The 133,659-nt window shown below is 32.5% G+C and overlaps 6 protein-coding genes across 11 annotated transcripts; 3 read left to right on the top strand and 3 right to left on the bottom strand.

The window, feature by feature from the left end:
* The first annotated feature begins 13,366 nt into the window (after window positions 1-13,366).
* On the top strand, window positions 13,367-17,117 carry LOC132743828 (prefoldin subunit 3-like). Its single transcript, XM_060732401.1, has 4 exons — window positions 13,367-13,507; window positions 14,139-14,237; window positions 14,883-15,021; window positions 15,364-17,117. Exons 1-4 carry the CDS (start codon window positions 13,427-13,429, stop codon window positions 15,429-15,431), a joined length of 387 nt encoding a protein of 128 aa, XP_060588384.1. The 5' UTR covers window positions 13,367-13,426; the 3' UTR covers window positions 15,432-17,117.
* Window positions 17,118-19,328: 2,211 nt separating this feature from the next.
* On the bottom strand, window positions 19,329-24,632 carry LOC132743827 (BTB/POZ domain-containing protein 6-like). The gene is made up of 3 exons (XM_060732400.1): window positions 23,861-24,632; window positions 21,634-21,875; window positions 19,329-20,608 (listed from the first exon to the last, which is right to left on the bottom strand). The coding sequence occupies exons 1-3, from the start codon at window positions 23,861-23,863 to the stop codon at window positions 19,429-19,431; spliced, it is 1,425 nt and encodes a 474-aa protein (XP_060588383.1). The 5' UTR covers window positions 23,864-24,632; the 3' UTR covers window positions 19,329-19,428.
* Window positions 24,633-28,125: 3,493 nt separating this feature from the next.
* On the top strand, window positions 28,126-70,118 carry LOC132743826 (WD repeat and coiled-coil-containing protein-like). 3 transcript variants are annotated; one of them, XM_060732396.1, is made up of 15 exons: window positions 28,126-28,294; window positions 42,582-42,699; window positions 49,081-49,244; window positions 51,538-51,652; window positions 52,263-52,335; window positions 53,531-53,598; window positions 60,628-60,853; window positions 61,317-61,436; window positions 62,564-62,659; window positions 63,698-63,878; window positions 64,157-65,202; window positions 65,555-65,601; window positions 66,471-66,529; window positions 67,340-67,471; window positions 68,103-70,118. In XM_060732396.1, exons 1-15 carry the CDS (start codon window positions 28,240-28,242, stop codon window positions 68,204-68,206), a joined length of 2,604 nt encoding a protein of 867 aa, XP_060588379.1. In that variant the 5' UTR covers window positions 28,126-28,239; the 3' UTR covers window positions 68,207-70,118. The 3 variants fall into 3 exon arrangements, with proteins under 3 accessions (XP_060588379.1, XP_060588381.1, XP_060588380.1); XM_060732398.1 differs by lacking the exon at window positions 28,126-28,294 and adding an exon at window positions 34,440-34,460; XM_060732397.1 differs by lacking the exons at window positions 28,126-28,294; window positions 42,582-42,699 and adding an exon at window positions 45,196-45,269.
* A 2,464-nt stretch (window positions 70,119-72,582) lies between these two features.
* LOC132743823 (SR-related and CTD-associated factor 4-like) lies at window positions 72,583-88,608 on the bottom strand. 2 transcript variants are annotated; one of them, XM_060732391.1, is made up of 18 exons: window positions 88,448-88,608; window positions 87,798-87,926; window positions 87,352-87,513; window positions 86,939-87,056; window positions 84,872-85,101; window positions 84,333-84,539; window positions 83,856-83,929; window positions 82,749-82,914; window positions 81,830-82,017; window positions 81,184-81,264; window positions 80,805-80,887; window positions 80,393-80,493; window positions 79,823-79,930; window positions 78,601-78,766; window positions 77,920-78,060; window positions 77,462-77,634; window positions 76,999-77,104; window positions 72,583-76,684 (listed from the first exon to the last, which is right to left on the bottom strand). In XM_060732391.1, exons 1-18 carry the CDS (start codon window positions 88,475-88,477, stop codon window positions 74,901-74,903), a joined length of 4,047 nt encoding a protein of 1,348 aa, XP_060588374.1. In that variant the 5' UTR covers window positions 88,478-88,608; the 3' UTR covers window positions 72,583-74,900. The 2 variants fall into 2 exon arrangements, with proteins under 2 accessions (XP_060588374.1, XP_060588375.1); XM_060732392.1 differs by having other exon boundaries at window positions 81,830-81,981.
* A 76-nt stretch (window positions 88,609-88,684) lies between these two features.
* Window positions 88,685-103,348, top strand: LOC132743824 (glycoprotein endo-alpha-1,2-mannosidase-like). Of its 3 annotated transcripts, none has more exons than XM_060732394.1 (5): window positions 88,685-88,754; window positions 90,826-90,897; window positions 92,983-93,939; window positions 95,763-95,878; window positions 99,780-103,348. In XM_060732394.1, the coding sequence occupies exons 3-5, from the start codon at window positions 93,312-93,314 to the stop codon at window positions 100,473-100,475; spliced, it is 1,440 nt and encodes a 479-aa protein (XP_060588377.1). In that variant the 5' UTR covers window positions 88,685-88,754; window positions 90,826-90,897; window positions 92,983-93,311; the 3' UTR covers window positions 100,476-103,348. The 3 variants fall into 3 exon arrangements, with proteins under 3 accessions (XP_060588377.1, XP_060588378.1, XP_060588376.1); XM_060732395.1 differs by lacking the exon at window positions 95,763-95,878 and adding an exon at window positions 98,581-98,690 and having other exon boundaries at window positions 90,826-90,913; XM_060732393.1 differs by having other exon boundaries at window positions 90,826-90,913.
* Window positions 103,349-104,278: 930 nt separating this feature from the next.
* On the bottom strand, window positions 104,279-128,972 carry LOC132743832 (uncharacterized). The gene is made up of 25 exons (XM_060732406.1): window positions 128,873-128,972; window positions 127,385-127,663; window positions 126,487-126,684; window positions 126,060-126,236; window positions 125,732-125,854; window positions 124,566-124,787; window positions 121,853-121,995; window positions 121,428-121,623; window positions 120,256-120,480; window positions 118,744-118,911; window positions 118,016-118,144; window positions 117,529-117,705; window positions 116,571-116,707; window positions 115,559-115,739; window positions 114,433-114,591; window positions 112,536-112,685; window positions 112,007-112,144; window positions 110,990-111,172; window positions 110,387-110,574; window positions 109,774-109,877; window positions 108,577-108,787; window positions 107,488-107,703; window positions 106,819-107,039; window positions 105,885-106,136; window positions 104,279-105,363 (listed from the first exon to the last, which is right to left on the bottom strand). Exons 1-25 carry the CDS (start codon window positions 128,919-128,921, stop codon window positions 105,204-105,206), a joined length of 4,386 nt encoding a protein of 1,461 aa, XP_060588389.1. The 5' UTR covers window positions 128,922-128,972; the 3' UTR covers window positions 104,279-105,203.
* Window positions 128,973-133,659: the final 4,687 nt, after the last annotated feature.

Raw genomic sequence — 133,659 nt, 5'->3', positions numbered from 1 at the left:
AACTTTTTTTTGGTTATATTAAATGCCACAAAACTTTAAATTTTCCCAGCATCGCTTAAACTATATTTTGCATAGGAACTCTGGAACAGGACCGCATTTGCGCGCATAAACCCCGAATCCTTTCCCGGCTTTACATTTGTTTCCGACCTTTGAATATCTTTTCATATTATGCGACGGGGGCTTTATTTATCTAATCTAAATTTAAATATAATCTCTAATTTTTAAAAATTTCAGTCAAATATACGGTATATTGAAAAAAAAAAAGGGTGACACCGCATTTCCCGCAGTTCCGTAATTTTAACCCTTAAATTGTTTGATTTTGTTTTTAATTTTGTAATTTAAAATACGAGATGAGTGCCAAAAAATTTTTATCTATGGTCATGTTTAAAATTTTCCCTTTTTTTCAGTTAGAAAAAATCTTGGGACCATATTACTAAGTTCGTTTTCTCCTTTTTTAACAAATCAATACACAAATACCCCCTTAAATAATCCCGCCTATACATGTCAACACGGTACAAAAAATAAACAAAACTTATTTTCCGGACGATACCTGTGTTGAAAAAAAATAACGGGAAAAAAAATTCTGAAAAAATAGTAATAAATTTTGTACCCAAAGGGGAAAAACTCGCCGAAAACTTTGGGGCAAATGGGGGATGTCACTCCTTGTCTTTTTTTAAATAGAAAAAATTTTGCCCAAATTTTAAAAGAAAGATTTTTTTTCAATTGATAATATATTTTTTGAGTCATTCACTGGAAATACAAAAAAATATTTAATGTAGCAGAAACGTATTTTAAAAACCTTACAAATCAAAAATACGCCGCAATCGGGTCCCGTTCTCGAGTTCCCCATGTATTTTGGGCCCTGCTCAGAAACCCCCTAAGATCACTCTTTAAAAGCGTCAAGAGCCCTATTAATTAGCGGCAAGAAAGTAATAGGCCCCGGGGTTTCTCGGGATTGCATCAAAGACTTTTAAATATCCCCCAAACCCTGATATTCTTAAAGTATATGACTTACAAATAAAAAAATTGTACAAGTGAGATGGGTTAGAATTTTTCACAGGGTAGAAAAATAACCAATTTTAAATTTTAAGTTTGATATGAAGAAAAAAAATATGACTAAATAAAATCTGAGGAAAAAGCAACACTTTATACATTATTAAAAATTTTGGGGCTAAATAAGGGGACACAACTGCCTTTCTTATCGGTGCCAATGTGTGGTGTGCCACTTATTATTGGAATCGCACGAGAGCTCGATCGCAATAAGCGGCCGTGTTTAAATGGCCTTATCTATGTCCAAGTTATAATACAGTTAATTAAAAAGTACAAAAATACATAGCAATACCACACTTGAATGCAAATGAAATAAGAATTTATTATAAGTAATGAGATGAAAAATCCGTCCTACCACGCTTACCAGCGTCTCAATAAAGAATGAAAATTTTAACATTAATAATAATTAAAGTTATATTTCTCAAAACTGAAAATTATATCAAGATACAATGTCCCTTAAGTTAATAAAATGTTATATGTTTATAGTATAATTTTAATTGTTTATTCCGTATATATTCTTATACTCTTTATGAGTATTTATAAGACAAATTTGATCTGGAGAAGTGATAAAATTCGAGAGAATTAATAATTTGGTTGAATGAAAGTGATATATTTTAATTAAAACCAATGTAAAATACTGTTCTTTCTCTAAATTCCCTCATACCAATCGTGTTTACAAACAGGATTGATAAACAATAAACCAGTCCACTAAAAATTTTCACGAAGATATGAGACATGATTATTAGTTGTATTGTCTCGGTACTCGTTTTCCTTGTGAATGTCCGCTAATTAATGCGTTACGTTACAGAACCATTCTCCGGATACAATACGAATAATCAAGGTACCTTCTAATAACAGACGACTAACAGACGTCCTCGGTAAACATACGACAATCGACCCGTAGCTCTTTATAAGTATATCATTTCTTCAAACGACCTAATCTGCGTGAAAGAACACTTGCAACAGCAACATGACATCAAGTAACATATATCAAATAAATCGAACCGTGACACAGAACCATATGCTGCTTGCCATATCAAAATCATAAATTTTGTTGGGTACTTTAATTACATATACTACAGATAGATTCATACGTGTTTTAAAAGTGTTAGCGCGTATTGTCTGGGAAAGCTCTTAACAAATAAGTAAAGGCAAATTTATAGGTTTAAGTGATAAAAGCAACGTTAAAAGAATACTACAAGATTGAGATAAAAAAAACGGTTAATAAAAACAAACTGACTTAAACCGGGTTAAAAGTATGAGATAACCTAAATTGGGATTATACTTTGTAAGGTAAACCGTAGAAGACCATGCATTCTACAGACGGTAATACTCTTGGCACACAAATAGAATAAGGAAATAGATGCTGTGGCCTCTCATGATTATTTTATCAGGGAAAGTCAGGGTTTTCTAGTTTGTGACAGATGGTTGATGTGGTCGAGATCCATTATAAAAAATTTGTTGTTGTACTCTTGCTTTAGGAAAGGTGTTGCGCTTCTGCTCTAGACGTACATTTGCCAATTATAAATAAGATCTGTTAACATTCAGAGATTGGAACAAAGTGGGTGTTATTTATAGTCATTATGGTTCAAATACTGCAGCGACCTTTGAAACTACGTGTTCTATATTGTTAAACCAGATTATGTTGACCAAGATTACTGCTAGTATGCCAAACCTTTGAACAGAGCTTCTACAGTAGTATTGATGGGGCCTTACATAAACTTATATAGCAAGTTTCGTTGACCATTTTGTGGAAGTTTTGACTTTCTTCTTTTAATCTGAGTGAGATTATTTGCTTGCCGCTGTTAATCATTTATATCATTGGTCCAAGATAACATCTATTACTTATCTACACCTCATATTTTGCAGCCTCAGTGGAATTTTAACCACTTGCAACGAAAAAAAAAACACAACGAAACAAACCAAAACAGCAGCACAGGGACATACGCTTAAAAATGTCTTTACAATTGTATGCCTAAAAAATATCTAAATCTTTGACAAAAAACCCCACTTAAAACTCATAAAATTCCTGTTACATTCGTATTTTATACACATCTGATTAAAGTTAGCATTACGTTATTTTTATATGTTAAATAGTATTTTATAATTTTATTATAATTTTCAGCTGTCAACTGTCCACAGAGGTGTTAAAATATGATGTGGATACGATTATCGAAAAATAGTTAAAGTCGTGATGAATGTGGTGATCTTTTTGACTTTTATGTTACTTTGGTGTTCGTATTAAATTTGACAGAGATGGCGCTCGACCGGAAAATTCTACGCCGGGAAAATGGAGACCAAAAACATACTACTGGAATCCCTAAAGCAGATTTCTGGATATTCCATCAATCATAGATATGAATGATGCTTTGTTAATGAAACTCTTAATTTTTAGTTTACTGTATTACAGACCTTTAGGAAATATAAATGTACGAAAATTTCAATGGCAACAGTTCAATTACATGACAACACAGTGTCTTGTAAACAAATAGAAGTGAATTACATGTCATGCGTTCAAATTGCTTTTCAATGTGGGCCTTCATTAAAGGCCACTCTTCTGTACTACGAAAGTTTTTTTTAATTTACATTTATAGATACCTTATATACCATAACATCCTACTACACAATTTTTTCCCAAATTATCGTCAGGTTCTAGGGCGGCATTTATATTTACATACTTAGCACTATAATATATGAATTCACACTTCTATTAATTTATCCGACAATCACCATCAATAAACTCTATTAGGGACATGTATACACAACTACTTATTGTTTCTTATTAGTCCTAGTTAAATATGACATCGCCTTGCAGCAGGATCTCAGAATTTCCATAGATATTTACGGACAGTCTGGTTAAATTTCTTGGGGCCACTGACGATCCATAATGTTTACAAGATTTCATACTGTTAAATTTACAGACATTAAGTAAGAAAGTAGTAGAAGTTGAAATAAAATTTAAAACCGCAGGTTTAAATGAAATAAGGTTAGTATTATATTGCATTAAAATGTCAACCAGTTAAATGTTAAGATCAGAACAGGTGATGACTTTCAATTTTCACTTTTAACAAAAATTTCAAAATCATCATACAAAGATGAAACTCATCCCATTACCTTTGTAAATATAAACAATCAATAAAACAACTTGTCTTAAGCTGCGGATTTTATTGTAAAGATAAAAACAGCAAATTTCACATTGAATATCTGTAAATTTATGGATTGAAAAATCTTTAAATTTCTAGACTGTCTATAAATTTACTGAATGTCCATAAATGTCATGAAATCCTAGACCTGTTGAGATATTTTTGCTTCTGGGCAAAGCAACATTGTATCAAAATTGCTCAAAAACCCATAGCACATTCAGCAAGAAAATTTTGCGGAGCAAAAAAACAGTTGTAACCGCGTATATTTACATTAACTTTGACCTATTTATGAACTAAACTCTAAAGTAAAAAATAAATGCCTTGTTACAAAAAAAACAAAACTGTCACACCCGTAAAATCATAATTAAATCCTCCCATTTAATGAAATTCCTTATACAGTTGATAAACAAATGGCCGCCATTCAGAGTGTGAAATCTGATTGGCTAATTCAAATGCAAGGGTTTAAATGATTCAGAAGTTATTAACAGAATATTTTCTAACGAAATAATTGCCCATGCATCATCAGCATGTTCTTTGATATTTTTTCGTTAAAAAATTTGGAATCAATCTGTAAAGCGCTTTACTTAACCAGTATGGCCCATAGACAAAAATAGATTGATGTTTATATTTTATTTTAAATTGATAAGTACATTGTTTGAGAGTTTTTTATTAATGATTATGCATGAAATTGAAAGTAAATTTGATAAACTTTTGAAGAAAGCTTGAAAAGGCAAGAAAACATAGAACAATTTTTTAAAGATTTTATAATGTTATGCATTTATGAGCAATAACTATTAGACATCAGGCTTGGACCTAGTCTCTACATTAATTCGGATATATTGCGACATATTCATACCAACATTTGTTGGTTGAAAGGCCAAGCAACTAAGCACTAGTATCATACTAAGGGTTTCAATTATATTTTTATTTTGATATTAAACATATCAAATATCATTTATAAAACAACTGATTAACTATTAAACACAGTGACCATGTATTATTGGTTAAAAGGCCAAACCAAAATTATGATAAATCCCTTCTACACAATCACATTAGTATTTAAAAAGTGTACATATTCTTTAATAGATCTCAGTTATATCATTTGATTATTAAAGTACCGTGGTTTGTAAAAATGGTCTAAAATTTACAAATACAAAGTTGTCACAATGAGGCACGATTGTTACTGTAGAGACCATAATTGCCCTATAATAAGCCTCATATTATTAGTTCACGGAGCGTGCACAATGTTTATTAAAAAACAAAAAAGATAGTAAAAAAAAAAGATTTATCAAAATCTTCATCAAATGAGGCACTTTCTTACAGATAAGTTGTTTCGAGAAAACATATTATATCACATGCGCATTTGTTTTCCAAACTAGTAACTCATCACCTTAATACGTTTTTTTTTGAGCATGTTTATCTTTTAACTTTCACGCCGAATATCTCACGCACCAGCAACTTAGTGAGTAATATATTCTCCATTGGTTGTTTTTAATCATAAATGGTCTAATCGAGAACAAAAAAAGTGATTAATAACTCGTGTTCTGCCGATCTTTTGCCGGACTAATTCGTCAAACAAACAGCCACAGTGTATTAGCGTGTCGCCGAATTTGCGGCACAACGCAAACTGCTGTATGAGTATCAACGCGCGGTTCTGATTCGGTCAATCGCTGTTCGAAATGACCTCACGCGTATATAAAGAGAAGCATAAACATAGAACACTTGCCTTGCGCGGTGTATTTAACTTTGTTGATGTATTGACACGCGCTTTCTTAAAATTATCGGTATTAACTATTAATTGGTATGGATTAAATTGAGAGGTAATACCACACACTTGCCTATTAACAGACCTAGCGGCGTAAATTAAGTTAAAACGAAGTGTTATGATAATCTATAAAAATCGGGTGTCCAGCGTTCACCAAAAATCTACCTTTGAAGTTTTGTTTTAGGCAAAAGTCGCTGATCCGAAGTGGCGTCTTCTTCGCCGAGAGTAAAAGTCGTCACCTCAGTTCAAGCCTTGCTCCCCTGCAAAAAGTCGCTAGTCACGGAAACTCAAAATACCGTAACGGAGTGACTAAATCGGTCGTTGTCTACGGACTAGCAGGGTAACCCACAAGCCAAATCCACGTCGCTAATACACATACAGACATTTTATATATAAATAACTTGTTCGGAACTGCACCTCTAACCTATATGAGTCACGAAAAGAGCAGCAACGTCCGGCTATTAAGACATGGTGGGTCGCTTAAGACAGTCTTTACTGTATAACAAAATATTTTTATTTTGTTACAAGTAACGAAAGAATTATAAGGCATTCAAAGTTTAAAAGTAGCTTTGGCTTATAGAATTGTCAGTAAATGCTTAATCACAAATTATGCTGATGAATATTATTTTAATCAATGAAAATTGCTTGGCTATTTCCGTAAAGCTTCAGATTATTGTGATTGGAATTAAATGCCGCTTAAATAAACATTTGTTATTTAGATTTTCCTAAAAAATAAAGTAAGGATGTTGACTAGGACAGGGACAAATTATGGACAGTCGATGATCGATAATCAAGTTCTACCATCGTATGGGTCTTATAAGTTAAGCACCCGATAATTTAATCCACATGAAATAAGCACTATTTTTATCGATGCTGATAAAGAACACTTCAGTGTGTATTACACAAATAAATCTGATTGTTGAGTAGTGAAATATTATATACAGGTCAGACTGTTTGCGCTAAATTATTTGTTAAACAACAGGTTTACTATGAACAAAATATCTCAAAACAAATAATGAAAAGTCCAATGCTTACATCTCCTCTGAATGATTCGATTCTGCTTCAAACGTTTTATATAATTTCCTGTGCCGTACCATCGTTCCAGTGGGTAGAGCATCGCTTGTTTTAGAAAGAGAGCGGTCTGCGTGTTTAAAAGACTGGCAAAGAAAATCAAGTAATTCTTACTCATCCACTTGTGAGTACGCTGTAGTCAATAAAAGAGAATTTTTACTAATAACCAGAATACATTCATGCAAAATTTCTACATTGGCAAAATAAAAAAAAAAAACATAAAAATATGCAAAAAACTGTTATGGGTCAGATGTTCCCTCACCACTGCTAATTCTTACGAAGACAAAAATAATATTCCTACCAGTACCACTGAGCTCCATATTTATTTTTGTAAATATTATGCTAATTTGTTATAGAAAAAATTGTATTTTATTATTTCTATATTAGAATATAGATATTATACTTCTATATTATATTTTTGATATCCTTCTGTGGTGTGATTTAACCTCATATGCTTGTATATTTGAGTCTTGCTGCGTTATTTCTTTGTTTTTTATATTTTATTAGATTAGTCTAGTAATTGTTTCGCCAGACCAACGCGCGTTTTTGCGTTTCGTGGCGCGTTATTATTTTCAGCCATTGACGCACATGAAATTTAGTTATGCGTATTTTGTGATCGCATATAGATTTCGAGCCGCCCGTTGACCTTTTTCAACACAAGTCAGAATATACAGACTATAAACCGTTCAGATAGTTCAGTATAAATAATGTACGGAATGTTACCGTAATAAAGGCAAATCCACAAAATATAAAATTTTAATGAGAAATTTAAAATTGTTGAACCGGAAAGAGTCCGATGGTCCGGACATATAGCCAATTTCACAACTAAGTTAATGGAAACTGCTTGCATTTTATACTTACTGCATATATTGAAAGCCGCCCCCAGACAAAATTATAAAATAAATTTAATATTTTGTCGTGGCATATTCATGCGAAACTGAACAATAACTGCTCTTGCTGAAAATGCAGTCTGCGTATATGGTTAGGTCGCTTCATCTGTTGCTGTTTCTACAGAAATTAGAAAACTTCGAATGGGAGGTGGATGCGACAGCGAGTAGATGCTTTCTAATTTCTGTTAAAAGCACCTCAAGGTGATGAACACTAACATATTAGTGTCAAGCCTCTTATTTGCCCTTGATCTACGTCACTAGCGTGGCCTGACTAAAGTGAAGCACTATAAGAAAAATAAGAAGCAACGACTATGAACGAATTTCAATATAGTTATTCAATCTTTTCTTTTCTTTCTGATGAAAAATCTAACACACATACATAATTTCACAGAAATTCCACACCCAGCGTTCATTCTATTGGATGACAATATGAATTTCCAAAATAGGCAGAGATTTGCCACCAACCATTTCTTCACGAAAAAATATACCAAAAATATTGAAAATAAAACTTATAGTTTGCTTACCTGGTTTTGTTTGACATTTTGATTAAATTTATTGGCGATGACCCTTGTATGAATTTGCAAATACCCTCTTACCACAATGACTCATAAGGGTGTCATAAAAGACCCTATCAGAACAAACTTATTGCAGGCATGAAACACTTGAGATAGTGTGATATTGCCTAATTATTGTAGTGTATAAAATATGAACGTTCATAAGATTTAATGAATAATTTGGCATTTCGACAAATTTTACATATATTTCTTGTAAGTGTATGCATATAATTAATACAGCTATTGTAGCTCGAAGTCTGCATTTAATGAGTGAGGCAGTTGTCAATCCTTTTCATGCTGGCAAGTTAAATAAACAAATTGAATCTGACTAGAAAGGTTTAATACAGTTCTTGGTGGCTTTCATGAAGCTACTTACCAATATAAATTTATGCCGGAGAGAGGACTTGTTGATAGACATGAACAACATCTGATACCGAATCAGCCACCCTGACTGCAAAGTCAGCATTAAAAAAAAAAGCTAAGTTAATGAACAGCACAATAAATACAAGTTGTATGGCGAACCTATAACCACTTAATTACAAAAAGAAGCCACGGTAACTTCTGTTAACAGTTAACTTAGAATTATTTTCTTGGTGTTTTATGGGTACGCTCAGTTTTTCAAATAAGAAATGAATATATTTACAACTCTAATTCTACAGCTTTAGTTACAATACTTGCTAATGGTAAGTACCCTAAATATAGCCCCTCAAAAGTAGGCACTACCCCCGATCCCTATTCAAAATTCCAGGTCTTTGTCGTAGCCCCCACGGCGGACTCTACGACGGCAAGTTATCTCCCTGAGGGGACCCACTATATGCACTCAGCCTTCTCCCCGTCTCGTCCGTACTTCTCTGTCCAAGCAGACGCAGAGCTAACATTATGAGGTTCGTATGGTTTATTGTTGAGTCAGGCATCTCTGTATGGGTTCTATTCTGTAGAGTTACATGGATTATGTGGTTATAATATGCCTCTTCTTATTGGGTAAGTGTAAAAAAATGTGCTCTTATTCGGGGGTTATAGAGATCAAGAATGGACTAAGCCCTCACCAAACATCTGGTCTGCTAAGTACTTCCGTCCGTCACGTCCTGATCACAAAATACTTGTAACTCGGTGTTATCTATTGCTGCTCATAAACTACTGCGTCCTGCAATTTCATCCAAACTTTACAGGACTACGATTCAAGTACCAAGTCTAGTTGTGCTAAATGATTGTTCGAAGCGAGGTGTGTTCTATGGTTCAGTGATTTTTGTCCAGACGTTGATATCCTCTATTATTAATTTTTAAATTTTGTAGCCTCGACCATTCGATTAAGAATAAGTCCACCTCTCGCGTGAGTTGGCCAGTCACCCGAATGCGCTCGATCGTACCACTTAATGTGTGCGTTTGAACACTTTTGCTTGCCTGTGCGACACCACTTGCTATCACCATCATTACCGCGACACCACTTAGACAGTGAGTAGAATTGGTAAATCGATCAACGCATTTTGCACCAAGAACTTATGGCCCCTCCGTGTGTTAACTTCGGGACTATATCGTTCCGGATAAGAATAAGATATGACGGCTATTTGCGAGCGTCACATTATGCACTGTGGACACTGTAAAGGCCACGAGCTGCAGCCGCTCGACCACCAAGGCGTCGGGTAACCACCTTATGTTAAAGTTTTTGTAACTACCAGTTCACAATCACTTTATCAAAGTCCAGTAGACATTATGCGCTTTGAAACTTTGCCCCCGCCCCCACACTTGTTCACCATCATGACCCCAACCTGTAGACAGGAGGAGGTAACTCTGTCAAGCATTTTGACAGAATTATGCCCTTTTTTCGACTTAGAATTTACGTTAAAGTTTTTGTAATAGTTCAAATATTTTCAAAGTCCATTGACATATGGCTTTGAAACTTTGCACACTTGTTTGAACATCATGAACCCCAACCTGGAAACAGGAGGAGGTAACTCTATCAAGCATTTGACAGAATTATGCCCCTTTTTCGACTTAGAATTTACGTTAAAGTTTTTGTAAATAGTTCAAATATTTTCAAAGTCCATTGACATATGGCTTTGAAACTTTGCACACTTGTTCACCATCATGACCCCAACCTGTAAACAGGAGGAGGTAACTCTATCAAGCATTTTGACAGAATTATGCCCCTTTTTCGAGACTTAGTATTTACGTTAAAGTTTTTCTGTAATAGTTTCTTCAAATATTTTCAAAGTCCATTGGACATATGGCTTTGAAACTTTGCCACACTTGTTCACCATCATGACCCCAACCTGTAAACAGGAGGAGGTAACTCTATCAAGCATTTTTTTTTTACTATCAAGCACTAAGAATAGGTCGAGCGTTGCTGTCCTACCTAACAGCTCTTTGTTCGACTTAGAATTTACGTTAAAGTTTTTGTAAAAATAGTTCAAATATTTTCAAAGTCCATGACATATGGCTTTTGAAACTTTGCACACTTGTTCACCATCATGACCCCAACCTGTAGACAGGAGGAGGTAACTCTATCAAGCATTTTGACAGAATTATGCCTCTTTTTCGACTTAGAATTTACGTTAAAGTTTTTGTAATAGTTCAAATATTTTCAAAGTCCATTGACATATGGCTTTGAAACTTTGCACACTTGTTCACCATCATGACCCCAACCTGTAAACAGGAGGAGGTAACTCTATCAAGCATTTTTTTTTTACTATCAAGCACTAAGAATAGTCGAGCGTTGCTGTCCTACCCGACAGCTCTTGTTCGACTTAGAATTTACGTTAAAGTTTTTGTAATAGTTCAAAATATTTCAAAGTCCATTGACATATGGCTTTGAAACTTTGCACACTTGTTCACGCATCATGACCCCAACCTGTAGACAGGAGGAGGTAACTCTATCAAGCATTTTGACAGAATTATGCCCCTTTTTTTCGGACTTAGAATTTACGTTAAAGTTTTTGTAATAGTTCAAATATTTTCAAAGTCCATTGACATATGGCTTTGAAACTTTGCACACTTGTTCAACATCATGACCCCAACCTGTAAACAGGAGGAGGTAACTCTATCAAGCATTTTGACAGAATTATGCCCCTTTTTCGACTTAGAATTTACGTTAAAGTTTTTTGTAATAGTTCAAATATTTTCAAAGTCCATTGACATATGGCTTTGAAACTTTGCACACTTGTTCAACATCATGACCCCAACCTGTAAACAGGAGGAGGTAACTCTATCAAGCATTTTGACAGAATTATGCCCCTTTTTCGACTTAGAATTTATGTTAAAGTTTTTGTAATAGTTCAAATATTTTCAAAGTCCATTGACATATGGCTTTGAAACTTTGCACACTTGTTCACCATCATGACCCCAACCTGTAAACAGGAGGAGGTAACTGTATCAAGCATTTTTTTTACTATCAAGCATTAAGAATAGTCGAGCGTTGCTGTCCTACTGACAGCTCTTGTAAAGTTTGTCCGGACTACTTCTCTTATACCACTAATGCAATTTCAATGAAACTTTACAGGATTGATCTGTAGCTCAAGACCTTGCGCATATTGCACGGGTTTTACGGTTGAATGATTTTTGGCCGAGTTATGGCCCTTTGACAAAAAGGTGTTTTTTTCTGTGTGTTGCCAGATACACAAAAGCTTGTCCGGACTACTCCTCATAAAACTACTGGTGCAATTTCATCCAAACTTACAGGAATGATCAGTACCAGGTCTAGTTGTGCATATTGTCAGCATTTTTCCGGTTCAATGATTTTTGTCAGAGTTATGGCCCTTTAATAATTTTTATTTTTAAAGTTTGTCCGGACTAAACTTCTCTTATACCACAAATGCAATTTCAATGAAACTTTACAGGATTGATCTGTAGCTCAAGTCCTTGCGCATATTGCACGGGTTTTCCGGTTGAATGATTTTTGGCCGAGTTATGGCCCTTTGATAAAAAGGTCTTTTTTTCTGTGTGTTGCCAGATACGCAAAAGCTTGTCCGGACTACTCCTCATAAACTACTGGTGCAATTTTATCCAAACTTTACAGGAATGATCAGTACCAAGTCTAGTTGTGCACTGTCCGTCTGTCTGTCTGTCTGTCACAAAATTTGTCCCAACATGAAATTGGCCATCATGAGGCGACTCATGTGATTACTGATCGCTCTTGTGTATATTTCTGCTCAAATCTATTATTAAGGGCATTCTTTGACTTTTTATGGAATGATAAATATATGTTGCATTAAAGGTTCAATGATTATTGCTATATCAATACATCTTCTGAATTCAAAATATAACATTCATCATGTTTAAATGTTCAATTTCGCTCAAGTTGGTGCTTACGTGGACAGTTGCTTGCACCAGAGACATAGATAACATCTCTGCTTGCACTTAACACTACAGTCCATGAACAGGCTCAATCCAACCAACTCTGCAACATTCGACTCTGTTTGCAACTTTATTCTGATACATCATGTTGGGTACATCAAGGTGTATAAACTTGAAACTGCACACACTATTTCTATAAAATTGGCTTAATTACCTTCATTTGTTAAGAACTTTATTAATTCACAGAAAAGATTTTGCATGCAAGTTCAGTCTAATCAGTCACTGCAGGTATAACTTAAAACTTCACAAATGTCTTTTGGATCGTAGATGTAGGTCATTGATCAAGACCCTTAACTGTAGCATGGATTTTTAAACAGAATTACCCTTCATAAACTTAGAAAATTCCTTAGACTTGTGGGGCAATGCATCCATTTTCAACAGGTTACTGGCATATGAAATGATGAAAATTTTACAAGTATTACAAGTATTCAAACTGTTAGAGCAATGTTTTAAAGTCTGCTTTTTTGCCATAAAACTTGTCTGTTTGCCTTTTCAATTATACACCAAAATGATGTTTTGTACTTAAATTCCTAATTGCATTTTTCTAGATTTTTAGCAGTCAAATAGTCTTTTAGTGTATAATACATAAGCTGATATAACTTCATGTACTATTTCAGATTGAAGGCCCAGATTCCAGATATTAAGAAAACTTTAGATATAATTGCACACTTGCAGACCAAAAAGGTAAAGTCATTATGATTTCTGTTTATTTAAACATTTCTGCCAAAAGGTACATTTATACATATATTCATACTGTTGTACTGTATATTTTGTGTTGTTTTAGAAGTCATTACATCGTTCAGATTATAACTAATCTATTGTCATGTATTTGCGTTTTATAGAATGACACAAATCTATAGAAAATATGCAATTGTTATACTGGTAGTAACTTATTAAACCCAATTTATCAACCTTTAATAATGTAATAAGGAAAGTACATGTATAGAATAATAAAAATAAATTAATTAAATGTAACAGAAGCAGTTGTTTTCACTATATTATATAGAATTTATTATTTCATTTTTTTCTCTTTTAACTTTATTTGTCAAACATCAGTGACATTTCCCTCTTAAAACACATACTAAAAATTAGATAAATTATATTATAGGCTATATTATTTGGTAAAAATAATTGTAATACAATTGATTAAAAGTAACATGTATGTTAAATATACCATCAATTTTTTGTAAAGGTTGATAAAGAAGTTATAAATGCATAAATAAGAATTCATCAAAATTCATAATAGGAAATATATGAATGAGATGTTATTAAGTTTGTATATATTATTATTTTAATGATTATGGATATATTTCAGAATTCCAGTGAACCAATGGAAACTAGGTTTTTATTGTCAGATCAGGTCTATGCTAAAGCTAGAGTTCCGCCTACAGATAAAGTCTGCTTATGGTTAGGAGTAAGTATGATTAAGATTTTCAAAGCCTTAAAACACTAAATTTTCATGTTGTCTTTTCATACGCCCAAAGAAATTTCTGTGTATAATGTCATGCACTTGGCAGTCCAGTTGGCAGGTCAGAAAATTAGTGAGATTTGGCATGTAGCATCAATTTTCTACAAAAGTTAACATCATTAATCATTGAGGTAAACATTGGCCCTACCATGAGGGTGACATGCTTTATGGATACACACATATATAATCTCATTGTGGATAACTACAGAGCTTATATATTTGGCATGTAGTATAGTCATTCAGGGGGGGGGGGGAAGTTTCTAGAATGGGTCTTGTTGATATATGAATGATGTAAAATTTCACTTATCTTGAATCCATCAGTTAGCTTAGGGAAGATGAATGATTCTATCCAATTGCAGGTGTGTATATGTACTTGAAATGTTACATTTTGGGAGTTTCCTCTGCTAGCAAAGTTTAAAAGTCACCTTTAAGTTTATGACATCAATGTCGTTGGTTTGAAATGAAATCCAATCGCAAAAATAGAGTGGTTTAGAAAAAGTGTCCCTGGCACGTACATGTGGTAAATCGAAATAGTTTTATATGAATACAAGCTACAGAATGTAGTAAAGACTGACACTTTATTTATTTCAGGCGAATGTAATGTTAGAGTATAACCTAGATGATGCTGAAGCATTACTTCAGAAAAATCAGGAAGTGGCCACTAAAAGTTTAAAGCAAGTCGAAGATGAACTTAGTTATATAACAGAGCAAACTACTACTCTAGAAGTTAGTATCCTTTTTTATGAAAAAAGTAAAACAGTTACGGATAAAGTTAAGGTAAGTATATTTTTTTTCAACATCTACCCTACAGGAATCACAAGTGATAAGCTTTTGCAGACAGACCAGCCTGCACCTTTCTGAAGTCAGACCAGGATTTATACTTGGCTGACTAACTTTAAATTTTCATCCTGATTTACCTAAAATTTATATTGGACAGTTCTAAAAAGCTGAACCAGTCGTTTAAGAAATACATAAATTTAACCAAGCTTACATATCAGTTTCCTAATGAAAGCTTATTGTTAAGGTAGAATAGTAATTTATGAGGAACATTTGCTCCTTAACCAATATTTAGATATGGCTCGTGTATATAATTGGGATGTAAAACGTCGGCAAGCTGAACAAGCTTCCAAATCATCATAGCAGATTATTTAATACACCTCCCAGTCAGGTTGTACATAGCATCTGAACAACTCTTCAATATAATTAACACAAATTCTAATGTTTCCATGGACTCACAGATGATATAAATTAAAACTTTTATGGACAAATGCAGCTTATACAACTTAAGACCTTTATGTACAAGTGTAGACGGTACAAATTCAGACATTCGAGGACACAAGTTATGGAGTGTACATTGTACAAATTAAGACTTTCTTGGACACAACAAGTTCTGGATAGTAGATACAATTTGAAATTTTCATGAGCAACAAATAACTCAAGTATAGATAGTAAAACTTGAACTTTCACGGACAGCAATTAGCTCTGGAGTGCTGAAAATTAATTCTGATTAAAACAAGGATTTGGTGTGCCATCATCTTACAAAGTTATGAAAAATCTGGATTTTTAGTTTACATGAAGAGAATTTGAACTTTATAAAAACAATTTAAGGCATAATTTCAATAAAAAGATAAAAAAAACTAACCTTGGATCATAAAAAAACTCCTCAAACCCAGATAATCAATTTGCTTTATTAATATGGACATATTCACGGCCGGACTCTTATGTGTTCATGGACTAAGGGAGTATATAAAATTGAACACTATCTTATTTAAGTCATAATAAACTTTCGCTTTATATGCATTCAGAATTTCTGAAATCATTTGCTAATCAATGACAGGGCTGAATTGTGTTCTTATTTTTTTCATAATGGATAAGCTCTGCTTTTTGTTACTCAGTTGTGTGTGTGTGCGTTTGTGACATTTTTTGTAATTAAAAAATTAACTGTATTGCTTTATAACAGAAATTACCATTTATGTGCTATCCCTTATTTTAATGCTGAGAAGTTTTGAAACAAGCCTCATTTTCAGTTTTGTTTTCAGTTTTGCAGATATGTAATATAAGAAGATAATTGACTTAAAGGAAATAAAACCCAATATAACTTATTAAATGAAATGAATTCTGATATCCTTATTATAAACATATAGAGCTATACTAGATAGTTGCCATCATCTGGAAAGTTAAGGGGATTATTGTAAAGCCTAAAGACACCCTTCAGCATTCTTAGATCAAAATTTGTCAGCCCATTGTGCACAGTATTTCATCTGATTTGTTAAAGGAACATTTTATCAAAATTAGAATAAAAAATTTCATATCCCATTAAACTGTTATTGTAATCAATGGTTAATTAACTAGAAAAATAAAGTTTTCTTTATACCACTTAGGGGTTTAAAACTTTTTTTATAATTTATCAATTTTTTTTAAAGAATAAAGTTCCAAAGCTTTTAACCCTTAACCTGGTTAAACTGGGAATGGTTACCTTTTACCACCAGTATAGAGCCAGGCCAGCCTGCACATCCAGTTAGTCTGACCAGGTTTTATACTGTTGGCTGACCAACCTCAAATTTTTATCTTGATATCAAGAAAATTGATAATGGACAGTTCAAAAAAAAGAAAGGCAGACAATACCATGGAAGAAATTTACCAGGTTAAGGGTCAAAGATTATGCAGTTTATGAACTGTTTGTTAAAAATAGGATAAGAATTATTTTTGTCTGTGATGTAATAATTGGATAACTACATGTAGTTAGTAACATATCGCTTTCAAATTATGTCTTAATTATTGTCAATCCAAAAGTGTCTCATTAATAAATGGAAATCTTTGACAGAATTATTATTTTTCTGATGATAAATGGGTAACACACTATCTTGTCATTGTCTCTGACTGCAGATGCAGAAAAATTTGTGGGATCAGTAGTTGGTCAATTGAAATAAGAAAGTACTGGACAGGTAAGCCGTTTAGGTGGATCAACTGCCAAGATGTGTTAATCATAAAAATCAAAACTGTCAAGGTCTGTGGCTAAGTGGTTATGGTTTAGTTCATATACTTGAATTCAATTGCCCCTTACCAATGTAAGTTTGAATCCTGCCAGGGACTTTCGATTCTTTCATGTTAGGAAGCTATTTACCTGGCTTACTTGGTCGGTGGTTCTAGTCAAATGTCTGTTTGTGCCTGAAATAAGGGAGTGGGGGCACCTGAGGTCTTCCTTAAACAGTAAAGCTGGAAAGTGAACATATCACCACTGCTGTGTTGGTACCATTAAAAGGCAACCACAAAAAATCAAAACTGTATGAATCCTGTCATGAAAGTCAAAAGTTCAGATAGTGTGTAGAAAGTCAGTGGTTTTTGTACTATTTGAGATGTAAAGTTATGATGTAATCGTCAGAATGACTAAAACTCCCAACTCTTAACACACCAAGGTTAATATATTATTTGCCATCTAATTATTAAAAAAAAGATATAAAAAAAATTCATGATTATGCTTTTTAATGCTTCTTTTGTGATTGAACCCTATCTGTCTATTGGTCGGGTTAATATTTTTCCTGAAGTTGAATTTTACTATATATGTATTACAATGTGCTTTAAAAGTATAAGTTCCTTACTCAGCTTAGTGAATTTCGTGTGTTTGCTATACTGTGTCTTTCACCCCCTTGGCACGTTCACTTTGTGTAGAGGCACAGGACATCAGCAGATAAGTGAAGATCCTCTGCCAGTTCGCATGCTTTTTATAGCTGGGGGTTTCGTTAAGGTGGCACGACTTAACTTGCCGATGTCCGGGGAGTTGCGAGAATCAAGTCTCGCGGGGTTTAAGCAGACTCGCTAGGATTTCCGGTAATTTCACATACGCAAAATTAGTGCTTGCCACATTATCTTTTAATAGTACTTGTAAATGAAAACACAAAAGATTTCTGTGAGTCAACAGGCGGAAGTCCAAACATTACTAAGTACATTGCCCCATTTCAAGCCGAAAGAAATGTTCAAACAATTACCTACGTAATAAAATTAATTAAAATCATTCCTCAATTTTTAACAACCCTTTTTATGTTAAATGTTTCAACCTTGTATGTCGTTGTTAGCTTCGGAAGTTTACTGCAAGTGAAAAGATACAATTAATGTAATTAACCTGGGACCAATATATATATATATATATATATTGGCCCCAGAATTAACGTACTTAACCTTATAACATCATATTCAGTTATTGCAATTTGCAACGTTATGTGAGCGTTTTTGCAAATTTTGAGAATGATTAATAGTGTTGCATCTACATTTATATATTTTCCTTGTCCAGGTTAACCGTAAACGTTGCACATATAAATAGTATTACGGTTTTTATTTGGCCAAGGTTTACTCCAGAAACAGATTTTGAGTATAGATATCTCTACCATATCAAATGTATTTTATGTGTAATATGACTATTAATATAAATGTATATATACAAATGAGTCACCATGATATCTTAGATTTCTGTTTACTTAACCCTTTCCCCCATGAGCATATTGTGAAAAATGGCCATTTTCACTGAAAAGCCTCCTGTTACAAGTTCAAACTGCTATAAAACTATGAAAAATGCTTCAATACTAATCAAACTTGGCACAAATGTTGACTGGACCATTGCCTTTGTATCGACATGCTCAGTCTTAAATTTCCTGTTACCATGGCAACGAGGGGACATCTCAAAATTGCCAAAAATCACTTTTTTGCCTCGATTTTTTCCATCAAAATTTATTTCAAAGTGCTGCAACTTCTCAAGGGATTGAGATAGAGTCAAAGGCTTTTCGGCGTTGGTTACACGTTACCTTATGATCGACCTGGGGTCATTTTAAGCCTCTCACAAGTCCAAAATTTTCTTGGCGATGAGGGGGACTCCGCCCCCCTTCAAACCCCCCAAACATGGTCACTTTTTTAACAACATTTCTCAAACAAAAGACAGTGTTTGGGGCCTAAATAGGGCATTTTTTCACTGTTTGAGGCCTCAAAAAAAGGGGGGGGGGGGCAAAAAGCCGTCGAAACACGCTTATATAAGGGAAAAGGTTAAAGGAAGTTGAAAGTTATTAAACAGATGAGTCACTTTCATAATTTATATCATATTCAACTACTTTGGATTAATGCATGTCCGTAACGTGTCTGCCAATTCTTTTCACTCAGTTTTATTGAAAAGTAACGCCGCTATTTGACCAACACTAACGTCGGTGCCGTTAGAGCTCCGGTTACTATTTATAAACTCAAATGTGACGCCGTCTGCAATATGTACGGAAGATCCATCCACACCTTTACTGGTAGGACTTCCCTTCATTATTACCATTATAGTGAAGATGCGTCTCGGGGGCACTCTGATTGGTCGAGCGTACATGGCGTCAAACGTACGCCGAAGGGCATCCGTAGTAATGCGTGCGTCATTTTTCCGTACCTCATCTTTCAAATCATCAAATAGAAAAAGTTTCATGTTATACGTTTCGCACCCTTTGGCCGCACCGAATACTTCAATACCATAAAGCACAATTGGACTTGAGCAAGTAAATGATATTGCGTCTGGTGGACCATTTTGCTTCCATTGCCCGTCATACGTTCTAAATCTCGATACACGGGACATGTTTGGGCTACTTGAGTACGAGATTGGAATCTGTGGCTTGACTTGTGGACGCTTTTTTGGAGTATCCTCGTAAATTAACGGAACTTCATTCGGGTCGCGTTGACGCTGTTGATTTTTTTCTTTCTTAGATGCAAACGGACGTTTCGTTTTTAATCTGTTGCGTTCATTTTTATTGAACAATTTTGAAAGTTGTCGCTCCTCTCCGTGGAAATACTGGTATATCGAGACGGCCTCGTCATGTGATAAAATATCACGAAAAGAGACCCTGTGCGTGAAATAACTCACGTCCATTGTTGGAAATCGTATAAGATACAGGAGTGGTCCCATAACTTCTCGACGATAGATATCAGTTGACGGTTTCTTTTGTCGTCTGCATTCATTCGTTGACCACAGAACCATTGCCTCGAAAATACTATCTTCGTCTGCTTTAATGTCGTCTGATCGTATTATAGCGCCAACACATTCGCTACATAGATCGTTAAACGCGTGCGTTTTTAAAACGTCAGTAGCATTCGACAAAATGTAGGTCAAACACTTGTCATGCAAGTTTGTCTCGTTGTAGATGTGAGCCTGCTCGAGGATTTTGCAGACGTTTGCAACTGACATGCCCGTCTCCAGATAACTAAAGCATAATTTTGAAAGTCCACTTAGTTGAAGTCGTCTTGCTGCATAGAGTAGTGACGTCACGTTGTCCGCATGGATATCAATATTTTCCGTGTACAAATATCTGAAATATATTTTATATGGCATTTTATACTATGTATAGTGTTATCTTATTGATTCAAACAACATTTACATAATTAACGGTCTTTCATTTATTAATAAGTTGTGTGAGACTACCAAGTGATTTGAAGTCAACGGATTTAACCACCTGGCCACGGACGCCCTTTCAATTCAATTTATAGAGGATATTTGTTTAGTTCAGTGTAAGATCGGAATATATTTCACCGAGTGAGCACCAAAAGGTATATTTCACGAGTGGCGTAGCCACGAGTGAAATATGAACGTTTGGTGTTCACGAGGTGAAATATATTTCGATCTTACACTAAACTAAACAAATTTTCTTTTTATTATATGCAAAGAAACGTTTAAAAAGACATTTTAACGTAATACTAAATGAAAAGCGCGCCAAATTATAAAACAATGTGACGTCATTTACGACGTCACGTCAATAAGTTGGTACCCAATACTGTGCACGCTGGTATTTCACTGAAACAAGGTAAGGGGCTTAAATTCTAAACAGTGAAATTATCAAAGTGGTAATTTCACTGTTTCAAACAGTGAAATTACCACTTTTATATCACTGATATATTTCTATAAACCACCGAAAAGCATGTAATAAAATGATTTTATATTTATTTATTTTTTCATTTCAGTGGTATTTTTTTAAAACACAAACGAAGTTAACCCAGTTACAATAAATACGTGTTTCTTCATGTTCTTATACATATATATGTGATTTGCGTGCTCATATATTTTAGAATATGAAGATTATTCCTATTGGCGCTCATTGTTGTTTCTTTTTCATTTACTTTGGGCATGGGGCGGGCGGGGAGGTGAACGATAGCTTGCACTATTACCTATTTCAATATTTTCAATGTTGCAGTGTTAAGAGTTGTTGCGGTGTTAAGAGTTTTTTAGTGATTCCGTTCTTCCACCCGACCTTTTGTTTACAAATATGCAGTACCTTTGTATTAGCCGGGTTCCCCATTATTAAATGAAAATTACCGTTTTAAACGTGGCCATACTTACGTTAGTACATATTTGAACGTTTCGAATGCCACGTCAGGAACGCTCACTGCTATATCCGTGTTGTCCATGTGATCTTTTAACGCCCTTAGAAGAACGGGACTGCGTGACATCGTGACGTATTTGTGAGCCCGTACTTCCTGTGAGTCATCACCAACAAGAAAAATGACATCAGTAGCGATTTCGTTATGAAGCATGTGAACGTTGGCTTCTATCAAAGATTTGCCAGTTTGCCAGTCGTCTCCCTTGATACATGTATGTATAAAATATATAACTTAAAATTGAATTAATTGGATTCAAATTAAATATTTTATATAGGGTCTGCCATTAGCATATGCCGCAGAAGATCAAAGATAACACAAGGATTTTAACTCATGGCCACGAGATAATAAAAAGGCACATGTCCCTATTGCGCATCCGTAAATTGCACTTATTTTGGCGAACCAGTTAAGATCTATATTTTTTATTATCTTATTAAAAGATTTTATCTACAGTATATGATTATTATTATGTCAAAGTGTTCAGTTGATTTATTGAGATATACGGTAAAAAAAATCTTTCAACCCGACATTAATTAATCCTTTGTAATAGGGAAGAAATATGAAACACCGGATGCTGGAGTACCAATTATAAAATATCATCAATATGGCAATATCTGACAGTGAAAAAAAACTGTCAATGTAATTTATTGACAGCTGTCAACAAACGTCAGAAAGTTGAAACAAGTTCGCTTTTTTGTTGTTTGTTAACTTCTGTCCTACATTTCAGATATCGGAAATACTTGAATGTATACATATGAACATATTAACACTCAAAGAGAAAAATGATCAAAATAAACTATTTTATGGCTTTGTTGTAATAAGGATTTTGTATGGAAGTCAAATTACAAGCTATTTTATTTATACTTTACGACACATAACTGCATGTTCGACGCTACTTTCATTCATTTAATCCATTATTAAACACATGTTTGACTGACATTTCGAAAAAAAAAAGAAATATGGATTTCTGAGGCATAATGTGTCTACCTATATAAGTACATGATAGCAGATCTGAAAAATACTACACTTTTCAAGTTTTTATCTCAACGCTCATTGGGCAATTGTTACGTCATTTTTTCATAGGATAATCATTACGTTTGCATAACCTGCATTCACGAGTGCAGTCGATCTATGCAAAAAATCTCTAATAAAAGAGGTTTGCGGTAAAGTAAAATTAACCGTTTATGTCTTTAAAACTAATAATGAACATGGCATCTGCAAAAAAATATCAATTTAAATTGTGACAAAGTGCAGTATTATAAATTATGTATAGACAGTACAAATTCAACATAATGGGTTTGCGACCAGCATGGATCCAGACCAGCCTGCGCATCCGCGCAGTCTGATCAGGATCCATGCTGTTCGCTTTCAGTTTCTCTACTTGTTATAGGGTTTGTAAGCGAACAGCATGGATCCTGATCAGACTGCGCGGATGCGCAGGCTGGTCTGGATCCATGCTGGTCGCAAACCCATTATGTTGGTTTTGTCGTGACACGGCTCAAATTATATATATACAGTACAAATTCGGCAAAGCTGTCATCTGTATAGCTATCACCTCTTTACAACAACAGTTTTATGTCTTTTTCACAATGAGATTTTACAATAAGTTTAACTAGCAACACCTATCAGCAACAACCAATATACATGAATTTGTTTAACAAAGAGTGTTTCCCTACTCTCGTAGGTTGTGTTGTAGACTTAAGACAGATGATATGACATTATATGACCTTATTGCTATACTGGTTTATTTACATAACCGGCTGTAATGCACCAAATTAACCATATAACCTATCAACTATCTTTATAGTTTATAACCAATAATATAACTCATATTGGATGTTCCAAATCCAAAAAGTTATAAAGTGAATTAGATTAAAAATGTTTTCATATACTTATAGTAATGTTATAACATAATTGTTAAAACGACCAATTCATTTTCTGTGTGCAAGACAATTGTTCTGACGATTCTCCAACCCATGCCCTGTTAATAGGGACTTCGTGCTGTTATAACCAACAAAAATCGGAAAAAATGTTAAAATATTCACATTTAAATCTAAAATGATATTCACCAATTAACAATTTACAAAACAATTTACAATTTTATAAAACTGATCTAAAAATGGGGGGAAATGAAAACTTAGATAAAAACAATTCATTGAAAATAAGTCGCTGAGAACTTGAGAGCTTACCATAATATAGTTATTTCCCAGTTCACACCTAACTACCAGTATAAATCCAGTACGTGATTTAGCTACATTCAAGTATGGGCAGCAATCTGATGGGCAACCGCCGTCCCGATTCCATTAGTATTTAGAACTCTGGTATATTTCTAGTACTTGTAAACAAGTATAAACAAACCCAACAGACGTCAAAACCAAATATAATATGATCACTTGAAATTTATATTTATTTATCTCTTACTGGAGATATTTGAATCAATCGAATGATGTAATTTCATTAGTGGATTTGTCGGTTTTGTTAAACAGTATATTGATAGCATTGATGGGACGGGTCTTTTTAAAATGTTCATTGAAAGCGTCATCGATTCATTGTCATCGATTCAGTTATCATCGTGTTTTAAACGGATGTGAATTCACGTGACAATCTGATCTAATGTTGTATACGATATATAGATGAAAACAGGGATAAATCAAATTAATGGATTGCCAACAGAATATTGGATTTTTCCAGTCAAAGCTGTACAAAAATTGAGTGCCATCATACTGGTTTATTAGCCCTTTCTTTAAAAATGAATAGATATTGTTCTTTAAAGAAAAGGAACGACGAATGAAATCTCGATATAAATAATGTAGTATGTGTTAATTGCATAGAAATCAACAAATAAATGTAAAATAAAAATGTTCTGCGGTAATAAAACATCAAAGTTGGAATCGAGACTTGGAAAATGAATAAAAGAATGACTGTCAATTAAAACACGACAAAGAAACTTGTTTTTTAAATTATACATATTGTGTATAGGTATATAGGGCATAGCAAATGAGTGTCTTCCAATCATTAGATATCATTACTGTAAGAATTGAATGAAATTGACAATAGCCTGTTTTTTTTTTGTTGTTTTTTTTTTGTTGTTTTTTTTTTGTCAGGAAAAAAGCCCACACTTTTAACATTCAAATAAGACAAACTTTTCGGAAATAACACAGATTTAACTCTGTTATAACAGAATTTAAATGCTTAAATAATACAAAATTACCACTAAAATAACTTAAAATAAGTAATTTGCCACAAATCTAACAGTAAAATAGCACATTTTTTTATACTGAAAAAGCACACATGTAAATTTTACACTAAAGTAATCAAATTTAACATTAAAACTAACTTAAATTTAACATTAAACTAATAGAAATCAAACATTTTATTAATTAAATGCATGTTAAAATTTATATGTTAATTTAGCAAATAGTTTTGTTTAGGTTGACTAACAGCATAACGGCACAGCATCATCAAATATACATATTATATGCACTATTCCTATTCCAAGTCGTCTGCTAGATATGTGATGGAATTATTTATCAAAATAACTGCTATTTCAGGCGATTGCCTACCAAGATAAAATAATATTTTGCCTTCACTAATGGTATTGGAACCATCTCGATAATTTATTATGGATTCTTTTGAAGGTATGGTTACTTTCTAACAAACTTTTAAAAGCAATTAGGCCCAATAATGCCAGACATATATTTTATTTTACAGGGATAAAGAAAAGTAAATGTATATGTGGGTTCAGTTATTGGCCAATGAGTAACCATTTGGAAAATATAACAGGACATCAAATAAATAAATAAATAAATAAATAAATAAATAAATAAATAAATGAATGAATGAATGAATGAATGAATGAATGAATGAATGAATGAATGAATGAATGGATGAATGAATGAATGAATGAATGAATAAAGGAATGAATGAATAAAGGAGTGAATGAATGAATAAATAAATAAAAATGATAATAAAATAAAAAAAACTTTTGAGAAATAAAAATAAAAACATTTCTCGGGTATCGTATTGGGCCTTTAAATGGAGTTCTGCGACGTGAACATCTCTACTTAACCTCTGATTTAATAAAAATTAAATATAGATCTGGCGACTGGCTAGAATATTTATTTCATATTGATCTAGGACCGAAATATCTGGCTAAACTATTCTTTGAAATGTATTGAAGGGCTGCGACATGAATATTTCCTTAAAAATATGTTACAAACTATATACATACAACTGAAGAAAATAAAATATATAGATCCATACGATTGAAAGCGAATAAAAACAATAAGACGTTGAATTGAATATAGTATAATATCTGGGAATAAGACAACTTGTTAAACATTTCTTCTCAAACAGGAAACACATAAGTCTGAAAAAAACATTGGCATTGCAACTTTTAGGCATATTTTTTTTATATCCATTGTTGAGATTTTTATTGTAAATAGAATCAGCAGACCTACTGTTTTCAAAATAATTCTCCAAACATGCTAAAAATTTAGGACACCCGACGCTTACATGTAAATGTGTCTTATTATAGAGACTGATTTAAAGAACTCTAATTTACTGAAAGGAAATAGTTTGATTATTCATGCATACATATAGATACAATCTGAAACTAAGTGAGACTAATATATTTGGTTTGATTGGTCTAATCCTTACATCACAACTGATAAAGCATGCTAAATTATTTAATGTCTGGCAATTTATTTGTTTACAATGGCTGCAAATTTATGCATGTTAGAATTAAAAATATTTATGTATCGTTTTCTTATTTTTTTCACATTTAAAGCAGCATGCCTCAAGATTCATGCTATTTTTCATGAAAATTTTGAAAATGTGTGTAAAAAGTAAAAAAAAACAAACTGTAAAGTGAACATAGAAAGTAATTTACACATTGCAAGCGACACTTACAATCCACGTCAATTACAAAGAAGATGTCAAAATGTACATTAATACCTCTTACTGCGTTAGTAACGAGTAGTATTATATGGTGATTAATACTGCAACATTAGTCATTAATGGCACATAACATGTAAATAATTAACTAAATATTGAATCTATTGTTTACTTTTCTTTTACTTTTCATGTTCGAACGTCACTTGTGTATCTAAAAATAACATTGTTCAACATGTTCAAAATGCACTATTGGGCTTTTGTTCACAGAGATGACGAACACTGGCGGCGTCTTACTGTAATTAGCGACTGAAATTGCTTCCTGAGAAAACAACACAATTGTCTGAAGCTTTATCTCTTAATACACCCACATTTATTTAGAACAATTATTCGACGGCATAAGAAGACTGGAGTGGTCATATACAGGAATGCTATTGAATTAATTCACAAAGGAAAAACAGGTTCCTACATGTATGTATTCCGCAAATTCTAATTTCAGTGATCATGTCAAACGGAACATCTACACCATCATTGCATATCTACAGAATTGTACGGACATTGTATTTAACTTTATTTGTTGATAAATATTGACAGGGTATGAATTTAACCTGGTAATGTAAATTGATCAAACATACTTTTGTTTGCCTGATTTAACAAAATATAAATAACAAAATATATCAGCTCTCAATTTATAAACTTTCAGGAGAATGACATCTTCAAAAAAGTGTGCCAAGCTGAAAATTGGCAATGGACATTTTCTCGACGTATAACCACAGTCGTTATACTCTTACGTGGCAGTTTTTTGTTTTACCTCATTTTCTAACAGAAAAAAATATTGTCATTTAGACAATTATACACTTTTAATAAAAAAAATATTGGAGAGAGGAATTCAATGACTGTTATATGAAGGATACAACTAAATTTACAGGACAGAACATTTAATTTTGTCATTCTCCCACGATAACAAATGACAGATTTCCAAATTATCACGTGATAATGTGCTTAACGAATGAAAATTCAAAGACAATTATAGGGCTAAAAAGTGAACATAGTAGTAAGGTGAAGTAAAGAGGATGTTGAAAAACTTTTGAGTAGCCAGACTTGTGGGATATTCGAACCCAAAATAAAATAAAAAAATAATAATAATAATAGATCTAATAAAAATCCTTGCTACCATCATTTCTCAAGAAGACAGATTCATATTATATAGAAGTACAGTCTGATCGCAAATGCTTTATTGCTTTTAAAAATGTAGGCCTACAACTTATCTGGTAAAGTGGACGTAGTTTGGTTGTATACCTACCGGGATACAACTAAAACCTACCGTCTGTTGCCTTATCAGATAAAGCTTAGTTTTTTAATTTTGCACCTTTGGGCGAATTGGCCTCTCTTAATATTGTGCGGTGTTTTGATTATGTGTTGCTTTTTGGCCTTTCTATCCGTTTTAAGGTGGTTATAGTTATTCATTTTAATTTTCCCGGTCTCAAATAAAGGGAAGCTACAACAATCTGCAAATATGAGAAACTGATAACATGATACTCCACACACAGTTACTTCCCTTTATGTAGGATCTCACTTTGTAGATTTATTCGGATAGTAAACCGGGTGGACGGTTTTAATTTTATTTTATATTTTAACTGGATTTATTTTGTTTTAGCAATGTTTTACAATTAAAATGGAGCTTGGTCATATAAAGTCACGTCTACAAGGTGTGAATATCTTACATGGAGGTGAGGAATGTTTATTTTATGTGAAAATATATATTCGTCCTTCATTTATTCGTACCCATTGGTAGCTTTTAAGTCAGAGTCTTTCAGACGGTACGTTACGATACCGAAATCAACTTGATTTCGGTAAAGTTACCGAAATCAACTTTTCATTACCGAAATCAACTTATAAAATCACAATTAAGCGTTTTATTATATTTTTTTCATAATAATCTAATACAATAGGTTAAGTTTGACTTTCATGCAAAAAATCAGTTCGAAATAATTATTAATAATGAAATTAGAAACAAATAACTAAATATCAAGATTATTCCCTGATTTGTCACGAACCGAAATATATGTTACAATACCGAAATCGACTTGTAAAATCATAATTAAGCGTTCTATTATATTTTTTTCATTATAATCTATTACAATAGGTTTAGTTTGACTTTCATGCAAAAAATCAGTTCGAAATAATTATTAATAATGAAATTAGAAACAAATAACTAAATATCAAGATTATTCCCTGATTTGTCACGAACCGAAATATATGTTACAATACCGAAATCGACTTGTAAAATCATAATTAAGCGTTCTATTATATTTTTTCCATTATAATCTATTACAATAGGTTTAGTTTGACTTTCATGCAAAAAATCAGTTCGAAATAATTATTAATAATGGAATTAGAAACAAATAACTAAATATCAAGATTTTTCCCTGATTTGTCACGAACCGAAATATATGTTACCATAACGAAATCGGCTTGTAAAAGTTAAAATAAACATTTTAATAGATCTTGTTTAATTAATTTATATAAAGTCATTCAAACTGAACCATAAACAACGGAAAATAATATTTAATTATAAAAATGATGATGTTATAGACGGATATGTATAATTATATCATGATTACTTCCCTTGTTATTAATGTGTTGCATTACCGAAATCAAATCAGATTTCATTTCAAAGATGAGAACAACCCCTAAATAATTTGCATGAATTTCAGAAATAGTTGATTGGAAATTATCACAGTAATTAATTTGAATCCAATGATTATGATTTGATTAAAATAAAGAGACGTAGCGGTAGCCATTCATCATAACACCTTTACTAATAAGGAGCAAGCATACACGTGCTCGGACAATGGAGGTGTTAGTTGACATAACATACTCGTTCACCGCAATCCTTTAATATACATCGGCGCATGGAAACTTTAAAGTATCCAAACAACATAATTAGACATAATTATTTTACATGAAATTAAAGCTGCTTGTCCCCATTAAGACAAAAAGTACATTACAGTTTAATATAAAATGACGTATAGCGACCATCCCTATATAATATGTATCAAAATACTTTTTTATATAGTTTTATGGTATAAATATTTCAGATCTAGTAAGCTGGTAAAAATATAATTTTATATTAAATAAATTGTCAAAAGATCTGTTTTAACTAACATATATAGGGGTGGTCGCTATTCGTTTCCGTAGAAAACATATCATATCATGATGTCCCGGATACTTAACTATATATTCTACTTATTGAAAAAGTGTTAAGTCATGATTTTATGTTGATCAATTTAAAATCATTTTAAATTTCATATCCGTGAACAGCATAAATTTATGGAATGACTGGTATTAATTTAAATAATGGAAAAAATGGAACACTTTATACTGACAAATTTCAATAATGAAATGTTGTAACTTGTCAATTTGACATGTTGTGTTTTACTGTATTAAGTTGGCATACAATGTATGTTAAAGATAAAAGATTATAATGAACCACCTGTTTATGTCGTAATAAACATTTAAATAAATGACTAAAATTTAAAAATATTATATTAAAGAGTCCTCATAACAAATGTTAGCGATTTGTTAATATATAGTTTAACTGTTCAATAAAAGAAAGACACAAACTTTCCAATTTCCAATTTTACTGCCTGATACATTATACAATTTTTATGGAACATTTTTAGAGCAGTCGAATTATATATCTGTATTCAAATTTATAATTAAGAAATAATATATCCCAAACTGTGATTTTATTGCTCAATAACATCACTGTTTGGAGTTCGGATGCGGGGAATTATATCACGAGGGCGTAGCCCGAGTGATATAATGATGCGCATCCGAACGACAAACAGTGATTTTATCAAGCAATAAAATCACCGATTTGGATATATTATTACATTACATGAAAAACATTTTCTATCATTTAAAGGTGTATTATTTGGTTTAGTTTATCTACCTGATTCTATGTGCAATCTATGAGATGATACTCTTAACCTAGTGAGATCTTTACAAAACCGTTCAACATTGAAAATATTTAGATATGGTTGAAACTTAAAAACAGAAATATGTCTATAAATAGAGCTCTACTAGAGTTATCTAATCTATTATCTACTAATTATATATATAATTTAAACTTCACAGCTGATTTCGGTAACGGGTTGTTTTAAAACAAAGGGAAGTAACTCAATAATTACATTTTTGTTAATAACATCATTAAAATACAATATTTTCAATAGATTTTTTAAATGAAAGTATATTTCATTATTTTTCATCAAATAATAAAGAAATAATAGCAATATTATAACTAGTTTGGTTTTTACGAGTTGATTTCGGTAATGAAAAGTTGATTTCGGTAACTTTACCGAAATCAAGTTGATTTCGGTATCGTAACGTACCCTCTTTCAGAATATGAAAATGATCATTTTTTAAATAAATTTGGTACACAGCCTAGGAGTGTTTACAGTTAAATACTTGCTTGTTTTTTTAACAAAGTTTATACAGTATTTATGATTAATAATTCTAATTCGATTATTAATGTTTAAACTGTGTTATTATTGAAAATTTATAAAACTAGATGAATAGAAGTATCATGTGACTTCATGTGAACATAAAAACCATCAGATAAATCTGTATTTAAATGATATTTTCTTCTAAAGACTTTAAAAAAACTTGAAAAATATGACACTTCTGTACATATTTAAAACACAGTACAAAAAACACATACATGTGAACAAAGGAAAACATGATTAATTTGTGGCTTATATTGTGATATTAAACATTGACACATTTGTTGTCAACAGCCTTATTAAATCATTATGTTAAGCTTTGATGAAGAAAATAAACACTGTTTTTTAAAGAGATCGGGTGAAGGAACCTAAAGTTACATTTAGATTCTACAGCCTATAAAATATGAATACAGACAATATACATCATTTATTATTTACATATAAATTTCAGTGTTTAAGATGATATTTTAAATTTTGAATCCAGATTGAATTGTAGACTAATACATATAGTTATTGAATTGTTACAAATTTTGGAGTAAGCCTAAGGTATGACAATACTACATACTAAGTTAACAGTTTGTGATTCATGATGGCACCATGCACACCCAATAATTATATGAGGTTGTTATTTACTCATAAATTGACTGTATTTTGAATGATGTTGTTTATTAATTTAATTTTTAAACTTAAATAATACAAAATAAATTGACTGTATTTTGAATGATGTTGTTTATTAATTTAATTTTTAAACTTAAATAATACAAATGAATTAACAGGTTGCAGGATTTTGAAACATTGATGCCAATTTTAAGTAAAGATTCTGTTAGTGTACATGTATGAAAATTGTTCAACTAATTAAATTTACTTGTTTGAGCCCCTTTTATAAATTAGATGAAATGTGAAAACTTTTTAAGCTCATATAAAATTCTTCATTTAATTTTTGTAGAGTATTAGAAGCATGATTTTTTTTTGTTGAAACATACATATTTAATAAAGAAATAACTTTTCAAATGAACTATATATAATGTATAACTGTATAATAATATAAAGACAATATTGCACATTTCTATGTAGATGAAAGACAGGGACTGGGTCTCAAATCTAATTCTTTTTAAATTTTAAAGTTTTACCTTAATTTTGTTATAAATTTTTATTCAGAATGACAGTGAAAGATAAACCACTGAATGTCAAAAGAATTTACCTGTAACATTAAATATTGCTGTAACTGATGGTTTTACATAATAGGTGTTTTTTCGTAAATTAATTAGATGTGCATTTCTTTTCAAGTCAAAAAGTAATTTCTTGAGATTTTATATAATCTGCATGTTCAAAATTCAATTTTTCTTTATTTATTTGTTTAAAACTATTTAGAGTACAATTATAATTTCCTTACTTCTATGTTATTTATATTATGGACACAAAATATGTTTATTATATAAAATTTCCTTTCCCTTTCTATAAATACATTTTTACAAAACATTAATTCCAGTGTCAATGGTTTTTTTCGTAATAGGTGCCAATTCAAGTTACAAGAAGTTTAGCAGTCACTTGTATTGAATAGGTTTGTAATGGTACAGAACTCAGGAATTCTAGGCAGGTTGATTTTCAGTCGGGTTCTAACATTACAGGGCTCACTCTCCCATTAGGCATTTAAGTTGTTTGTCAAAATTTTATTACTTTAGCTACAAAAATTTTTACTTCAAAGTTTGGCTACAGGATTTCAGAGCAATGTTATGCTTTTTTTATATATTAAATTTAGTAGAAAATTTTGCTTAAAGAATTTTCAACCAGGGTCAGCCCAGAAAGATGCTTTTCTTGTAATTTAAAGAAAAAAAATGAAAATTTCTTTGCAAACTACCATAAGTACTTTATATATATTCTTTGTGGTACATATTAGGATAAAGAAATAAAACTGGTATGAAATTTGGCTATAATGTAAACAATTTTAGAATTTATACATTATTGTTATACAACGTCACTGAGACGTGAAATACAAGTTAAGAAAGTTGTGATACCATGTGATTAATAATGTAAACTACACTCAGTCACTTTGAGGCCAAAAGAAACTTAAATATTTGATTGTTAAATTGTTTGTTAAGGATTTAGACAGTATATTGAAATGTTCCTTTTTTTTTAAAAAAACACATACAAAAATGTTTATTAAAGTTAATTGGGTTAATGAAAGCAATTGGAATTTTATTGTGAAATTAGAAACAAACATTTCTTTTCACACCTAATTTTATGTCAGTTACATTCCATAAAAATGTGGCAATAAGATGTTTTAAATTGACTTTATAATGAATGTATTAATTTAATTGTATCACTGTCAATCAATGTTTGATCGATAACTTGATCAACAAGGTTACATATTTTTCATTCATATTATTTAAAGTAAGACTTGCAAGAATTCAGGGAAAGTATGCGTGCAATTTAGATAAAACATGTTTCGTAATCTTATTACAGTATTAAAATAACATGGGATGAAAAATTGGTAAATAAATATTTAAACATATGAAAATATTGTGGAGTTTAAAGATTATGAACCAGGTATCTGAGGAATTATACACGTTTGTTTGATGTTGACCTTTCATAAATTTATTTGGCATATCCATGTTACTATGTAGAATATGGAAAGTATCATATAATTTAACGGTATCAAAATGACGTACAATATCATCAACATTATTAATTCTTAACCCTTGCCATGCTAAATATCTTAAATGAACTTGACAATCTTTCAATCTGGACAAGAGTGTTCAACCATTAATCACTTATACTAACTTAACTAAGTTATAGAGAAAATTTCAAAATATATCCTGCCTGTAAAATTCCCCCCCCTGCCTCTCTCAAAAAATATGAGTGAATCCCGCCCATCCCCTTCCTAGAACATACACTGGCTTTAATAGTCAAATAATAGTGACATGAAATATATAATATGCAAGGAAAGTATAAAATTTCTTTAAAAAAAATTGCAAGTGAACTTATGACCATTGTATTATATAACAGTAGTGTTTGTAATTGTAAACATTTTAATGTGATTAGTTGTGAAACATTTGACAAAAGTATTTCATGACCCGCATCTCGTTTAAGAAACTGTTTTTTAATACGCCTTAACAATTAATGTCTCATATTTCAGCCCATATAATTGACAAAATCATTATTAGATCTATACAAAGTAATGAAAATGTCAAAGTAATTTGAAATCAGTGTGCAGTGCAAAAAAAATTGAAGTAATAACTTTTCGTTTTTTGTAATTACAGTTAAGTTGATTCTCAAGGATAAAAATTTAAAATAATTTTATTAGTCATTCAAAATAAATCTGCCAAGATTGAATGGTGAAATATTATGATTGAATGATTAGACATGAAGATACATTAAACCAGTACATGTATGTATTGTAAATTGATATAATAATACCACATTAGATGTTTATTTATGTCTTTATTGAGTTATTACATGTATTTTGAAAATGTAAATTTCAATCTATTATAAATAATTGTGTTAAACTTTGTTCAAAGTTTATTCAGCTTTATTATTTGATAAAAAAAATTATTAGCAACAGATTTGTTGATATGCCACATGTTCTGTGATGTTTAAAAATCTCTATCAGGAACCTAGCCTACCTTATTCTTGTGAGCAGTTGGACCCATTTTATAGACATGTCACAGGGTAAGAAAAATGTGCAGCCTGACCTGGACTTGAACCCGGGACCCTCGGAATACCGTACTGCTGCTCTACCGACTGAGATGATCCAGCCGCTCACACATTTTCTCCCCTGAATAATGAACAGTTCTGAATTGTGATGGTCAAACAAAAAAGTCACTGTCCGTCCAATGTTTTCTCAATGTCTCTTGACAAGTCTAATAATTTGACTACCACGAACAATAATAATATAACTCAAATGATTTTTGACATACCCGCCCAAAAATCATTAAATTTAGAAAGAAATTGTTATTGAGTGAGACTAAAAAAAGGATTGGAGCACCACACTAAATACCGTATTCCGGTATATACCGGGCAAGACGCTTGAATCATAAAATGCTAAAATCTTGCCTTTTTACCCAACGGAATGAACTTTGATAGGTCTAATTCATCTTTTCACACCGATTTATGTATGATAATGAATGAAAAATATAAAAATCGGCGAACAAAACTATATTTGTCTATTTTGTGATCATGATTTTTGCAAGCGTCTAGAGGTACTGCTCCAATCCTGTATTGAGCTAAATCCATTGTTATTTTGTTGAAATTTAATTATGAATTTGAACATACACTGTATATGAGATATAAAGTATTTTTGGGAGCGATCTCTTATATAATGTAATCAGAATTCATTTGTGTGAATTTTAAAGTGGTGATATGTCCCAATCTCAGTGCTGGGCTTAAAGTTGGGATTTAACCAATCTTTGTAGATTGGGATTTTAAACTCCAAAAATCATAGTCCCCTTAATTTGTGGGTGTTAGAGGGGCCATGGTTACCATAGACTAACTGCATTAGGCTATATATTGCCAGGTCCTATAATGATATATAGGACACACCTGTGAAGAAGTTGACAGCTACTTGTGGGGAACAGGTATACACAGGTACAGATCCATAAATACAAGTATGATTTTGGGTTCGTAAATGAAAATGATGTTGAAAATAAACACTACACTCCTTAAATAAACATACTAACATGTCATGTAATAAAATTACGGTACTTTTGCTAGTTATAATATTCGCAAAATAAAAAGGTTAAATGGCCCAAAATGTAGGATGTTTGAAAGGTTTGCCCATCTTTTAATAGAAACATTTTTGTCAAAATGGCTATTTACAGTAAATTATTTCAATCCTCATTTTTCCTAGGGCTATCATTTCTTTATGTGAAAAACTTTGTTAACCGGGTTGAAAGTTTAGGTTAATGCTTTTGTCACTATTTGTGTTGAAGTAATGTTTGTTTTTACAGCTTTTTGAGAAATATTTAATGTTTTTTTTCTTTCCAGTCTGTTCAGTAGTGATTTGTTCTTAAGTAGATATTATTTTTACCAAAACCCCCAAACGGGGCCTTCCAATTTTTCAGGGGGCCAAACCGGAAAGTCGGGAAAAGCGCTAAGGTTTTTAAAGGCAAATTTTTTTTCATTTTAAAAAGGCCATTGTTTTTAAAAATGTAATGGGGCCCACAAAAAGGGCTTTTTTTAAAAATTTTAAAATAAAAAAAAAACCTTTTTTTCCAGTATTGGTTTAAAATTTCAAGAAAGCCAGGGTTCCCAAATTTGTATAAAATCAAAATTGAGGCTTAAAAAAATTTTTTAATATTTTTTTTTATTAAAAAAATTTTTAAACCCCCGTTTTTTAAAACCCAAGCCCAAATTTAAAAATTTTGAAAATATTTATTTTTAAAAAAAAAAAAAGGAAAAAAAAAATTTGGTATTTTAAAAACTATTATTAAATTTAAAAAATTTAATTTTGGGAACAATTTATCACAATACTTTTCCTTTCAAACCCCCGGTACTTTCCCAAATGTAAAATTTTTGGGCTAAAAAAGGGGGCCCCCTTTAACCGGGGGAAACCCAAGGTTTACATTTTCCCAACCAAACCTTTAATAACTGTTTCCATCAAAACTTAGGAAGCCAAAATTTAAGGGGCTGGGGGTTTTCTTGCCAAAAAAACTTTTTGGATTTAATTTTTTTAAATTTTTTCTTTTTAAATTTTGGGTTTTTTTGCTTTTTAAAAAAAAAATAGAAGGGGATAAAATTTTTCCCCCTTGGGTTTTTTTTGGACTCCCTTATTTTTGAGGAAAAAATTTTGATTTTTTAAAAAAAAAACAACCAAAAGAAATCAAAAAATGTTTAAAAATTTGACTTAATTTTTTATTTTAAGGTTTTTTTCCTTTTTTAAATAACTAAGGAAGTAAATTATAAAAACATTTAATCCTTTAAAAATGCTTTTTTGAAAGGGAGCCACTTTTTTTTTTAAAGGGTTTTAATTTTGCCCCGGGAAGTTTCCGGGGGGCTCAAGGGGGGGGGGAAAAAAAAATGGTGCCCCTTTCCCCCAAAAGTTTTGAAAACCAGAAAAAAGCCCAACAAAATCCCCTTTCCCCATTGGCTAAGGTTCCAATGCTTTAAAAACCCCCTTTGGCCCCGCTGAACTTTTAAACTTTTAAAAGTTTTTGTAAAATTTCAAAAATTTTTACCTTAAAACCCTGGTAGGGGGGATTTTCCCGGGCTGGCCCTGGCCCCTAATTAACTTAAAATTGAAAAAAGAATTTAAACCCCTTTTTTTTAAAAGATTCAGAAAAATTTTAAATTCTAAAACCCTTGTTTTCCTGGTGGAAAAAAAAAATTGCCCCCAATTTGTTTAAAATTTTAATAAACCAGCAAAATTTTTTAACATAAAGAACCCAAAAAAGAAAGCCCTGGTCCAAGGGTAAGGAATATTTTTCCTTTCCCGGCCCTCTTGCCTTTGGTTAGTGGAAAATTTTCCCTTCAAATCAGGAGGTTTCCCCAACCTCCTGGAAGTAATTTTGAAAACCCCCTTTTTTGCAGGAGAAATAATTTTTATACATTTTAAATTGAAAACATCAATTTTTTGGTAAGCTTATTTCCACAATTTTGCGATCAGTCACAAATAAGTGTTCCCCTTTCCCAAATTTTTAAATTTTAACAAACATTTGTTCAATGTTACCCTAATTTGGGGGTTACTTTAAGTTTTTTATTTCCTGTTTTTTTCCATTTTTGTAAAATGGGAATCTCCCCCTCATTTCATTTTTAATTTAAAAGTAGATTGATTTAAATTTATTTAAATCAAAATTTCAGTTAAAGGTGCAGCACAAAACCCGGTTTCTATAAGGCTGATATATTGTTTTTTTGTTCAGTTTCAGTATACAGTAAAAATGGGGGGGAAACACAAAAAAAAATTTAAAAAAGGGGGGAAACAAAACATGGGGGGCTTTTTTTGGCCATTTTGGCATCAAAAAGTAATTTAAAAAATAAAAGAAATTTTTACTTGTTTAAAAAAATAAACCGGACCCAATTAAATAAAAAACCCCCTATTTTTTATGAAACCAATTGTACAGGCAGAATTTGGGGAAAAATTAAAATTTAAAATCCAAAACTTGCGGGAAATTTAGGAAAAAATTTTAAACGGGACAGAGGGACGATGAATGGCAAAATACTTACCATAAGGTCAAACCCTTAAATCATTAAATGAATAATTGGGGGGTTAATTTTTAATTTTAAAATTTTGGTATTCAAAGTTATTTTAACGGAGATAAGTGTTTTTCTTTTTTTGGGAATTTTCCTTGTTTTTTTTTTTGGGGGAAAAATTTCGCCTTTGAGATTTTAACCCGGAAAAAACGGGTTATAATTTATTGAATTTTAAAAGAAAGACGTAAACAATAATTTTGCGGTCAAGCCTTGATCTGTAAAAAATGGGAAAGGCCCTAAAGATCATTAAAGAATTGAAAGTTTTTGTAAAAATGAAAAGGGCAAAAAACTTAACGAAAAATTTCCCCCTTAAACCATGAATGCCCTTTGCAGACTAAACCTGAGGTTGAAACCCCTTTAAACCATGCTTAATATTCCCCTTAATCCATTTTTAAAAAAAAAATTCAACACTTTAAGAAAATTTTCCCAAATATGTACTGACTGAAAAGCAAAATGTGCAAAACTATGATCAGACCTAATCAGAATATATTATGTAGGATGTTAAATTTTTGACATTTTGCTACATGTATGTATATTGAAATCACATCTTCATCTATGGTTCTGAATTCACATCCGGATCGAACAATTCATTGTAAAACATTTAGCAAGGCAAGAGTTAATATCAAGTTTTACTTATTTGGTGTGAAGTTTTCTGCACCAGAAATATGTAAATGTTCATAATTTTTCAGTGTTATCAGTTATGATGTATAAAATTTTACATATTTCACATTCTTTATATTACCATATTATAAATTATTTTCTTCAAAATTTAGGTGAGTATGAAACATATATAATACTGGTAATATGATTTAAGATTGATGATGTTATCCTGACCTATTTTTGAATAAATGTAAAATTAAAATTTTTCTTGATGAAGAAAGAGTGAACTCTTACCCTAAAAAAGAACAGAATAAAGTTAAACACCTGTTAATATTAGGAGAAATATTTTTATTTCCTTATAAAGATAAAGAATGTTAAACATCACTGAAGTTTTCATAAAATTAGATAAAAAGAATTTAAACTTTTTATGTTCCGTATACATTCATGTAATTCAGAATAGATTTTTCAGAGCTGTAATGGACCATTAAAAGTAATTTCAGTTTTGTAAAAAAAAATTTGAAAGATAGCAATACTAATCTTTGAAACCAGGCTTAATAAAAGCGTTTGATCTTTTTTGTTTTTTAAAGGGACCGCCTTGGAAAAATTTCCTTTTTGGTAAGAGAACCAAAAAAAAGTTTATTTTTAAAAATTTTGAAATTTTTAAAAACTTAATTTAAAAACTTACATCTTTGAAAACCTTTCCAAAAAAGTTTTTAGAAAAAAAAAAATACCAAATTTTTTGCCTTTTTAAAAATTTAGAAAGGGGGTTTAATTTCGGTAAATTAATTTTCACGCTAATTTAAAATTAAACCAAAATTAAAAAATTTTTTATTTTTTAGGAAAAAGAAAGCGTTTAAATTTCTGTTTTTTTTTGAAAAAAAGGGGGCAGGAAAAAACAAATAAAAATTACACCCCTTAAAATTTTGGTGTAAATTTCCCCCTTTTAACCTGATGTGCGGAGACCTTTGCCAGCTGATCCGACAGATAACATTGACCGTAAAAGCAATTTTGTCACTTAACACCCGCATCTTCTATCGGGCTACCATGTAGGTTGTTTTGGTGTTACATTAAGTTCAATGTTAGCAGTTGAATAGTTAAGTATTGATGACATTGTCACACATTTTGCTGATTGTTAGCAAGTTTACTTTTGTTCGACTTGGGTTTCAGGTCGCTACAATAGCTGAGGTCAGATTGGGTTAGATTAGGTGTAGTAATTTTGAAAAGTGGCACGCAGGAAGAAGGAAAAATCAAGTTACTGGTGCTAGTCTATCTTGTTTGTTCTTGGCATCTTTGTGTAAAATTTCATTTCTTATGTATAGTATATTGAATTAACATACTGTTTTGTTGTTATGTTAATTGCCAAGTGGTGAAATTCACAACTTCGCTTGCTTCGAGCCATCTTAACTGTGCCCCTTATTGAAAAATATTTGCCTTATTTCAAGTTGCTTTGGGTTTTTTTCAAGTCAGAAATCTATCGAACTTGCTCAGGGAAGGTTTAATTGTATCAATCTTATTCTGGTAATTCTTGTTGACCTTCATCTACCAATTTTTAAACAAATAAAGACACCTCAATCTTTTCGAATCTTTTTGATATTATAGGTTGTGCCCCTCAAGTTTAGAGCCTAAAACCCATGAAACAAAATATGTTTATTTTACAAACTGTCACAGATGTATCCAGTATATATATGTGAGAAAGCTTTCATTCAGTTCATGTAAAATATTTTATCAAGAGAAAGATACTGTTCATAGTAAACTTGTTATATAAATGTATAGGCCTTCATTGATTTAATATGCATGTTGATATGAATAATTTTATAACTCAAAATTCAAGCTGTGCACACTTTAGCTTGTAAATGATTATTATGAAAATGATCTAACTAAAGAACATCAAGGTACACTATCTGTATCCTTAGCTGAATTGGTGAGCAGAATGCCCATCAGTATGGGGAGCTAACTTTATACAAAATGTATTTTAACATGGCTTGTTTTTCATTTACAAGTATCTAGTGTAAAGTTATGGCATTTCAGTATCAAAATTGGGCATTCTCATTAGAGCCTTGCTTGTTTTATTAATTTAAAGTCTTATCAATACTGTAAAGGTCATAAAATTGTGGTGGCATTCAATCGGAAGACCCTGGGTACCCCTTTATAGTACATTATTTCAGTCACAAGCAGACACCGGAGTAGAAACCCTGAATTTCTAAATACTATATGGATGGCTTCTCAGCACCAGATGAAAGAATTGAATTCCTACCTAAGTGGGTTTCTAACCCACATTATTGAAGGGCAATAACCCTCCCTTCCCATACCAATGCTTTCTGAACCATTTTCCTGATGAATTTCTAAAATAGAATTGTCCAGCTTCCAGTTTTGAAAGTGTGTATGAGTTGTTAGATGTCCATTATATCAATAATTAAGTTCCAACCAGTATTGATCCTGGTCAGACTTATATACAGCTTCAGCTGACCAAAGGTTAATTGCTAATTTGGTTCCAGCAGTTTATGGGTAAAGTTTTCTTATATGTACTGTTTGACCTGTCTATATACTGAAAGCATTTAGGCTTGGCATTACTATGACTTGTGGTCAAAGGATTAATTTCATTTTAACTGTCCCTTACCTTACCTAGCAACACCACAAATGCCTCTTTTAAAATGCAGCCAGGAACATTGTGACATCTGCCTAAATAGAAACTGTCATAAGTAATCAGAAATTGAAACATTTATATCTAGGGATACAAGGTTTAAATGGTATTTTCCCTTGCTAATGAATCAGATAAAGGAATTGGGGGCTTTGCAGTAAATAAAGAAGCAATTAAGTTATCTATGTCCAGCTTGGGTTATCTCTACTTCCACTTCTGTGAACATACTGAAAACAGCTTCACTGTAATACCGTCAGCAAATTTGGTGAAAATAGATTCCTTTTATAATTTGAAAGGTTTTGTCAAATCCCAGCTTTATTTATTTATGGATTTATTGTTGATTTGCATGATCCATAGGTATGTTTTTGTTTTAAAGATTTCAGGTTAAATTATTATTTATCTAGGAATCTTCTTATTTATGTTTATTAAATGTATTTAAAAAGCTCTAAAAGTGTTAAATAAAGATTTGGGTAATATGAAAAAAACAATTTTAAAAAAAATTTGGGTTTTTAATTTAAAATTATTTTATCCCCAAATTTGTGTAGAAAACTTGTTTTTTGTAATTTTCAGCCATACCCGTTTTTACTGTATTTTTGTTTTTTTTACAGCTTTTAATACAAATTTTTATTGTGAATTTACAGCCCGCGGAAAAATGCAGTGCTAAATTTGGGTTTTTTTAAAGTTTTACATGTACAGGGGAAAATATTCTGATTTCCAGCAGCAGATAAAAACATGAATATGTTATTCTATTTTTTATTTAATTCCAGGTTAAAAATAGGCCTTAAATTAAAAAATGCAAATTTTTTTTCAGGCTGTTTATATTTATTCAATGATCATAATCTTCCTAAGCGACTTCCCCTTTAAATTTAACGGGTTTCTATCATTTTTTTGATTCTTTATGATATTTACAGCTTGTACATAAAAATTTTAAAATTAAATTAAAATTTTTTTTTAACAGGCTTTTTTTGTTTTCATTTAAAAAAATGTTAAATTTTTTATTTTTTACACTGTACATGAAAAAATTTTATTTAATTTTTTTTATATTTAACCCGCTGTCATGGGGAAAAAATTTTTTTATATTTTCAGCTGTACATGATAACCATGGTGTTGTGTGGACAGATGGACAGGGAATATATCTGACACCAATATCTTTGTTTCAAGGTCAAGTGGAGAACCAGGAGCACAGTAAACTTGGTGAATTTGAGTACGTATATGAAGTATCTGATATAAATGAAAAAAATTATCTTACTAGTAGGCAATGCAGAATTTTTAAAGGAAGATTCAAGGAGAACGTATCGTAAAGAGTAAATAAGCAAGATTTCAGCAATAAATTACTGCAGGATAAATTGCAAAATTTAATGACTGATAATTGATTTTTACAAAGCAAGTGGATGCTGTTGCTGCCATGTATGTGAATTTGAAAGAATTTAAAGTCTGTGTCAGGATTCAACCATACTGCACTCAGAGGGGCTAGAAATTTTAAGTCTGTAATTTTAACAAATTGGCCTCCTTGACCCATGATTTTATTTTATAACACAACCATTGTGGCTTATTGATTTGTAGTTTTCTGTCTCAAGTATTTAAATTGCATGCCAGAGGAGATGGTAGTTGTGTGCACATCATTTGTTAATTCAGGGCAAATGCAAGAACATAATTGTATAGAAATAAATTGAAATTGATTGGTAAAAGTTAATGCCTCTCTTTATTTATTTTGAAAATAAGTCTTTATTGTTATTTCAGTGTTTTCCATTATCAGCTAAACTGTATTGCACTTTTGCACCCAACAAAACAAACAAACTCTCATTTTTTTTCTAAAAAACAAACAATTCTGTCCTATTTATATTATTGAAGATGAATTAAACTGCAAATTAGCAAATTACAAAATTTGCCGGCCTATTTATGTCATAACAGATGAATTAACTAAATCAATGAAAATCTTGCAGCGATATGGTTTGTGCTTTCCGCAATTTCCTATATATTAAATGTATGGCTTTGATAGCGACCATATTAATTTTGTCACTGTTACGTAAAATTGGAATAAGCAATTTTCTAAGTGATTTGAACTGTTTTATTGGCATGGCATTGGTAGAATCAATATTTGTTATTGATATACTGTTATGTGAAATGTAAAAATGATCATAGTTGAAAACATTTTTATGTAGATTGTTTCAGGTTGAATAAGTCAAGTCGTTTTCTTTGTTTTCAGGTTGAATAAGTCATCGTGTTTCTCGGTCAATTAAAAAAGATCATAGTCTTAAATTTAACGAGGGATTAATAGATTTTCCCTCTTTTTGTTTTTAGACATCTTTAAGAATAATCAAACTATCTAGTTTCATTTTTCCCGGGCCCTTTGTAAGGGTTTCTTCCCAAATTTTTTTTATTTTCCTTTTTTTACATTTTTAAAAAATTTTTTTTATTTCACCCCTTTATTTTTTTGGTCAAAGGGGTTTAACTTTTTAAATTTTTGAAATGTTCTTTGGGAAAAAAATTTACATTTAAATCTTTTAAGTAATTTGGGGTTTAAACATATTTTCCCAAATTTTAAATTTAAAATTTTATCAATTAAAATTTTGGGAAAAAAAAAAAAAAAAAAAATAAAAAAACAAAACAAAAATTCTTTTTGGAAAATATTTTTTTTATGTTTATTTATTAATTTTAGGAAAAAAAAAAAATTAAAAAGAAAAAAAAAAAGCTTAAATTTTTTAAATTTTTTAAAAACCTAGATTTTAAATGAAAACGACAAAATTTAAGGACAAATATTTAGTTTTTACGTTTATATGAGAAAATGATTTACATTAAGTTTATTTTCAAATTGTTGAAATTCTTTGTTCATTTAAGCCGAACAAATTCCATCTTAGGGCTGTTACAACAAGAGGCTTTATTGCATTGTAAAGGACGGGTTTGTAGGGATAAAAGAATAACAAGGGATTAATTTATAGATTTTTCCCTACTTCTTGTTTTCTTGACCTTTTTAAGGAATAATCGGCTATCTATCACAGGTTTCCCGCCTTAAAGTTGAAACTGTCACAACTTTGGGTAAATTTATTGCGTCTGCTAATCAGTTTTTTCCCTTAGGCTGGCTAAAATAGTCATTAATTCAACTTTTCGAAAATGATGTATTACAGAAGATTTTTCTTATTGTTTCTTTATATACAATAAATTTCTTACTTATGTCACAATAGATCTGTGTTAATCACCCTAAGCCTTTGACACAGATGTGACCAAACATTTATTCAGTATATTGTTAAAAAAAGGCATTATTTTTGGTAATGTCAACTTTATTTCTACACGTCTTAGGTTGAAGACATTTATATGCATTATTTTGTACCATATATATAATTGTGATAATCTATATTTGGATCCAGTCTGATAGACTCTCTGTGCTGTCATATAGATGGTTTCCTGTGACAAATTTAAATTTACTTAAATCCCAAAAATTTTTTTTTTGGCCAAACCCCCCGCAGGGATATAATAATTTGTTTCCCCTTGTGGGCCTTTTTTTTTTCTTGGGGAATGCGGTAAATTTGGACCTTGGTCATTTATTCATTGGGACCCCTTTTTTTGGGGATTTGGGGCTTTAAAAATATTTTAAATCATAATTAAAAAACTTATATTTTTTAAAAGGCTGAAAAACCCGACATTTTTTTTAGGGGGATAAGTTGCCCATAAGGCCCAGACTTTTTTTGTCTCCATAAAATGAATATTTTGGTGAAGAATGTATGAATTAATAGTTTTTGTGTTGTTATTTTATAGCATAGACAGTCCATTAGAAAGGTAAAAAAGGAATGGAGACATTTTCTCCATTGTGATGAATGGTAACTTTGTTGTTTATGTGTGTGCAGGGTCAGATCTTAATGAAATTAATAACGATGGCAACATTAAAGTCATATTTGTGTGAGAAGTGTTGTCATGTTAAGTTAATAAGGAAAAGTGAAATAAACATAACTGATAGTTTTTGCAAACCTATTACAAGAATATTAAAGTGCAGCCTCAGTTTAAGGTTAAAGGCCTGACACAAGGGGTATAACTTATAGAAGGTAGGCTGGCTGCGTGAACGATGGTTTAACCGCACTGGACTTTTTACAGCTAACTGGGGAGGGGGGGCTAAAACCCATCAAAAAGGGTTTAAATTGTTTAAAAAGCCAAAAAAAATTTACACTTTATTGCGAAATTTTTCCCAGTTGGTTTTCCGGTAAAAAATTTTTAGAGTGTGTCTTTTTGGTGGTTTTTCACTTAAAATTTTTTCCCCCCCAAAAAGGGGAAAAAAAATCCCCTAAATTTTTCCGGAATTTTTAAAAAAAGGGAAAAGAAAAAAGGGAAAAAAGAAAAAATTTTTTTTTTGGGGTTTGGGGTAAAAAACTTTTCCCCGTTTTAATACGTAATTCCCCAAAAAATTAAAAACCCAAAAATTGGCTTTTCCCGGATTTTTTTCCAAAAGCCCATAAAGGGCTTGCTTGCCGGTTTTTTTGGTGTTTCCCGGGGTTTAAAAAGAGCCCTTTTTCCCAAGGCAAAATTGAATCCAGGGAGATTTCCCGGGAACCCAAAATTTTTTGCAACCAGGAAACCCCCGGTAAAACCCCGGGGGGGAATTTTTTAAAAAAAACCCCCCAAAATTGGGATTTAAAAATTTTTAAAATTTAATTTTTTTTTTATTTTTATTTAATAATTTTTTTTTCCTTAAATTAAGGGGAAATTTTCGTGATTGAAATTTTTGGAAAAATTCCTTTTATTCCATATTTTTGGGGAAAAGAATTTTGAAGCGAACCAAAAAAAAGGGGAAAAAGGGGGTTTTAAATTAACCAAACAATTTGAATTTTAAAAAACCCAACTGGTTTGTTTTTTTTTGGAAAATGATTGGGGGTTTTCCCCTCTACCAAAAAAAACCGGTTTGCTTCCCACCAAAAACCCTGGGGCTCCTTTTTGGGAGTTTTTTCCGGGGGTTGGGGCCTTTTAAACCCGGGGCCTAATAGCTTTTAAAGGAAAAACAACCAAAATTAATCCCCGGGGTTTTTTGGGCCAAAAGGTTTTTGGGCTTTTCCTCCACAACCAAAGTCGTTTGGAAAAGAAATTAAAAGGAATTATAAAATGAGCATTTTTGCATATTTTGTTGACTTATATGAACCAGCAGATGTCTTTGCACACACATACAATATATTTTTGTAAACTTTTTACTTAGATATTTTTACCCTTTAATCCATGGTAATTTGCTTACAGTTTGGTGGATGTTTTTTTTCAATTTTTGTAAAAAACTATTTCTGTACAATATTGACAGGTTTAGTTTTAAAGATTTTGTGAAAGATTGTAATGTTTTTGTTCATGGTATTTATCATGTGTCTCCATTATAAGTTTGAGGATTAATGGCAGCTTGATGTATATGTAGGAAATGTTGTGACAGTGTTAGCTCCCCTGAATCCTCAAATTGTTTGAATAATCTACTAATCCATATTTTTGGGGTAATATGAATCTTAGTTATTGTTGTATGTCTTTAAGAGACAAAAAATACAGGGGACATTAAATTCTATTGGTGGGATTTTAATTCACACCTAACAAATTTCCAGATTTCTGGAATAAAACCCAAGCTGGCCCTTGCATTTTAGTACATGACTTGTATCGTAACTACACACCGTAATAGAATCAGGTTTACTTCCTCATTCGAAATTATTAAAGTCCCTGGCAGGATTTGAACTCACTCTTAGGAGTATTGTATTTCATTACCTGCCTATAAGGTTGATAGCTTATAAGACGGGGTCCTAATATTGCTTTTAAAGTTAAAATCAACAGACATTATGTATTAACCCTTGTACAAGATGGTTGAAATTTTTGGGAAAATTACCAAGTCAGTTTTTGTAGGAGCAAATGATTTGACGTCTGCAAATTAATCAGCTGTTAAAAAAGAAATAAGTTGTAGAAAATTGAATATAAAGATGTATATGTTGAAAGACTAGGTTACGTTGGCGGGAATGGCGGCAATGTTACATTGACGGAAAGAAAAAAATCAGATGCCATTTTCATTTAATTTTAAAATTTTTAATGTTCCTCGTTAATAAACATTACCATTTTAGACACAACACAAAGAAGTTCTTTACTCACTGATCATTTGACAATTCTTGAATGATTTTACAGAAACTGTTGTAAACTTGAGCCATACATGCTGATATATAAAGCTGTTATACTAGTAGTTATATTTGAAGAACAAGTAATTACAGGTTCAAGTACGCTGGAAAATTGGAAACATTATTATATTAAAATGGTTTATCAAAAAATTTGTTTTAAACACTAATAAAAATTATGTAATCTAAGTGTGAAATGTTTGTTGTTATCACAATAGAGTATAATATTTAGATTATTAAATTTTGTTATTAATGCAAAGTTTGAAAACCTCAACAATTAATTACAAATGCATAAATTTTCTTGGTGTAATAAATGTACAATGTATTTTCAAGTTTGAATATAGTTTTAAACCCTGCAGATGGTTAATGTCTGAAGATTTTTTTGTCCATATTTATCTTGATCTAATTGTGATATAAATATCAATATTGCCAAATAATTCTATGGACAATGTGCAGAAATTATGAAATATGATATTAGATTATAATTGTGGTTTATTATTGTGTTTTAATTTAATCATTTGTATAATGTAATTAATGCAGGGTGTATGATGTAGGTGTAATTATTTGTAGATTAGAACTTTTTTGATTGATTAACTTATATCATGCATAAAATAAACCTAGAATCCTACTATAGTTCTTAAGTTATATCAACTTAAAATGTATGATCAATTTTACAAAGTCTGGGACAAGTTTTAAATTAATCTTGAAAATTGACAACAAGGGTAAAATTCTTTTAATCATATGATTTTATAAAGCTTTAAAAAATGCAGGAAAATTCAAAATAATCTTATAACATGTTTTAATTCAAATGACCTATTGAGCTTACATAGCATTGATGATGTCATGATAATTTATGTTGCATGTGTGGAATTTAGAAAATGCAAACATAATTTATCATTACTTTTTACTGAAGATGTATGTCATATAATAAAATTTATAATGATATGATCTAGAATTTAGAAAAAAAAAAATAGAATTCAGTTTGCCCTTAACAATTTATTACAACAAACTTATGATAATAGCTCAAGAAGATTACACAAGCAATTAAAGAATTCTTAGACAATCTGTCATAACATTAAAGCAGCATGCCTCCATATGCATGCTTTATTTTATGAAAATTTCAGTGTTGTTTTAATAAGGAAAACTCTTGTCATATGATCAATTACAGTGATTTAAGCAAGCCTTATGCTCATTTGTTATTTACAGGAATCAGTTCTTATAAATATGTCCAAAAAAGCAAAATGATCGATTGAGCCCATTAGCTTGTAAGTAATAAGAAAATTTATGTTATTAGAAATTGTTAATACTCTCACATTTTATATAAAACATGCAAATTATCACTTTGAATGTGAATATTATGTATTATATTATTAGGATAGGTTAAAGTCATTTGACCTTCTTTGACCTTGTCACTGACAACAAGTCGCCATTTTGGGAATGTCTAACGCATGTATTTTTTCTATGTTTATCTTCAGTCGTGGTGTGAAGTCCATCCATTGGAGTGACAATATAAGTGCAGGACTATGTTATATGTGTGTTGTACATGACAGAAATATCTCCATATGGAAAGTTGAAGGTCGCCAACCAAAACTGTCATTCAAACAAGTTAGAAAGATCAATATTCAGCCTATACCACAAGGTAATTAACAGGAGTGATTTGTCTCCTCCAACTTTGAAGAGTATCAGCGCTGTTTCAGTTTGACCTAAGAAATGTAGTTTGGCCTAGGAAATGTGGTTTGGCCTAAGAACTGTAGTTTGGCCTATGAAATGTAGTTCAGCCTAGGAAAAGACTAGATTTTTATGTACATTAAATAGATATGAGATATGTTCATCAACCATTTACATTTTGAAGCTGTTTGTTTTAGCCCATACAATACTAAAGCCAGCTATGCTCTGGCTTTGCCAGTCATATAATGTAGTCAAACAATTCGGCACATACAATCTTCATGACCAGACTTTATATTGTTGTCACCTCCCAAGATTTCATCTTGATAACCATGTAACTGATAATGGAATGTTCCAATTTTAAAGTTGGGAAAGTCCATTATTCAAAGTAAACTGATTAAAGTAGAAACATTATTTTTTAGGGTAAAGGTCATAGTGACTAAAGGTACATACAAATGTATACTGAGCAACTTTCTGTGTGAAACTAAGTGGCAGCTTCACCTTAAGCTTTGTAAGCTTTAAAAACAATTAAAATTGAATTTTTTCATTAAATTTCAAATGAAATTACAATTATACTACCTGCAATGCACAAAGAAAGTTTTCGGTTACCTTTCAGAATAAACAAACAGAGGGAGTGTTATAAAATGAAAAGAATACTTGATGATTATAGAAACAATTTAAACATCTGTGTCATGATTATCTGTTAAATGTAAAATAAATATGAAGAATTTAAATTCTTTAGTATGGCCTATCTATTTCAGCCATTTATAAACAGGTGTTTGCTTCTTTTGGTGTAATTTATAAAGAGATTAATTGTGTCACATTCCTGAAATTTGTTGAAATTTCAAATTTTAGAAATGCTTTTCTCACTTTGCATTTAGATATATCATGTCAGTGTTTTTTGTGTGTGTCATTTATTAAAACATGCTGCATATTGATTTAGTATGGCAAATTATACATTTAATACACTTTGATATTGTTAATCTTGATGTTGTCTGCAATGATGTCATTTCCTGTTTACCTGGTGAAGACTGTAGCCATTGCTATTAAATAGCATAATATAGTTATAATTTTAATTAGAGTTGACTTCTTTATTCCTGTTTACATTACATGATTGTCATAAGCAGGCAGTTGTCGACCAAAATTTCTGTCACAAATCCTTTTTTGGCTTCCTCAAAATTAAAAAACACAGACCATTAACTTTTGTTGTGTATGATGAATCCCTCAAATTCAAAACAGACTGTCTCAGAAAAATTATAATGACAACCCTGCATGAAGACTTCTGAGTAAAAAAACGAAGCGTTGTACTTATGAATGAAATAATACAGTTATAACTTTATTTCAAGTTGACTTCTATTTTACTGTTTACATTACAGAAGCATTTTAAAATCATTTATCTAAACAGGCTAAGTTTCACTCAGTGTATAAGCATAAATTATTATTCTGACGTGAATACTTAATCAGTTACAAATCTAAAAACAGATATACATAGATGAATAGGCATTTAAAGAAATACAATACGCCACTCTGTGTTTTAAAATATCGGCGAATCTGTTTTTGTTTTATCTCCGAACATTTTTTTTTGTTAACTTGGATGAGATAGCATGATTTTACAACTGTGAGCACTTAAAAAATACAATTTAAGATTTATTGTTTGAAATGTCAGTGAAAACATGATTGTTTTCTCTCCCTGCTTTCAGTTTTTTGAAGTGTACGCACTTATCAACAGTGATCAATTTTTTTTTTATTTATATAAAGGATACCTTTCGGTTTTTAATGACAGAGATTTCAAAAATGGGTTATTAAAAGTAATCATTTATGCTTCACTCTCTATTAAACGATAGTGTACTGTTCAAAATTATAATTTATAAGTGTTTGAAATGTATTATTTATAAAGATATTTAAACTGCACATTCAAATTATGTTCAAATTATTTTTTCAAGGATTGGTACAAAACTAATTTATCAGTATATAAATTAAGATGGCAATAATTAAGTTTTACAGTTAACCACACATGATGAAATGAATTGTTAACTGTTATTAAATTTACTCATTTAACTTACACTAAATTTTGTATGGGGGAAATTATTCCTGTTGTAAAAAAAAGAAATTGAAAGTTTTAAATATTACGTACAAATGAATATTTATTTTGTTATCTCAATGTGGGATTGTGTTGTAAAGAATATTTATCACATCTCTTTGTGTAAAATTGTTTGATGGGAATATTTTTTTATTTTACATTAATTTTGTTTCTTCGATATTTATAGGATGTTTATGGAATCCAAGTCGTGACATCTTGTGTGTGTTGTGTGCGCAACAGTCAAGTTTATACTTCAGTCATGTACATAACAAGGGAAGTCAAGTTTTACTTCAATTAGAGAGGTAGGTTTGTGTGGCGTTGGTGTTACTTTTATCATACATAATTATTGCGATGTTATTCTTATCACCAAAGCATCAAGTTATTTTAGGCAGAAATGATACATAGAAGTTTCATGAAAATATCAGTCTCTGTGCATGTATGAATCAAACCACAGTTTCTAGATTGCTGCTCCAGTATGCAAACTAACCACTACGCCAATATTGTCACCCTAGTGCAGTAACGGGTTAATTGAATTTTAAATGGAGTAAACCCATTACTCCACTAAGGTGACAATAATATTATACATGTATATATATATCATTTAATGCCTTATTAGTAGGATTGTTAAGTGTCATTTTTTGCTCACCGCACGGCACTGTGGACCTGAATACCAACATGAACATTGAATTGTGTATATGTGAGAGAGATACCCAGATAGTTCAGTGGTGCCTGTTTGAGCTAGAAACTCGCTGATTTACTCTAATAAGTAATATATAAATAATAATATTTTGAAGAAAGAAACATTTTATAAAATGACTACCTATTCTTATAAATGTGCTACAAGTTAACCATTTCATGTTTCCTAATATTATGTCATGCTAACATCATAAACAATATGTATGTACATTACAGAGAGAAGATAAGATGTGGCTGCTGGTCAACTGATGGACAAAAACTTATTATTTGTATTGGAACTTCTTTAATGGTATGTATTAGTAATTTCAATGATAATTTAAGTGGAACTTCTTAAGTCATGTAAGTGGTATGTATTAGTAATTATAATGATAATTTAAGCGGAATTTCTTTTATGGTATGTATTAGTAATTTCAATGATAATTTAAGTGGAACTTCTTTAGTGGTATGTATTAGTAATTATAATGATAATTTAAGCGGAATTTCTTTTATGGTATGTCTTAGTAATTTCAATGATAATTTAAGTGGAACTTCTTTAATGGTATGTATTAGTAATTTCAATGATAATTTAGTGGAACTTCTTTAGTGGTATGTATTAGTAATTATAATGATAATTTAAGCGGAATTTCTTTTATGGTATGTATTAGTAATTACAATGATAATTCATGTGGAACTTCTTTAATGGTATGTATTGGAAATTTCCATGATAATTTAAGTGGAACTTCTTTTATGGTATGTATTGGAAATTTCCATGATAATTTAAGGGGAATTTCTATAATTGTATGTATTGGAAATTTCATTGATAACTTAAGTGGAACTTCTTTTATGGTATGTATTGGAAATTTCAGTGATAATTTAAGTGGAACTTCGTTTATGGCATGTATTGGAATTTTCAGTGATAATTTAAGTGAAATTTCTTTAATGGTATGTATTGGAAATTTCAATGATAATTGGATTGGAACTTCTGTAATGGTAGGTATAGAAAGTTTCAATGATAATATAAATGAAACTTCTTTGATAGTAGGTATAGAAAATTTCAATGATAATTTGATTGGAACTTCTTTTATGGTATGTATTGAAAATTTCAATGATAATTTGATTGGAACTTCTTTTATGGTATGTATTGAAAATTCCAATGATAATATAAATGAAACTTCTTTAATAGTAGGTATAGAAAGTTTCCAAGATGATTTAAGTAGATTTTCTGTAATGGTATATATTGAAGATGCCCATGATAGTATCAGTGGAACTTCTTCAATGGTATGAATTGAAAATTTCAATGATAGTTTCAGTTCAACTTTGATGATATTGCAAGGATTTAAAATTTCTATCACTTTTGTAGTGTTACAGCATTTTCGGTGGTTGCATGAATAGAAAAAACATGCTTTTATTTTCAAAATTTATGTGTAAAATAGTAAACAGGTACAGTGCTGATATCAAACATTGATAAATAAGTTATATTTTTGACAAATACTATTTTATTTCAGGTCTATCACTGGTCAGATATAGATAAATCTTTAACAGAATATAAGACAGTAACTTGGACAGTACCTGGGTAATTATTTCATACATTTTCTTAATAAGGTAAATCATATGGTTAATAAACTGTAAGGAAATGTTTTGTGAAAGGATTTTTTTTTTCATTTCAATTAACATTTCTTTTTTTCCATGCAAGAGTGAATAAAGTTTACATTTAAACCCTTTTTAGCTCGACTATTCGAAGAATATGAGAGCTAATGTAGTCGCCCCGGCGTCAGCGTCCGTGTCGGCGTTGGTTAAAGTTTTTTGTAAAGTCAAATATCTCAATTATTGCTTGAGATATTCAATTGAAACTTACAATATTTATTTATAGTAACAAAATACATCAGATTGACAAGTTGGATAATTTTGCCTACAATATTGACAGAATTATGCCCCTTTTTAACTTAGAAATTTTGGTTAAAGTTTTTTGTAAAGTCAAATATCACAATAATTATTATTGCTTGAGATATTCAATTGAAACTTACAATACTTATTTATAGTAACAATGTACATAAGATTGACAAGTTGGATAACTCTGCCTACAATATTTACAGAATTATGCTCCTTTTTAACTTAGAAATTTTGGTTAAAGTTTTTTTGTAAAGTCAAATATCTCAATTATTGCTTGAGATATTCAATTGAAATTTACAATACTTTTTTATAGTTACAATGTACATCAGTTTGCAAAATTGCACAACTCTGCCTGCAATATTTGCAGAATTATTTGCCCCTTTGAAACTTAGAAATTTTGGTTAAATGTTAAAGGTCTTCAAAGATATTTACTTGAAACTTTACATATGTACTTAGGGTCATAATTGGAGGGTCATAATTGTATGTCACTGACCAAGTTCCATAACTCTATCTTGCATTTAGGCTGATTCATCTCCCCTATTCTACTTAGTCTCTTGGTTAATGTTTACATGCAAGTTTTACATATCTCAATAACTATTAAAGATATTTATTTAAAACTTCACATATGCATTTAGGGTCATAATTGTATGTCACTGACCAAGATCCATAATTCTATCTTGCATTTAGGCTGATTTTTCTCGCCTTTTTCAACTTTAAAATTCATGGTAAAATTTTGCTTGTAAGCTGTTATCTCCATAACTACTGAAGGGTTTGTGCCTTTTTTGGGACAATTTTATGCATTCATAATAATAAAGCAGTGATTTACTTGATAAAACATCTTAATAACAAGCCTTTGTACCTTTTCTGTCAATTTTATGTATTCATAGATAATTAGCATTATTACACTCTATAAAACACCCTTGTGACAACCTTCCGAATAGTCGAGCCAATACTGTCCTCCAACAGTTCTTGTTAACAAATGCGACCTCTCTAAAGCAGACACAGCTCTGATTGGTTAATAACATAGCACAACCTCCCCAAAGCAGTCACAGTATCAATTACTTCTAAAAGTAATATTTTGTAATGCATTTAACCCACGTAGAGCAACACCTCTCATTAACAACCAAAATCTTTGTCACCCAAAGAGTGCTGTCCTGTAAGGGTTGATTTGTATTTGTTTTAGGACAGATTTTTCTCAATAGAGTGGACTCCTTTTAAAATGGAACTGTGGACTTTTATCTGTTTTATTTTCCTGGTTAACCCTTTCCCACATGAGCATATTGTGAAAAATGGCCGTTTTCAGTGAAAAGCCTCCTGTTACAAGTTCAAACTGCTATGAAACTATGAAAAATGCTTCAATACTAATCAAACTTGGCACAAATGTTGACTGGACCATTGCCTTTGTAAGGACATGCTCAGTCTAAAATTTCCTGTTACCATGGCAACGAGGGGTCATCTCAAAATTGCCAAAAATCACTATTTTGCCTCGATTTTTTCCATCAAAATTTATTTCAAAGTGCTGCAACTTCTCAAGGGATTGAGATAGAGTCAAAGGCTTTTCAGTATGGTTACACGTTACCTTATGATCGACCTGGGGTCATTTTCAGCCTCTCACAAGTCCAAAATTTTCTTGGCGATGAGGGGGACTCCGCCCCCCTTCAAACCCCCGAACAGAAGGGGGCACATCCCCCTGATGTATCTTTTGGTGTGGGAGGGGGGGAGCGGCGCCGAAAAAGTGCTCACTTTTTTTAGCAACATTTCTCAAACGAAAACATGTGTTTGGGGCCAAAATAGGACATTTTTTCACTTATTTCAGGCCTCAAAAAGGGGGGGGGGTCGAAAGTGCGTTGTTACGCGTATATATGAGGTAAAGGGTTAAATTTTTAGCAAAACATTGTAATTTTAATTTAAATATAGGAATTTGTCACTTTTTAAAATACTGTTGTAATATTACATGTTAACACAGTGAAGTATTTATTTAACTGTTGCCCTCTATAGTAACATCAATACAATAGTATCAGTAGACAGATGTTTTATAAAACAAAAGATGTTAGAAGATGGGTCAAATGACAAAAAAACGTTTCCTATTGAATTACATGTAAATGTTACACTGATAGAGATAACAAAAAACTTGACATTTTAAAGAAATTGATAGTGTTAATATGTTAGAATTCACAATAGTATCACATCAAGGGATATTTCTATTGAGAAAAAAACTGTTCCCCCCACTGTTTTGACTTTTAAAATGCTCTTTTTTGGTGCAAGGTTTATATGATGTGCTTGCTCTGCTTTGAAATGGGAATTTTAAAGTTAATTTACCCTGTTAAATTTCTTAAATTGACTTGTCCAGCTTCCAATTTTAGAATTGTCCATTATTGATTTTAGGGATAACAGAATGAAAATATGAAGCCAATAATATAGAGGCTGGTAAGACTGCATAGATATGCAGGCTGGTCTTGCTCTATACTGGTGGCAAGGGCTAATTATTTTTAGTTCCAGCAGGTTAAGGTTTATAAGGATTGTAATAATAATTTGAATAGAATTCATGTATAATTTGTGTCTGACAGAAAAAAAGAAGAATTTACCTACCTTTCAATTCAACATGAAAATTGTAGGCAAACTATTTTTAGTGACCTAACGTTTAATGATTTTTGCAGCAAACTTTTTTTTTGTTCTGTTAATTGATAAAATTGATTCTTCAATATTGTTTTGTTTAACAGTCTGTTGTTATTTTGTGGCTAACTTTTGTTATAATTAATTGATTGTACAAAACATTGAAACTTGTTTTCTCTAAAAATATTTCATAAATTGATCTGAAGTTAATTAAAAAAGCTTGTTTTGAATGTAACATTTCTATGTTTTTTATGTTACTTTACTAAATCAATTTTGAAATATTACTGGTAATTTATATTTACATGTTGTTTTTTTCTAGCCTAAATGGTTTTGGATGATTTAAATAGATAATTGATAGATCAGTCAGACATAGATCATAAATTTGTTTGTTGGATCAGTAAATAATGTTATCCATGATTGAATAATGTAACAGCCTCGGGGTCGACATGTTCACCTTTACCCACCTTTTATATAAAATTATTTTGATAGTTTATCAACAAATAGGTATTTGATCAGTATTGATATATTGAAACATGTCTACAATTATTGGTTTAAGGTTTTTGATAACTCATCCCATTTGTTTGTTTGTGTAAAAAATTTGTTGGAAGAGTTGATGTTGTTGTGAAACATGATGTCAGTATGTGGTTTGAATAACGTAATAAGTTTAGTACAGTACTTAAATATTTATTTGATTGCATTTCTCCAATTATATAGCAAAGGCCTGTAGAATGGTGGCCAGACTGTTGGGATATGACCAGAAATGTGTTGAAATTGGTGTAAAAACCAGACAAACAAACAAGATATTCTGTGAGATGCTTAACAGTGGCCCCACTATTTATTATTCAGATCCGTAGACAGATCCCCTCTTTAAGCAAATTTTGTGAGCTGAATATCAAATAAAATTGCTTTTAACTTTGCTTATTTGTAAATTTTTTTTTCAGAGTTGCATTAAGGGTTGCCGGTTCCAATATTATATTTATGTTTTGACAATAATAATTGGCCTTGTTTGAATCATTCTTTTACATTTTTGATAAAATCATTTTACTTATTTTGCATAAGCATATGGATGGTAATAATTGAACATTTAAATCTATTAGCTTGGAATGCTGACACAAAATACCTGACATTGATAAATTTTAACCTATAACCTAGGTCACACATAAATTTTCATAAGTATGCAAATACATGTTTAGGGTTGATTGCAAAACTGTTGTATGTTTAGTGGTGCAACGATATACCGGTATACCGGTATATTGCAATACAGTCTCGGGTCGATACGTACCGCGGTGCAGCTGCCCTGTATTGCGGTTTTTTCTTTAATATTTATGCCGAAATAACATGAATGTAGAAACTTCAATTTTGAATCAGTAAGCAACGATTTACGACATCAAAAACAAAACATCAATGAAACATGAAAAGATTGCCGACACTAGTCGATCCCTGTGATGTATAAAGAAACGCCGCCGCGAACTTTTCCTGACGAAGCTCTTTGATCTTACCGCGCGAGTAGCAGAATCGTGTGACGTCATTTTCAGAGTGCGGCTTTGATCACGCTTTATTAAATTACACACAGTTACGCAATTTAAGTTAGGACTGATTAAAATTGTTGATTAACTGAAATAAAAAAATGGAAAAAGAAGATTTTGAACTAATTGAAAATGAGAAAGCTAAAAGTAAAATATGGGTGGAATTCAACTTAAAAAAAAAGAAAATCTACAGGAAAAATTGAGGACGGCATAGCCGTTTGTAAAAAATGTAAGATGGATATTCGCTACAGCGGAGGGACCACAAATCTAAATATACATTTGACTCGACACCACAAAAGCAATCTGCAACAAGGTGCATGCAAGTCTGGTACAAGTTTGATTGCGGCAACAGCGTCAACCGTAAAGCAGCCGACAATTATGAGTTCTTTTGGGCAGACTTCCAAATACAAGCCTACAAGTCAGCGGTATAAGGACATAACGCAAGCCGTCGGGAAATTCATTGTTAATGATCTACGACCGTTTAGTGTTGTCTCAAATGATGGATTTAAGGATATGATTCGTGTTTTAGACCCTAGATACGACCTACCGTCACGTACGTACTTTTCTGAAACTGTTATACCGAACATGTACAATGAACGCGTGGGATATGTTAAGTCATGCTTGAAAGAATCTACAGTCGCACTAACGACGGACGGCTGGACTAGTGACACGTTGATATTTCTTAAGAAAAACATTTAAAAAGCCTCAAGGACACAGGGTACTTATTCATTCTATAGATACATGTATGTGTTCTAAAAGAATAATAAGAAGAGTTGAAATATAGCTTACGTTTTACTGTTTTCTTTAATTATTTTAGTATACACTGTACCACAATACGTATCGCAATACAGGCTGTCTATATCGCAATATATTGCAATACGGGTTTGGCTGTATCGTTGCACCCCTATGTATGTTCTTCTTTATTTCATTTAAGTTACTGCAGTTTTGCAGTCAACCTCAGAATGAATATATGAAAGACTCCTATAATAAAATGATAAAATCTGAACAGTGAATTTTTTCACAAGTTTTTTTTCTCTCCATTTTTTGTTTATTCAAATATTAGATACTGTAGCACCAGACATGGTAATAAATTGAGAAGCAGCATTGTTTAAAGCTACTTTAAGTTTGAATTTTATTTTTAATTTACAACATCAGGCTTGAGCAGAAATCTAGAAAACTTGTCTACAGATAAGAACAAGCTATAAACATTTTTTACTACAAATAAATTATGTTTTAATAATGCTGACTTGAAGATAAAACAAAAAATTGAATTCATTGATAAGTGAAAGCAATGACTGTTCAAGATATACCAGTCATGTCGTCAAAATTAGACCTTTGATTAATTTATAATAGATCATGAAATATGTGTGAAATGTACGATGTAAAAAATGGTTGTTTGTAATTGATATTGACAGATTTGTAACTGATAACCAGTAACTGTGCCACCCATAAAGTGAAGAACATGTATTCTCGTCGAGGATCGTGAGATATTAGACCCTTCAAACTGACATTTTTGTGACCACTCTATGTAGCTCGAAGCCCCGAGGCATCGCTACTTAATTAGGATCATTAGTTAATGAATTATATATGTGATTTATGTACATATTATATGTTATAAATACATTACATTACATTACTACGTCTTATTCAACCAGGAAATGCTTTGGGAAAATATTTGTTAAATGTTTTAATCTTGGTCCGCCACTCATAGTCTGACTATGAAAAAGTGTGTTAGGCAATATTACGTTTCGAGGATTTAGTTAAGATTTGTTAATTTAGTAATATTTGGATATTACTCATCCATTGCAAGGTATTGTTTTAATATATACAATGTAAAATATTATTTAATGTAATTGTTCACATAAATTGTTATAAATTAACATGTAACTTTCTTTTTTTTCTTCAAAATAATTGTTTCTTTCGAGAAATAATATTTTTATTCTTTTTTGGGTTTATATACATATAATTAATATTACCTTTCATAGTAATTAATTGTAAAAGTTCAATATTTTTACATTCTCTTAAATGATTTATTGATAAACTTGAAAAAGACTTTCTGATTTGACTTCAAGTGATATTGATATCTATCACTCAGCAACTTCAATGTTGCTTTAAAAAGCGTTTTTTTTTTTTTTTTTTTTTGGGGGGGGGGGGGGGTTTTTTTCTATTGAAGCATGAAATAAAGTTGTAGGTTTTCATGATTATGAAAGAAATTTGGAAGTTTTCATCTCTTTTGAGATACGCCAACAATCTTTCATTCCTGAATAGTAGAATCTACATCAAAGTTCTTTTTTACCAATGGAACCACATGGTGTCACATTATGAGTTAGGCAAACAATCTTATTGTTTCAAAGTGTGTCTCCAGTAAGAGGTTTACATGTATTATCATAATACAGTACAACCTGTGCAGAGAAACACATTTTGATTATGTCTGAGAGGTTTTGCGCTACAGAGGTTCAACCTATTGTCAAGTCTTGGGAAAATTACTGTTGTTGTTGTAAAGAGGTGATTGCTCCACAGAGGGTCGGTTGTCTCTACAGAGGTTTACTGTGATGTTGTATTCTTTATTGTAGATTAACTGGTCACATATCCAGTGTTGTAGCCATCTCGTCAGATAGAATACTCACTGCAGCAGAACTACCTCTAGAATCCCTGTGTAAACAGCAAGATACCTTCCTCATCCCTGATTTGTTGAACGGACCAATCAGAGATAAGCTTAGTGATGAAGATATAATAAGACCAAATGGACAGCAGATTTCTGCTAAAGATTCATTGTTAAATCTCCAAAGAAATCCAGATGTAAGTAGAAAGACAACCAATTTTATAATTAAACCCTTTAAGGTCACTTAATAATAGCACCTCAAAAACATGCAAATGTTAGTCATTTTTTAAAAAGAATCATTAACATAACTTGGCATATTAAAGCTGCTTGGCTACTGACAAACCGAAATATTCCAAGACAATCTAACTTGAGAAAATTTTTTAAAGAAAAAGAAAGATTTAAAGAACGGTTAAAAAATTCAAGATTTAAGTAATGATTTACATGTTATGTGCAATTATTGACTGATCTTGCAGTTATTATCACCTGCGTGACTATTACAGTGAGGACTATTTTTACATATTTTTACCTCTTAATGGTAATTTACGTGGATTGAAAGTGTAAATTACTTTTTGTTCACGTCACATATGTTTTTTTTAAAAATTAAACTTAATATTAATTGTTGTTTTTTTTCACATCAACAATATGTCTCTATATTTACAGACAGTAGTAGAGGATTGTTCAAGGTTAGTTTGTGTAGACCTATCTACGGAGAAGAAACCTGTTAAAGTGACCAGTGTTGATGTAAAAGGTGTTCTTACCCCTGACCTACTACATTACCAGGTATAACTTTGTAGCGAGTGACATATTTAAATCTGAATAATTATATAAAATAATAACTTAACCTTTAACCTGCTGAATTTCTGAAATGGACTTTTCCAATATCCATTTTGGAACAGTCCATTATCAAGTTAAGGTATATCAAGATGAGAATTTGAAGTTGGCCAGCCAACAGTATAGAGCCTGGTCAGACTGCTTGGATGTGCAGGCTGGCCTGGCTCTATACTGGTGGCAAAGACTAATCACTTTCACCTTCAGCAGGGAAAATGTTACACAAAGAAAAAAAACCTTTGAAGAAAACTATAAAGCTTCAAAAAGAAGAGATTGTCACATTTAGAATCACGCAATTCAGCATTCATATTCAGGTTGTTCCCATTTATAATAAATTATAATGCACCATTAAGTTGTAATCAACACATTTCCTACCCAGAGAATAGCAGAGACTTTGACTTTTTGTCTATCTAATCTTCAGTAAAAGCCTTGAGGACATTAAGATTATAAAGTCGCCCAAAATGCTTGTTTTGAAATTATTCCCCTCCCAATATTATAGCTTCAAAACAAATCCATCAAATTGGTAAAAAAAATAAAATTGGTGGGGACAAACAGAGGGTAACGCCTTGCCTCTTTTCACCAATTATCCCCTATACTCCCCAAGTTAGAGAAGGATAGGGTGCATAAATACATTTGGAAAAACATTTTGGTACATGCATCAAGCTGGTGTCAATAGTGTTTGATTGTAATTTCAAACCTAGAGAAAAGATGTGTTTGTCAACACCAATTGAGAAAATTACAATAGCCTCATCTTATAAAGTGGACCTAATTACAAAGAAAAATATTAGATATATTACACTTGTCAAAAATACATTTACTATGTCAGAGAAATAGCTTAAATTCAAATATTGAAATTTAATACTAAAATCAAACAAAATTAAACTCTGTCAAAAACAAATACATGACAATGCTACAAAATATCACTGTAATTTCTATCATGATTATTAGCTATGATTAACTAGCTATTGTTATCACTGTTTATACATTTAATCATAGTTGTATGCTATTTTTATCCGGCTATTTTTATAATCCAAGTATGAACATTTCTGATATACAAATATATTTGTATATTATTTCAGGCAAACTTGAACCTGGTACTTGTTGGAAGTAATACTCAAACATTGTTACAGGTGTATTCATATGACCGGAAACAGATCACAAAAACTCTTGAAATTGTAAGTTTTTTTTTATTTTCAAAATTCCATATCTAACTCTTAACCTGCTGAAAACAACTGCTGAATGTTTTAAATGGACTAGTCCAGCTTCCATTTTTGGAACTGTTTATTATCAAGTTTGGGGGTATCAGCATGAAACTAAAAGTTTGTCAACAGTATAAAGTCTGATCACATTGCTAGCCTGGCTGTATACTAGTAGCAAAGGCTAATCATATTGTTTAACTTTCTGTTAATTCTATTAGTAGATGGAAATGTATTGTTATCTTTATGATAAATATTGGTGATATAAAGATTTGATAATTTAACAAAGAATGTGTAAATGGTCGGAAATATAAAATCTCTGCTCACCAAAATTGCAGTAAAGCTCTTCTTGTGAGAGAATGTACAGATTGTGAAGGAACAAAAAAAGAATCATAATTATTGTGTCTGTCATATCTAAATCAATATACTTTATAGAATTTATAAAAAAAATTGTTTGGCCATATTAAGCTTCCTGTATAATTTAATATGACAATAATTGCCAACTTGAGGGTTTTTATTTTAGATATTAGATATTATATTAGGCCTATTTTAGCTAAATTAGTGTCTGTAACCTTACACTGAAAGCACTCAATGAATTATTATCAGAGATATCAGTCCTGTCACATTAAAGAAAACTTGCCAATATTTATTGTTTCATGAAGGGTTTGACATTTTGTGTTGCATGTTGAGGAAAAATGACTTTGACCTTCGACTTTGACAGGACTTCAATGTGGGAGTGATTAAGATATCTTTGCCATGTATGCTCATTTCAATAATTGATTACCTTTCCATGTTTGTTCATGTGAAAAATTTGCTTTTGTGCTTGGAAGAGTTTTATTTATGCAGCAAAGTTTATGTACCAGTAAGTTGTCAGCTGTTAGTTGTTTGAAATTGGTGCAAAATGCTACATAGGCACATTGTTAAACAACAAAATGAATATGTTATACACATGTATGTCAAATAGATGAATTTAAAGTCATTATCTGTGATATGTTACGTTTTATTTTTTAATACCAGGCACTAGACAAAGAGGAGAGGCCCAGAGGGTTAGCTAGTTTACCGAAATCTTGTTGCCATAGTAATGAAGATGGTATATTAGTAATCTGTGGTAAAAGAGGTTCTGCTGATGTTGCTTTCCCTTCATCATCATCTACTGTAACAATGAAGTCCGTACTGAAATTCTTCAATCTTAAACATGGTAAGATTTTAGTGGAGAATCTTGTTTTTTTTCGATATTGGCTAAAATTATACTACCACTCAGTTAAGTCTGTTGTAAACCTTTAAACATTTTGTTTAAGTTAGCCATGTTTTATACCATTTTGGAATTTGGATGAATTCAGTAAAATAATCTGTAAAATTTGATGACATAGATAAATATGCCACACTGTTAAAAGTTAAGGATATCTTCATGTTTATAACTGATGTATGTATTAACACAGACACTGCTGCACAATTTTTTTACATACATTACTTCAGGTCATTATGAAAAGACACCTTTAACTCATACGCAGAGTGTTCCTTCCATACCCGTATCAGTGTCAACAAACGGTCTCCAAGACGACCGGGATTATGATAGCATCTATGACAGTGTGATCAATTTCGATACAAATCTGAAAAATAGAGCCGCTGAGGTGAGAGTGGTGGAGAACAAAGAAAATAACAATACATTCAAACAAATACCCAAAGAAAAATCAGATAGTTTTACTGACAGTGTTCTTTCTGAAGTTTCAAAAACAAACGGTGACAGTAAGTACACGAATGGTGATGCAAAAATTCAATTTGAGGTTCCCGACCCTCCAAAACGACCTGTTCGGAAGAAGAAATCTATGCGAAAAAACCGAGATGACTTGTCACGGCAGTCTTCCGGTTCAAGTCAAGGGAATACAGAAAATGTCACAACTAAAATGCCCATGGAGTATCTCTCTGATTCACCAGAAATGTCCCCCAGGGATAATCTCCATTATGCTGAAAGTACCTGTTCATCAGAAAAATCTCCAGAGTTACACATGAAAAACACAGAGAAAGAAAATGCTGTAGTGCAGCAGCATGTGACTGATGAAAATGTGTCTGGAGTCAAGTCTGAACCTGTGTCTGTAACTGAAATACCAGTTGAATCTAATTTAGTGAAGATTGTAACAGAAGTTAGTGAACATTCTGTACCTCCAACTGAAGAACTCTCAAGGGAAATAACTTCTCTAAAAATTGGAATACAAGATGAGAATGCTAGTTCAGGAAGAATGAATAAAATAACTGAAATAGGGGGAGATGAAGAAATCTCAAAGACAGATCTTGAAGTTGAAAAAGTGGATTTTGATTCACAGAAGTGTAATTTTGGAACATTAAACTTTCAGACCTTGTGCAATGAGGAAACTGAAAGCCAGACAATCATGGAAAATTATTTAGAGGAGAAATTAAAATCAAAGTCAGTTGCCACTAATGTTGTGAAAGAATCATTTGGGGCTCAGAAATTGAGTACATCATTAGAATCTTTAGATGATATCGACAAACTTCTGAAGGAACAGGTAAATAACATCGTTTATTTCAATTTTTCTGACATAAATTACATTTTGTGTTGCATGCTTGCAGAAAAAGGAGAGATTATGTTTTATGTCTTAAAAACCAAAATGATCTAATAAATAGTTACCCCTTAACTTGCTTAACTTCCTAAATCGATTCATCCAATTTCATGATTAATTAATTACAGGGATATCACAATTTCATGATAGAAGTTAGTCAGCAATCAGTACATTTTCACCCAGCACAGCCGTGTAGGCTGAGCTGGCTATATACTAACATTGTTTTCATCAATGTAAGGGTTAGAATTGTAAAAATTCATATTGATTTTTTTTGTGATTTTTACTTTTTTTATTTCAGAATGAGAAAATTACCAAACTGCAAGAACAAATGAATAGATTAAGCAGGTTAGTTAACAATAACATATGGCATTGATAAGGGGTCCAGCTAGTGTATAAGATATGAGCCTGTCCAGGGATCTAGGGTTAAATCCTACAGGAGTCATAATTATGTTTCTCAATCTTTGGCATGCTGGTGCCAAGAAAGTTTACCCATGTGACCAGTGCAGACCACAATCATCCTTGAAACATGTCCCGCCTGACCATGGTCTGCACTGACCGCCATTCAATCATTATCAGTAAATATTTTGAAATTAAAATATAAATGGTGAATGGTTTTGTCCAGATTGAAAAAAGGACAAGTTCATTCAAGATATTTAGCGTGGAAAGGGTTTATACGACACCAGTACTGGTTAGTTCCAGGAAGCAAACTCGAGTATTGTTACAGTAATGTCCTTTCTTTCTCCACAATAGGACTGAAGTAAATATGTATAAACTAATATCTTTATTGTACAGTCAGTTTCGAGTATTTCAGAGATATTAGACCTGTGCAACCTGGACAATGTCTGGCCTGCTTGTTTATATGTTCAGTCTAACTAGGGTACTCATTTATTGTGGGTTTTTTTAATCTGCAAAAGAGGAAATTCTGTGTAAAAGCAAGACTGTTGCATAAAATAAGAACAAGTATATAAAGAAATATCTAGATTACAGGCTTTATTTTCATTCTTTGACGATGTTCACGTGTCTTCCTTAGTTAGGATTGTACATTATTTTATTATCCAACACATACATTATTTACATATATTCTAGTGCTGAAGTGTCTTAGGTCTATAGAAATAAATCAAGTTACTTAAACTTTCCTAATGAACTTACAACCAATGTAAGTAAGATGGAAGTACATGCAAATGGTTTTAAACATAGTTCAACATTTATTACAGGCGTGTAGATGAATCAAGCTGTGTTCTGCCGACCAGGTACCAGTCAGCCAACAAACCAGGTGAATTTTTTTTGTGCCCCCACTTTAGTGGCGGGCATTTAGATTTACCCTTGTCCGTCCGTCCGTTCTCTTTTGTGTCGCATGTAACTCAAAAAGTATTTGACCTAGAGTCATGAAACTTAACAGGAATGTTGATCAGCATGTGCAGTTGTGCACCTGGGTATTTTCGTGTGGATTTATTCAGTATTTTTAGAGTTATTGCCCTTGACTTAGTAAAAATTTGCAATTTTCAACTTGTGTCGCACGTAACTCAAAAAGTATTTGACCTAGAGTCATGAAACTTTACAGGAATGTTGATCAGCATGTGCAGTTGTGCACCTGGGTATTTTCGTGTGGATTTATTCAGTATTTTTAGAGTTATTGCCCTTGACTTAGTAAAAATTTGCAATTTTCAACTTGTGTCGCACGTAACTCAAAAAGTATTTGACCTAGAGTCATGAAACTTTACAGGAATGTTGATCAGCATGTGTAGTTGTGCACCTGGGTATTTTCGTGTGGATTTATATAGTATTTTTAGAGTTATTTCCCTTGACTTAGTAAAAACCGTTTCATTATGTTGTGTTATTTGTTCCTTGAGTGCTTGAGTTAGAATCAACCAACTTTACAGGAATAATGATCAACATCACTAAATTACAGGAATAATGATCAACATCACTGTGAAGCTATGCACCTGGTTGTTGCTAAAAAAAAAGTACATTTGATGCTGAAAATTTGGCATTATACCAAGGTTATTTGAATTATTTAAATTGTCATTGAAGATGAATGAGCTGGATTTATTGGTTGATTGATTGTGTATGTTACATGTTTCAGACACTGTTCAAATATGCTTCTGGTGCAAAGATGGATTTAAAATAGAGAAGAAATTTCTGCTGGACAATGGGCGACTTCAGTTGGAACAGATCAAACAGTCTTTTAGTCTGGACACCGTTGAAATGTACATAGGTAAGAAACTAACCACTTATTCTTGCATATCAGACTGGTGTTTCCATTGGTTTTGCACATGCTGCAGATTTCATCTGGCATGGTGGTTGGGGTGCCAAATGAGTGACATGCTCGAAAATAATATCATTTCAGTGCATTTTATGAATGAACTGCATTCTTAGGGTGATCTAATTTTGCCATTATGAATGAAGTAGTAAATTTATACACTGCTATAAGAAAAGGGTAACAGAGGAAATAGTATTAATATCCATGACAAAAATATCCATGGCAAATAAATTGATGGATGTAAAGCATATAATTTATGGAAGAATCTGCAGAAAAATATCAGACATGTGTTTGTAGTTCAGACCAGAATATTTGTCCCTTGGTGCCTGCCCATGGGCAGTAGTACCCTGGCAAGCATAAGTTTGTCAAAAAGGCAGGTACTTGAAAGGCGAATATTTCGACATGAAACCCAGCATGCGACACAGAATTATATATGTTTTTGCAAGAAAATAAGTTCTGCTTTTTGCCATTGCGTTCTCATTTCGTAAGATTTTGAACGACATTGAAAACTTTTCACTAGATTTTTGTATTTTCATATTGAGTGTGCTGGTAATTTATTTAACACAATCATGTTTTTTTTTAACAGATAATGAAGCATGTGTGGTTGGTTGTAACATTGACGGATACATTCCCATCAGATTTGAACCCGGCTCTACAATCAAAATCAGCGGGAAACCAGCTCTTACTTGACAAGTTGAAAGGAACTACCTTCAATGAATTTGAAAATATGCAATTTTCATATTTTGAAACAAAAATATGGCAGAAAACTGGTTGTGATTTGTGGAATATCCTCTTCATCATTTAATTTAAGGCAGAGTGCAAATACAAACAGTAAGACGGACACAACATTATGATAACATCTATCTCAAAATGAAATAGTTCAATGGACTGATGATTTAATATTACACTGAGATTCAACCCATGAGATGAAGAAGTTTTTGACTGGTTTAAGATTGAAACTTTCTACTAGTATCTGGATTGAAGTAATACGGGGGTAGTCTCCAGAGTACAGTTCTTGATTTTGTCAAGACAATACTATGAAAGCATTGAGGAGTTGGATGAAAGCAGAGAATAATATTATCATATCAGAACTTCAATATTTGTGTAATACATAATCAGCATTACTTTATCTGCTGTTTTTATGATAGAAATTCAGAATTCCTTTCGACTTAATATGAAAGTAGCCCAAGTTATTATATTTATAGAACTATTCATGCTACATGTAAATTAACTGTAGAGGTTTGTCAAGCTGATTATATTTGATACCTTAAAGTGGATGTGTAGATATTGTAAATCTAGTGAAATTTAAGCTATAAGTCCAATCATTGATTAATATTTTTATATATAGGAATGATATTTGACAGATGTCCCTTAATTATTATATTTTTGCACTATGTCTTTTAACAGAAAAGTGGCCATAAAGATTCCTAATTATGATGTTTATTTAATTTAGCGCATTATCTGCTGAAATTATTGTATGGATTTGTCCAGTTTCCATTATTGGAACTGAGTATTATCAAATTTGAGGATATCAAGATGAAAATTGAAGCCTGGTGAGACTAGTGCAGGCTGGCCTGCCTCTATATACTGGTGGCAAAGGTTTAAATCACTTTCTGTTCAAGAAGGGTAAGGGTTAGACATAGTCTCCGACACAGTGTTTGATTGTATTTGATGTCTCATCAAAGAACTTGTTGATATTAACATTCATGCATAACCTTTATGGCAAATTTTACATTTGACCAATTACTGCTATTTTAGATCTGATTTATATATCAATTTTAAAAGCTTCAGAGGGTTGGATGATGACTTTTTACTTTGTTTAAAATCTTCTCGACATTTTAGAGATTTTCAAATCTTTTAGCAAATGTGTTATAGGAATAAGATATGCATGTTTTGAATCATTTTATATACTATCAATTTTAATCAACCATTATTACATATTTTATTCCTTCCTTCCTCTGATGCAGGTTTTAATAAGAGGCTTTTCTAAAGATCATTCGTTTCTTTTAAAAGATTTGTTTCATATAAAGTTAAAAGGTGTTTTTTTTTCCACATTACCTATGTAGTAACACTTCATTCAAATATATTTATGTGGTAACACTACACTGTAACATTATTATATGGTAACTAAACTATGTGATTAGTTAAAGGGACTCTCCCAGTGGTTTTTACATGGAGAAGTTGTGTACCATTTGTTAACTTGGTGTACAAAATTTCGAATCATAAAATACTTATTCTGTTTTTTCCCCAAAAAAATATTTTTATTATGCAAACTGATCAAAATTTCCATTTCAAGATCACCAGTTGATTTATAAGGATTTGAATGAAATTTTATGTTTATGTGTTTTTTGACCTCAGTGGAGCTGTGTTAATATACGAGGGAAAACTTTTTGATGGTGATATATCAACTTAGCGGTGCAAGAAATGATATTTTATGTTTGTAATTAAGCCAGGGTATATTTCATTCTTATACAAATAACGTCTCATTCTATGCAAGGATTATGATTGAGAATGTTCAACTGTATATTGTTAAACTATAAAAATTATATAAAGTTTATACATTATGTAATGCATTTGTAATTCATTAAAATGATTTACTTAATTGTTTCCTGTTGTTCTTCTCTGACCCTCTAAATCCTATTCATGTTAATTTTAATGCTTTTATTCATTTATCAATAAGTTAGTAAATCTATGGTGAACCAATGCATCAACAAATTAATATTATTACTAATTAATACTTACAGTATAATAATAATGACTTTATTTAGAGGCAACACAGGCAAGCCCAGTCTTCCCTATGAGCCTCTATATTATAAATAAATATGGTAAGCCAGTGATGAATATTCATTAAAAAGTTCATTTATTCATTAACAAGTTAACTTTAGTGATAAACCTGATCATTATCAGGTCCACTCATTAAGAATGAAAGTTGGAATTTATCAATTATAAAATTCCTGACACAATCATCCATGTAAACTTCAATGAAAAATTTATTCATTAACAAGTAAATTCAAATGATTAAATCTTTTCATTAATTACAATGACACATTATCAAAGTGGAAACAAACTACATTTATGAAAACTGGCTAATTTGCATGGAAAACAAGATCCAATTTATAACAATGTATAACTGTTTTACAAGGGTTTTGTTAATCAATTCTAAATACAGTGTAATTTAAGTTGAAAATTTAAAGTTATAGTGGATATTTGTTTAGTTCAGTGTAAGATCGGAATATATTTCACCGAGTGAGACAAAAAGTAATGCTTTTATCATGGCAACATAAGAGTAAATCCCTTTTGGTGAACCAAGGTGACAATAAAATTATTCAATTTAACTTTAAAATAAAAATAATGACTTTTTTTAGAGTGCAAAGGCAACGTTTTATAAAAAAATAAATTTTTAACCGATAATACTAATGAAAAGGTTCCAAATATTAAAAATTAACAGTGACGTCATTTACGAGTCACTCATTAAGTGACCAGTTGTGACTGGTTAATTATCAAACCCGAAACCCAACCGTACGGGGCTAAAAATTCAAACGAGTAAATTTCAAATGATTAATTTCATTATTACAAGTGAAATAACCATTTTAGGAAACTGATATATTTTTAAAACTCAACTAAAACAGGTCATTTGTAATTAAAGAAAACTTTTAGGAAAATGAAAGTATCTACATTTTCAAAAGATTCACTGGAAACAAAAATTTTTGTCATCGTGCTTCAAGTTAGTATGCATTTTATGCATATTTTTGCAATAAATTCAGAATCGCGAGTACTTATTACTTTAAAGCAATGAGCTATTAAAGTGGCTCATTTAGAAAAACTCTTAAGCAAAGAAGCTTTTAAAAGAGCAAAGAATGTTTCAAACATGCTGCTGTATATTTACAACAATTTGAAGTCATTATAAAATAAGGAGTTTAAATTTTTTTTTCTGTTGAATAGTGCATTAATGAATGTTGTATCCTCTAAAAACATTGCCTTAAATTGGTAAATGTACTTAAGAGATAATACTTCCAAGTTCAAGCCTATCAAATCTAATCTACTGTTGCTTTAAAAAAATATGTATTTACTTAATTTTATTGGAAATAATATTGTGTGGATGTAACCATTTCTTAGCATGTTAAATTGAAATATGTATTGTCCAAATTCATGACATTAAGGTAAAAAATTTAATATCCCTTTGAAAACTTGTACTATACAAGATATATAAGTGCAACAATCATTGTGTTATTGGATTGCTATATAGCCTAAAATATGGCACTACAGTAGTTCTGTGATTGATATTGTTACTGTGTGTATACCACTTTTGCAAAAAATTATAGTATATGTATATAATTATGCAAATAAATTTTTTTTCAAACATTGAAGAATATGTAAAATGTGTACTGCAAATATTTGTGCACATTATATTTAATCATTAAATTACATGCATTCATTTCTTATTGGAAAATTTGACTTAGAATTTTCTAATTATCTCCCTTTATTTACATGAAATGTTAAATTGGGTAGTATCTTTATAAATAATGCTTATTGGTACTTGCAATATTGACAAATCTTAATTTGAGCATCCTATTTATGAAATAAAACCATGAAAAAATTGTGTTACAGGTTCTTTGATAATATTTTTCTTTTTCTAGCTCCTGTGACCTAGTTTTTCATCAGATGTATCAACAAAAGAATAGGTCACGATTATTGCATTGGGCTTAGCTCAAAATCTATTTTTTTAGTGCACATTTTCATCTTCCTAAAAATACTGCCTTTTTGTTGGAATGTTGTTTGAATTTAATAACAAGAAATAAAATCTTTATTTGGACTAAAATACAATACTTTACATAAAACCATTACATTTTCAATAAAGACAGTGGTCATTCCAAGTGTATATCAATTTATCCCCTAATTAAATGAACAAATTAAGTTTTCAATATTTTTGCATTTATCTCTTGACTAAAGACGTTACTGGTACAACTTAATCAGGTTATTTTTTCTATGGTTAAAACATAGTGCTCTCCCTGCAATCCTTTACTTTTTAAGTGTCAAAGCTCAGCCAGACAAAGTTCAACCATATATAACTGTACAAAACTTTTATTTCGATCTATATAATGAATACACTAATATATAAACTAAACTAAATCATATATACAATTTGTCAATGTTCACATACCTCACTGCAAAACACACTTCTCAAAAGTCAATGTCATTTTCCTCATATTATCCCCGAATTTCTGTCCAATTTTTCCTGTAGAATCCTCCAGCGTTGAAATATATACATAATATAACCTACCTTATAACATCATTCTTCCCTTAACAATACAATATACAAAAGCAATATACATAAATAACATTTGAAAGGGACTTGAAATATAAACATTTTTAAGGATAAGGAAAATCCAAAAAATTTTCATCTTTACAAATTGGACAAACTACACAAGCACATAAAACAATTCTTAACCAAAACTACACTTAACTCAGAATAAAACATCATTTTGTTCCTTAACAGCAACTTCAACCAATTTTACCATGTGAAATTTTATGTATTCAAAATCACTCAAAAACTGTAAATTTGTAGTTTCAACAAAAAGGATCCAAGTCATCAAATGGAAAAGGAAATAAATTTTCAAATTTTATTCAAAGTTAAATGTAGCATGAATGAAACACAACAGAAAATGTCAGCAAACTTTCAATATCTACACTTATTTTCCTACCTTGACTTGATCAACTGGCAAAAAGGTACATCATGGGGTGGTCGACCGTTGGGAGCATCTTAAGGTTAATGACTGGATTCCTCTATGTCAAAGGTTCGATGACCACTTAAGTCTTTTCTTTTATGGATATACTTTTTATGGCAAAGGAGTGACCATTATCGATATATTTTTCGTGACATAAACATAGACTAGGATGTTTAACCTTGTTGTAAATGTAATAAAGACTGGCCTACATTATGGCTAACAAGACCAGGGGCAGCTTTACTTGTCAAAAACTTTGGAAACTGACATCATTATTTTTCGACTGATCGGATTAAAAAAATCCATGATCATTCCAACAATATCAGACACACATATTGCCACAGAATAATCATATATGCTTTTGAATTATAATGTACAAAGAAACAATTATTTTGTTTTATTTATTTTTTTCTAGGTTTTTTTCCATACTTTTTCTTCCCCATAGAGGAGATCACAATTCATTATACGCATTTGCATAATAATGCATGCAAAGATAAATTTTAAATCAATTATTTTATAAAATATAAAATTGCGGAAATTTACAAATAAAATACACTATGTTTTCACCATCACATCTGCTTATAGAATTACAACGTTTGCACCAGTAATGACATTTTTACAGTTACATGAAAAGATGAGGCTGAATGCACAAAATAATGAGAATGAAATCTTGTATAAAAATCTGGCATGTCGCTTTGCCAATGCCAAATTGAAATGAAAATGACCAACATGCAAGGTTCAAGATTAGTCTTGATTTTCTGGTTTGTAGCACCAAACCCAAAGAATTAAAGATAACTAGTAAAAAGCCGATTAAGGTAATTTGTAAAATTAGTAGATATCCGAATGAACTGTTACTGGTAATAAAATTTATGTTGAATAATAATAAAAAATTTCTAGTCCCAACCTATCAATAGCATATGTATTCAATTCTAATTTCATCAATATTGGCACTTAAGTATAGTAATCCATTCCAGGTCTTTGTAGATAATGAATTAAAAAGAAAATGAAAGTTTATGTCTTATTTCCCCATTAATATGATAGATTGGCCATTATTCCCACAAATATCAAAATACAAAAAGAACATTGTGTGCTGAAGAATGTCAAAGAGAATCAACAAATATCTCAATGTGTAAAACTTACACACCTTACTTGTAACATGATAGCTATTAAACAAAGGAACATTTTCTTAAAACTTTAAAAAAACAATCCATTTGAGAAAAAAAAAACAATTTAACAATTTTAAACTCATGACTTTGGTTAACAAATGATTTCATCAAATGTAAAAAATAAAAATCATCAAATGTTATAACAGAAAAGAAAAAAAAAGCTATGAAAAATACATGTTGTATTTTTCCATTAATGAACCACTGAATTAACAATTCTTCAATTTCTTTCTGAACCCAAAATAATTATTACTTAGATATTTTCAGCACCAGTACTGCTCAAAACAAGCATTTTTTTCTTCATTTTTTTTTCAATCATCTTAAATGTTTATGATATGACAACTGGTCACATTCTTGCATAAGCATGAAAAGGAAACATTTTTGCATCCATACATGAGTGAAAAATGCTGACATTAGAACATTCTGAAAGACGTTATTTATTCATTCCAAGTAATGTAATGAACACACTCCATGAGAAAACTATAACACTGATTAACCCTAGCTCGATATTTCACCTTCTTCCAAGTCCATGTCAACATTTTGTTGCACATTTTCTGTACATTCACCTGAAACTTTTTCAGGTTCTACATTTTTATTTTCTGACACTGTTTCTATTTTATCCTCACTAATTGGGCCATTATTTTGACTGGATTCATTTCCATTTTCCATCTGCTTTATGTCTTCTGAGACTTCAGTTTTCTCTATATTGGCATTTTGCTCGATGTTTTCATCCTGTTCTATATTTTCTTTGTTATTATTGGTGTTGTTATCTAAATCTTCATTTTTAGTTTCGTTAACACTTTCATTTAAAACTTCACTATTTTTATTATCAGTTGCTTCTTGTGTAACATTACTATTTTCATTATCATTACTAACTTTTTCAATAACTTTTTCACTGGGCTCAGCTGGTGGCACAATTTCTGGTATACTTCCTGAATTTTCAACATTAGTTTCTTCTCCAGCATCTGTTACTTTCTTTTCTCCTTGAGCTAATGTTGCATCGTCTGATTTTTCCTCTGTATTTTGTTTCTCAATATCATTATCACTCCATCTACTTTTTCGTGACCGGTCTCTATCACTACGATCACGGTCTCTGTCACGTCTGTCATCACGCCGGTCATCTCTTCGCTTCCAATCACGGTCTCTGTCACCACGATCACGTTCTCTCTCCCGACTGCGATCTCTTTCACGTGATCTTCCATGATCACGTGATCTATGTCTATCTCTATCCCTTGAGTCACGCCTGTCGTGATCCCTGTCGTCATCATCCCTATCTCGTTCACGATCACGTCCTCTGTTTGACCTATCATACCCACCAGACCTGTCTCTATTTCTGTCACCATTGTTATTTCTATTCACCGATGTCCAGTTATTAAACGGATAACAATCATTTGACCCTTCTTCAGGTTCGTCCTGTTCATTTTCATTATAATTTTCCTCTTGAATATTAGTATCTTCCTCTTCAACCATATCTTCTTCAGGAATTGACCCTTCCTCATTTTTGAATGATTCGCCAACAAAAGTGTCTTTTGGTTTTAAATCAAGATCCAGCAGCGACACTGGACCTCTAATGTTTCCAGGACCCCTTGGGCCACCAAAACGTTGAAAACCTGGTCCTCCTGGCATATTTCCCATAAAAGGCGGCCCTCTAGGCCCTGGACCGCCCATCATTTGATTCATAGGTCCACCAAATCTGTCTTGATTTCCCATTGGGCCCATATTAGGGCCCCCCATTGGGGGCCTCATTCCTCTTGGCCCTCCCATTCTCGGGGGCATGTTCCATGGTTGATTAGTTGGACCAGGAGGCCCACCTGGTGGAAACCCTCCAGGAGGTGGAGGTCCCATCATTCTCATAGGAGACTGATCCATACCTCTAGGTGGCATATTTGCAGCTCTTCCAAACTGACCGCCAGGGGGCAACGAGGTATTGTTTTGAATTATTTCTGATCTGTCTTCATTTATATCATCGTCTTCTTCCATGTCATCATCTTTATCATTGCTGTCTGGTGGCCACGCCATCTCTGGCTGTTTAGTTCCTTGACCAGCCAGCATTGATAAGCGCTCACCTAGCTGACTAGACTCTGATTGTTTGGTAACTGGTGGCATACTAGCCGGAGGACCACCTAAAAGTGGTCTCATCGGACTCCCAAAACCTGGTGGTGGAAGTCTGAACCCAGGTGGTGGCATGTTAGGATTGAAGCCAAATCTGGGACCACCAGGGCTCATTCCAGGTAAAAGCCCAGTAGGCCGTGGTGGCACTGATGGAGAGCTTGGTATAACACCTGAAAATACATAAATCTCTCATGTTTACCTTTGATCTTTTTATCACTTCATCAATTTAACTTTGGTAAATTGACATTTTTTTTATCAAAATTACATCTCATTAAAGTTTCAAGAAATACTTAACACAATTTACTGTCATGATAAAATTTTGTAGAATAAGGTTTCTGGTTCAATCACCATTTCAGGGTGCAATCAAGTTTATGGGTAAAAAAAAAGCCAGTGCAAAGCAATGCAGGCAATACTATGATGAACTTAAATAGGAGCTTATTATAGTCGGAAAATGCCTAACAAGATGTTACAAACAAGAAATTACCAGCTGTTGTAGACATGATATTTTGTATGGTTTGTGCTAGGGAGTTGGCAGCTGCTGTACTGGGTATACTCATGGCTGGCATTTGAGGTATTACTCCTGCACCAGGCTGTAAAAGAAGAAATAGTCAAGGATTCCTAACTTGAAAGATTTAAGACATTTGTTAAGGAAATATTCAAACATACAGTATTATTATCATTCTTTTCAAAAAAAAAATCAAACAATACTTATAAACTATAGGCAGCAGATAATATAGTTTTATACATTTTATATGTGATTCTAAAACTTTCCTTCGTTTTTTTCCCCCATAAGTTTTTTCCCAATCCTTGAAATGACTTAATTACATTGGTATTATGCTTTTTCAAGCACTCATACATGTCCTAAATTTTTATCTTCTTACAATTCCATTTCTTGAAAGATTTTTGAATTATAAAAAATAATGAATGTCAAAAACATTAAATCTTACAGGTCGGACTCCTGGCATGGTTGGGACTTGAGATCCTGGCATCATTTGGGGTGGTGCTCCTGGGGTCATGGTCATGGGTTGAGGTGGCATGCCTGGCACTACTGGCCTCTGCATTGGCATCATCATTCCAGGCATCATACCTGGCATAGGTGGCATGTTCCCTGGCATCATACCTGTAATAACATATCAGCCTTCTTAGTCATAAATATACTTGTGTCAAAACAAAACGTACAATGTTAACATTTCTGAAATAGGTAAAAATATCCAAAATTTCTCATGTCTTTAAGTAGTTTATTTTGGTCACATATCTCATAACTATGAGAAACAACTTTACAGCCATAGTTGTTGCTATGCAGTTTGCTATATCAGAGTTTTCTGATAACTAATATGCCAAACAATAATAACTATCAATGTAGTTAATCACATGACTCGCAAAATATCTTCAACTAGTAACTTACCCATCATTGGTGGTTGACCTGGCATCTGGGGTAACTGTGGTTGGCCTGGCATGCTAATCATTCCAGCCGAATTGGATACCTGACCAGCAGTGGTGGTAGTCTGTTCTGATTGTTCTATTTTAACTTTTTCTGTTGGGATATCTGAAATACATCCACTATGTTAATACACATATTTATTCAACTCAAAAGCAAGAACATGAAGCAAAAATTGTCAGTGACTTTGTGCCTAAGGTACACATTTTAGTTCATATATCGTCAGTTGGTCCACTTTACCGTCTGTCCTGGATAACTAACCAGTACTTGCCAATTTCACTGTACTGACCAACTATTAATCCCTCATGATCAGCAGTGAGAGATAAATAACTATGAATCAATGTCCGGGATCGTGACAAAAAATTATTATTTCCATGCCTGATGGAAGGCACCAATGACTCTGATTACAAAATAGTTTCCTATCAGTGTACCAACTCACTTCAAAATCTGATGTAAAAATTACAAAATATTCTTATATGCTATCTCACTCCAGGTCAAGATTTGGTGCCTTGTATAATAACACTAATTTTAATGTCCAATTATAGCAAGATTTCATCCTAGTGGGATCTCTTCATGCAAATTTCACATACTGAAGTCTAAAGAGCATTAAATACATGGAAGCATTATACACTCATGTGAGTGAATTACCTTTGAGGTGTTCAGGTAGTGAGGCTCCATCTATGATGGCACCATCAAGAAAGTGTGTTAAGTCTTTTGGTAGATTGTCCCACGGTAAATACATTGACCCTTCATCTAAATCCCAGCTGTCCTTGAACTCTGACTCACGTATACCAGTACTCTGTGCCCAGGCAGTCTGTAAAATATAATAAATATCAACTATCTCCACATTGTAAGATAGAAAGTAACTCCTAAGTTGTTGAATATGAGTAACTGATTTCCCCTTTTTGAAATGGGAATAGTCCATTCATTAAAGAACTTAAAAAAAATCTAATTAATTAAATCAAAAATTAGATTTAAAGCAGCACGCCTCCAGATTCATGTTAATTTTCATGAAAATTTTGGAAATGTATTCAAAAGTAAAATATTTTGAGGTGAACATATAAAGTAATTCACATATTCCAAATGACACTTGCAATCCAAGAAAATTACCAAAAAATTGTCAACATATGCAAAAATAGTCTTTACTGCGATAATAATGCAGTAGAAATATGTTAATAAAATACTGCAAAATCAGTCTTAAACCGCACATAACATGAAAAATATAACTTAGATCTTGAATGTTTTTACCTTTCTTAAAATTTTAGTACATTTTTCTCAATATTGATTTTCTTGAAATATTTTGGCTCATCGGAAGGCGTGCAGCTTTAAAATTCATATATTCTAATGTATGTCAATTTTTGTGACCATGGCAGTCTGAACTGCAGTCACCTATAAGATGGCTGTGCATGGGTTAAAACAAAGCAATATATTGTTAATCAGATAGGATTATCTACTATTCACACTGGTGCCAGAAAAAACCTGTCTTACACCCATGTGTTAGACAATCTTGTACTTTAAATTATATCATTCCAGCACACCTTTTATTGATGAAGTGGGACCTACGGATGACATTAATTTGCCATCATGAATGAAGTTGTAAATTTATACCCTACTCCAAGAAATATGCTAAATGAAAAAATAAATTGTTATATTTTCTTTAATATATGTCATATGTTATATGCAAGAAAAAGAATCTTGGATTGGCTGTTGTCACAGATGAGAATATCTAGCTCTCATGTAACTGAAAAGCGGAAACTTGACAGCTTTGTAACTGCCGTAAAGTTACCCTCAAGCTAGATATTCTGATCTTTAACAGCAGCCGGTGTAAGATTCTTTTAGTCTAGTTTTTCTACAGTTTCCATCTGTTTACCTTCAAAGCACTGCCATTCAATTTATGCCCTTTAAGTCTGTCGATTGCCTTGAAGGCGTCCTTACGGTTTGTCATTACTACATAAGCACAACCTCTTGGAGGAACCATCTGTGAAGATAAAAAAGATATTCTATGTTATTTTAACTTCTTTTTACTCATTCTATGTTTAAAATCTACTTTTAACAAACAAAATTTCTTGACTTTCTATATTCTGACATTTACAGAACAGTTTCAAACATCCCCCACCCCCCAATTGGATACATTCTTATCTTCAACTGAAATTCACTTTTCAACAAGTTCTATCAATAATAAAGATCTTGAGTTCTAACATTGATTAATCCTCTTCATTTTTCTAAATTGCCCACAATTTAATTCTACTTTGCCTAGTATTACAAAACAATTTTAACCCAGAAACAACATTGCTGCTCTATAATCATATTTTCACAGCTCTATTCCATTGTTTTTAAACTTGTCTTTTTTTTACATTTTACTGTTCCCTTCCTACCGAACCCAAAAATGTCAGCACAATAATCAAAATAACCATTACACCAAGCTGTTTTATTAACTTACATTGATATTTTCTACAGGGCCATATCTCTCTAGTTCTGTTTTAAGCTCCTCTTCTGATGTAAACTTATTTAAATGACCTATCCATATAGTAGTTGTGCAAACTGAAAATAATGAATATTAACCATGCTTAATTTAACAGTTCAATAAAATTGCATATATTTACAATCTGGACAGATATTTGTTTTATCAAACTCTAGAAAGATAAAAAGTTTATTTTGCAAAAATATAATATTTTTAAATATTTTAATCTGGAATGAAATTTAGGTCATAGAAAGAAACAGCTAAAATCCCACTTCTGGCAAATAAATTGAAATTTAAGAAGAATTACATCTTTACATAGAAAATGAAAATCTACACTCAAGAACCAGGCATTTAACTGTTTACATTTCAAATAAAAACCCCAACAACTTACTGGTAACAAAATTAGCTCTAACCAGAGGAAGGCCCTTTTTCTTCCTATCTCGTTCCCTTTCTTTCTTTTCTCTATCTTTTGACCTACAAAAAATCCTCAATTATGATCCACATATACAATGTCATTACATAGTGGGATTACCATAGCAGTAAAGTAATTTTTAAAGTCTGGAAAGTGGGACATAAGTATGTAATGCCAATTTCATATGAACAACAAGTATTTGTAGTTGTGTTAAGTTATTTCTTATTTATATCCAAAATTTAAGTGGCTAATTTCATAGTTCCGAGTTGGGAGTCATAAATCCAACAAAAGAAAATAGTGATGTTTTTATTTATTTCATCCAATTTTAATAAATATATCAAAAAGTCAACATTCTTACCTTGACCTCCTATGGCGATCTCTAGATCTGGATCTTCGTCTACGATCTCTTGACCGAGATCTTCTACGTCTTTTGGGTGTTCTGCAAATAAACAAAATCATTTACAGTTTATAAATTAACTACAACAGAAAGTAACATATACAGTGAAACTAGATAATAGTCCAAAAACATTACGAGTACTGGCTTTAAATCTGCAAATGTTTGTGTCTGAAAAATGTTGAAATTAGGAATCATCATGTGTTTCTTATATACTTGTATACTTTAAGTGAGGACCACTAAATCGAATTCTCTTAAAATCATTTATTTTCTTTCTGCAGGATATCGTATATATGACTATATCTTTCAAGGGAAAGATTCTATAAGAATCATATTTCATGACAGTAAAAAAGATATTTTTCTGAACATAAAAAATTTCATTTTTAAATGACTTTCCTTCACATCTATTATGAGATTTTATTTCTTCATTTGTATGGGTATTTAACTACTAATCTTGTGACTTGACATAACAATTTCTCATTATTTCTGTCACAAATGAAAACTACATTCAATAGCACTTTACAAATCTTTCTTAAATGAAATAACCTAATGTTCCTGGTCTTGTATGTAATAATTAACCATTTTTTCATAGACTAATTTAAAACAATACCTTGACCTAGATCTATCCCTTGACTTGCGGCGTCGGTCACGTCTATCTCGGTCATCTCTGTCTCGGAATTGCTGGTGCTCGCGGAAATCTTCATCTTGAACTTCTTCCATATACTCCCCTTCCTCTGCATATTCAGCATCCGGGGCTGGTGGCTGGGAACCAAAAGGTAGAGGTGGTTGCTCAACACCCTTTCATATTGCCAATATGGTGTTAGTATAAATACACAACTAATCTATGTTAAGTGCACATGCGTGAAACCATTTCTTTGAAATTACTGTTTGCATTTAGGGTTTGTAAACTGGTATACAATATTTGTTTAAAAAATTTACCACAATATCAAAACTGTTGTATAAATAACAAGTACAGTTCTTCTGAAATGATTTCACTGTAAAAAAACTCATGCAACAAGACACTGACAACAAATAAAATAAAAAACTGTTTTACTACATACCTAATACTAAATGATTTTTTACCAAGTAAATCATTTCAAGAAATTATTATTATTTCACTTTCTTAAACTAAAGTGAAGTGGTGGCCTAGTGATTAAGTTATTTGTACTATCAACACAGGAATCATAGGTTTGAGTCGTAAGATGGTCACAGCCATGCCTTCTCATATACACACATTGTCAATTACTGGTAAGCTCTTAAAAGTCATCTATAAAACTTGCAAAACCCTGTTTCCCAAATAAACTTAATAGTACAGTATGTATAAACTAACATAAAAGTTACAGTAATTTCCTATTTCTAATCTAAACTAAAAAGTAGAAGTAGATTCACCCCTATTTATACGACAATTCATTATATAAGGATATTTTCAAGACTATATATGAAGAAAAACAATAGAAAGTCTTAAATGGTAAGCCATGGGCTTGTATGCCACCACTAAATTTGCACACTGATACTATTTAAGTATATACCTGTGCTATTTGGTGATCAAATTCCGCCTGTTGCTGCTCGAGTATTCTACGTCTCTTCTCTTGTTCTGTAAGCTCCGTTGTATACTCATTATTTTTCTGTATGGTCTGTGAAACCTGATGTATCTGCTGCATCAGACCAGAGTCATTCAGGATTGTCTGTACATCTCTGTAATTAATTATGTTTAAAATCGAGAATCAGTAACTGATTATTCTAGTGATTTACTCATTGTTACTATGGTACGTCTTTATCAAAATGTACATCCAGAATACCATGAAAATCTCTATATTAAATAGAGTGGTCAACTTCCTTATAAACACCTGCAAAGATTATTGTGCTAATTTAAAAACGAGAAATTTCATGTATCTATCCTTTCCTCTGGTTCCTATCATAACAGAATACATATCTACAAAATGCAGGCTTAATCATCTGGGTGTCCGTTTGACCCTTAAAATGACTCTTTGACCCTTCAAATTTCCAAAAGGCCTGATTTGACCCTCAGGATATTAACTGGAGGGCCAAAGTTTGTAGTCGATAAAACTTAGTCAAAATGACCCTCAGGATTTCATGGCTAGTGAACACGCTGAATTCATAAAACTGCATGCCCGAAATCTGTTTTTAACCCATTACCTGCTGTTCATTATCAATTTCAGGGATATCAAGATAAAATTTCAAGACAGTAAGCAGAGTAGAGTCCAATCAGACTGCACGGATATGCAGACTTGCTTGGCTTGATACTGGTACCTAATCACTGTCCATTTCAGTACCGTAAAAGTTAAACTTAAAAGAACATGTATTGTGTTTCTTTTTTTCTTCCTCTAAAACATAGATACTTCACATTAACTGTGTTAAACCTTTTCCTTGATTTCCACATTTTTCTATATGCATTTCACCACCTAATACAAAATTTAATCATAAAATAAGAAGTTTTGTCTGAGAATTCAATGATGAATTCTGCAGTAGCTGGTAATATCCTGCCTGCGTAAGTTTATGGAGTGGGCAGCCACTAATTCAATCTAATGCAAATTTATGTCATTGTTTTATGTAACTATAATATTATTTATCATTTTTGTTCATATGAAAAGGATAATTTGAAATAATAGACAAACCCAGTAAGGTTCTGCTGTGGCGGTCTTCTATCTTCTTCATCATCACTCTCTCCATAGTCAAAGTCAAGAAGTTTCTGTAATTGCACAAACATATCCAGGTAACAGATAGAAGATTTTAGCAAATAATAATAACAATAATAATTAAAGAATTGAAAGTATTAAAAATTAAATCCATTTTTGTAAAAAAAAACAAAACAAAAAAAAACACATACCTAAAACTACTCTGTACTTAACATGTAACTATCTGAATCTGCTGGAACCAAGAAAGAAATTAACCTTTACATCAAATAAAGAGCAAGTCCATCCTGCTTGTTGTTTTTTTTGTCCCTGATGTGATTCAAACCAGTAGTAAGAGATGTTGTGACCATTACCACTCAGCTAGGAGGTCTCTTCAGTCTGAGGTATATACTGTTATCATATTAAAAGCAGAGCAAATCCATTACACAAATCCAAGCATATTAAAGATGTATAAAATACCTTATTAAATCCGCCATCATCTGGCTTAGCTTCAGTTTTTTGAAGCAGCTGATTTGTCAACGCTTGTATCTGGGCCAACAGGTTAGCGTCTATTAGAGGGGCACCCCCCGATGGTTGTTGCATGAGTGCCGTTTGCTGTATCAACTGCTGCTGAAGGAGCTGCAACTGCTGAAGGGACTGTTGCTGAGCGCTTAAACTTGTACTACCCTGGAAAAAAATGGGAGGTTCAATTAGTGAAATGTTGTGCACTTTATGCGAGGCAATGAATAATAATCCACAATGCACTTACAAAAAGTTTAAAAGATTACTCTAAATTTAACAGTTTCTAAAAGAAGCCGATGTCTTTCATTAATTACTATGTTTTTTATGCAACTTACTAACAATGGGTCATAATTTTTAAAACCACTAAAACAGACACAAGAAGTATAGTATTTGGCTTAGCATTAACAAACTGCTGTAGCTGTTAAATAGCTAGACTTAAGTCTTTAATTGTAGACAGACCAAGTTTTAAATGAGAGATCTTCTATAAACTTTAATACCGAGTTTGTTTGTTGCAGCAGTTGAGTAACAGTGTTCAACATATCATTCTGTGTTGCCAGCATACTCTCCGCAGCAGCTTGGTTCATACCGTCATCTCCAGTATCTCCGCCCCCTGCTGGTGCAGCATGATGGGACTGCTGATGATGATGATGGTGTTGTTGCTGTTGTTGTTGTGAACTACTACTTGGTTTTCCACTTGCTGCTAAAACTCCATCTACAGCTGCTTGAGCTAAATACAAAAACAAACAAGATATGTTTGTAAAACATGTATGCCCCCTATCAGCAGCCAATTAGTCATGTGATAAGGTTATTATGCATGACTTCTGACCCAGTGATCAAACAATTAATAAGGGTTATCAAGTATCTACTGGTCATGATCTTAACCTTTGACCCCTTGACCCAAAACTCAATAGGGGTCATCTGCTGGTCACAACCAATCATCATACAAAGTTTGAAGTTCCTAGGCCTAAGCGTTTTTAGTTAATTGATCAGAAACCGTTTTTAACATACAAGGTCAATGTGACCTTGACCTTTGACCCCAAAATCAATAGGGGTCATCTGCTGCTCATGACCAATCACCATGCCAAGTTTGAAGTTCCTAGGCCGAATGGTTCTTTAGTTATTGATCTGAAACCGTTTTTACTTACAATGTCAATGTGACCTTGACCTTGGACCCCTTGATCCCAAAATCAATAGGGGTAATCTGTTGGTCATGACAAATCACCATACCAAGTTTGAAGTTCCTAGGCCTAAGCGTTCTTAAGTTATTGATCAAAAAACCGTTTTTACTTACAAGGTCAATGTGACCTTGATCTTTGATCCCTTGACCCAAAACTCAATAGGGGTCATCTGCTGGTCACGACCAATCATCATACAAAGTTTGAAGTTCCTAGGCCTAAGCGTTTTTAGTTAATTGATCGGAAAATGTTTTTACCTACAAGGTCAATGTGACCTTGACCTTTGACCCCTTGACCCCAAAATCAATAGGTCATCTGCTGGTCATGACCAATCACCATACCAAGTTTGAAGTTCGTAGGCTTAAGGGTTCTTAAGTTATTGATTGGAAAGCATTTTTACCTACAAGGTCAATGTGACCTTGCCCTTTGACCCCTTAACCCCAATATCAATAGGGGTAATCTGCTGGTCATGACCAATCACCATACCAGGTTTGAAGTTCGTAGGCCTAAGGGTTCTTTAGTTATTGATCAGAAACCGTTTTTACCTAAGAGGTCAATGTGACCTTGACCTTTGACCCCTTGACCCCAAAATCAATAGGGGTCATCTACTGATCATGACCAATCACCATACCAAGTTTGAAGTTCCTAGGCCTTCAAGTTCTTTAGTTATTGATCGGAAACCGTTTTTGCTTACAAGGTCAATGTGACCTTGACCTTTGACCCCTTGACCCCAAAATCAATAGGGGTCATCTACTGATCATGACCAATCACCATACCAAGTTTGAAGTTCCTAGGCCTTAAGGTTCTTTAGTTATTGATCGGAAACCGTTTTTGCTTACAAGGTCAATGTGACCTTGACCTTTAACCCCTTGACCCCAAAATCAATAGGGGTCATCTACTGGTCATGACCAATCACCATACCAAGTTTGAAGTTCCTAGGCCTAAGGGTTCTTTAGTTATCACTCGGAAACCATTTGGTCTACGGACCGACGGACCGACAGACCGACGGACCGACAAGTGCAAAGCAATATACCCCCTTTTCTTCGAAATGGGGGCATAATAATTGTAAACACGACATTTCATTTACCGTAAGTCTATATATCTAAATTTTAAACCAAACTGAATAACTACCAAAGAAATTGTTCAAGATTTTCAATGTCAGTAAAGTTTATCTTGGAATGCCAAGTAAATATCAAGACTATTTCACAGCACAAGAAAGCCTAGATTATATTATACAGGAATCACTTTGGTACAAGTTATTTCAAGATTATCTTTATAAGCAAGTGCCAGTGTTGGTAAAATATAAACAGAATCTACTCTAGAAGTTAGAACATCCCATTTGTGTAATTTTCCTTGGAATTAATTAACAGGTTGACTGAAAGTCATTACCAGCAGCAATGAGGGATGGTTTCGTTGGATCAGCAGCCAGATCTAGTAGTGGTTGTACAATCTCACTGGGGAAAACATCATTCTTCTGCCACAGATTAAGCACTCTCACAATCTTACTCTGTAAACAATAACAAAAAATATAACATTGTCTAAAGCTAACAATATAAAACTTAGTTGTTGAAAAACCAAAAAAAAGTAGCAGACAAAATACTTAATAATTTAAAACAAAATGCCATGAAAATGATGAATTAATATTATCATTTTTTTTTAAACTATGCATTTTAGTTGTGCTTCAACCACAATGCAAAGAAAGGACAACACAACAAGAAATAACATTCTGACATCATTTACTATGTGAAAATACTCAATTAAAATTCCATTCACAATCTATTAGTTAAGCTACAATTCCTTACCCTTTCTTCACCGGGACACTTGAACAGGTTCTGGAATGTTGTTATGATATTTTTCGTGAATCTCGGTGCAAACACATCTTTCTGTGACCCAAACTGATGTCGTGACTGCCTAACAACAGAGTCTATCACGTATAAGCCTGGTACTTTATATTCTGGCTTGCACTACAAAGAGAGATTCATTACATATAAAGTCAAAAATGGCATTTTAAACACTTAATGGTAATCATCATTCATTGAAAATGAAATACTGCACATTGGAAAAGCCTGACAAATTATCATTTTATATAATTGGTATTTTCATATTGAGGATAATGTTGATTATTTATCATTTAATATTTATCTGATTATTAATAATGGATGTTTAATCATATTACTATTTCAACACAAGATTGACATCAAATATGTATTTTTCTATTCATATTGTAGCAAAAGCATAATTTATTTACCTTTTGGATAAATTTTTCCACACTTTGGACAACATGTTTGTAGAACTTGATGGCTTTTATTGCACCTTTGGTCACATTGGCCATTTTGGCTCGAGAGACTGGTGGTTTCGTCTCATACAAGCCAGACAGCTGCAAAAACAAGAAAACATTGCTCATAAGTTATTGGAAGTGTAACAGAACTTCTACATTTTATATTTCACATGTTTGGACCAGTCTTATTCATAGAATCATACATCGGCTCATACATCACATATATTTTGATACAAATTTATTTTGTGTAAATCTCTACAATTTCTTTACACACACCAATTTCGCATATAACGAATGCAGTAACAAGTACGTATATCTTCTTACACTTACAGTGAACCATTAGGATTAAATATTCAATAAAAGAAAGTTCCATTTCTTATCAAAATAAAGTGGGTGGGGTATCCAGACATAATTTTCACTAATAATTTATATTAACCCGTTTTATTAAAACGTGAATGATTACCGTAGATTAATGATACAAGATTTATTAAAATGATTGCATACATGTAACAATATGTTTGAGGATAAAAATCGTGAAAAATTTCGGACTCGGAGGACAAACGATAAAAAATCATGTTTCATAAATGCATACAATAGAATCCATAAGACTTTTTACTAACCTCATTATTAAAAGCTCTGACTGCCTCCATAGTCAACCTTTGTGGAAAAAATTGTTCAAATTGGTAAATTATTATGATCTTTTCATAAAATTATAGCCACATTCTCCGGCGTGGGAGAAAATGGCGGATATCTCGATAGATCTCACGTTCAGATACAGATGATCTGATTGGTTTAAAAAAGTAGTGTTAAAGTACACGACCAATAAAAATGTGTTTAACAATACCCAACTTGTTCCTGGCTTCCTTGAGGTGTAAGTTAGACTGTAAGCAATTTCTCGCAGCTGTTATGTGAGGAAGAGTAATATTGGTAAATTGTATATTTAATTATTTTGTAATCCTTAAACAATTAGTTGCAACTTTTTTATTTATGCTTTTTATACATAGGCGTAGGCTGTAGGCGCCTATTACTTGTTAGTGGTAGGTGTGCATAAGGTTGTAAAAAAGTGAAACTGAAAGTAGATATATGTTGCAGTTTACAATTGTAGATATAATTATTTCTTGAAATTTTATGTATAGCTGATAGTCTTTAATTAATTTCAGTCAAAGGAATTTGAAAACTTCATTTTTATGCTTTTACATAATTATGATTCTGAATATTGTATTATTGAATTTGAATCTTTGCTTATATTCTGTAATAAATGTTTCTGCTTTGCTATACATCACCTCTGTTAACTGTCAAGTTTGCATTATAAAACCACTTTTGTAATAATTTCATAAATACCATTGAAACGAAAAAAAAAAATTGTTTGAGATATCATGGAGTTTATGTATATCCGTGGAGATATGTATGGAAATAAAAGCAGGACAGGACTCTCCCTCTGCTTAAAATGGGCATTGCCTGTAAGAGGCAGTGGCATAGCTACAATTAGGACATGTAGGCCCAGGCCTAAAAGTTGGTCAAGAAATTGACATTTTCAAAAGTCCCAAAGATACAATAAAAACAAGCGGGGGTTGGGTTGGTAGTGGGTTCAAGCTGTATGGTCGAATCAAGTGTGTTTTGGGCTTATTATGCATGATTTACCGTCCTGAGTAAATTTTGCATCTAATCAAAATAATAGTTTAAAATTATTGTTTTGACATACATGTGAACTCTTCCACTTTCAGCGGGAGACTTCCACTTTCTGCAGCCCTATTTTCAAAGATTTTTCTTAAAGATCCTGTATGTTGTGATTAAAGTGGTTTACGTGTGTGTGTTTAAGTTTGTTTATACTCGGCGTTGGAAAAACCATATGTCCGAGATTATAGCATCCTTGCCGGTCCACTACGGTAGTCACATCGGGGACGTCTTTTTCAAGCAGAATCTTCTGGTAGCCCATTCTTTTTTTGTTGGTGGTAAAGGAGACAATAATACTGTCAAGGCATCAGCTTTCTGACCAACCATATCAAAAACAGCCTTCGTTAGCGCCAACCCTCCAGAGTTAGTCATGACAGTTCAACCAATCACCTCTGGTACTTCAACTTGAGATGACTTGACCTTGACCTGCCGTGTGCCTTCTCCGCGACGTGCACGCCTCTGTAGGGATTTGGAGAAGAAGTGGTTTTCTTTATACTTTTCAATGCACAATTTTGCTCTTTTTTATCTTATCTTGTTTTTGGGCCTTTAAGGGTAAGCCCCCAAACCCCCTATTTTGGACATACAAGTTGAATAGAGCTGGCTACATGATGGAGGAATATCTGAAGCTGCAAGATAGCCCAGTTGATAGAGCTGCGGAATGGTATTGATAAGGGTTCTAGATTTGAGCAGGCTGAACATTTTTCTCAGCCTGTGACAGTTATGATGTCAAATATAATATTACATGGGAACGGTGACCTTGTGGTTGAGGTGTCTGCCTCTCATCCCAGGAATCATGGGTTCTAGTCCTAATCGGGTCAGGTCACACCCATGATTCTTCACATGACACCAGTACTGGTTGGTTCCTGGAAGCGGACTCATAAGTGATAAATATAAGTTGCAAGTTGCTAAAAAAAAAATAGGGGAAAACACATCCTTTTTTGGGGGATGGAAAATCATGAATTGAGGGGCCTCAGAAAAAAATTTGGAAAAGAATACTTTTTTTTTGGAGAAAAATTTGTGTGAACTGAGGGGCCTGGCATCACACTGTATTTATCAACTTTTATGATCTTGCCTTATTTTATTAGGTGTATGGCATTGTTGAAAGAGGGAAAACACTTATTTTCTCAACAACAACAAAATTAGTGGTATTAATTACAAAATTTTATGATTATCATCTCAAACAAAATTTTATTTTAAATGTTATAAAGCCTCATAAATCTAGTCATTCTGATTCTTGCTCAGTGGGTATTGATTATATCTGGAACATACAACAATTGCTAATATTGCTTTTATTTACACAATTTATAAAAATATTTTATTTCAGACAAAAAGATTCCCCCCACCCCCCATTCACAATGATCAGCAAGACAAAATGGCAGCATGTGCATTTGACTGGGTAAGAAGATAATGCTGTACTTATCTAAAGTTCCTTGTCTTGTTGTATTATGTTGTGCAGTCTTAGATGATATTTATCTTTCTGCAAACAAAAAGTATTGACATTCAGGCGTGAACTATTTAAAATGCTCAATGAAAATGATACAGAACATACAATAATTTCATGTAATTTTTCATTCTAAGGAAAAGATAACTATCAATACTTTCCTTGTATATAACAGTAAATTGAATGAAATGACTAGGCATCATAATACATTTTGAAGTGATATGTTAGAAGAACCAATTACCGGTAATAATAGGATAAATTATGTATGTCGTATATATTCAATTGGTGGAGCAATAGCAACTTAGTTAAGCCATGGTTATATAACTTACTGACATTTTGTTCAACCAAAGTCATTAAATGGACAGTCATGCAAGATGTGTTGTGCAAAATAACCAAAAACCCATTTAACATGTGACCATCTAAAACACTCATTGTAGGCTTTAAAAAAGTTAATGTAAACTACAAAGGCAGTTGGTCAGTTTGGGATAAATTACTAATTACTGGTTAGTTATCAAGTGAAGTTGGTTACATGGACTCATCACCATGATATGACCAAAAATATGTTTAAACCACTTTTAAAACCGAACAAACAAATCAATCTTAGACAGTTTGTGCATCTTAATTGTATTTCTGTTTGACCACTTTTTACCCCTAAACTCTTCAGTTGATTTTGGAAAAAAATGTTTGTATTCATAAAATTGTCCAAGCAAGGTGTGCTGAGCACTGGATCCCGCACTGTGTCTCTACTTATTAACTTGTTATGTCATAATCAATGAAGCATTTATTATCCCCCGCCGAAAATTTTCGGCGGAGGATATAGAAATAGTCTCCGTCCGTCCGACCTCCCGTCCGTCCTTCCGTCCAACATTTTTGTCCGGAGCATATCTCTAAAAGTATTTGAGTTATCAACTTGAAACTTCATAGGTGGATAGACCTCATTGAGGAGGAGTGCAGTGCACAAGAATGATAACTATACCTTGCATGATTTTTGAGTTATTGCCCTTTGTTATTTTTCAAAATTGATTTTTGTCCAGAGCATAACTCCAAAAGCCTATGAGATATTAACATGAAACTTCATAGGTGCATAGATCTCACTCAGGAGGTGTGCAGTGCACAAGAATGATAACTCTACCTTTTATAATTTTTGAGTTATTGCCCTTTGTTATTTTTCATACCTAATTTTTCACCTGAGTGGAGCATAACTCAAAAAGTGTTTGAGATATCAACATGAAATGTCTTAGGTGGATAGATCTTATTGAGGAGGAATGTTGTGCGCAAGAATGATAACTCTTCCCTATACAATTTTTGAGTTATTGCCCTTTGTTTTTTTTCATGCTATTTTGTCCAGAGCTTATCTCAAAAAGTATTTGAGGTATCAACTTGAAACTTCAAAGGTGGATGGATCTCATTGAGGAGGAGTGCAGTGCTTAAGAATGATAACTCTACCCTGCATTATTTTTGAGTTATTGCCCTTTGTTATTTTTCAAAATTAATTTTTGTCCAGAGCATAACTCAAAAAGCCTTTGAGATATCGAAATGAAACTTCATAGGTGCATAGATCTCACTCAGGAGGTGTGCACTGCACAAGAATGATAACTCTACCTTTTATAATTTTTGAGTTATTGCCCTTTGTTCTTTTTCATACTTAATTTTTCAATTCATTGTTTTTCTCAAAAAGTATTTGAGGTATCAACTTGAAACTTCATAGGTGGATAGATTTTACTGAGGAGGGATGCAGCACACAAGAATGATAACCTACCCTGCATTATTATTCAGTAATTGCCCTTTGTTATTTTCAGCCATCAGTATTCACATAGGTTTCAAATCTGTTATCACTATAGCCATCAGTTTTCATTACCAAAAGACCTCTTAAAATGGAATTATTCCGCTCTACTACATATACATTCTTCCAATGAGCAAACACATTCGGCGGGGGATGGCCATGTTGACATGGCTCTTGTCATTTTGTTACTTTAAGATGTTTTTGTTGTCATTGTCAAAAATTTATATTGGTTAACAGAGATTTCTTTATATTTTCAGGTTACAGAATGAAAAAAACAGACATGATTACAGTGTATAAATTTTTTGCATTAATATTTTCTTTACCACGATAACTGTTAGACATAAAAAATTAATTTATTAAAACTTTGATGATTGAGACATTTGTTTACTGAGTAGTAATAGCATGGAATCATATTATAATAAAGGATATTGAAATTAGTGATGCTGGTAGCAGATATTTGTGGGTATTGGAAAGATATCGTAGATGAATTCATAAGTTGAATACTTGTAAAGTTACCATTTTATTAGCAGAAAGAGTAAATAGTGCTTGCTTAAAATTAACTAGTTTTTGAAGAATATTTGTAACTATGAAGTTATCAAAAAGAAGTGCCAAATTTTTAAAACTATGCTTATTTATATGCTTATGTGGAAGTATTTTTTATGGATTCATTTTGATGAACAAAGCTCAAGATTTGCAAGACTTGACAGGCTATAGAAGAAGTTACATTCAATACCCTGGAAAACTTCAACTTGAAATCCTCCCTCGCAACATTGTACCTGCATTTGTTCAGCGTTTAAAACAAGTCAACACTGTGTCTACAAAATCTATCTTAAACCAGTCTAAAACAGTGTCAGAGACTGAGGTAAAAAATGAGATGCCAATTATAAGAAAACCTGAGCATAGAAATTCACTGAAAACAAATTTTTCTGTGGAGTTATTGCAACTACAAACAGAAACAGGACCTCCAAATTATAATGTACATGCTTTTTACTACCCATGGTACGGTTCCCCTGAACATGATGGACAGTACCTACACTGGAATCATCCATATATACGTCATTGGAACAAGAAAGAAGCGCAGAAATGGCCAAATTACACACACATGCCTCCAGATGATGTTGGGTCCAACTTTTATCCTTTGTTAGGAGCGTATAGTTCTAGAGATGCTGAGATTATAGATTATCATATGCAGATGATGAAATATGCTAGGATTGGTAAGAATTATATTTTTTCATTATACATTAACATGATTCTTTTCTACAATTTCTAGGTTTGTTATGCCTGACATTCATTGTCAGATTGGCTGACATTCATTGTCAAATATTCTTGTTTGACCATCTTTAACCACAATTTCTTTAAGCTACATCTCCCAAATCATTAGGTAAGTTTTGATTAAAGTGAAGAGAAATGATAATTCAGGTGATCTTCTACAACTGGGTAAACTAATGTTTGCAGTGTGTTACTACTTGTAATTTATGCATATTGTAGGAAAAAAACAGGCTACTCAAGGTGTTTCTGGTTTCAGGTGTAGATATTGTACTCAAGGTGTTTCTGGCTTCAGGTGTAGATATTGTACTCAAGGTGTTTCTGGCTTCAGGTGTAGATATTGTACTCAAGGTGTTTCTGGCTTCAGGTGTAGATATTGTACTCAAGGTGTTTCTGATTTCAGGTGTAGATATTGTACTCAAGGTGTTTCTGATTTCAGGTGTAGATATTGTACTCAAGGTGTTTCTGATTTCAGGTGTAGATATTGTACTCAAGGTATTTCTGGCTTCAGGTGTAGATATTGTACTCAAGGTGTTTCTGGCTTCAGGTGTAGATATTGTACTCAAGGTGTTTCTGATTTCAGGTGTAGATATTGTACTCAAGGTGTTTCTGGCTTCAGGTGTAGATATTGTACTCTAGGTGTTTCTGATTTCAGGTGTAGATATTGTACTCAAGGTGTTTCTGATTTCAGGTGTAGATATTGTACTCAAGGTATTTCTGGCTTCAGGTGTAGATATTGTACTCAAGGTGTTTGTGGCTTCAGGTGTAGATATTGTACTCAAGGTGTTTGTGGCTTAAGGTGTAGATATTGTACTCAATGTGTTTCTGGCTTCAGGTGTAGATATTGTACTCAAGGTTTTTCTGGCTTCAGGTGTAGATATTGTACTCAAGGTGTTTCTGGCTTCAGGTGTAGATATTGTACTCAAGGTGTTTCTGGTTTCAGGTGTAGATATTGTACTCAAGGTGTTTCTGGCTTCAGGTGTAGATATTGTACTCAAGGTGTTTCTGGCTTCAGGTGTAGATATTGTACTCAAGGTGTTTCTGGCTTCAGGTGTAGATATTGTACTCAAGGTGTTTCTGGCTTCAGGTGTAGATATTGTACTCAAGGTGTTTCTGGCTTCAAGTGTAGGAATTGTACTCAAGGTGTTTCTGGCTTCAGGTGTAGATATTGTACTCAAGGTATTTCTGGCTTCAGGTGTAGATATTGTACTCAAGGTGTTTCTGGCTTCAGGTGTAGATATTGTACTCAAGGTGTTTCTGATTTCAGGTGTAGATATTGTACTCAAGGTGTTTCTGGTTTCAGGTGTAGATATTGTACTCAAGGCGTTTCTGGCTTCAGGTGTTGATATTGTACTCAAGGTGTTTCTGGCTTCAGGTGTAGATAATGTACTCAAGGTGTTTCTGGCTTCAGGTGTAGATATTGTACTCAAGGTGTTTCTGGTTTCAGTTGTAGATATTGTACTCAAGGTGTTTCTGATTTCAGGTGTAGATATTGTACTCAAGGTATTTCTGATTTCAGGTGTAGATATTGTACTCAAGGTATTTCTGATTTCAGGTGTAGATATTGTACTCAAGGTGTTTCTGGCTTCAGGTGTAGATATTGTACTCAAGGTGTTTCTGGCTTCAGGTGTAGATAATGTACTCAAGGTGTTTCTGGCTTCAGGTGTAGATATTGTACTCAAGGTGTTTCTGGTTTCAGTTGTAGATATTGTACTCAAGGTGTTTCTGATTTCAGGTGTAGATATTGTACTCAAGGTATTTCTGATTTCAGGTGTAGTTGTAGTTTCCTGGTACCCTCCAGGTGACTCGGATAATAAAGGCTCTGCCACAGGACCAGATTCATTGATGCTGACACTGTTAGATGCAGCTGAAAAGTATCAGTTAAAGGTATTGTATAAGTGTTAAAGCTGTGAAATGCATTGTATATGTTTTAGATGCAACCAAACTTGTACATGTTTTTGTAGTTTAAGACAGACCTAAAATAAAAGTTTATTTTAACACAAATTTTGTTTTAATCATTAACAGCCTGGAACCAGAAATGATAAGCAGCAGCCTACAACATGTACAATAAACAGCCAGGTCTGCTTGCACTTCTTTTGAGACTGACCAGACTACTTGCTGCTTGTAGCTAGATTTTTGTATTTTGATATTTAAATCCCTTAAAATAAGAATGGATTGTTCCAAATTCAAAGCAAGGCAAATCCATTACAAAAATTTAGCAGATAATGTTGAAATTCAAGATCAGACATTGTTTTAAAAAGCTGAGACTGATTATTTTATTTCCCGTTCATGATAAGTTTTTATACAAGTTTTGCTGTATCGAAAATAATTATTCAATGTTATTATGCTTCAGTTATACCTAGCTATGTTTTAGTTATACCCATCTGTATCTGCTTAAAAATGCTTTGGTTTCTGGTGTGGAATGCTTTAGTATAGATTGTTTAACTGAAACTGACTGCTTTGGTAGGGAGATGTTGTGCACATGGTAATAGAATGGGTTTATTAAGTTGTATATGGCTCATGTTATGTCTAAATTGTTTGTGTTGTGTACAGTTTTATTATACAGCTTTGTTTACTGGTTATGTATAGCGTTAGTTAAAGACTTATTATGGTAATAGAATAAGAAGCTTCAGTGAATAGTTCCCTTGCTTTTAGATAACATTATTTGAAAAGCTATAAAACACCATCCAAGCAGCTGCATTGTATTTTCAAAGCATCAAGTTGTATATGACATTATATGACATTATTCAAGAAGTTAATTACAGTATGCAAATTGCTAAATTGCAATATATATCAGCTAAATAGCAATTTTAAAGTAACTGTATCATTATATCATTATGATCACTGTTGAATCATATTACCAAATTAGCTATATAACATTATCCAAGCACCTATATAACATTGTCCAAGAACCTATATAACTTTATTCAAATCTAAACTGCAGTATGATATTATCCCAACCAAGCAGCTTTATAACATTATCCAAGCACCTATTTAACATTATCCAAGCAGCTATATAACATTATCCAATGAACTATATAATATTATCCAAGCAGCTATATAACATTCAAGCAGCTATATAACATTATCCTTGCAGCTATATAACATACAGGCAGCTATATAACATCACCCAAGCAGCTATATAACATTATTCAAGCAGCTATATAACATTATCCAAGCAGCTATATAACATTATCCAAGCACCTATATACTATTATCTAAGCAGCTATAAAACATTATCCAAGCAGCTATATATGACATTATCCAAGCACCTATATACTATTATCTAAGCAGCTATATAACATTATCCAAGCAGCTTTATAACATTATTCAAGCACCTATATATTATTATTCAAGCAGCTATATAACATTATTCAAGCAGCTATATAACATTATTCAAGCAGCTATATAACATTATTCAAGCACCTATATAACATTATTCAAGCAGCTATATAACATTATTCAAGCAGCTATATAACATTATCCAAGCAGCTTTATAACATTATTCAAGCAGCTATATAACATTATCCAAGCAGCTATATAACATTATCCAAGCAGCTATATACCGTATAAGTGGTTTTTTCTGCGGGCTCCAAATTCTGCGGTTTTTCAAAATTTTGGCATGCTTTTATTTCTGCGGACTTAATTTCTGCGGCACATTCTTTGGACAAAATGTGATTTAAATTCTAAGTCACATTACTTTACCTGTTTTATTTGCATGTACACATTCGCATTAAAATTGTGTTTACCGTCGTCACCGCAGAACTATATTATAAAGTAATTACAAACAATTATATTGTTTGCTTGCAAACAAATATAATGTGCATCAATAGACAGTTTGCATCTTTAAATCAGTGTGAAATGACGTGTGAAAAATATACCACGGTAGTATTTTATAAATAATATTTATAAATATATTTAATATTTATCAATTTTATAAAATTGATAGAAGTTTATCGTAAATCAGACAACAATTAATGTATACGACGATTTTTAGCAGTATAAGGGTTTAAATGGTTTTAATGATTTAGTGGTAAACAAACCCTTTAGCGTACAGGCAAACACTATGATGTTTGAATTTCTTTGTTCATAAATTGGCATAATTAACAACAATTAGATCCTTACATGCACATATTGCATATTTAGCCGAAATCAATTTTATATAACTCGATGACCCGCTAACCGTTATAATCCGTTAGTCTTTATTCCTTTAAAGGAAACAGGTCATAATGTAGGACTCATTTCTTTAAAAAAAAAAAACGTGGAGAAATATTCTGCGGTTTTTATTTCTGCGGTGCTGAAACTGACCGCAGAAAACGCAGAAATAAAGTCACCGCAGAAAAAACCACTTATACGGTAACATTGTCCAAGCAGCTATATAACATTATCCAAGCAGCTATATAACATTATCCAAGCAGCTATATAACATTATCCAAGCAGCTAAATAACATTATCCAAACAGCTATATAACATTATCCAAGCAGCTATATAACATTATCCAAACAGCTATATAACATTATCCCAAACAGCTATATGACATCATGCCAATTAGCTATATAATATTGACCTAGCAGCTACTATTTATTCAGGTGTAATTGTGGTGTCATGGTACCCACCTGGTGATGCTGATAATCAGGGTAGAGAACCAGACTCTGTCATGCCACTTTTACTTGCAGCAGCTTCAAGATATGAACTAAAGGTATCATACTTGAAATTTTGAAATGCTATAGATCTAGTGTAACAGAATTTTATCAAAAGTTCAATTACATGATTACAATTAAATTCAGGTGCAGGTCTAATTGTTAAAGTGACATTATGCTCATTTCTTTGCTGTCAAATTGAGTTAAGTTAGTTATATATTACAAGAGATTGACTATTATAATAGTGAATGACCAATTATTGAACTTGAAAAATGGTTATAAATATATATGATACAATTTAAAAACAACCTTTATTATAAAGAGAAAAATGTAAATAAATATATATGATACAATACAAAAGCAACCTTTATTATAAAGAGACAAATGTTTACAGATATATATGAAACAATATAAAAGGAACCTAAATTATAAAAATACTATTCCACTAACAATAGAACATTACTGATACATATAGATTAGAAATTTCTGTTGGTCACAGTCATAGTAAAATTTTGGCAAAATGTCAAGTCATTTTGAATTTTACCAGTTAAATCTTGGATGGGCATAATGTAACATTAAAAAGACTAGGGTTATGGGTATTTTAAAATGTTGTTGTATTTTGGTAAAGGTGTTCATTTGAAGAAATTGTTAAATTTTATTGAGATACTAATCTTACCTTAATGTATCCCAGTTGTTTATGAAATTCTGTCTTTATAAATGAGCCAGCCTACTATTTCAAACTCGCATCTTTATTACTTCCCTTTACTTGGGGTCTGGATATCTAAAAGTCATGGTTGATTTGATGTCTATGAATTGATAATGTATTATGTCAGTGTGCCTATTGAAAACTTTACTCTTGGCTAGGATATCTTCATTCTACCATCCAGAACATTTATGAGTGGAAACAACGTACTTCGATCATGATAAAAGCTTTATTTTCATGTAATAAAATATGACTTCGACCCCTAAAATAATTGACCTTGAAGATCAAATTTTTTTAAAAATTCACCAGAACTTTTATCATTTTCAATAGCTTTGAGATTTGTGTTTCTTACGCTAATTTGAAAATCAAGTGAATTTGTATTTTTGTACTTATTTGTGTCCAGGTAAACATTTTGTTATTTTGATGTTTTTGTTTATTTGTTCAGATTGCAATTCATGTAGAGCCGTACAGTGGAAGAAATCATGTGACAATGAAGAAAAACTTGGAATACATTATCAGGAAGTATGGCAATCATTCGGCATTCTATAGAACAAATTATCGGGACAAAAAGAATCTCCCTCTCATTTATATATATGATTCCTACCTTGTTGAGAGTTACGATTGGGCATCAATTTTAACCAAAAATGGCAAAGAAAGCATACGAAACACGGAACTTGATTGTATATTTATCGGACTTCTGGTAGAGCATATGCATAGAGATCATGTATTTGAATCTGGTTTTGATGGTTTTTACACATATTTTGCTACAAATATGTTTACATACGGAAGTACTTGGAAAAACTGGCCTCTATTGGCTCAGTTTGCCCAGTCAAAAGGTTTACTGTTTATTCCGAGTATTGGACCTGGGTACATTGATACAGAGGTCCGACCTTGGAATGGTGGTAATACACGCAAACGGCTTGAAGGGAAGTATTACAATGAGGCTTTTTCAAACGCCCTGAGCATCGGTCCACATATGATCTCAATTACATCATTTAATGAATGGCACGAGGGTACTCAGATAGAACCTGCTGTGAACAAAAAAATAAAGGTCAGGAGGTATGAGGACTATGGAACCAAAGGACCAAATTTTTATCTAGATTTAACAAAAACTTGGGTGAATAAGATGATGCAAAAGTAGTTGTAGATAATGCCATTAAAAATGGTTTGTAAAATATTGTAAAAGTAGATATCTTTTTAATGTTACAATTTGTATCTATTGGAAACGCTGATTTTTATGTAGGAATATTTGTTTATCTTTTTATATTTTTGGCTATTGCCAAAATTTTCTTTTTATATATAATATTATACCTGTAATGTAGCAGCGAATCTTGGGGAAATGCTTGCAGATTATTTTCAGAGGACAAAATCACTTTTAATCACAATTATTGTCACACTGAAGTAAATGAAAAATGGTGTTTGTGACATCAGATGAAAATAACTGAGTACCAAATTGTTATGAGGTTTTTAATATTATATTGAGTATCTGTTGATCCCTTTTAATGCATTAACATCTTATATCGGATGTCAAGGGAGGTAACAATTGAACCATGTAATTGCATTACAATAATATGAATGTTGAATTTCAAGGGAGATAACCAGTGATCATGCAATTTATATTAAATGTCGGGAAAGGTATCATTGCATAAGAATGCTTTATTGAATGTCAGGGGAGATAACTATTGACATTACACTGCATTGATTTAATAGATAAATTGAGATAAAAGGAGAGCTAACTAATTCTCATTTTCATTGAATTACATTGACAAAATTTGCCATTTGGTAGATTTTTTTTTTTTTCACACAGACTAGTGCTATGGTAGTGTTTGCAAGTCTCTTTTCAGGTCATTCAAAATGGCGATCCTGATACAATTTTCATTGTTGTATAAAACTTGATTGATCAATGATCATATTAGGCTTAAAATAAAATTGCATGATTACAATATGTAAAAAAAGTGCAAATTTTCAAAGTAAATGAAATTTAGTTTTGAATAAAATATACAAATTTATTAATAAATATGTACAGATGACAATAAAAATTGGACCCTCTAGTGAGGACCAAATCTATGATCAAGATTATTATATTGCCATTGACACAAATAACATGATAAAATCTGTTCAGAGTAAATTATCCAGTGGCACCAATGGTAATTAATGTTACCAGTGGTATTTTAGTAAAGGTACAACTGGAAAACTCCATATGCACCCATTGTATGTTGAATTTCAAGGGAGCTAACTATTTATCTCTAACTACATTGACATGACATATTGAATGTCAGGGGTGTGGAAAGTAACCATAGATAAGCATAGATAGAGTAACAATTTGTGATACACATTTATTAGTCTGTGATACAGTTATATTCATTATGTTAGACTTTGTCTTATTGTATGCACATGTATATTTTGTCAGATTATTTATTTTGGAAAATGATCTCTTATATACAATATAAGCATTAATTAACTAACTGGAACAGTCTTTAGCATTTGCCACCAGTATAGAGTCAGGCCAGCCTTTATGCTGTTGGTAGCTCAATTTTTATATTGAACTTTTGGACTGTTCTAAATACAAATCTTAGCAAATCCATTTGAGCATGGTAAAAGTTTATATTGATACTATATGCATTTTTTCCTGATAACATTTGTTATTCTTGTATAATTGAATATACTATTGTTATTTATTATATCCTGTAAAATATTGTAGGGAACACTAACTATATTTATACTTCCATATGTTTTAAAAACATAGTACTACTTAAAACAAATTTACAACTTAATTTTTAGCTTGCATTATGGTTTAGATCTGGGAACATCTATAGGTCCGTGTGGCTGAGCAGAAGTTGCCAACTTAAAATCACTTGCCCCTGATCTTACTGAGGATTTTGCATGTGAGGAAGTTATTCAGCTAGCTTACAGAAGGTTTATGGTTCTACTAGGTGCCAACTAATGCTGTAATGTGTACCTGAGGTATTCCTCCACCAGTAAAGCAGGGAAGTCACCATATGACCTTAATTAGCAGTCAGTTTACCTGGACACACAACACAACATTGTAACATCTGGGTCAACAGTTGGACCAGAAAGGTTTTTCAATATTTAAACTGAAAAAGATAAAACTAAAGTTTGTTTTTTTATATTAGGCTAATAAAATGTAAATATCAATTTATAAGATTCTGTGTTGCCAAGTTATGGCCCTTAAATTTTTTAACTTGTATAAGTCTATGAAATATATAGGTGAGGGTTGTTCTTTAAGCAACGTTTCTAAAGCTGTCGAGAATTATTGACTTCAAATACAATCATATTGTCAGAATTCTGTGATTCAGCCATAATTATTTTTTGTCTCAAAATTGAAAACTTGCTTTTATGACTTGTTGGACATTGTTATAAATTATTTAAAATTATTATTATTTTAAAGAGAGATATTAAATTATTTTTTTTATATTTTATGTGCCTTGAATTTTATTTCAATTAATGCATTGAATACCTTTTATGTACATGTAAATTTATTTCCAATAAATAATGTGAAACAATAGTACATGTATTAGTTTGTTAATCGATATGTAATTTTATTGTTAAGCACAAAGAAATGCCGAGTGCAGACATATTTTTTTAATTTTAAGATTTAATGCACAATTTAAGCAAATAAACCCTATTTTACTCTTTTTGGGAACTGGTATTTTGTTTTAAATTTTTATTTGTCTGCTGCTTATTACAAGAGTTTTTCATTTCAGACAGTCTATATTTTTGGTATGTGATAAAAAGAATATTTAAATTTGTGGAAGTTCATTACTGAATTTATTGAACTCGTCCAGGAAATTCAGTATTAAACTTACACTCATTCAATATCCTCTATGTATGAATCTTTCACAAGCTATAATTATATTGTTTTAATAATATATTGTTTGTTCAAGAATTCTCAATAGTTTTGGGGTTGCTTTTTACGATAAATCTAATGTTTTACCATCTTGTAAAGGATAATACATGATTTATGGAGAATAAAAAGGAAATAATATGGTAAAAGTGTGTTCATTTCCATTTAAACTTTGTTGAGACATACTTTACTTTCCAGTTCACCGTCAGTGCAATACCTATATTACTCAAGGGTTGTAATGTCATTTTTTATTGGACAACCATATAGTTTTATATACACCGCTCCTGTCAACTTTCAACTTTCATAGAAATCTCACTTTTTTCTCTGATAATTTGTTATGAAAATTCCTTACAGGAATTCAAGCGACCATGATGTCATTTTTGGCATCATTTCCAAGACAAATATCTCTCACTTTGAAAGAGGGAAAAGTATTTTACTTCTGCACAAAAATTTATTTAGGGTATGTGCCAGTGGTCGGTGAAAAATATTAAGATTTCCATGGAATATTGGATCTTCTTTAGTTAATGAGCTTTTCTTATCAAACACTTTGTAAAACCTTTCAAGTTGTTTGTATAAAAGCGAACTGCAGTTGCAGGCTACAATGTTTTCTTGCACAATTTGATCAATGCAATGATTAAAAGGCAGGTTTATATGGGGGGGGGGGACTATCGTAGGTAAGGTCTACCTAAATATTTCATATTGCTACAATTTATCACGTAAATCTTACCCTTTTCTTCAATTGTCATTTGTGGCTCAAGTTCCAAGCCCCCCCCCCCCCCCCCCCACACACACACAATGGACTACATTTTAAAGCAGTTTTCAAAGTTGGCTGCAAATACCAATCGCTCACATTTAAAATGAAAAAAAAAATGATGCGGTGTAAAATCAGTTTTTGCTTAACCATACATAAAAATAATATCTAAAGCTAACTGCCCATATGGTCGTTTTAATAAAAGAACGTTGCAACAAAGAGCTTTTTCTTATTTAAACCACATGGACACCATAAATACTCGTATGTAAAATAAAGAAATTGCATGTTAATGTAACCAATGCTCACTTTAATCATTTTGAGCAATATCCATTGACCTGCATAGAAACTGAAAGCATTTTTTCTTGCCGATCCTTTTGGTAGGTTTCCTGTCAAAATACGACAGTCTTTTATAAATTATATCTATTAATGTTAGACAAAAATTGTGTCCATGTAGATCTGAAACGGAGGCAAGGAGCGGACCGATCTAGAAACACGGTTATTTCTTTTCATATTTCTATGCACACTTTTTCATGATAATAAAAAGATAATAGTAAACAAAATAAAAATTTAATGATGCAAATAATGTTTGAAATAGATATAACAGTAATGCCACAAGTATACAAAACAATGGGTTTGGTGCGAAACGGTTGTAAATCATGTGATATTACAATAAACAAATACATAGTAACAAATCATGATTAACAACAGAATAGCTATAAACGTTCTTAAAACTTGAGCATCATAATTTGATCAGGAAATGAAGGATGATTTATGTCATCAAATGTACAGGAAATTTTGTCATAAAGTCAAGGTGAGGGGCGGCCTGGTGATTAAAGTGTCTGCCTCTCGCCCCAGATATCGTGGGATCGAGCCCTTCTCGGGTCACGATCAGGATTCCTCATGACATCAGTACTGGTTAGTTCCAGGAAGCGGACTCTAATATGTTTATATTAGTTGCAAGAACTTGTTTAGCAATCGAGCTAATATAGATAAATATGTTTAAACTGGTACAAGTAAAATAAAATATATGTTCTGTTCTAAATAAACATATTCAAGCGCTGTACTCTCAATTATACCACATATACAAGGATGAGATTTTAGTCTTTCTCGATCACTATAATTGTAAACTTGCTTTATTAAAGAAAATGACAACAATTTAATAAAATGTAAATTCATAATTATTCTCCAAAAGTTTGCTGGTGAATGGAAACGTTTGAAAGTTTTCATATTCAATATAATTGTTTTGTTTCTTTTTACACAATAAAGCCAGGGGCAAGCCCGCCTGGTCCATTGATGTTGACAGGGCCGCCTGTAGAAGTGTATACTGGTGATGCTACTAGTCCCGCTGATCTCGGGGTTCTCACTATGCTACCTGCGTTTGACGGCATGAATCTGCTCCGCCCTATATCTCTTCTGAAAATAAATAGAGGATATTGATTTAGAGTAGGTTTGATAATGAATTATATCATGAAATGTGTATACAATTTTATTATGCCCTGAATATTGTGCAAGCCTCTGGCAAGCTTTATGTGTTTTTTTCAACGAACTAAATACACATATAACTTCAATAATGAACCTACACACAAACAATATAAAGCTTTTAAGTGAAATAGAATCATTTTTCATTGTGTCTAAAACTAAACTAACTGCGCATTTTCATTGGACGAACTTATTCATTCCTACTTTACAAAAAATGTCCACATTCCTTTTCTTCCTTAATTCTGTGAGGGACAGAAATAAAGGTCTACATGTATATTTATCAGATGGATAGCATTGTTTGGATGAAGAAAATATTACGTGACGCAATGTGACGAGTCAAATTTCATTAAACAGACATGTACAGCGTGCTAATCTTTACTTCAGTTTTTTGATTTATTTGGCAATTAAATAAACCCAGTAATAATTTATGACATCATAAACGACATCATTTTTACCTTGCGTTTCTGATATCATCCTCGCTATCAGAGGACAAACTGCTGCTAGAGTCACTGTTTGATTCTTCTCGTGTGTCCTCCATTTTTCTGTTCATTTCCATTCGATTCATTTTCATTACATTTGTTGTTGTAACAGCAGAAAGTGAAGAAAATGCAGTTTTCTTTGACACTACTGAATTCTTCTTTCCCTCCGTATTTTTCATTGGCTTGAACCGTTGATTACATGACATTTCCGTAGCCTTTGGGAGACGTCTGCTCGAAATGATTAAGTTATAGAAATAAGAATTATTATATTCAAAGTAAATAAGAGCCTGGTCTTTTATAGAATGCTATTGCTAAATATAACTAAGTACTCAAGTGGAAGGGACGGTCGAAGGGTGAAAAGGGGTTTGGACGGCGGAAGTTCTCTAGAGTTTACTGATATTGAAATAGCAAAGTAGCATGGTCATTTTCAATCATTATAAAATAATGAGTGAAAGATACCAAAAGGCTCAGATATATGAAACTTTAACGACTTTTCAATATTTCAACCAGCACATCTTTTGTTGCTAAAAACACATAGGTGAGCTATTGGATTGTTTCGTTCGACTTGACAAAGTGAAGTTGTGTTCGCATGAGTTCGATTGTGAAAATAAATTAATGCAATGTATAATGAGATTCAAATAAAATGCACCACAACGACTCACTAATGACACACAAACGTATATTTAATATACGACAAAAATGTAAACAAAATCGGAAGATTTTTTCTTTACAAATATACGAATAAATATATAACCTCATTACACATTCGTGATGTAACAACGCAAACAATACAAAGAGAGAAATATACTAATAATAGATCCGGATACATGTATTTCTTCAGTTGGAAATATGACTGTATTAAAAAGATACATCATAATATATATGTTCTTAATTTTAGTCTTCAACTTACTTTGGCTTTTTCAATATAAAGCACTGGACAAAAACATGTATCAAGAAAAGCGCGATGACAACGCTTTCTACGATAATTACTGCCAAAATTGCCTTTCCGCTACTTGTACATCTTAGACATTTGGCCTCTTGTTTCGCTTTGTTTTCGTCGGGATCCCCTGCCGTGTAATTCATGGACACTGTTTCTCCGCCAAACAGTGGCAAAGTGTCACCGTCCGAAACCTTAAAAATTAAAAAAAACAACTATTTAGTTATCATCGACGAACAAAAAAAACCCACAACAATTTTCAGTCGACATAACAAGCACCATGAATGATAAAAAACAACATGATAATGCTAAAACAACGTTTAAAAACCTCGTAAGTATGATACTCCATAAAATTTCAATAAATTTCGTATTTTACGCAGACATAATCATTTCGACTGTGTCATTTCTATTATGTCCTCCATTAAGGTTCTTCATCTATCAAACACGTGGATTATACTCGCTAGCTTTATTAAAGAACTTCAATACCTTGGCTGTTTTATAAACTATAAGTATAGTTTTTTAATAGTAGAAATATAAATTATAAGTTGCGCAAAATTGTATACATGTACTTATTTATATTTTATTTACAAAAGCCTACAAATGCATCAGTATACACGTAATTTAAGAGAGATTCTGTCATACCTTGATAGTTATTGAAAATGTTTTATCATTTGTAAAGTCAGGCGCTTTCTTCAGTCTAAGTATTGCTGTTGAAGTACCAGATTTGACCATTCTAAAGTATTCAGCCCCAACACCTTCACCCATGATCTCAAATTCAAAATCGTTGTCGTCACTTCGGTCTAAATCGCTCGCGCTAAATGTCATAAGGTCAGCATACAAAGTTGTTGTGCGCGTTATCTGGAAAAAATAAACAAACTAATTAATATATCTTATAGTAAACGAAATAATATATTTTATAGTTAATAAAATTGTGACATAATGGAATTAGCGAATACGGAAATTAAGACGTTATTTTTAGCCGTCATTAAAAGATTTCCAGGAAAGTGTTTACTTTTCAAGGTCATTCATGAGAGTGACAATCTTAATTTGCTACCGTTTTGAGGGCGACTGTTGGGTTTCGTCGAGAAATAATTTGTACATTATGATGCCTATGACACTTTTTTCTTAAAGGAACATCATTGAGTTACAAAGGCCCACAACATAAAAAAATCTGTATTTCTTATATGAATTAGCTGGGGTACTTAAAACAGAAAAATATCAAAAAGATAATTAAGAAATATGCTCGGAAATGAATTGAAAATCATATTTTGTAATATTCCTAGCTCGATTTGAGTGAAAAGCGTTGCATTGCGTTTCAATTTCTGATAATTTTTCACAATTGGAATAATTATTCAGGGAAGACGGAGTGAGCGAATGATCTGAAATGTTGCGTCTAACCTTATATCAAAAGGAACATTAATCACTGTAAAAAAACAAAAACTGAGTGGTGTCCCTTTAAGATTTTTGGTGCGCTTTGTTCATTTGTCGAACTACCTTCCTCCTATACTAATGAAAAGAAGCAGCTAAATGTGATTCAGGTACTTTTGAAGTAACAGCGATTTCGTGAAGAATTACTTATCATAATTCGAGAGCAAGGACAACTAAAAATTTATTTGATTACCAAGGTGCATATAAGTGAAATGATCAATTACTAGTAATAAGCCAACTATTTTAGCAAATTATAATATTCGTACACTACATTTGTCACTTTTACGAACGAAAATGAATTACCGCTATTGGTTGACTGAAACCGGCATCAATTAATAGAACAGGTGCGTGGTCGTTGACGTCTTGTACGTTCACAGTTATCGCTGTTGTTGAACTAAGACCGCCAGGATCCGTACAACTTATTATCAGAGATGTCGATGAAGGTAAAGTTGTGCTCGAGTCTTCCAGGTCCCATACTTTTGCCAACGTGATATGACCATTGTTACTGTCAATACTTAAAAAAATAAACAAGGACAATTAACATCCAATTAACTTTTACAGTACAATTTCTGAAGAGATACAATATATTTAAAGAAATAACCCCTTTAACAACAATAGTATCAGTTCCTCCAAAAGTAGGGGGTTTGGCAATAAATTTAACCTCCCTAGAGTAACTCCTCTCAGCAACTCCAAAAGGGCGATGCTCTGTAGAGATTGCATGAATTGTATCTCGCATTTGTGCGTGACCAATATATACAGAACACTTCTATACTACTCAAGCTTGATTATTACAGAAAATTTAAAACTTCTTTTTGTTACGAAAAATATCTTGATTTTTTTAATAAATAATGTCTCAAGAAAAGAACTTGCCTGTTTTAGACAAGGCTCTCATAACTAAGACATAGAAACTTGAAGATTTTTGAACATTGATAGAATCGATCGCAAATGTTAACAATGTATATATAACTCTATTGAATCAGAATGTCACTTCCTTTAATATTGTCCAATTTAAACTGTTATAAGAACCAGCTATTTTAGAAAACATTTCATGGCCTTCTATACAAAATGTTTCGACTGCATTTCTTAAACACAGTTAGACTTGTTGTAAACAGAAATATGTTTTTGGCAACAAAAAGAAATTTAAAAAAATGAAATAATTCATATTATGGGTACAAAATAACGGAGTTTGACAATTCTATAAAACCAGAAAACTGTACACATTTTTTTAATTTTTGATGTTTTTTTTTTATTTATTTCAATAGAATAATCTATGTATTTTTCCCCTTTGAAATCAGGCACTAACCTTCTTTTGTCTACTAAATAAGCCTGTTAATTTCTTGCCGTTTTTACGGTTATTCATTGAAGATGTGAAAAGCCTTTCTAACAATACTGTTAGTGAATAAAATCACTATGACAAAAAGCTGAAATTATCATGTAACTTATTGCCGAATTACGCCCTAAAATATGCACTTTGAAGAAACTATTGTCAGGTCCACTTACCTAAAGAAGTCGTTATGAAGACCACTCTGTATGGCGTATTGTGTTGTGTCACCATCTATATCAGTGCAAGACAATCCAGGATCTGATAGTTCCGTGCCCGCAGCCTATGTTATAATTGTACAAATTACAAGCAGCTTAGGTTGCAGTTATAAGAAAGTCAACCCATCGCCTGGGTTGAAGTTATGAAAAATACCCACCGCTTAAGTTGATTAAGCCAAAAAGTAACCCAAAATATTAGTTGTTAAGTTTACCCATACTCTCGGTTTCTCATTATAAAAATGTTTCACGCAGTCTGGTATATAGTACCAGCAGTCTTGATTATAAGTTATAAAACTATCATCATGCACAGTATGGGTTATAGTTAAAAAAATTACCCGCATCCAAGGTTTTAGTTATGAAAATTACATGAATTGTGGGTTATAATAACTCAGAATACAATATAACACTTATATATTTTTGGAACTGTTTTTATTCAACGAAAAAAAAAAGAAATTTAGTGTATCTCCTTATACATATTTGCCATTTGAAACATTTAAATAATTAATGTGTACACAGTAATAATGATGTAATCAGAAACTTGGCGCATGTGATTTTGGCTAATTTTAAACGTTACCGTATCCTCTGTAAATGATATAGCAGTTGTTGAAGCACTGATGGAGTTGCCTTCATTGACGTTTGTCACGGCAACTTTCAGAGTTTTCTCCGCTAGTCCGTCAAGATAGTCATCTCTCACAGAGAACGTAAACATGTAGCTATTGACACGTTCATAGTCAAGAAATTGGCTAAGAGTCAAAATTCCATCTAGAAAATAAAATAACAATACAATGTACAATGATTCAATGCGTCATGAGATCGTAAGTATGGTTTTAAAGGTTTTAACGCTGTATCTAATAAAATATCTATATAAAATTTATTAATGGTAAAATTATTACAATGTATATTATTTTCAAAATTCAGGTAATCACTTTTTAACTTACTTATAGCAATTTAACAATATGCTATTAATTCATCGTCGGAACCCACGGGTACTTATTTCGCTGAACTACATTGATCACGTACGTTTAAAGTGTATACCTAACAAGTAAGGATGTATTAATTATGAATGACGCATAATAAAATTTATAATTGAAAATTAATACACATCTAGTGGATAGTTCTAAGATAAAGAAGCAATTATGCAAATTAGTAAATTACAAGTCCAAGAAATACATTTTACTTGATGTATCCAAACTAAACACAGATAGTTCTGAATTTGGGTCAACTCGGACGGTAACAGTATTGGTTTCTCCGACGTCTGGATTTGATATCGCCGCCGTGAATAAATTAGCGCCGACGGAGGTATCCTCGGGAAACGATTTTGAATCTGGTAAGTTGGTAATCTCTGGGTGAGTTTTAACTCCTATGAAATGATAAGATGGAAATGATATTATGGAAATATATATTACAATATATTACTTAACGAAAGAGCTTTTCAACTAAATAATTACGTTTTCCCCCTTCCTTTCATTCTAGTCGCCATGCAAAATCGAGGTTCTTGCGCTTATTCTTTTAAAAGATAGTTTCTTCATTGATATTGTATCATATGATTCAGATAGAAATAGTCCTAATAAAATTTAATCTTCCACTAATACATCAATCTCGTGTTTGTCCTGTGCAAAACATCGATGAATGAGCATTGGTAATATAAGGAGTCCGTCGGCAAGAAAATGTCCGCGGCATTGAAGGTAAACATCATGTGTTGATAGTTACTGGAATGTAGCACTAGTAAATGGCACAGTGTTAACAGTCATGTATATATAACGAGAACAACTAGGTAATGCAGCAGTCACTCGTTTATACTTAGAAGTTAATACTTGGTTGCTGCTCGCCATTATGCGATGATGGCCCGAACCTGAGAGCCGCAGGCCCGAAGGACATTATGAACTCGAGGTTCATAATGTCCTTCGGGCTTGCGGCTTTCAGGCCATTATGCACATCTTCGGGCCATTATGATAATATCGCATCATGGCGAGCAGCAACCAAGTAAACCGTGGCGAGCAGCAACCAAGTAAACCGTGGCGAGCAGCAACCAAGTAAACCGTGGCGAGCAGCAACCAAGTAAACCGATAAAGTTTTCATAATGAATTATACAGTGGGCTACATGTCGCTCTAAAACCAAATTCATAGATTTGCAGAAACGGTGTATGGAGATAATAGAATATACATCTTACTAATCCATTATTATTTCACTTACGTGTAAATGTGACATCTAGATCTCCACATTGGTCAGCATGTTTGGGATCTTTAAGACAAATCTGGACACTATATGTCTGACCATCATCATCAACTATTCTTAGTTCTCGATTTATCTTTAACTTCACTGATGTCGCCTCTAAAAATTCAATTTCATTTTAAATATATTTGTTTGTGTTGCAATTCATTTTTCCAACAATATGAATTTCAAAAAACGCCCGTTTATCTCAATAGGGAGAGGTTCGGATTTTAACTCCTGGGGTTGCTGGTTCAATCCTCAGAACAGGCGAAATTTTTCCGGGACAATTAATCTCATGTACTTAGTTTAATGAGCAATTGTGTCTTACAGCTGATATTTAGAAATCATTTGGACCTGCAAAGATTATGGTAGTTACTGATTAGTTACTAGTGTCTAAGAAGGCGGGTTCGGCGGACCAACCGCCGATATATCACCAAAAAGTATGTTAAAATCGGTGTAAAAACTAACAAACAACAAACAAAACATAAAATTTATTTTCGGCAATGATTACCTGTTTCACATTCATAAGGTACTTGCGAGTTGGCTATAGTACATGTGAAGGTGAGGTCATCTCCTTCATTGTCTGTAGCGGCCACTGTATGTAGTGTGTCACCAACTTTATAATTCATGGGATCTGCATTAAAGCTGTTTGGTGTCGCGGCTGTTCAAAGAGTAATATATTGGTAAAACATGGATCTTTGAAATCAAGTTGTCTTTGAGACTACGTCATACTAACATGGTGTAGACAACTGTAATCAAAGCACAGAAGGCGCTAAATTTGTTTGGGTCTCAGAATGTCAGAAAGGTGAAGGTTGTGAGATTATATTGTATAGTGCCACCAATGCTTTCCAGCGTTTTAATTGAAGTAGATTGGCTATAAGACTAATTGCAACAATGATATTCAATCCAATGTTTATTTGACTTAAACAAATTGAAAAAAAATGAGTTGCCTTAACTGGGATTCGAACTCTCGCTACCTAAGCGAGCGCGCAAACCCCTCATCCACGATGAGTGTATATGTTAATTTGCTGAAGAAAACCATATTATTCTAAGTAAGAGTTTGTAACGACGCTAACTGTTGTTTAACACTCGTGTAAATAATCATGGCGCTTACTATAAGCATGTATATCTATAAATAATTAAACAATATTAGAAATCATCGACCATTCGGGATCTTTTTTGCTTGAAAATTAATCCGCCTGTGACCATATTTACGCAGTGATCTCCCCTAAATTTTTGGGCCTAAGTGTTACATATAAACTTTTATAAAGGGAAGTAACCGCTTCAAAAAAGCGGACTACTTTCGGCATTTGCAATTAACAGCATTAGAGTCTGAAATTTTGCTAGCATTATTTGTTTGGTCTGACGACCCAAACAAATAATAAAACCCAGCTTACCTGGCCGAGAAAAAACCCAATTTACTGTACCATCACATATTTCAGATAATGTAAACGGATATATTCTGTTTTAAGACTGGACTGTTTCCTCAAATAAAAGATATTACTGAATGAATTTGAAGTCACACCGACACTATTAAAGGCGAGCTTCACCTAAACTTCCCTTCTGTGCATTATTTCAGACACAAACTGGCATCGGAGTAGAACTAACGACTTTTCGTAAGCTAGCTAGATAACCTTCCAACATGAAAGAATCAAAATTCTCTGATGAGATTATTCGAAGAGACAGCGATGAGATGGTTCCAAGTCAGAGACCTACATCACTCGACAATGGACAACCGTCATAACGTATAAAAGGATTATAAGCAACACAGGTGAGACGTACCAAAGAACATTCTTAATTATTGCTACAATTGTTAAGTGATCTAATATGCAATTATAAACGGCACAAGAAGTTGTCACTTCGGCACAATAGAGAAACATTTCTGATTTTTTGGAGCCAAAACAAAGACAGCTCATTGAAACTGCCTTTTACCAAAATACATGACCGTGAAATCCATCCTAAAGTTAAACAAGTAAAATAGCAAAAAATGTTATACTATTCTTTTATGAAAAAGTTCGAAATGCTTGAAAAAGAATAATATGATATTAAATCTTATTTATCACATACCCGTGCCGTTTCTGCGGCTCCGTAAATACGGTATTGCACGGCCGTGCATATATTTTGACGTTTCATACAAACATAGTGATAAGAACGCTAAATGTTAGAGTTATATTAAAAAAATCAATGAAAAATGGTTCTTTTTTTCACATTAAACGGCCTTCATTTTTGGTATATGGTAAGTAGAATATTTAATTCGTGTAAGTTCATTGCTGCATTGATTCAACTCGTTGAATAAATTAGAGGCTCGCATAATATAATTTTATTCAACTGGTTCAATAAATTCAGTATAAAACTTACACTCATTCAATATCCTTTATTTATTTCTAAGAGGTAACCAGTGAGCATACTTGAAAAACTTGTGAAAGTTGGAGCTTCGTTCAGTGTTACAGTAATTGTTAGGATGTCTGTATCACTTCCGCTATGACTGTCCGTACACTCGATTGACACGGAATAAGTTGTTGTAGCAGACGACAACCCTCCGTTCTCTCTGTTCAGTACTGCATACACTGTGATATAAATACAATGTTAGATTTCTGGAAATGATAACGTAACATAGTCGTCAGTGTGTATGTTTGGGGCATGCTGGGGTTTGGGTAGGAGATACGCATATCGACACAGTTAAATTAATGTCCAAATTGCACGTTTCAACTTCATTGATGGAGGAAGATCCCAGGTGCCTATCTGCGGGAAAAGAAGCAATAATCCTCCGTAAGCTTACTGGATCTCAACATATGAAATAAATTCGAACCCAAAGAGGCGAGGAGCAGGTGGTTCGAAGTCAGTGACATCAACTACGCGACCATTGAGGCCCCTAAATATGTCGACTGTAAAGTCACTCCAACAAAAACTTGAATACTTAAAAAGTGTGCCAGAAGTGTAAAAAATTATCACATACACCTTTTGTTGAAAATAAAGCAGTGTGAGAAATATAAAGTGAGACAAATATTTATGATATATTTCACTTGAAATTAGTGAAGTATGTGACCAACCATTGTATCATTCCTTTCCAAGGTGAAAGCATATCTCATGCAATTGTAAAAATCAATATTTCTCAAACAAGACAACAATCTGACCAAAACACGCATGAATTGTTTGCCTATACTTATTGCTTTAATTTTGTTAAATAATACTTCCAAAAATACCTACAAGAAAGAAATGGGTTGATAATTTCCTTTGGTGGTTTGACAACACAAACTATCATGACAGGATATATTGCTTCGGACCCCCCCCTCCCCCAACATCTTCATTTTTCCATCTCTATGTACGTAGGTAGTTTGTAGTAAATACCTTGTCTATTTGATAAATTATTTGAGAGTCTTACTCTTACAATATAAACATGAAAGATAATAAAAGACAAAAAACTTTGATGGTCACAAAAGCACTTCATCCAAGTTTGCGGCATAAACATATTTAAATTTGACATTGAAGGAGGGAGTATTTCTTGTATTTTATACTAGAAAGAAACACTCATACTTCCAGATATTGGTGGAATTCTATCAAGATAAAATGGTTCAACCGAGTTAGTGTTGACAATTTCACACGTGTACGTGTCAGCAGAATTAGCATCAGATGTTGACACTGTAAACAAAGTTCCTGACGTTGTAGTATCCTCGGATATAGCAACAGTCGCTGGCAAATTTGTTATCTCAACCGCCTATAAGAACAATATGTTTTTTATTATAAATCATTAATATAAGTATTGTTTTAACAACACAGAACTTGGTAACTTTCCATAAAGCTTTAATTCTGTACACTTTTTGACACCACACGGTTAGGTAAATAGGTAGAACTTTGGTTTGTGAATCGGGCGACCCGGGTTCGATTCCCGGACGGTGCAGATCACTTTCGTTATGATTAATATTGGAATTCCTTTAACGTTCATTCGCACCGTATGTACAGAATTAATAAACGGTTGTAGGATTTCGCGCATGTGCATACTGCATAGGGCAAAAAAGCAATAACGAAAGAATACATTTGATCAGTATTCAACAACTTGATCAATATAAGTCATCGTATACACAATGGTCTCTCAAATCGACCACACAGTGTAATCACCTTGAACGTTTCTGCATTTATGAAGTCAGGGTCTTTCATATTTAATGCATAATGTATTCGATTAGAACCTTCGTATACAAGCTATAGAATTAAACCATCTCTTTGCTTGAAATGAGTCACTTGGATATACTTTCCTTATAATCTACTCGGTAAAGGTGTAGTCATTATTAAAATACTGAAACCCTAAATTAGAGATTGTTTACAAATGTTTATTCTATAGGCTATATTCTTTTACCATTCTCAGACATAAAGGCTTTCATGTTATGTCACGCGAAAAACATAAATTTGGCATGACTTAAAGTGGTAAGTGTAATTATGCAAAATGTGATTTGATATATATAAATATAAGTTAACAGATATACGAAAATATGCGGGACATTTTTGAACCAACAATACAACGACCCAACACACGGATATGAATGCAACTTACATAATTAACAGCGCTAACTACAACAGTTAGTTGACACTGAGCATAATTACAAGATCCGTCATTGAAAACGTAAGCAACTATTGAATATGTAGCCGAGTCAAATACCTCCTCAAACTGTTCCGCCAGGGTAACTGATCCTAAATAATAAAACGGTAAAATGAAAATATGGTGAACACCTTTATCACAGATGTCTCTTTATCAAATCACGCTTAACAGTTATTCTGAAAAAAAATCTTTGCAAAATAAATTTCCAAAACATTTCCATAACAGTTATCCTAAAAGTACCATAACATAAAAAGATCCGTGTTTTTATGATAATTACCATTAAAAAATGTGCAAAATACTTATTGTGAAAATGTACCTTTCCATTAAAACAAACTGATTCATAAAATCAGCCTTTAAATAACGCTTTGCCTTAAGGACCTGTAAACATAAGAATTAAGATCTCAACTTTAGTCAGAAAAACAATATAGAATAAGAATCATCCTTAGAAAACTCTTATGCTAAACTATCATTCTGAAAAACTCCTTTGTGTTTCAGTGTAGCCTTAAATATTCCTATGTGTAAAACTTATTCTGAAAACTCCTTAATGCAACATTTATCCTAGATACACTTATGCATAACAGTAATCTAAACACTCCTTTATATTACATATATCCTAACTCCTAAGACACTCCCATGTGTTTAATATATCAAGGAATACTCCCTAGTGTAACATTTATCCTAAGTCACTCCCTTGTGCAGTGTAAAATTTGTCCTGAAAAATGCATTTGAGTAATATTACAAGCTACAATGTGTAACACATATTCTGAAGCAATAAATACCACAACTACCTTTACTTTTGACAAAAAATCTTTGTATGAACAAGCACCTTCGTTTAGATTAAGCGTCCAAACATTTTTGCTGCCAATGAATTCAAGTTATGATTTTGATAAAACTAAAATCGGAAGGAGAATACCTGTTGAAGAATCAACTGTGAATAATGAAGAGGGATCTGATTTTATAGAATAGCTGAGACCACTAAAGGTACCGCCATACACGAGAGATGATATGTCAAACATTTCGTCGCCTACACTAGCCTCGGTATTCGTTGAAAATGTGCCATCGTTACACTGAGGCGTGGCACTGCAATATTCTGAAAGAAATTACATATGAAAATACTTTACTATCATATTAATGTTCGAGACATCTGATCAAGTGCTGGAACATCCGGTCACGTGCTTGTGTCTCTTTTTAGGTGTTCACAGCACCAAGATCTAAATGCATAAGCTCATCTTTTAGTATTGTTTTAGAAAATGATTTAACTTAGAATGCCTTAACGTATACATTTTTCGTTGAATATGCAGACATTTCACAGTTTTAAATGACGACGCAATGTGAATTATGTTTGAAAAAATGTGTTTTTTTTTGTGAGTATAAATTAAGTGACTTGTAAAATATGACACCTTCTACGTCGATCGTGAGATCTTCACAGATCTCGTTCCTCCTCTCATGACCACAAACGTGAATCCTGTAAGTTTTGTTGACTTCCTTATCCCATAAATATGTTGTCATGGTAATGTTGCCTAGTTGATCTAGAAACAAATAAACAAAATACACAAAGTCGCGTTGCGATAGAATATTATCCATTATTCTATATCAAATCGCTGTTTTTTATCAGTTGTACCACGTAACCATAAATACATTTCCATATAGGACGCTGTAGCATCCAATATAGTTATCTTGCGTTGGGCAATATAGTACTTCTGACCTTTTTGATAAACCCTTTAACAACAAAATTTTCCGCATAATTTTTAAGAGCATCATACTTCTCAAACCATTATAACATAAGGTCTCATTTTGCGTTTCCTCGATATATAGTTTTGAAAGAAATAAACAGATTATCAAACATTTAACATGTAAGGAAATATATATGACCTCGTACACAGCTCAAGAAATCATATTACAATCGCCTGGCGCCTCGACCATGCAATATGGTGTCACCAACTATATTCTCGCATTTTACAATTGAATGATAAATAAACGATAACGTAAACGTCCTATATATGTTTTACAGCTGTCCAATAGAAATCAATATTGTAAAATAAAATTATAATACATGTATGTATAGACATGGATGTACGGTATATAGGTTTTACCGATTCTTGTTACTCATTTTACAAATCTACTTAACTGTAATAGTTTCCCCAAGTTGTTCCCAGAAAGTAGTTCGGATCAACATTGGTATCAACGTCTTGGTATGTATATTCATAAATCAAGTTTTCGTTTTCAGCGTCCGAGTACATTATCTCGAAAATGTTGTCTAGATATGACACTGTCTGTCGATTAAGATCAATGTGGGCTGAAAAATTAAAGATAATAAAGAACGTGTTCTGAAAGAAATGTTGACGTTCAGAAAGAAAACAAGAGGGCCATGATGACCCTAGATCGCTCACCTGACCCATCGAATTCATCCAAACAATTACCTAGACAAGCATTTTGACCAACTTAATGACAGGTGTGTCAAAAATGTGACCACTAGAGTGTTAACAAGGATTATCCATATTTGAGCAGCGTGACCTAGTTTTTGAACCCAAATGACCCATATTCGATCTTGACCTAGAAATCATAAAAAAAAAAAAAATCTTTCAGACCTATTTCCAGGGTATTTGGATCAAAACAGTAGCCACTAGAGTGGTAACAAGGTTTTTCTAGTTTTAGCTCCAGTGAACTAGTTTTTCATCCGCGATGACCCATGTTCGAACTCATCCGAGCAATTACCTAGACAAGCATCCTGATCAAGTTTGATAATTGAGTCACAAATGTAACCACTAGTGTCTACAAGGTTTTTCTATTTTTAGCTCCTGTGACCTAGTTTTTCATCCGATATGATTCATGTTCGAACTCATCAAAGCAATTACATAGACAAGCATCCTGACCAATTTTGATGATGATTGATTTAAAAATGTGACCACTAGAGTGTTAACAAGGTTTTTCTATTTTTAGCTCATGTGACCTAGTTTTTGCATCCTAGAGGATCCATGTTCGAACTCATTTAAGCTATTACCTAGACAAGCATCCTGACAAAGTTTGATGATGATTGAGTTAAAAATGGGATCGCTAGAGTGTTAACAAGGTTTTTCTATTTTTAGCTCATGTGACATAGTTTTTCATCCTAGATGACCCATGTTCGAACTCATGTAAGCTATTACCTAGACAAGCATCCTGACAAAGTTTGATAATGATTGAGGCAAAAATGTGACCGCTAGAGTGTTAACGAACAAGTGTGGACGGACGGCGGACAACAGACGACGGACCACGGACATTCAACGATCCTAAAAGCTCACCCTGAGCTGGCTCAGGTGAGCTAAAAAAAGGACATAATAAAAACATGTTCTGGTAGAAAATTTAGACAAAAAAAAACGTATTCTTGAAGAAATTCTTGTCAGAAAAAACCTGTTGAAAAAAAATGACAAAAAGGAGTTTGCTGGAAGAATATTAAAATTCTGCCTTTGATAAAATCTTCATAAACAACGGTTCGCTTTTAACCAGTAAACATATTATATAAGTCAAATAAGTGGTCAGTAATAGCTGCAACACAGCATATACATACAACACACAACATTTACACATAAATTAAATTAAAACAGAAGTTTTGTGTTAAAGGAAAATGAAGAGAACGTTTTAACAAGGTTATCACTCTTACTCGGTAAATGCCTATAGGCAGGCACTGCATTTTTAACAACACGAAACGTAAAGACCTCAACGTCGGTTGAGTTGTACCCGTCCCAACACTGTATTGTCACTGTATATTGTTGAGTCCGGTTGTGAGTTAAACAACCGATATCAGTATCACAGTAATAAGCCCGGGGTTGTTGGTATTTGTAACCACATCCTGGTGTCTGACATCTCAGCTTATAAAGGCTGTATGCTGAAGTTTTCATGTACAGCGAAATGAGAACTACATAAATACAATTTCATGAAGATATCTGAATATAATTGAAAATCTGACATCAATCACAAAAAGAAATAATTACAGTGGCACAGAGATGACAAATGTGTGCTTTTATTTATCTCGTGCGCACGAGATACTATATGGTGGCCACGAGTTACTAAGTCGTGCGAGCGAGATAATTAAGTGGTGCGCACGAGATACAATGTCGTGGCCACAAATTACTAAATCGTGGGAACGAGATAATTAAATGGTGCGCACGAGAGACTCATAAGTCTTGGGAAGAAGATAATTATGTGGTGTGCACGAGATACTATGTCGCGGACACGAGTAACTTAGTCGTGGGGACGAGATAATTATCTTATGCGCACGAGATAATATGTCGTGGCCACGAGTTGCTTGGTCGTGGGAACGTGATAATAGATATAGTGTCTCATACGCACCACTTCATTATCTCGTGCGCACGACTTAGTAACTCGTGGCCACGACATAGTATCTCGTGCGCACAACTAAATTATCTCGTTCCCCTATCGCAGTAACCCAGATAAATAAAAACGTACAAATATCACCTCTGTCCCACTGTAGGTAACGCATCAAATTATTTTTTCTCTTTGAAGTCAAATTAACATGATGTCGTGTTTAGCTGCCGAAAGGTGACGTTTATGATGCCCTTTAGTTCCACTTTACCGTTAATAAAGAAATTTGATGGGTATTTTTTTATATCTTGATTCGTAATTCTCATCAAACACGAATTATTAATCTTTAACAACCTTTATCAATTGCTTATCAATTCACCAATTATGTTTTGAGTAAATAAGGTACATCATTTTAAAGTGACATAAATAAATGGATTTCAAATGTAAAATAATATTTTTTTATCAACATAGCACTTTAAATAAAAGAAAAAAATATATAAAAAAACTTACAATTATAGGAATGGTTCCCGTCATGTCTAAGCTCAAACATATTAGCCTCACTAGGGGACCAGCTGATTATTTGGCACGTGACATTGTCTTCCCAGTAATAATTATAATCATATGTTATTAATGAATGAATGCGCCTCTCCCAATCATAATCCTCGTGAAGGTAATAGGTTGTGGGCAAACTGCGGATATCTATTGGCTGAGAAAAGAGAAAAAGGATGACGTCATTTATGACGCCATTAAGATATTCAATAATATATGATATCTTTATGTCTTTATTTCCCAATCATAATCCTCGTTAAGATAATAGGTTTAAGGCAGACGTCCGGTATCAGTTGGCTAAGATTAAAGTTATGAAAAAAATGATTTCATTTATGACGCCATATTACATTCAGTTTCTATATTTGCTTACAATTTTACAAACTTACCCAATTAGTGTAGTGGATTCGAACTTTAAAGTTACACGTTGTTGTGTAACAGGACTGTGAGTTGGCCACCCGTACCACCTGGTTGTAATCTTGTGTCGGCCATGACGGCCAAATGCTGATATTACGAGTGATGTATATTTCTCCTGAGAAAAAAAGAATTATGACTATAAGCATATTTTCACAACTGATAAATCAAAGTATTTAAGTACTGATGGATGACTCTACCTAAATGTATTACATTCAAACACTCCATAAAACTTTGAGCCTTCAATCTTACAAAGTAATTTTACAAAAAAAAAACTAGTCTTTTTATAATAAAAGTCATAAAACTATTAGACTGAATCTACATACTGACCATATCTGTTTCTAGCTTACTACGTCAGACCTAGGCTGCTGAATTGGAGGCAAAATGAACCTTGGCGGCCCTGGTCAATTAAATGTAAATGTCACATCAGAATAATTCAACATATCGGTTTTGTGATATGTGTTCTTTAGTCCACACATGAATTAAATCCGTACAAATAACAAAGTTATGTCAATTCAAAGGAATTTCAATAATTTGACCTTCATGCACAGACAAGGTCATTTCACACCAATTTAACATATCGGCTTCGTCCTTTTGTCGAGGTGTGAATCAAAACTGTAAGTAAATAATAAAGTTATGACATTTTAAGCAAATTTCAATAATTTGATCTTGACGGTCATGGTCAAATAAAGATTAAGGTCATATCAGAATAATTCAATATTTCGGTTTTCTAATCTATGTTCTTTTGTCCAAGTATGAATCAAATCCAAAAATAAATAACAAAGATATGGAAATTAAAGAAAAATTCAATAATTTGACCTTGGCCGTCAAGATCCATCAAAGGTCAGGCCATATTAGAATAATTCAACATGTCTGTTTTATCGTATGTGCTCTTTTGTCCAAGTATAAATCAAATCCATAAATAAATTACAAAGTAATGACCAACTGTAGCTAAATTCACTAATTTGACATTAAGTGTCAAGGTCAAATTAAGGTCAATGTCAACTTAAATTTTTATTTACTTTAATCTCTTGTCCCAATGATTGTTGTCCACAAGCATGAAGACAATGCATATATTAATTACAAAGTTTTAGCCAATTACAGCAAAAAACTGTGAATTTACAATAGTTTTACCTTCAAGGACAATGCTATTTATAGGTCAATGTCAAATTGAGTTATATATTTTTAGACATTATCCTTAAAGAAGCATGAAGACAGTCCATGCATAACTATCAAAGTTATAGCCAATTATTACAAAAATCAAGCAAAATATATTAATTTGACCTCAAAGGTTATGGCCATTCATGAGAGACGGTCATAATTAGATTGGTATACTTGAAGGTCTTGTCCAAAGGATTGTTGTGTACATGTATTACGGCAATCTATTTATAAATAACAAAACAAGTAAAATGGTTTCCTGCGGTGAACATTTTAATGATATAAAGATATTTCATTTAACTATTTTCAACATTTTTTTTTGGGGGGGGGGGGGGATAAATAAACGTACGTATCAAGAATATAGTTGACAATTGAATAAACGATCAATATAGAAGAAGCTAGGTCTTTGGAAACTGATGACCGTTGAAGACCGGAGAGGGTCGAACATAAAACAATTATTTCTTTTTAAGAAAATTATTAAATAGGCCTACCATTTTATGAATAATTCCGAGCAAAAAAATAAATAAAGTTAACACACAAGTTTACGCAGAAAATATCTCTATTTATTATGGCAGATGCCATTACGAATATTTTAACTTTGTAGATTTTCAGTATAAACAATTTATTGTTTGTAAAATTTGAGATAGATATTAAAGAAACATTGATAATTTTCAAACACATCATTCAAGTTTTCCACCTTAAACGGTAAAATAATTATAGAAAATTAGAAAAATCACGTAATAGTTTTTGTTCTTAATTAGGGGTAATTCGGACTAATTCCCTACAGGTAAATCCGTAACGTACCGGCAAACGGTATTTAGCTAGGATTTCGAAAAGGTCAATTAACCAATCATGTACGGTTTACAGATCACATGCTCCTCCATGTACCGAAAACGGGTCACGTGCTCCTCCATGCCTCAAAAGTTAAACGCGTACCAATACCCTGCGGTCTCCAGACCGCAGGGAATAATAGCAAAATATAGCAAATGGTCAATGCCATTTATGGGTCAAGGTCAAATTTAGTCTGGTCTTAATTGAAGGTCCTGTCCAAATAGCTGTTATGTCCGAGTATGAGGACAATACAGTTAAGAAATTGAAAAAAATAATGGCCAACATTAAAGTTTCTGGACGGCAACGGGAATGACAACCTGACTGTAGCAATAGCTCGAAAAAGTCGAATTGGTACACATTTACATTATTTTTTCATCCTAAATGTTATTTTCCTTCTGATTGACTTGAAAACTATCAAACTACTTTAATATGTGTATGAATGTAGAGTTGTTCTTAGATGCCGAAATAATGGACGATGACATAACACGGCTATTAGATCGCCTCCAAAACATTTAAGTGATACCTAGTGATACCTAGTTTTCGTCCAATGAGAAGGCCTAAATTTCTAAATTTCGGACAAACTGTATATTTTGCTGCTTTTCATTTCATTTCATTTCTGAAGATGCTAGTTTCAACATGTAACAAGCAAATTGAAGATAAACGTGACCATGTGACAATGGTGTCGGCCTATTCATATACCTGTATCAGAATTAATGGCTGCCTCTGGGAATTCGTTCAAATCAAAAGTCCACGTGAGGTCATGCCATACAGAACTGAATGCTGGGAAATGTTCCGTTGGTTGTGGATAGTTCATGTTGAAAATCGTGTCACTGCTTCCACTGTGACCAGTGCGTGTTCCATATGTATCAATAATATTATTATCTGATTGGTCATAACACGTTGGCGTCTGAAAACACGCCCCTGAATGAAAAAAGAAATTGATGAAATACGCCCACAAGCACGAAAATTATATTGTCACCTTATTATGTAAAAAACCCAACAAAACAATATGTATAATACTGACACTTTTAGAATGTAGTTTATTCATGTACATTTATTATAATGAGCCAATTTGTGTGTTTGTTTCTAAAAACGGAGTCGAGTACACCTGCAATAAAGTCCAATAACACCGACGGGTAAATGACACAAACGTGAATGGTGTTACAGTGTGACGGTATACCAAATCTATGAAAATATTGTTTTGTTTAAATCATTTAAATAAAATTTGCACATATATGTTTAAGAAACCTTATTTTGCCTGATTAACGCAAATATTCTATTTTGTATCTGTCATTCGTACGATCTGACCTCAGTCGAACATACGTGAACGATATTACCTTGGTTGAACACATGTGAACGATATGACCTCAGTCGAACACATGAGAACGGTATGACCTCGGTTGTACACATGTGATCGATCTGACCTCGGTCGAACACATGTGAACGATTTGACCTCGGTTGTACACATTTGGTCGATCTGACCTCGGTCGAACACATGTGAATGGTATGACCTCGGTTGTACACATGTGATCGATCTGACCTCGGTTGAACACATGTGAACGATTTGACCTCGCTCGAACACATGTGAACGAAGCTTTCAAAGACGCCCAAAAGGTCACCATGTTATGTTAAACTTGACCGATCTTTCATTTGGTATTGCTTTGTCTTTTTTCTGTTTATTTTAGCTGCACGCAACTTTAAACAATTCTTTAGAGCCAGTGTGAAACCAACACTAATTACGTATATACCGTGAATTTTATGTCTAAGCCTATTGCAGCACCGTATGTACAGACTAGGTAATACGTTTGTATACAAATGTATGCCATTTTGTTTCTTAATGGGATTGTCCCGTGCTAAACACTTACACAAGGTAATGTTGAGATCATGACAAACTTCCCTATGCCTTCTGTCATAAACGCATAAGTTCATATTGAAATAATAAGAAAATTCTAGAGTCAAATCTTTCCCAACTTTGACCTGTCCGTTAGCTGAAAAACAAAGAAAATGATTTCATGACACTTGTACATTTTTGTATGTTTTGATTTATCATAAAAAATAGTGTCGTCAGTATAAATAAGGTTAATTTAAATTTGTCATTTTAACTATCTAAACAACACCATATAAAATGAAATTTATGAAGTAATAACACTAATGTCGCTTTTCTATTGATTGCTAACATCAAATTATGCCTACATGTGTCCAAATAGAAGAGATTGGATGTCCCGTGTATATATGAATTCCCCGGCCCGCTGTTCTGACGATACCGTATGTAATCATAATCGTAACCGTTATCAATAAAGGACGGAACTAATGTGTTGATGACGGTTCCTATACCAGCCGTGTCGTGGGATACACTTATTGAGTTCCCAGCTTAAAAGATTATAAAAACACAACAATAACAACAGCTTATAAAATGCTTTTGTAGAATCAGACATTTCTTATCACTAAAGAAATAAATGAAAGCAAACTGCTACATACAAATACTGAAAAAGGCTAAAGATATTCTCCATAATTTGACCTACTGACCTAGAAATGGTGCTCATGTTACAAAGTCCATTCATTTTCTAAAAAAAATGTTCCACAGTAGCAATTCAATAAGGCGTTACTTAACAAAACTTACAACTGTAGTAAAATGTTGGCGGATTGGCTGCATATACGCTGACAGTGAACGATCCAGAAATGGCACCATTTGTTTCGTATCCAGTTCTATAAGCAGTAACACCAACAGTATGAGATTCACCACTGTTAAGACATCCGTCAGCGTTACACGTTGGACCACAGTAAAGTGATGTACATGTCTTCTTCTGAACGGTGGAACCTGTGTAAATAAAAAAGTTTGCCCCTATGCTTTGATTAATTCTAAAAACATACTGGTATGCCTCAAATATCTTTATATAACACGATTGATCTTTGTTTGTATATCATTTTTGAGTAATCTGGATCTAGTTGAGCCCAATGAACGATCATTAGAATTTATTGTTACCCTTTCATGTCAGCCAAATGTCTGTGTGTTTTTTTTCTTCTGTCATGTAAGCCACAACACCATATGACTCATTTTCCTGCTATGACGGATTTACATATAAAAATGATACAAAACAGTCAAAGAAAAAGAAAATGGTAAAGTAATTTCGTTCTTGAAACCAATGCCTTTTCAGAATCTTGTAGATGCAATTAAAGAATTTCAATTAAAGGTTTTCACTTCAAGCGGAATTCAATTACAGGTATTCAAATCTTGTTCTGGTTTGTTTCTGAGGACAACATTGCATAAATCCTTAAATCGGGGGTTAAAGCAAAAATAGTACAACAACATATAGAAATTCAAAACTTAAACTAACCAACATAGCTTGCACATTTATAAAGGATCGAATAATGCATAGTTAAAGAAACAAAATATTAAATTTGCATCGTGACCTAAACCAGAATCATATTGAAGTCTTTTATCTACTGCAGTTAACCTTAAATCACAGGGGGGGATTCGCATTTCCGTTTGACATTACTATACACTAAAAAATTATTACCGCTCATTTGAAAGTTTCCTGACGGGTCGGAATTGATGTAAAACTGGTTGCAAGCGACATTGGCGTAGGAATGTTGATAACACGTTTTTGTCACGTAGTAAGTACACGCACGCCATCCCCACCCGAATACGCCACAGTTTGTGTATCGCTTCGTATTACACTGGTATGATGTAGTGTATCGTACATAGCACGTGGCCGAGATGCTCCACATGTTGTGTGTTCCATCATAGTTTTCATGTATACTGACAGTTCCAGGATTGTTGTCGATGGAACTGGCATCTGTAGCAGAAATGTTTGTTTATAATGGATTTGTAAAAACAACAATTATTCATTCTGTATCATATACTACTCAACTTTTTGCTAAGCACCATAAGTTAATTTTTATATTATCACAAGTATAAAACAGATTTCTTTCCAATTTTGAAAATTCTGATTCAGCAATGTTTTGAGATAGTCCCCTGCAAATGAATCCGTTAAAACTCGTCTAGGTAGCATGGAAAGCATGCATCCCAATATTTTCATATTTTTATAGGGTGTACAATCACATGTCTTTTGTTACCAGCTTATTGAGTGACTTACATTTCTTACATCTATCACTTCGATATGGCGAATGCTAACATTGGGTGGCATGAGAAGCAGAGTTATGGAGGGCTGTAGAGATGGTGCAGCAGGGGGGTCCAAGAATTGGCAACCATACCAGTTAGAACGACAAGAAACCTAAAAGGAAGTATGAAAAGGTGCTGCCAAACTGTCATTGAAAGACACATGGCACACTCGGTACTAGGTCTATAAATGTAAACAAAAAACAAAACAAAACAACAACAAAAAAAAACAATTAACATAAGTATAGGGTTAATATCTTCGTCCTCTCAGCTGAATTGATGAATCAGTAAATCAACATTTAAAACCATTCGTCCGGCGTTTATAAAATTATCCCAAAAAAATTTCACACTCAATATTGTGCTTAGAAAAAGTTGAGTAGTATATTTCGAGAATTTGGTATTGAGTTTTTTTGCAAGCACAGGGAGTTGATGCGTTATCCACTGTGATTCAATTTGTATTTCAGCGTCCTTAACTTCCGGCCACTGAATCAAATAAGTAAAATATATAAATGAATAAATGAATGAATGAATGAATGAATGAATGAATGAATGAATGAATGAATGAATGAATGAAATATGAATGAATGAATGAATGAATGATGAATGAATGAATGAATGAATGAATGAATGAATGAATGAATGAATGAATGAATGAATGAATGAATGAATGAATGAATGAGAACCAAAATGCTATCTCATGAAAAATACAGTAACAAATGAATTTTTTTTTAAAAGACAAGAATAAAAGCATCGTCGTTAATTTAAAAAAAACAAAACAGTATGGTAAGGTTGATAAAAAAAGAAGAAAAAGAAAGGATTAAACATAAATTAAAAAAAAAAAAAAAAAAAAAAAAAAAAAAAACAATATAAAAAACATTTAACTAACCTGAAACTGACAAAATAGACGAAAGAAAAATCAAGCAAACAGCAAACATCACTGTGTTCACATAATATTATAATAATGAAATCTTATGACTTGTTTACGGATCAACACTATCAGACAAATAAAATCAATTGACTGAAAATATATACATATTACCTTTCAAAAAAAAAAAAAAAAAAAAAAAAAAAAAAGAAAGAAAAAAAAAACAATGAACTTGTTCACGATATTAGGTCAACTATTGTTCATAAAAATCAAGTACATGAACCGAAAACCAGTCATAGTTGACTATTTCTACTGCTGGCATGACATCATGGGTTTCCGAAGTATGTATTTTTAGCAAGGTATGTTTTACAGGTAAGTATATATATACTTTAATAAATTAATTTGAAAATTTACCAGCGTAAAAAGTTGACTCCTTTTATTAGCAGTGATGAGCTAGAGAGAGAAGAAGAGAGTGAGAGAGAGAGAGAGTGTGTGAGAGAGAGAGCTCGAAGATCGAAATTTAGAATATTCCGAATTAACAGCTTATTTATTTATTATCCTCCATAATACATGAAGATTTGAACGACAATTACATAACCAGTTTTTAAATAACTACAGACAAAACAAGTATACAAATGTGATATATACATTACAAGACATGAAACAACTGTATAATACAGTCAAAATCGATACACTTTTGCAATTATGAATACATACAGTAAATTTGCAATTAAATGAAAAAGATATGTGCGAATATAATTTTATAAGATCGATAATCATCACTATCGAGTTAACCTTGAATTTCGAGCTAGAGTTGAATAACGAGGTAGCCTGAAGATTGGAACTAACAATCATTTAAAACTGAATTTCGTATGGAGTTGAATTCGAGCTAGCTAGAAGATCGAACTTCTTAGTTTACATGAATTCGAAGATCAATATTCACAAGAGTCAGTTCGAAGATCAAAATGAAATTTAGTTGAATTTCGTGCTGGACCAGACTTTCGAAACTGTTTTTGCAAAACGAAATTCAAACAAGTTTTGTATGGTTGAACGGAAGACCACGTTATTTATACTGTATTGTTCATCCTCCTAAAAGGGGGGGGGGGTCATCATAGATATTGTCCAACAACATTGACCTGACACTCTTGCATTTGACCCTGTAGTCGGTATATTCCGTAAACGTTACGATTTACTTGTAAATCGATATGAATGTAAATATCCAATTATTAAAATGGTGAAAATGAAAATTCCTTCTTAGCGCAGTTGGTAAAGCGTTTTCACTTGTTGACGTAGACTGGTAGGTTCGAATCCTATTTCAGCGATTTATTTTTTTATTTTAATTTTGAAATTGTCATTTTCTTTAAACTACTGAAAACTTTTTTTATTGTGTGTACTATCTATGTAGAATTTTTAATAACTGCCATTTAAGCATATACGATTGCATAATGTCACTAAAAGAACCGTTGAAAGATAATGTAATGAAATAAAAGACAAAAATAAAAGACATAATTGTGCATAAAAACACCATTTAAAAGGTATTCTAAAACCAGGTGTAATAAAACGATTTCAAATTAATTCTTGTAATTAAATTTAAAAAAAATCATAATGTGGTGTTGGTTAGGTATCGAAACAGAGACCTTCAGATCGGTAGTTCGACATCTATACCAATACACCAAACTTTACTGACGAGTGAAGTTAGCAAAAATATCGATATATTCGATAGGTAATAGTCAATGTTTATTCATATGACCTTTCCGAAAATTAATGAAGTGCCAGGTCAATATTGTTGGACAATATACTCTTAGTCATAATACTTCCCGTTCCCGTTGCCGTCCGCAAACTTTAACCTTGATCATAACTTTTTAATTTCTTGCTAAATTGTTTTCATATACCAGACCTTCAAGTAGACCAGACTGAGCTTGATCTTATTCACGTATAGTAACAATATGACGGTAAATAATGCAATATCATTCACTTATTGCACGTAAAGTGAAAATATTTACTTGGATAATGCGTTTTTCTCAAGTTTGATTTTCTTCAGATATTTTGGTTCATCTGGACGCATCAAGCTTAAAAGGTATCAATATGAAACTTGGAATTCATGCTTATCATGACAAGGTGCAGTTGTTAGACAAGGGACATAATTCTAAACATTTTTGCAATAATGCCCCCTTTTATCTTAAAATGTTTGCTTTGACAGACGAGTGTTAACGCCACACGCGATGCTCTTTTCGTGTTTTCCATTTTTTTAATGAATCAATAGTTACGCAAAGTTGTGATTATCTTATGAATATGTAATCAGTTAGTTCGAATATCGAACTGGCATTCGTATTTTGATCTTCGAGCTGGCTTGAAATTCAGTCCAGCACGAAATGAAAATTCATATTTGAATGATTTTGAATTTCTATCTACGAGCTGATCCGAAATTCATCTTCAGCACGAAATTGAACTTGTTTCATATCTTTGTACACTAATTTGCGCTTTTAAGTGGAGTGTTTGATGCTTCATGTCTTCGTTCTCCAGTTTTTGCTTCAAGTCTCCTCTCTATATTTCAAGTGTCATGTCTTCGTTCAACAGTCTCTGCTTCAAGTATTTTCTTTTATACCAGTATACCATGCTTCATGTCTTCGTTCAACAGTCTTTGCTTCAAGTCTTTTCTTTTATACCGGTATTCCATGCTTCATGTCTTTGTTCTACAGTCTTTGCTTCAAGTCTTTTCTTTTATACTCCATGCTTCATGTCTTTGTTCTACAGTCTTTGCTTCAAGTCTTTTCTTTTATACTCCATGCTTCATGTCTTTGTTCTACAGTCTTTGCTTCAAGTCTTTTCTTTTATACCGGTATTCCATGCTTCATGTCTTTGTTCTACAGTCTTTGCTTCAAGTCTTTTCTTTTATATCGGTATTCCATGCTTCATGTCTTTGTTCTACAGTCTTTGCTTCAAGTCATTTCTTTTATACCGGAATTCCATGCTTCATGTCTTTGTTTTACAGTCTTTGCTTCAAGTATTTTCTTTTATACCGGTATTCCATGCTTCATGTTTCTGTTCTACATCTTTTCTTTTATACTCCATTCTTCATGTCTTTGTTCTACAGTCTTTGCTTCAAGTCTTTTCTTTTATACTCCATGCTTCAAGTCTTTGTTCTACAGTCTATGCTTCAAGTCTTCGTTTATACTCCATGCTTCATGTCTTCGTTCAACAGTCTTTGCTTCAAGTCTTCATTTATATTTTTGTTTTATTTGTATGCTACATTCGTTCTCATTTATGAGTTTCATGTCTTCGTTCTACATTTTTTTTTTGCTTTATGTCTTTATTTCACATTTAATGCTTTGTGTTTTCGTTCTACATTTTATGTTTCGTGTCTCCGTTCTTCATTCTAGGCTTCATTTCTTCGTTTAACATTCTAAGCTTCATGTCTTTGATGAACACTCGGTACTTCATGTTTTCGTTCTACATTCTGCCCTTCATGTCTTCGTTCAAATGTTTTGCTAAATGTCTTCGATTTACATTCTGAGCTTAATGTAGTGTTCAACATTCTGAGCTTCATGTCTTCGATCTTCCTTTCTGAGCTTCATGTCTTTGATTTACAGTCAGAGCTTCGTGTCTTCGTTCTAAGTCTGAGCTTTATGCCTTTGTTCTACAGTCTGAACGTTTTATCCTCGTTCAAATGTTTTGTTAAATGTCTTCGATTTATAAATTGAGCTTAATGTCTTCAATTAATATTCTGAGCTTCATGTCTTCTGTCTACATTATGGGCTTTATGTCTTCGTTCTAAATTATGTGCTTCATGTCTTCGTTCTACAGTCTGAGCTTTACGTCTTCGTTCTACAGTCTGAACTATTTATCCACATTCTGCACATCAGAGTCGAGTACAAACTCCTTACATATGTTTTTAAGGCGCTTCATGGACAGGCACTTACGTACATACGAAACATACTAGACATTTATATCCCACCCGGACAACTTAGGTCCCAGAATGATTGCTTAGCACTTGTTGTACCGTGTACCCTAAACTCTGGAATGCCCTACCAAGAACACTTAAAAGCTGTGAAACTCTAACAGTGTTTAAGAGAGCACTTAAAACTCACTTATTTAAGAGGTTTTATTTGGACTGATTATTTTTTAGGTTCTTACCTGTATTTTATTATTTATGTGGGTCTTTTTAACTTTTTTTAACTACATTTGATTTGAATTTGTGACTTGAGCAATATTGATGTTTTAATTTGTTTTTTTTTCTTTAAGATATTTAATCATTTATTTGGTTATACTGTACAGTACTTTTGAACGTGTCAATGTGCATGAAAAAAGTGCTTAAGAAGTTTGGTATATAATAATAATACATTCTCCGCCTAATGCCTTCATTCAACATTCTGAGCTTCATGTCTTTGTTCTACAGTCGGAGCTTAATGTCGTGTTACAAAAACACTTAAATGGTATAAGCTCGCAAGACAGGGTACAGTGATTTCCTTTACATACTGCAGATTCTTTCATGGCGATCATTCTACTGTCCAGGGATGATTATTTGGACTTAATGACACATGGAAAAGTCTAATACAGGGTATAGCTGCATTATCACCCGTTAATGGACGTGTCAACAACTATATCAATAGATGTATATATAATATTTGGCTCAGTCACAGTGATAAGACACTTTGATCTGATATTATCCCCTACCGCCTCCCCCTTCCCCTCTCTCTAGTCCCAGTTACAACCCCAAAAATATTAAGTAAACACAATTTCCACATTTAGTATTAATTAACAACAATAATATGACAATATTACACAATTTTCATTACACCTCTATTATA

Source organism: Ruditapes philippinarum, unplaced genomic scaffold, assembly GCF_026571515.1.
Source record: "Ruditapes philippinarum isolate M1 unplaced genomic scaffold, ASM2657151v2 ctg412_1_1_1_1, whole genome shotgun sequence".
Lineage (NCBI taxonomy): Eukaryota > Metazoa > Mollusca > Bivalvia > Venerida > Veneridae > Ruditapes > Ruditapes philippinarum.
Note: the sequence above shows the minus strand (reverse complement) of the source record. Positions and strands in the feature narration are given on the sequence as shown.

Coding starts and splice junctions, on each gene's coding strand:
- LOC132743826 (XM_060732396.1), top strand. CDS start 28,240: ATGGAGCTTGGTCATATAAAGTCACGTCTACAAGGTGTGAATATCTTA. Junction 51,653..52,262: donor GTTTTACTTCAATTAGAGAG/GTAGGTTTGTGT, acceptor TGTACATTACAG/AGAGAAGATAAGATGTGGCT. Junction 53,599..60,627: donor GTAACTTGGACAGTACCTGG/GTAATTATTTCA, acceptor TCTTTATTGTAG/ATTAACTGGTCACATATCCA.
- LOC132743823 (XM_060732391.1), bottom strand. CDS start 88,477: ATGGAGGCAGTCAGAGCTTTTAATAATGAG. Junction 77,105..77,461: donor CCATGCCAGGAGTCCGACCT/GTAAGATTTAAT, acceptor CTTCTTTTACAG/CCTGGTGCAGGAGTAATACC. Junction 76,685..76,998: donor TATCATGTCTACAACAGCTG/GTAATTTCTTGT, acceptor ATGTATTTTCAG/GTGTTATACCAAGCTCTCCA.
- LOC132743827 (XM_060732400.1), bottom strand. Junction 20,609..21,633: donor ACGTTCAAATATGTACTAAC/GTAAGTATGGCC, acceptor AATATATTTCAG/ATATTTGTACACGGAAAATA.
- LOC132743828 (XM_060732401.1), top strand. CDS start 13,427: ATGTACTATTTCAGATTGAAGGCCCAGATTCCAGATATTAAGAAAACT. Junction 14,238..14,882: donor AAGTCTGCTTATGGTTAGGA/GTAAGTATGATT, acceptor TATTTATTTCAG/GCGAATGTAATGTTAGAGTA. Junction 15,022..15,363: donor AACTACTACTCTAGAAGTTA/GTATCCTTTTTT, acceptor ACCAATATTTAG/ATATGGCTCGTGTATATAAT.
- LOC132743824 (XM_060732394.1), top strand. CDS start 93,312: ATGAAGTTATCAAAAAGAAGTGCCAAATTTTTAAAACTATGCTTATTT. Junction 93,940..95,762: donor GATGAAATATGCTAGGATTG/GTAAGAATTATA, acceptor TTCTGATTTCAG/GTGTAGTTGTAGTTTCCTGG. Junction 95,879..99,779: donor CTGAAAAGTATCAGTTAAAG/GTATTGTATAAG, acceptor TTATTTGTTCAG/ATTGCAATTCATGTAGAGCC.
- LOC132743832 (XM_060732406.1), bottom strand. CDS start 128,921: ATGTTTGCTGTTTGCTTGATTTTTCTTTCGTCTATTTTGTCAGTTTCA. Junction 127,664..128,872: donor GTCTATTTTGTCAGTTTCAG/GTTAGTTAAATG, acceptor TTTCTGCTACAG/ATGCCAGTTCCATCGACAAC. Junction 118,145..118,743: donor AACTTGGGGAAACTATTACA/GTTAAGTAGATT, acceptor ATTTGTTTCTAG/ATCAACTAGGCAACATTACC.